The sequence below is a fragment of the Abrus precatorius genome, unplaced genomic scaffold, assembly GCF_003935025.1.
Source record: "Abrus precatorius isolate BTA unplaced genomic scaffold, Abrus_2018 Scaffold7, whole genome shotgun sequence".
Taxonomy (NCBI): domain Eukaryota; kingdom Viridiplantae; phylum Streptophyta; class Magnoliopsida; order Fabales; family Fabaceae; genus Abrus; species Abrus precatorius.
The window spans coordinates 26,798,916-26,934,863 of record NW_020874417.1 but is presented as its reverse complement, the minus strand read 5'-3'; the positions used below and the strand labels follow the sequence as shown (position 1 = coordinate 26,934,863).

Below are 135,948 nucleotides of genomic sequence, written 5' to 3'. Positions count from 1 at the left end.
ACAACTTTTTCCAATTGACCTTTTGCTAATCTTCTTAACATATCCTTTATTGTAATTGTGTAATAGATACTTTGTAATCTATAAATTCATCAATACAATAAAGAAGTGCAGCCAACTGTCACGTGTCAACATGTTAAATTTGATGTTTTGATGTGCATTTTTCCATGTAAACCCATGCTCTGTTAATTTGATGCTAATTTTATTCATAAATCTCCGAATATATACGTGCATGATTATATCTTCGGCCTCTATTAGTTTAGCATATTGTTTTATGATCCTACGCATGTGAATTATACTACGTTATATTAACATCTTTGGATGTCGAATCCTACCCTGAACCTCAGAACTCACATTCCTCATGGTTAATTGAGTGATAACCAAGAAGGGTCCTAAGAAAAATGTTTCAACATTTATGATGCTATTTTAGAAACTACTCCTTCAGCTTGCCACACCCATGTTACAGGATGATTGAATAGAAGTGAGAGTAGAGGATGTAATAACACATAATAAGCACTTATTACTTTGAGAGAGAGGATGTTGTCACCCAAGTCAGCAAGACAGCAACAACACCAATAACATTAACTCCGAAGCAGCAAGATATCTAGGTCGATCGAGACCTCATGCAATGTAGCAGTTCAAATCGCAACAATATAGCTATTATGAGAGTTGTGATGAGAAGGAAAGAGGAGTCAATATATATTTTTAAAAAATCAAAATCAAAATACGAGGGTTACACAGTATATATGATTTTCATTATAAATTTATAATTGATGTTAAAATTTAGCTCTCTTCTAAATTTTAAAAATTTTAAAATATTTATAAAAAGTAATAAGGAAGAAATTTTAATACCCTATAATCTCTCATTTTTCTCTTCGTTCTCGGTACTTGAATATTGGGAGTGACCTAACACTATTTTCAGTGATTGTTCTTATTGTGTGGTGACTCTCTAACGGTGTGAGTTGGGAATGACTTGTCAAGGGAGAAGAAGGAGACTTTATTCAAGAAACATTGCAACGTTCAAGTTAAAAAGAATTTGGATGATGATATTTGTGGGCATAAGTTTGAAGATCCTAACATTCCAACATCCTTATGCTGTTTCCTTCCTTCATATAGGCATTGCTTTTTTCAAGTTTTGATCTTTTATCGTAGCACTGTAACACTGAAATTAGTCACTGGACTAATATCTGTGTAGTAAGGATTTCTTTAATGTGACTAGACACTTTTTACGAGATTTTAGATGGTTAAACCCTCTTATAATTAAAAATTAGACACACAATTCACGTTGATCAATGAGACAGATCCTATAAATATTTGCTTAGTTGTATGATCGAGTCATGTAGATCATGGACTAATTGGAGTAATCCTAACCAAAGTGGCAATAGGATATCTATATCTCTACGGCTGCTGTTAGGGGTAAGCCTTATCATTTTCAAAATAAATTTTAACTATTACATGAAACTTTTTCTTTCCCCATAAATATTTTGCCTATACATTTCCCTCCGGCCATTCTTTTCCTCAAGTCATGGTCATGGCATGGACCTCCTTCCTAATAAATGTAATGTCAAAGGAATCTATCTATGAACAAGCAATAAATGACATAATGAGAAGTCAAGGCTTCAAATATATAGGTGGGCAGTAACAGGTACTATCTTCCCTAGTTATTGCCAAGTAGCGTTCAACATATATTCACAAATGTTACAATTTATGATTGATACCCTTCTACTGTAACAAATAGGTGTGCAGTAACGGATATTTCTTCCCTAATTATTGCCAAGAAGCATTTCAACATTGCCAATACATAATCTATGTTGGAGAGGCTCTGCGATGGATATCCTTATACAGTTATATTTATTTAGAAGGATGACTAAAGAGTACATTTCAGTGCTTAAACAATAATATCTCTGGAATGATAAAGACTTGCAAGAGATATTATCGTATGCTAGCTCTGTAGGCAAACAATTATTGGGGTAGCTGGTAACATCATTCTTCATGGAGGAGTATAGAATGAAGGGCTATTTTTAGTGAATTCTTCGTATATGTCTTCACTGAGATTACAACCAAAATGGGGAATCCTCACTACGTCACGACGATATTTTATACTCATGCAGTTATTTTTCCTGAGAGAATAGGATTTTATGATATTTGCAGTATGAAAAAATTACCCTTTTCTTATATTCAAATATTATATATATATAAGACAATATTGTTCAAGCAAGAAGAATCATTATGTGACAAAAATTTCTTTTTAAATATTTAAAGTTGTTTCATATTTAAGACATAAATTAAATTAAAAAAATTTAATTTACATTTTGAGAAAAAATAAATTTCATATTCTCAAACAAAATGAATCTCATATTGAAAGAATATGAGAATTTTATTTTTTTAAAAAAAATTCAAATTAGTCAATGATATTTAAGTTCAATTTGGATAAATTTTTAGAAATTTTTTTATAGGAGATAAAAATCATAAAAATAAATAAAATTTCTTTTATAAGTTAAAAAAATTATTTTTTAAAATTTAGAGAAATTAAATGAAAGAGCTTATAAAAAAATTAGAGATAATTTTTTTTTATTTTTTTATATTAATGTTTTTAAAAAAGAAATTTTTAGAAATTTATACAAATTAAATCTTATATGAAATATGTTTTTCTTGAAATATATTTTTATTTCACATATTTACAAATAACTAATAATCTCTAATCTAATTTAATATAGATAAAATATAGTTCGTGCACGCAATTATCAACTTTTGTACCCCTGGTTCGTCAAATCTTTGGCAGTTTGGCTAACCACTACAATTTTTTTAGTCAAATTGCAAAGTGCGTGCATACATATACAACGCTATACACAGAAATGTGTTATTATCAAAATAAAATTGTTAAATAATTTGTATTACTAATATTTCTTTTTAAGTGATAAAAAAATAAAAATTTATCATAATTGTTTATCTATCAGTTATTGTATTAATATTCTTGCAATAATATTTTTTAACCGTCAATATTTTATAATTAAGTCTTAGCTCTGAAAATATAGTTTTAAGAGTTTGTCTATATTTTCTTATCCAATCTGACCAAAATTTTAACAATCACATGTATGTATTTTTTTAATTTAAAATATATATCACTGGAAGTATCGCTATCCAAGGATATCACCAAAATTTGTTTTATTCCCTAATATTTTTCTTGATGTCTCATTCATCTTTGATTATAACTGGTTTTTGCACCTGGCAAGGACACCGATACTAAAACGATTAAATGGAGTTATTTGCTACATTTTTATTAAGCATTATAAGTATCTAATCAGTCATTTATCATTTATTAATTATATTTAATGCATTTTATAACTGATAAATATGTTATCGCTTGAGGCGTAACACCCTTTTATGTTGTAACTTTATAACAAGTGTCTCAGTTGAATTTAAAGGCATTGTATTTGGTCCTGATATATATAAAATTTTAAAAATCTGATTTTTACTGGCATGTGATCTTATTTTTTAAAGTTTTGACTTGTATGTATAGTTTTATTTGTTTATATTTAGATTTTTATCTTTCATTATGATGAACTTAAATCATTAAATAATTGGGTTAAAAAATTGATCGAAGCGGTGAAGGGAAGAAGAAGAAAGGGGTTCACTCACTTTCACCGAAAAGACAAAAAAAAAAAGGAGCATGGGAAATGGTAGGTTGTTTCGTGTGAGGCATATTTGTGGTCTAACTTCCAATGGAAGCACCGAATAATCTTATGCCCAAAATTGCCTCTTAACTTGTGAATTTGAAAAGTGTGGTTCACAAATTCACAATTCACATGCTGCAACTGCAACTGCAACTGCAACATCGCAATTCGGTCAAATTGGTGGCATTTAAGAGATCAATAGTTATGGGTTTGTTGGATGAAGCTGTCCCAAAGTACTTTCCATTAAAACGCGCGTAAGCGGTGACTTCTTTTAAGGTCAACTCGTTCCCACTCATCCTTATCGTTCTTTATTTCTTCTCTTTTTTTTCTTTTTTAAATCTCTTGGTTTTGTGTTCCTCATCAGGAGCGGATTTAAACACAAATATCTATATCTCACATATTTATATTTCAAAACTCACTAAAAAAATATATAAATTCAGATAATAAAAAAGATAACAAAAACATGTAAGAGAAGCCTAAATTTAAAAGCATAAATACATACTAAGATGGAATTTCTTTTTCAGATTAACCATCCTAGGAAATGCAGTGAAAGTTTATACCACTGCACCAATCTTTTAGGTTATTTAATTTTATACTTCATTAATAGAAATGATTATAATATTAATTTATGAAAATTTATATTTCTTTTTATGTTGATCTTTGTTATTTTGTACGATAGCCTCAATATATTTAAATTATGTGCATGGCGTGTGGGGTTCATTTTTTCAAATATGGCATTTTTACCACGAAAGTATCGGAATATGGATTTGTAATCAATATTATATATATAAGATTTCAAAAAATTGCCTGTGGCGATTTTTAAAAAATGAAAAATTGGTTTAAAGTGAAAAACGCTACGGGTAACTTTTAGGATAGATTTTTTTTTTTTTTTTTGTAAGTAGTTAAAACTAACTGTTGGCAATTTTAAAGTAGAAAAGTGATTTTATACATTCAAAAATTATCACTTGCAACTTTTTAAAAGAAAAATTGTCATTGAAGAGTTTTAAAAAATTTGTCTATATATAATTCATTCGTATTTATAGCGAATTGCATCTTAAAAGTTTTTTATTCTCCATTTTTAATCCTCTTTTATCATATTTTATAGTTGAAAAAAAATGAGTGCAAATATAATAATATACTTTAATAGTGAGATTGTTTCAAATACGAGTGAAGGTGTGAGATTTACATGTGAGAAGCCAACTTACATTTATATTCCTTACAATATATCATTTGAAACACTTAAATATTGACTTTGTCAATATATTGAAGTGGAGACTCTAAAAATAGTGGAGAGAATAATTTATAGGTATCCAATCTCTATTTTTGGAGGTTTCATGCAATACCAAGTGATGACAATAAACAATGATGATGATATTCAACAAATGTTTCAGATTTATTACGAGCGTCATGATCAAAATCCTTCAATTGAGTTGTATGTTATTTTTAAACAAATTATAGTTGGTGCATATACGAGTGTTGTTCTTAATAGAGATGTTGAATGAGAACAAAATAACGTTGAAAGTGACGATGACGACTTTGAAAGAGATTATGAAAGTGGTGAGAATAATGATGATGATAGTTTGGATGATGATGCAGATGATGAAGACTCTTATTTATCAAACTTAGTGATTAACCAACATATGTCTAGGGTTCCATCATTCTTGTATGCTTTAGATCTTAATGCTATGCAAGTTCCTGAATTTTCAGAGCATGCTAACTTAGGTATGTTGACATATTTTATTATATTTGCAGTAATAAATTTATCTTTAGTTGTGCGAATGATATTTAGTTTGTTGTTGTTTTTTTTTTTTGTGTTTTATAGGTTATTGTGACGTAGATGAAGAATTGTATGTTGGAATGCAATTTAATGACAGAAAAATTGTTGTATGCAAAATTAAGAATTATAGTATATCAAAATGAGTGGACTACAAAGTTTTCGAGTTTGAACCAAATACGTTTTGTTGTAAATGTGTTAGTTATGACATAGATTGTGAGTGACTTGTTTGAGCTAGTTTGAGGAAGAACAAATATAATGGGCCACATAGTTGTACCCGGACAAGAATTTCACAAGATCATAGAAAGTTGACGCAGAAATAATTGCAGAATGTATGAAGCTAATAATTGAATTTGACCCTTCTTGTAAGATAAAATTGGTGATTAGTGAAGTTCAAGCTCGATATAGATACACAACAACATATTGGAAAGCATGGATGACAAAGCAAAAAGTAATTGAAAACGTATTTGGTCAGTGGGAAGCCTTATATGAAGCCCTGCCGAAATGATGTATAGCAATGTGTGATGTTGTTTGAGGATCAGTTGTTCTAGTTGGATGTTGTTCAAGCTTATCACAATGATAACCAAGTTCCTGATGTCAAATATTTTAGAGTTTTTTTGGAGTTTTGGTCCTTGTATTAGAGCATTTAGACACTGCAAATCACTTGTGCAGCTCGATGGGACATATTTATATAAACAATACAAATGAGCTCTATTAGTAGCAGTTGCACAAGATGACAATCAAAATATAATACCAATATTACCTTTGCTATTATTGAAGGAGAAACTGCAGATGGTTGACAATTTTTTCTTGATAATTTACGCAAATATGTCGTGAAGCAAGATGGTGTTGGCATTATTTCTGATCGTCACAAGTCAAGTAATGCAGCAATAAGACGAAGCAATGGATAGTGGAAACCTCCAAAGGCATTCTATATGTATTATATCAGACACATTACTGCCAATTTTTTTCGAAGATTGTGTACCAACTCACAGGGGCATGAGTAAACGGACATAACATGCGTGAAAAAAAAATCCCTTCGTTTTCCTCCTCTAGGTCCATCATCCTCTACACCCTGCTCATCTGTGGCATCAGTTGTCTCTTCTTCATGTGATGTAGGTTTTACATCGGACACATTTGCAGATGCACCTGTAAATGTTTGTTATGTCATCTCCAAAGACATGATTGGTATGGAGCATTGCTCACTTGGAGTAACTGGTTCTGGTCGATAAACTTATTCATCAATAGCTGTTTCTTCCATGATTGTGTTCTCATTAAAGTCAATTCCATAGTGAAGAATGTCTTGACCATGTGTGTCATCATCAATGACAAAGTCATATGTGCATAAAAACCCATGAGACATGACACTTCCAGTGCTACAATCAATATATCTCCTTCTCAGCAATCCTCTACTTTTGGAGCCACGACGAATAACTCTTCTATCCATAGACATGCGTGAAGGTTGGGGTTGTTCATCCCATTAAAATGGATGTCACTAGTTCATGTGCGGTGACCAATATAACTCCTCATTTGGTTGAACTGAGGATGGTGGAATCCCCTGTTACTGCGTGGGTAGAGACATGAAATTTTGCTCTAACAGGCACTGTTGTTATTGAGATTGTGGTTGTTCCATTGTAGGGACAACCAATTCATTGCATAGATTGTGTACCAACTCCAATACTCATTCAAAGGATAATAGTTGTTAATTGGCATTCCTTCTAATGTACATTGATATCGTTGTTCCTACATTGTCACTCAATCATCATGTATTAATCTCCAATTCTTTGGTTCTCTTAAACCACACAAGCCTTTGTTGTGGATTCCCTCAAGACTTTGGGACAGAAGAGGAATAGGCTGAGCAAATCTATATTGACACATTACACGGTTAGCTGCATGCCACTCTACAACCTCAAAGCATATCAATAGGCTTACAGTTGACCATAATAGACGTTCGCCTCTCACGTAATCTGGAATAACTACGTCAATAGCTTCATCCTCATATAGTCACCATAGAAACTACATTAACACAAAATACATTATATATACCTTAGTAATGTGAAAGAGGTACAAAATTATTTAACAAGAGTTAACATATGTTAACTGGTATCTCATGAAGTCCCATTTTATCTAATGTCACTCTAACATTTCCAAGGTCTCTATATGAAGTATTGGTTAGATATCGAATGTGTCGCTATCCAAGTGCAAGTGGAAATATTATTGGTTCACCAGGTATTAGAGCAAACCATGGGAGTTGGTGTCATGTCCATACCTACAGTAGTATTAAGCATTCATAAATTTCTTTAGCATCTTATCGTGAACCACAATCTAGACCTCTATACAGAAAGGCAAGACATGCTAAACCCCAACTATATATTCCAATTTCATCAACATTCACCAACAATTGTAAAAAATTTTCATAGACTATTGAATTACTTTTATTCGGCATTAGAACATGTCTCAACAAAGAAAGTATGTATCCACAAGTATGTTGTGCTATCCTATGGTCAAAATTAGTAGGAAGCCAACCAAAATATTGCGTGATCCACTTCAATCTTATTTTTGAATCTTCAACATCGTTAGATACAGGCCGACTACCTAGTAACTATTCACACATATCCTGCAATGCTATAATATTCGGATTAGTAGAACCACTAACAGGTAGACCATTGATTTACAGTCCAAGCAACATATCAACATCTTTTAATGTTACTGTGCCTTCTCCACAAGGAAGATAGAATATATGTGTTTCTGGTCTTCAACATTCAACAAGTGCAAGCCCACCATTTATATGCATTTAACATATTTGTGCAAGACGATAAAGTCCAAGATTATGTAAAATGTCATATATCTCAGGTCTAGGCGGTGTTATCACTAAGTAACGAGGTCGTAATAGTCTCGTTACCTGACATAAAAAAATAATTAATCATTAAATACATTATTTAAATTATCATCATTTTAAAATATTTAATCATATTAGATATTTAATCACTAAATATAATATTTAATAACTAGCCATAATTACAAAATTTTATTTTAATAACATAAATCATAAAAATTACTTACATTTTCAGCTCGTAGTAATTTTGAGATGTGCTTTTCTGAATTCATAATTGTATCACAAACCATATTAAAGAAATTTGTTAATCAATATATTTTTTAAAAAAATTAAACTAAATATTTTTTTGAATTTTTTTTATTTTTTAACTCTTTTTTTCTTTTATTTTCATTATTTTTCTCTTTTTTTATCGTCAATTCTTTCTTCACTCTTCCATCTTAGTTTCTCTCTTCTACATTCTTTCCGCACATGAGTTTATGATTAAAAAGATCATTATATAGCTCTAAAAATTGTTTGGCAATTTTTCACTCTGCAAATTTCCTATTCAGCATTCACGCTTTATCACGTCAAAGCCTAGCATATTTAAATATTGTAGACTCTCCAAAAATAGCCACCAATAACTTTTCAAAATTCACAGTTCCGTAAAATTGTCACAAATAACATATTAACGTAATTATAACTTTTATATCTCATATTTAAATTAATAAACCTGACGTGTGGTGGTATACAATCTCTAATTTTGTCTGAGATGCTTTTGAACTAAACTACAGAAGTCACACGTGCTCTTGTTCTTCTTTGGACGTAAAAATACTTATAAAACATCAACTCAAAACTGTTCGGTGATCGATACAAAATAATCAGTGTTATTCGAAGAAAAAGAATTAACAAGTGTCAATTGCCTGAACACCCTTGTGATCTCTGTCTACCAATTTATAAATGTGTCAAGTATATATTCAATACTCTACTTTTATGATAAAAACATGACAATATAAAAGATAATAAATATATAACAATTAAATAAAAATATTATAAGATAAAAATAGAAAAAATATGCCTGATACATGTTTGAATAACAAATTATACAGTAATTTTTCAGACTTTTTATAAAAAAAAAAACTAAATCACAAGAATTAAGGAAAATAATTAAATTAATTATATTTTTTTATAAATATAAATTTTATTTTAAAAATATTTATGATATTAAATAGTATAATTATCACTTGTATATTTAATGATACTAATAAATAATATAAAAAAAGTTTAACAATTAATATATTTTAAATTTATTTTATATTCTTTATAATTAGAACTAAAAATATATATACTTATTTAGTTTCTTATAAAAGAGATAAAAGGAAGTAATATATTATTTTATTTTATTGATTTCTAACTCAAACTTTCTCATATAATAAAATTTATACTTAAGAAATAGATAAAATAAGCTTTAAAAATATATTTATCAATTTTTATCAGTTAAATAAATATTAAAATAAAAAAATCACTATTGTATTATTTTATACTAGAGGATAAGCCTAAAAGTACTAACCAGGAAGCTGACCTTAGAGATATGACATAGTACATTTTAGAGATAAACATTGACCCTTGGATGGTTTTAGCTTTTGATATTAATGACCACACGATGCCTATGTAGTAAATGGCAATAATTGAGTTGAACAAGGTACAGTGCTTAGGGCAAAAGTTAGTAAACATCCAGAACAATTGAGCAATTCCAAATTTAGGGGCTTTAAATGTAGATTAATAAAACTGCAGAAACGTGGCACTCTTATGTAGTCTTCAAGCTGTCTATTTAAATACTCAAATTTACTCCCAGAATTTAGAGTTTGCACAATCAGCTCGGGAAGAGAGTTTGTAAATTAATCCATATTTTAAATTTTAATTTTGTTCTAATTATTTTTGAATGTTATTATTTTTGCAGATAGATATCATATATTTTAATTTTGATTTAATTGAGCCTTAAACTTTATTAAATTTATAAATAGACACTTTAAACATTATTTTTTAAATTAATTCTTAAATTTTATATATTTTACAAATAACTCCTTCTATAAATTAACTAAGTTAGAGTTAAATTAATAAAAAATATTAACCATTGATCTATCTTAAATATTAGTTAATTATTTTTTCTTATATTTTATTTTTTAAACATAAAAACATAATAAATATTTTGAATTTAAGAAAAAACCACTAAAAATAATAGAAGAAAAATGGGTATATATATATATATGATATTATAATACTAGTATATAATCATAGTAATAATAATATAACGGCAATAATTTTAAGAGGGAAATATAGTAACAAAATATTGATGATATAATATAAATTTATAGCATATAATATTTATTATTTTTCTTTGTATTTAGCCTTGAATGTAGGGTTTTTCATGCTATGATGTTTCAAAAAATGAATTAAATAAAAAAAAAATACAAATGATCGATTGAGTTTTATGGTAAATAAGTTATTGATCTTTTCTTTGAAAATTTAAATCTAATTTAATTTACAAAATTGACTATTTTAAAAAAGAATAAAGTTTAAGGGCCAATTGTAGTATATTTAAAATTTAAGGTATCTAATTATAAAATCAGAAAAAAATAATGATTATTTGAACCAAAATTAAAGTTTAAGATGGGTAATTATATATAAAAAAGCAATCAATTAAGATAAAAATACATATATTTATAACAAGGGTAAAATTGAAGGGATGATATACTCTTTCCCAATTGGGATTTAAATAATCTCATACTTATTGCACGATGCAACAACCGACTATGTTGAAACGGTCATTGAGTAAATTTTTTACTGATGAATGTTGAATCTCTTTTCCCTTTTTCTTTGAAGTGTTTAAACTGCAGATTCTGTTCAACAATTATAACCAGAAAGAGAATTGAATTAAGCTCTAGTTAAGCAACAATATAAAAAGCTTAGGTAGCATACTTAGGGGGGAGGGGTTGCTTAAAAGTGTGAAACAGCGCACATAGGATGGAGGCTTTCCTCTCTGGAACGAAAGCGAAAAGGAAGAGGAAACAGAAAGAAGAGACGCATAAACATCATTTATTTTTATAGTTCACCAATCAATAACGTATGATTTTGACCCAAAGGGTGGACTGTTTACCGATCTTAATATTAACACGCATGCATGTGCTGTGGCAGTGTTGTACTCGTGTCTATAAATGAACGCGAAATGAGAATACTTGGCCAAAAAATAAAGTGGCAAAACAGCAATAACATGGAAAGAACAAGGTTAAATAACGTTACAAAACCCAAATGTGAAGCCTATTTTCCCAGTTGGCTTATTCAATGCCTCCGCATGTAACAATTAAAAGTTCGTTGGGGTAGTTGTATCGACTATCCTCCTCCTCCTCCTCCTCTCTCTCTCTCTCTCTTCCCACCCTTTAAAACCCTGTCATCCTTCATAATTTTGCAACCCATTGATCTTTTTCTCACTTTTGTTCTCATTCAGTCACATTCTTAGCCTCACATATACTCGATCTCTTCCAAAGTTGAGTACTTTACCAAAATAAAAAATTTCCCGTTGAGAAAGAGAACTCAGAGCCACACTCTTTTGATTTTAAACAATTGTATCCCTTGTTTTCATCCATTTTCCTGCTTTATACAAACCCAATAAGCCCATTTCCAGAGAGTTCCCCCTCCTCATGGCAGATCATAAGAATGATTCAGGAACCGTTTCTGTTGAAGCTTCAAGAGAAAGAAGAAAACTTCCCAACTTTCTACTATCTGTGAGACTTAAGTATGTGAAGCTTGGTTACCACTACGTAATTTCCAATGCTATGTACCTTTTGCTCATACCCCTTTTTGGGCTAGCTTCTGCTCATCTGTCAACAATCTCTCTCCAAGATGTTGTCCAACTATGGGAAAACCTCAAGTTCAATCTTGTGTCTGTGACTCTATGTTCAAGTCTTATAGTATTCCTTGTTACTCTCTACTTCATGAGCCGCCCAAGAGGGGTTTACTTGGTGGATTTTGCATGTTACAAGCCAGAGCCAGACTGCACTTGCACAAGGGAGATTTTCATGGAAAGGTCTGAGTTAACCGGGGTCTTCTCAGAGGAGAACTTGGCCTTTCAGAAGAAGATACTTGAGAGGTCTGGTTTGGGACAGAAGACTTACTTGCCTCCAGCAATCTTGAGTGTTCCACCAAACCCTTGTATGGCTGAAGCAAGGAAAGAAGCTGAGGAAGTGATGTTTGGAGCCATTGATCAGCTTCTAGCCAAAACTGGGGTCAAGGCTAAGGATATTGGCATTTTGGTGGTGAATTGCAGCTTGTTCAATCCCACACCGTCACTTTCTGCTATGATTGTGAACCACTACAAGCTAAGAGGGAATATCCTAAGTTATAATCTCGGTGGCATGGGTTGCAGTGCTGGCCTTATCTCTATAGACCTTGCCAAGCAGCTCCTGCAGGTTTGCACTTCTATTCTTTCAAAAATTTTGATTATCCCCTCTTTAATCTTACTATTGGTTATTTTCATTCATATAGCTATAACTTCATCTACCGTAACTGTCTAGCATGCATGTCTGTATAGTCTATATCTTCATGTGGCCAAATTGAAAATCAAATGGAAATCTTGTAGCAGGATGTTCTATATAAACATCATGTGGGGCCACATGTAGGCCCTTAGTGTGTAGGTGTATCTTGTGGCAATTGTAGCACCAGTTGTCCACATGTCCAGTTGGTCCATGTTCTTTGTCCATTTTGCTGGCAGTTTTTGTTAGGTTAGCGGTTAGCCACCCAATTTAATACAATCCCTAGCGACAAGTATCCCAAAGAAATGGACCCTTTTTAGATGTGTCTATAGTATGGCTTCCTAATTGTCCACCTCTTTATGATCTTGACATACGAACAATTCCTGTTCATCTATAATAATAACTAATCAAAAGCGATTTAATTGATTGTTTCGTTCACTTGATTCTTTGTTTTTTATTTGTTCATGATGTGGATATACGCACTCATGACTATCTCTGGATTGCTCTATTTCAAAGTATTAAGGGCTAATTATTCATTTTTCTATGACAATTCTATATAGGTTCATCCAAACTCTTATGCCTTAGTGGTGAGCATGGAGAATATCACTCTCAACTGGTATTTTGGCAACAACCGGCCAATGCTAGTCTCAAATTGTCTCTTTAGAATGGGTGGAGCTGCAGTTCTCCTCTCCAACAGGCCTTCTGATCGCAGAAGAGCCAAATATCAACTTATCCATACAGTGCGTACTCATAAGGGTGCAGATGACAAATCTTATGGTTGTGTGTTTCAAGAAGAAGATGAGAAGAAAACAATTGGTGTTTCACTCTCAAAGGACTTAATGGCTGTAGCTGGAGAAGCCCTCAAGACTAACATCACAACACTTGGCCCATTAGTGCTTCCTATGTCAGAGCAGCTATTGTTTTTTGCAACTTTGGTTGCTAGAAAAGTGTTCAAGATGAAAATAAAACCATACATCCCAGATTTTAAGCTAGCTTTTGAGCACTTTTGCATCCATGCTGGAGGAAGAGCTGTGTTGGATGAATTGGAGAAAAATCTAGAGCTCACTGATTGGCATATGGAGCCTTCAAGAATGACTCTTTACAGGTTTGGTAACACTTCTAGCAGTTCATTGTGGTATGAATTGGCCTACACTGAAGCTAAAGGGAGGATCAGAAAGGGTGACAGGACTTGGCAGATTGCATTTGGTTCTGGGTTCAAGTGCAACAGTGCAGTGTGGCGTGCATTGAGGACCATTAATCCAGCAAAGGAGAAGAATCCTTGGATGAATGAGATTCATGAGTTTCCTGTTCATGTGCCTAAAGTGGCAACCATTGGTTCCTAAAATAACCTCTTGTTTTTTTTGGGAGGCTATCTTAAAGGAAGAAATTTATTTAAGGTTTCAATAGTTAATCTTAGGTGGTGTGCAAAAATAGAAGAGATTATTACTCCCAGCAGGTTTGCTGGTTTTGCAGTTTCTTTGATCTTGTGCTACTATTGTGCTGAAGTTGTAAGAGTGTGCATACAATTGTTGTCCCTTGAAACATTTATTACATGATTTTCATAAAATGTATTAATTGACCTTTCAAAGGTTTCTGAAATTTGATTTTTTAAGTTGCTTATTGAGCTGAAGAGCTACTACTAGTATTGGAGAAAAAAACGTATCGTGAATTAAGGTTTGACTAAACATTATTTCTTAAATAGTGCTATTGTTGGATAAAATCGATAGCTTGGTGTTTACGGTGAAAAATGACAGTTATAAACAAATAATTCAAAGATCAATCTGGGGACTGGATTTAGGTCCTCTTTGGGTTCTTTTAAGTGTGTTGTTAACGTGATGCTCAAATTAACGGCGTAAAAGAGTATTAAGCGGGAATAGTGAATAATAAATGTGCAGAATTAAATCAAACGTAGATGCTTTTACAAAAATGTAACAAACAGGAAGCCAAGAGTGTACAAAGATACAAGCAACGAATACTGAAATTAAAATGCAGAAAGGTAAATGTAGAGATTTAAAGGTGCGTGAATATAAACGTACGACTCCTCGCAATGGCGAACAGCGGCCACCGTAGGTCTCCTTGTAGCTGGTGTCTGGCGCGGTGCAGGGTTTCAGCGTCTCAGAGTGTTTAGGTGCGGTGTCTGGGTGCAAAAAGTCGTCCCTTGTGAAATAATGCTTTGTAGTATTTATAGACATGAAGATCACCACCGTTTTCCACCTTTTGCGGGCACTTCTTAGTAACTGCCTTCAACTGTTGATGCTCACTATCCACGATTGCTTGTGATCGTGCTGTTTGTTGGAGCTGTAACCGCTATCGCCCATGATCTCCTTTGCGTAGTGGTGAATGTTGATAACTACTGGTAACCGCTTTTGGATTTTTCAATACTCCTATCTTTCGAGTATTTCTGAGAGAAACCTAGAAAAACTCTTTTAATGTTATGGCCTTGGAATAGTTTCTTCTTGACTTCTCTTTTCGAGCTATTCTGGAGTTTTGAGAGTTTGTCTGGGTCTTGTGGACTTAGAACATTTTGCTCATTTCTATTTTTCGAGCAATTTTGGAGAGACTCTTGAGCTCGACCAGATTTGTGGACTTAGAATATTTTCTGACCACTTCTTATTTTTCGAGCGATTCTGGAGGAAATCTGGAACTCAGCCAAGTTTGTGGACTTAGAATATTTTCTTACCACTTCCTGCTTTTCGAGCAGTTTTGGGTGTCAGGTACTTGGAAACTCATCAAATATTCCTCGAAAAGCCATCAGTTTTTTGTAGACTTAGAATATTTTCTTACCACTTCCTGCTTTTCGAGCAGTTTTGGGTGTCAGGTACTTGGAAACTCATCAAATATTCCTCGAAAAGCCATCAGTTTTTTGTAGACTTAGAATATTTTCCTGTTAGTCCTGTTTTTCGAGCAGCTTTGGGTGTCAGGGACTTAAAAACTCCTCAAAACTCCTCGAAAAACCATCAGTTCTGTGGACTTGGAATATTTTCTTGCCAGTTCTATTTTTCGAGTAGTTTTTTGTGTCAGTGACTTAAGAACTCCTCAAAACTTCTCGAAAAAGCCTTTAGTTTTGTGGTCTTAGAATATTTTCTTGTCTTTCAAGCAGTTTAGAGAAAAATCAACAATGTGACAAAAATCTCTTAAAATAGCTCGAAATGTGTTCTTTTTAATTAAAACCAAAGATCTTCCAATATTCTCTTATGTTCAGGTTTATCTTTGGCTCCTTCTTGACCCTCAAAACTTGTTGAGATGTAGTTTCCTTCAAGATGATTTTTAACTTAGAAAATTTTCCTTATCCCAAACACTTGGATTCTTAATTAATGTTAAAAATCTAAACATATATAATTAATGGCTTGGATTCTTAATTGATGTTAAACATCTAAACATATATAATTAATTAATTAGGATATAGAGCTTTGGAAGAAAATGAAAAACTTAAAGTAGTGGATACAATTTTTTTTAATCAATACAAATACACAAGAGAGTAATCATCCAGTCTAATTCCAAAATATTTACGAAATTAATTAATTTGGTAATTGCATAAAATTGACAATTTGTTAGTTCATCAACAATATAAAATGACGTTAATTTGGTCAATTATAAAAATTATTAAATTTTTTTTCTCTAAATTGATTCCTAAAAAACTAGTATTATTTGAAAAGAAGATTTAAAAAGTAGCATTTAGTTTTCAATCAAATACTGAAAGTAATTTCATTTGTAAGTAATAGAAATGATATATTTGATTTCGCTTTCTATGCGTGAAGGAATTACTTCGACAAAATAATCAAATTGATGATGCCATGTAGGATTATTCACGGGTCGAGTTGGATCATATTTTAAAAATATTAGTTAAGTTTAAATTTATAATTCGAACTTAATTAGTCCGATTAAGAATAATTATGATGAGGTCAAGTAGTCTTAGGTCTTTAAAAGAAAGACAAGGAAAATTATTACTTTTAACTAAAAAGAAGGCAATATTTAAATTGTTTATTTTATACGATGTTTGCATATATAACAACTAACAATGATCAAGTTCATTGGCTGGCTCAGTTTTTCATATTTTTAACAATAATCAAGATAACTTAAATGAGCGTTTAATCTAAAATTGAGCCAACATTCACACTATGGATCACAACATCTCCGTCGTGTGACTCAGCTTTTCATATTAGAACCATACATTATCCTATTGTTAACTACATTACTCCAATTTCTAAATATTCATGGCAAGGTGTTCCATATATAAGATCTTAACAACTTCATCTGAGTTTTTTTAATATGTAATTTTTGCAAAGTCTAATTTTATTGAAGTAATGTATAGGCCAAAAAGCTAGCGTTTATATATAGTTGAAGGTTCGATTCATAATATTGATATTGATTTAGTGTTGTGGGTTGATATTATACATTCTTTGGTTGGTATATATCTACTCTGGCAAGTTGAAGCAGTCCAAACATCTATCAGGATCCAAATGGTAAAACATAAATCACTTCCGGTTTGAAAGAAATTGTCAAGTAAAACTTAATTTCTGTGTCTGACAACTCAGTGAAATGAGAACATTTTATGATAAAAAATAGTTAAGTTCCAAAAGATGATGCTCATCGAGTAGCAAGATCACAGGTGAATTTTAACTCGATCGATCTAAAGCCAATTTCATTATATTATTAATATATCCCTTGAAATTAATATATTTTTCATATGAAATTGTTGCTATGTTACATTATCATTGCTTGCTGTTAAGAGTATCCATATTCCATTTGTTAATTTTCACTGAAAGGTTGACACAAAACGTTTAGCGAAACAATCCATGCATTGCACAAAGTAATGTATACTGCATCTCAACGGCATGAATTTTGAAGGCAAAAAAATAAACCAATCATTCAAAACTCAAAATATATTTATACTTTATTTCTTTATATCAAAAGTTGATTTAAATGAAGTGAAATGAAAGAAAACAAATTGAAAATAACTGAAAGGAAAAGAAACGTAATTAAAATGATTGAAATCAAGGTGGTTTGAATACTTCTCGTGATCCGTTGGATTATTCTTTAATGTGGAAGAGATGTGCAAGTTTTTTTCTTTGTAAATTACACTTGAAAATATAATATTTTTTAAATTGGTTTTCATTTAAATTTATTCAAATTTTAAATAAAAATATGTAGTATTAATTCTTAGTAAAAAAAATAGAAAATTTACTATTTTTTATTAGATGTCTGGCTTGATAAAATTACTAAAAAAAAAGTGAATAACATTTAGAGGAAGAATACAAATTTAGTCAAAATTTGGGATTCGAGGAAGGGCATGCAGAAAAAATAGTAATGAATGGAACGACAGGAAAAAATTCTCCATAGAAGAATTTCCCTTCACTGGTTCAGATGGTACACATTTTTCTGCATGCCCTTCTTCGAATCCCAAATTTTGACTAAATTTGTATTCTTCCTCTAAATGTTATTCTAAGTTTTATTTAAAATTCAACCTTAAGAAGTAACTACTCTCTAATTTTTATTTTTTAACGATTTCACGTGTCAACTGCTTTTTTAAATAATAAAATTAAAGAATAGTTATTTAATAACTACTATCTAAATAATCTTTTGAAAGTTTATTTTAGAGAATGATTCAACACTAATTGCTCTTTAAATTTCTTATTATAAAGTAGTTTTTGATAAATATTTTTTAAATTTGCTCTCCATAAGTTATTTTTTTAGTGAAATAAACCTTTTATGTGCTTGAAAACACAAGTTAAAAAATTAATTTTTTTAAAGAAAAAACTAATGGTTTAGCTGCAGATGTCATCAACTAATTACCTCAATAGCTAAAATCATGAAGTGAAAAATACATGATAATTTAATGCAGCATCTCTTATGCATCCCTTCATATACCTATCTATTTTCTACCTTACATTTATATTTAACATTTATTTCAAAATTGGAGATATCAAGGTAAAGATCAAGCTCTAATATAACTCGTAAACTCAATCAAAAAGTTCTGATACTATATAATTAATAAATTAGTACAAAAACCTGAGTTATTACATGAAAAAAAATATAAGCATTTTTATAGCATCTCTAACCGTTAAAATTGCAATAATACTATTCTTTTGTTTACATAAAGTAATTGAAAAATACATAGCTGCATACTTGAGAATTTGTATTAGAAATTGTTTATTTTATTTACCCTGGAACGTTTTTTTAATCAAAATTTCTTTTAAATAAACGCTTTGCACAAGAAAATTGTAACGATAAAAAAGAACAATGCTATTTTATTCAGATTTCACTTTGAAGGAAAGTTACAAATGATGTAGTATCATTTGTTACCTTAATATTATTTTTTTTACGGAACTAACACCAATTACTTTTAACTTTATTTGTCTTTTGTTTAGTTGCTCTTTGTCATTGGTAACATATTTGGTAGAAAAGGAAACTTTTGTCATTTTTAAAATATCCAATAAAAATATAACTGCGTTGTTAATATTTTTGTTGCATTATTTAGCAAAATAGCTACAATTTAAAAGCGAAGAAAATTATAAATATCTTTATCTTGATGGTTTTTAACTGACTTATCATATGAAAATTTTATTGTAAAAAATAAATACCAAACGAATATAAAGTCTCTCCTGTTTTTATCTCTTTATAGTGGCCCTCACAGGCAAGACCCATCCCCTTTTGAAAGATAAAGGAAACACTAGAACCTAATGTTTTCCAAGCTAAATGATTTGTTATTTCAAATGATTAACTTTTATATAAAAGGGTAGAATTATTTTTTAAATTGTAGTTTTATCATAGAGTTATTTGAATACCACATAGACATAAAATGAAATTCTCTTAAGAAAAAAAATGTCAATCTATCCTCCAAAATCATAATAATAGACATAAATGCCAATCAATATAATTCACAGGATGGATGGAGTTTGTGTAATTGTGTACTGAGTGGGACATGTGATTAGCTGTGAACAACAAATTTTCTAATTGAAGTGGGCCTGAATTGGGTAGTTAACACTTTTCGAGTTAAGGTCTCTCCTTATTTTCTTGCCTTGAGCATTGGCATCTCTCTCCCATCATCAACTTGACCAATCCATCAACAAAAAAAGGCACAAAAATTTTGCTATGCATCTTTGATCTTTCTACCCATTCCATCCAATCGAATAATGTCAAAAGCAAAAGTAAACATGCCAAAACCTACAATCAAGGAACAGAAACAAACACAATTAATGTCATGATTACCATGTGCCTAAGTGGGGGGGATTGTTGTTTTTAGTAGCCTTTTTGCATTATTTGACTTCATGTTTGCATGTGCCACTTTCAATACTAGCTCAAAATACTTGATTTGGTTGGTAGAAAGTAGAGAGTAGGAAAATCTATACTTAATGACTAACAATATGCTGTTGGAAAAATATAGTGCACACTCGGCTTATGGAATAAACTAATGGAGCTTAAGTTTAAATTAAATTTTAATTAGCTAATGGAAAATGGCTTTTCTAATTGACCTTTTTTTTTTTATTAATTGCACAAATTGAGTTTGAAGATAGAGAATAATGTTATAAAATAATTTTTGGGCCCATTATGATGTTCACACAAAGCTCCTGATACTTGAAGAATTATCTCAGAACTATTCGGACACGTATAAAAGCTTCAAGTCGGTCAATAATAGCGATTTACACAGGGTAGGGTATATTTACAAACACCCTCGTCCTTGTGTCAATTCCGGTGCCATAAAAATTTGGGTAATAAGATGAACGTACCTATATATTGACATGTAATGGTAAACACCTTTGGGTTCATCACATGAATTTGTTTGGGCTGAAAAGCATATTGGTTATATATTTATATATATATTTTAAAATATAGTAAATCATGAGCGTGTAACAAAAAGTCAATATATTTTGAACAAAATATGACACTAAAGAAATCATTGTACTCTATCTAAAGTTGTCCTTACTAAAATGGAAAGAATCTTTTTCCCTTTAAATTTTCTTTTAAAAAATGAAAAATTATTTATTAATGTTGAATCTGAAAATATTAAATCTTTTATTACTTTTTCATTAAAATTACAATTTTGATTAACACCATTGAACTGAATTATTTTTAAAAACTAATAAATAAAATTTATTGATAATAAATTAGAGGTTGCTTTTATGATAAAATAAAGAAAGAGGAAAATAAATGGACATAAATAAGGGTAAGTGTACACAGATAAACATGGATGCATTTAGAATGACATATCGCACATATAAAGAGACTAATTAACTGTAACCTAACTTATAAAAGAAGAGAAAATTTTACTTTTATATTAGTAACAGTGGACAAGATTCCTAATTTATAGGAGAATACCAGATTACTTGATACGATGCACTCGCGAGCCTAATATAATCGTAACGAACTTTTAATAAATCTTAATAGATTAGGATAACAACACAGAATAAATTAAGATTATTTGCATTTTAAGAATTTAGTGACAATCATATCAGTTAAAGCACTGATATTTGCAGCATAGATTTGTTTGTTTAAAGATTTTATAAAAATGTAGTTTGAATAAGTCTAAGATTTTAATAATCTATAGGGTGAGTGTCCTTGAGATCAAGATTTTGGAGGGGGGAAAGCCAGCGGCGCTGGAGCAAGGAAAAGCTGGGAAGAAAGCACAGTGAAAAGAACAAAAAGGAAGGTAAAATGGTGCAAAAAGGTTGCGATAATGATAATATAAATGAATTTGGTCTGAAGAAGGGAAAGAAAAGCATCATTAGATATGATACAAAGGAAGTAAGCATAGGAAAGAAAGAATACTAGTGTAGTAGTGTATATGAGTGATGAAATTCAATCCAAAGCATTGGGACCAGCACAAGCCTTGAGAACGGGGCTCCAAATCCACTGAACCAAAAACTTTCTCCCATTCCTACCGTTAAGATTAAAAGTTCTTCCTTCTCTGTCCTTCATTACGGACCCAATGTAACCGCCACCGCCACCCGTGCCGTACAAACCCTCGCAAAGGTCACCAATCTCCGTCGGGGCAGTGGGGTCCTCCCCCGCGTACCACGCGTTCACCAGCGGATTCGACGACAGCTCCGCCAGTTCGTGCCCTATCACGCTCACCATTCCGTCCACTCCAACGTCGCCGTTCGGCGGCGATAACTGCCCCGGTCCCCCTCCTCCCATGTACCCCGGCACCGCGAACGGGTACGCGCACACTTCCGGACATTGTTTTCCCGAATTCCCCACCCACGCGTAGGGGAGCGTGTACCCCACCTTCGATGGGAAAGTGAAGTAGTGGAACCCGCAGACGGCGCGGCAGAAGTCCTCGACCGTGACGTCCTCCGCCGTGAGGATGAGGTAGATCCCGTTCCGGTGGTCCACCGGGAAGGGCTTGGAGCGCACCGCCGTGGCGATTACTTCCTGGACGGAGAGGCGCGTGAGGTGGTTGCCGTGGGAGTAGCGGAGGTCGGCGTACTCGCCGGCGATGGAGACGGAGCGGGAGATGTTTGCGCCGGTCTGGTCGGTGTAGAGGGAAACGGTGCGCCACCAGTCGGCGACGGAGGGGTAGGGTGCGGCGCGGCGGTTGGAGGCGGAGATGGAGAGGAGGAAGTCTTTGATGAGGAGCTTCTGAGACGGGGCCCACTTGCCGTACCAGATGAGGTATATGTTGATCGGAGAAGAGAGGACGGGTCCCATGTGGTACTTTAGCTTCACGAACTCTGAAGATCCTTCGAAGCGCTTGGAGGAAGAGAGTGTTCTGAGGGGTGGGACCTGAGGGTTGAATTTGGAGTAGTAGTGGGATGGGTTTGTGTTTAGGGTTTGCACCTCTGCTTCTTCATTGTTTGATATTGTTGCTGTGCATAATAGAGATGGCACTAGCAGGGATATGAGAAGGATCATGTGTGCCATTGCCATGGTGAGAAAACGAAGGGATGGGTTGTAGTGAAAATGGTAGGAGATAGATATATAGTGAAATTCAATGAGTGAGTGAAAATGGGCTGGAGACAGCTGCCATGTGTGGGCGCACTTTACTCATCAAAAACAATCATAAATATCTTTCTCTCTCTCTCTCTCCCCTTTTTTACTTTTTTGTTTTTGAAAACCGAGAATCGTTTTCTTCTAATCTTGTTGACTAATAATCACTTGTTTGCAAGCAAAGGGAATTTACCATTTTACTCTCTCTCGTTCACAACCGTCGGTGGTGGGGAAGGGCATATCACTTTTCCTTACCACCACCTTTGTTTTGTTCTGTTCTGTTTACCCTGTTGGTGAAGGTGGTGACTTTTATTTACTACAATCGGGTTTGGGACTTTGGGGGTGGAGAATGCCTAATGGGGCTCAAATGTCAGTGGATAATGAAACTTGAAGGCGAGCCAATGATGGGAATCATCGAAAAGGTTGCAAATTAGTTGGTGGGTATGGAAAATTATGAGGTGTTGTTGTTGGTGAAGAGCTGAGCATGTTGGGATGGTTGTTGTTGCAGACTGACAAGGAGACAAAGGCGTTCGTTCGTTCGTTGCCGTGAAATGTGTATGAACTGAGGCTACAAGGTTTGGCATTTCAAGGTTTGGCATTTCAAGTTTTCCCATTCTGCGTTGTGTTTTAGGATTTTACATGTCTTTCACTGAGATAAAGTGTTGTTGGAAAAATTTGAATTCCGTCAAGTGTTCAATGCCCAACAACTCTTTCTGCATATTTACCTCTCGCTGGGGGAAGCTTTTTCGTGGCTGGCAGAGAACTCAGTAGCATTTCTTTTTCATAATATCGAATATTAAAGCTCTCGTCCATTTTTTCTTTTTTAGTTGTTTCCTTCATAATAAAATTTAATTTTAATTCTTCAATTTGCGAGAAGATTGTGATATTTACAGGAGAACAAGAAAATGACAATAAAACATTATTTATTAAAAAAGAATTGATTACATCATTGTTTATTTATTTATATATATATATATAAAAACCTTCAACCTAAACCTTTTTTATTAGACACGTCTCATTTGGAGAGCCAGCTATCCTCTGCAATTTTTGCATGAAATAATTGTTGGCGAAGCTCAATACTTTGTTTCTCATAAATCTGGGTTTGTAAATTTGAGAGTGGACATTTCAAGAGCTTGAAAAATTCGTGAGGTAAATTTATTTTTTTTCAGTTAAGAGTGACATAATTTTAGTTTTACAATAAATTTTAATATAATGTTAAATTAAGACTTAAGTTAAACTCCCAAAACTAATTAAAGATTATTTTAGCTTCTATGTTAGCCATTTCTGTAGTGGATACAAACCTTCGTAACTTTTCATCTGTGTGTTTATTCTCTTCAATCCGAAATATACCCAAAATCTTTATCTATCATGTAGTTTCTGATCTGAGCATCTCAAAGAGAGTATGGTGTTGTGAGGTAAGTTTCTTGTGGTCATTCCTGCATAAGTGATGCATCAGCAGCTGATCCCATACATTTGTAATTTCACTTTGTCTCTCAACTGCTGAAAGTTTGCCCTTCAGTCACGGCATGCAGTCTGTCCAAAAGAAATCATTAACTTACCCGAAATCAGTTAGTGCTGCCCAGTGCCCACCAAGGTGGTGGTTCCACTTAAAATTATTAACTTCACCGTGTATAAAGTTCCTTACAAGTTCTCTGGCCCATTTTTGCTGATTTGACGTGGAGATTATAGTTTATTAACTAAATCCTATGTTAGTCTTCTACACTGAAGATAGAAGGTTCATCACTTTATGCCTATAAATACTTTTGACATCAATTCAGCTCTTCAATCATGGAAAGTGCCATTAAGATCGTTCTTCAGTGTACAGATCACAAGATTAAGGGACTAAATTGGTGTTGTTTTTAATGACCAAGAAAATCATTTGATATTTATTTTGCATGATAGAAGGATTGAATTGATGTAAAAATAATTTGATTAGCTAAAATAATGACACTGGTATTTAATACGAGTTTACACTAATTTATTTTGACCTTTTCACGGCCAGCTAATCGATTTTAGTCGTCTTGTTGGCTGTTGAGGCAAAATCACAGAAAAATCTTGATTCTATCAAATCGGGTCTGAAATTATTGATCTATCTCAATCACAACAATTGTTCATGCGACTATTGGTCCTTTCCTATATTTACAGTTTGCTATGCCATATGCTATCTGCTAATAGCACTTTTAAAAAAATTACAAGGGTGAGATAATGCAATATTCGATATAGAACTCCCTAGGGTCAAGGTTTTGTTAGTTTGTAGGTCATCTTTTGATTTATAATAAGTGGCGAGCATGCTAAATTACTGAGGGCATTGTATGCTATCATGGGTATGGGTCTTTGTAAAGAGTTGAAAATGAAGTCTTTTTTACTGTGCGTGCATCCAACCTTGACGCTGTGTTGACAAACTATTGCCTAACAGCTCGTTTAATGAATTCAGATACAATTTCTTATCCTAAGCCTATTTGTGTTAAATTTTCACTGGTGAATGGTGATGGAAGCATAATTTCTTCCTAGTTACACTATTGATCTTTTTCTCCCCCGGTCCCACGATACTTTGAAATTTAGGCGAGACATGTGCTTATGATTATGAAAAATTTACAAGCTTATGATTATGTGTTAGCATTGACCAATATTCATATTTCAGAAGCTAGTCCTTGGTGTTGTATCTTGTTTCTAAGTAATTTGGGTGTCTTAACAGTTTTTTAAGTCAATCCACGGTGAAGATACCTGAATGAGCTCTTATTTTCTTTTCATCTATTTCACAACATCATTCTCTTCTGCTAGCAGCCTCCTCCAATGCCCACTGCACGTTAATACTACCTTGGACCTTATGCATGTAGAATATAATTCTGTACTCTCTTTTTTTTTTTTTTTTCTTTTATCTGTTTCGGAGCATATTTTAAAAGGGAATCAGAATAATTTATTCTTGGCTTAATGACATTTTCTGTCAATTGCTATCAACTTTTTATTTTTGATTCCGAAGTTTTTTCTTTCATATTGCATGTCGTTGCTTATACATTAGCCTCAAGATGCTTATGGCCTGGGCCATGAAGAATATCATCAATGAGGAGTTATTGTTTAAATAATAGAAAGAATAACTTGGCATTGTGTTTTATATTTGGGTGGTTCCACAACATTTACCGTCCTTCTGGAAATTGGATGGTTAAGGAGCTTCGAGTTGTAGATTCCATAGCATACGCCACAGAATATGGGATAACCATTTTGTCTCGTGTCCATCATGTTCATGCCAAGAGGCTGAGTATGTTTAAAACTCCGATAAAAGGTTGATAAGAAGGCTCAGCTTCTTCTTTTACATATGTGAAACAATTGGGACATTGTTCTTTGACCCTTATGAGTGATCTTAGGGCATGATTGGATACAGAGTCTCAACAGAGAAACACACCTAAGGGATTTTTTATCATGGCAAATATTTTTTCCTTTCACCAAACAGCTGTTCACAATGGAGAAACTTAACAAACTTTAAGGCATGTTTATATAAGATGGAGAATGATTTTGTTAGAAGTGAAGAAGATCATTGCCATTTAATGTACCTTGTGTCATGACAACATCAGGATCTTTTATTTTATACACAGAATCGATTGTATGCTTTGCAACGCAAAATATGCATACACTAACTGCATGTTTGGATTTCACTTTCAATTTCCGTTAAACCAAAAGCTAAAAAGAAAATGTATAGTAAAGAAAAAACGTTAAAAGTATCTTAAAAATCATAAAACCGAGTTATATATTGTATGCAGAAAGGTCCTAAATATGTTTGCTTTGACCATGCAGATTTGATTGCTCAAATCAAGGGAAAAAAGGGATCGAAATGAAGGTATTATTTATTTTTACAACTTGGCTTCTGACAAAGAATGATATTTTTTTTAGAGTTTGCTAATTTCAGCCTTTGAATGAACCTAAGTAGAACATGGAAGATATTTCTAAGTAGTAATTGTGTTAGTGTTGTACTAATGCTGGAATTATATTCATTTTAATTGACGCTTCGGATACTTCAAATAATATTTTTTAATTTTATTTTTAAACTATTATACCAATATAAAATAGAATACAACAATAACATCATAACTTGTAACATTTTATTACGTGTGCAACATTATTTTTTAACATATAAAGTCTCTATTATGATTTAAATTTTATTATAAATTAATTTTATACATATTAAGTTGATACGGGGAAAACCTTTTTCATTCATTCTTTCTTGATTTTTGGGTATTATTTGTCCTATTTCGTTTAATAAACTCACTTGTAATGTGAGAGGAGTTAATGCAATTGCAGTATCTGCGTGGATATCCTATTTAAAGGCGAAAGAACACTCCATATCTCTCGGCCATGCTCTCTTGATTTTTGCCACCCTTCAGAAACGTGAACAACAATCTTCTTACATTCTATAATGCAGGGTTTTTATCGTCGGTCCAAATAATTCAATTATTTTCGTGGTCGTCAAATAATGTACGATTCAAATTATGTATCTACCGATTATGCATGGGCATCGCATTGACAACCCAATGATCAGTTATACATTAGGCATGATTAAAGAAAAAAGGCTTACGTCTAACGTTAATGGACCTTTGGGTCTCTTTCTGGTATTTCAAGACAAAAACAAATAAAGTGGGCGTTGGGCTTCTTCAATTGCTCAATTGAAAAGCTCACTCATTAAAACCATGGGTTGATTTGGAAAACAAAAGCCCATCCTTGGGGTCTTGGGCTTCTTCAATTGAGTGACTGTAAAGCCCACTCGGTCAAGCCATGCTTTCTGTCTTTTTCCTCTTTCTATGGAGCCTAGTATATGCTTAAGTTGAAAAGGAAAAATATATTCACATACAATAAATGCTAGGTACGTAATCATTTCTTACCTTGTCACTTTTCTTTTAGGTTTATAATTTCAAAATACAGAGTTAATTTTCAGGTTTTACGCAAGATATCTTATTTTTTTATGGGCCAATATGTCATTTTTTGTTCATTAGGCTGTAACTGCAGTGTACACATGCTGACATCTCACAAATTACATTATGCAAATTGTCAGCCTATGTACATTGTCAGGAAGTAGACTACTGACCACTATTAAATTTCATATCTCAAGAAATTTGCATAATGGGAATTTTGGGAATTTGTTATATGGGTGTTAATAGATAATGGGTATTAAATAAAAAGCTGCTTAACCTTCTCTTTTTTTTATCTTCCGGAATATAATAGAAGCTAAATACAGTCACCAGTGGGTTCTTTTAGTATTTTATTCTGAGAAACTTTGTTTATTGGGGTTATTTGCTTTAGTGCCTTGATTCAAGGATTGGTAATTTGATATGAATAGGCTTTGTTGTGTAGTCACTGATGTTCTCAGGAGTGCTAGAGCATAAAGCAGATACAGGTGTACCAAGTTTTGGGCACTTTTATTTACTCAGAAATGACAAAGTTGGTGCACAGTATTAATGTCAGCTAGGTTGCAGGGTGTAAGCTATGCTTTTATGAATCGAAGAGCATAATAAATTAGATGAGTCTCCACACACCCTAGCTTATTTGTTCCAAGTTAAACTCATCACGGTTTTTTAACCTTTTTATTGCTTAATTTTGTATGAACAGGAATTGGATTAGTTTAAACTATCTCATGGCCTCAATAACTTCAAGTAGACTAATGAGATTTTGTTTATAAAAAATTGAATAAAAAGTTAATACAATTTTTATTATAATGTATTAACTTTATTAATCCACTTAGGATGGAGTTATTTATTTCAGGGGATAACTTAGACAAACCTACTTAAATAAGAAAGGGAAATACGTGGTTCAATTAGGATCAAATTTTTGACATTATATCAAACTCAGTTGAATTTGTAAGTTAGTTTTCGGACATTAGTGCTTAACACTGTTTAATTGCCTAGACTAGAAGGAACTGTATACGTACATAATTGTTATAAGTTAAAACAGTTTCGAGTTTCTTCACATCATCTTCCTTGACAGAAGGGCCCAGCAAGCCACTAACAATGGGAGTAAATGAAGGAAAGAAAAGATGGATAATGTTATCTGGACCACTTATCTATTTGCTAATCATGAAACAGCTAAATGTATTGCCATGCTTTATTCCTATCTTCGGCAATATTAATTATGCGCCAACGATATTATCCTCTATTAGCTGGTTGATCATGAGTCAATAATGTATTATAACACCATCCATTGCTGATTAATGTTTCTGCAGTAGGTGCTTTCCTTGACCCTACAAATCTTGCAGTATTAGCTGTTCCAATACGCTATCTAATTCATAATTTTATATGTATAAACTTGTATTTGCACATTCTTGAGGAAGTTAATAAAAATAACATTTCTATGTAGCCATTTCTTATTGTTCTAGATTTTTAACGTTACTCATACATACACATATACAGTTTTTTATACCACAATCATATGCTTTACATCACATCATTATTTTAATGGGTATTCACATCTCTCTTGTCCTTATCCATATCCGTTTTTGTATGATGGGTGGGGTACCGTAGTAATTAGCTTTAATAATAGAACTTAAAGTACTTAAAGGTAAAGAGATTTTCAAATCAGAAGCATTGGTTGGGAGAAGAATTATTTTGCTCCTCCCAAGACCACTAGTCATGTAATTGAGAAGAAAAATAAATGAATTAGTCGATTGGAATCAAATTTTATTGTGGAGATTCCAAACACCCTGATGGGTAATTTAAGATGTTTCTGAACAATTACAAAATATTTACTTTGTAATATATTTGATAATTAATCCAAGATTTAGAGGTAAATCTAATTTGCAATTTAGTTGGCCTACATTACTTTTCAATATTCCTCTAAAGGAAAACAACAACAAAATCCAGCTCCAATTAGTGCAACAAAAAAATGGAATCCTTTTATTGGAGAATTTCAAACTTTTTTTTTTCCATAACACTACGTTGTGGACGAACTAGTTTGTCAAAATCCTTTTTTGTCAAATCGCTTTCAATTAAATAAATAAAATAATGGTGTTGATTTTCCAAGTCTTTCTCAACAACGAGTCTTTCTAAGGAAATTCAACCCACCTAGCAACTTTGATGGAGGTAAGTTCAATGTTGAATAATTGGCTTAACCACCTCACGAGGGGTGATGGGAGATGAGTGAACAAATTACATGTTAGTATCAACTATGCTAAGCAGTGTCTCAAAAGCACATTTTCCTAAATAAATAAATAAAGAATAGCCACTAGATCATGATGTCCACCTTTGGACAAATTAGAAAAAGCTTAACCAAATGAAGAGTAGGTAATTGGTTTAATTCTGTGTGCAGAACACTCCAAAGTTTGCTATCTAATCAAATCTCAGTAGCACTGCGAGTACTCGAAAAGGTAATGACACAGTATAACATAGTTGTAGGTGCAGAGCAAATGTGGTCCGTGTCAATGTGACATGACTGCCTCTTTGGCATGTTCCCACAAGCCCAAAATAGATCCCTCATAAGCCATGAGAAATTGGAAAATAAAAAGGCAATTGGCCTAAATTAGGAAAGAATTAATAAGATAATGGTCATTTCATTATGGCAAACATGTCACTGACAGTGTAAACAAAATACCACAATGGAAGCACTAACACCATGTCACATGCACACCCTCTAACTGCAAATATGCATAGAGCAATCAATCAATTCAAAGAATGGAGTTATTTATTTCTATGACCCTTCAATTTCTTACTTGCCATCTGCAATGTCATTTATTGTATTAAGATCACACCACTTGTTTCTAGGATTCCTTCAGCTAGAGTGACAAAACTTATAAGGCAAGCATTATAATATATATAGAGAAGCTCATGATCCAAGTGAGCCAATGCTCATATCATTACTTTTTCTGGTTGTCTCTGGTCCTCTGATATCCTTTCCTAAAGCACTGATGCAAGTTGTCCTCTGTTCAATTAGTTAATGAACATTTTCCGGAGTGGAGAAAAGAGATGACATATATAAGCTATAATAGTATTATTTTATTTATAAAATTTTGTGGTTTTCCAAACCACGATTAAAAGTTCAGAAGCCACATTTTATGATGACTGTCAATTTTAAATGTATAATTTAATATTTATTTTTTATAATAATCTTATAAATACGAGAACGTTTAATAAAAAAAATAGTTTATAATTTTTATAATTAAATTTATATTGTGAAGTCTTATATAATAAGACTTTATTAAATAAATATTTAATTAAACTGATAATGTAATGATTATTATTTTTCTAAATCATATAACACTTTGATTTTAGTCCTTCTTAAAACAAAATGTTGGCACCCCTACACATATTTTGCCCTTTCCTTCTTGATGTTCATAATTATTGCTTCACCACACTAGCAACACATAAGAATGGATGTTTTAGGGGAGAATATTATATATGCAATGGAGTATTTGGAAACTCAAAAGTGAAAACCAAAAAAAAAAACTCATTTCATTCTAACAAATAATTACATGAACAAAAAATAGCACTCGCTTCTTTCTCTCTCATTGCATGCATTTAAGCAATATTTTACCAAATGCAACTAATTGATGAGTTTCTCAGTGAGGGAATTGACAGAAAAAACTGTTTTCAATTTTGCTATTTCAAATGGTGATTTAGCTTAACAAATGTTTGAAGAACTACCTCTTCAAAAGAGAGAAAAAATATAAAGAAAATTTTAAAAATAGAGAAGGATTTATTATATATTTTATAAATTCAATATAATAAATATATATTTTAATTAATTTAATATTTTTAAATACTTAAACTAAGAGAAGTTTAGAAAAATTGAGAAAGAGAAAGAGAACAGAGGGTGGAGGGAGTAACATTAATTTGATTGTCCTTGATGTTTAAAGAACCTGCACTCTCTTTCTCCAATTTGTCATTAAACGAGTCGGTCGTTGATTCTCATCCCAATAACATTAATTAGTCAATAGTGTTGCTTCTTCAATGGGCTGTGGCCCAAGTAGCACCAAAATAGACCAATGAATTATTAATAATAATGGTTTTTCTAATAATTTATAAATTTAAAATAAAATTCATTGTCGTATTCTTAAAATGATGATGAATCACACGCAAACGCGTTAAGGGGCGAGTCATAGTTATCTGACTTGTTAATCGAAATTTGGGGGCACATTGAAGATTAAATAGCATCACCTTTTCAGACTTTGGGCAACCATCAAAGAACCATGTAAGATGTGATGCTGCATCCTCTCATTTTGAAGCGCAGCCATTGCAACTTGCCATAACAGGTCTCAGACAGCTTTAGCTTTTTCCTTTCCTATTCAAGATGGGGAGGGATTTCAGAGAGATATCAATGAAAATTTTAAGTCCAATTTCATCATTGGAATGAAGACAATCAATGGAGAATCTATCTCACCTCTTTTATTTATTTTTTTATTTTTAAATAAACTATATTAACTGCATTTTAATTTAAATAATATATGAAAATTAATAATAATAAGAATCTTAAAAATAAAAAACTTAATAATTAAATTATAGTTTTAGTATAACGTGACATTTAAATTCTATTATTATTATTATTAATTGTTGTATTAATAATTATAAAAAAATGAATGTAGAAATAAAATTGTAAATTTTAAGACCATCCCAACATCATTTTCATTGCCCACTATTCTTCAATGTACAGGCTTATAATTATTATTAAGTTGTTTACCAAAAAAGTCTCGCCAAAAAGTTGGTTTATATCATTAAATTTGATTCACATTTGAAAAAGGTATGCAAATCAATCTAGTTCGGTATATAATTTATTAAGTTTAACTTCGCAATTAAATAAACTAACATAGGGCCAAATTTGCATATCAATTTTTTTTTTCACTTCAAAAATTGCTAACTTTTTTTTTAATACTTTCAATATTATTTTGATGCAAACAAATAATATCCCTTTAATTGTAATAAGTAAAAGAATTAGAAAAGTAATGCTTTAAATAAGAAAAGTGTAGATCATTAAGTAGTATTAATCTGGATTATGTTAAATAAATAGCAAAAATTGAAGTTTGAAAAAAAAAGGAAGAATTGGATGAATAACTTATATCGAACTTTATTCATAAATGATAAAAGTGTAAATAGATATGTCTCCTTTAGGGTGGCTTAGTGTTATTTGCATTACATGTTAAAAGGGTATTTTGTATACTAATAAAAGTGTGTAAATATTTTTTCATGTTAATACAATGAAAATTGTTTTGAGTATTTATTTGAAATTGTATAAAACTCAATAAAATAGGATAACTCAAAAACAACAAAATTAATTATTTCACTTTTAGTCTAATAATTTGATATCTCAATCATTAAGGATGAAAAATGATCACAAATCTTCTTCAAACATGTGTTAAAGAAAGTTATACATAAAAAAGTATGGTATGATAATTAAATGTGTTATACTTGTAGTGGTAATATTATATTATTTTACGTTTTATACATAAAAGAATATTTTAAAAATTTAATTATGTTTTCTTATAATTCTTCTATGGGTGAATCTTCAGAGCAATTACTAAATGAAAGGAGAAAAAAATGAATACAGTAAATATATTTACATGTTATATTATTCTATTAAACAGTTAGTGTTTTATGTGTTATTTTTATGACACTTTTATTGGTACGATAGTTAAAACCTTCTAAGCTATTGTTATATATTAATATAAGCAATATTATGTTATTTTATGTTAAGAATACATATAAAAAAAAAAAACATTACCTATGAAGAAAGGCTTTTTATTTATTTATTTTGATAAACGATAAAAAATATATATGAGACAAACGAAGGTTTATATATTTTAAAAAAATTATATATTTAGGAATGTTTTGGAGAAGATGTTATATTAGAAATGAGTACAAATATTTATAAAGTAACCATAACATTTATTTCTAATATTATGATAAAAATTTATTAAGTTGAAATTGTTATGGTTTTGTTATTTAAGTGTGTATTATAATAAAAAAAAATTAGATGAAATGTGAACTAAATGTATTTGCACTGAAACTCAATATCATAAATTAAGTTAGAGTAACTCTCTTAATTGATTCATGTGTAAAAAATATATTAAATGAAAAAATAAAACTTAAAAAAGTTAAGTAATTGATTTTTAATTGTTTCATCTGTATTATTATGTTGCAAAAAAAAATTTCAATTAATAGTAAGTTAATTGACAAAAGCTTGATTTTTGTTATATTGATTTAACAGAAATATATAACAAGAAAATAAGTCTTAACCTAAAATTACAATATGACTTATTTTAGCCAAAACCTTAGGGTTATTTTTTTATATGGGATTTTTTTTACTTAATGACCATAATATGGACTTTAGAAAAAAATTACATAAATATGGGAAATTTAAAAAATTGTCAGTAGCAATTTTTGGAAGTAAAAAAAAAGTAATTTTATATAATGGTAAAAATTATCACTGACGAGTTTTCAAAAATGTTTAACAATAAAAATTGTTTATGGCAATTTTTAAAAAATAAAATCACTAATGATGTTTTTTAAAATCTTGTTTTATATATAATCATTGCTATTTGTGATAAATTGCACTGTAACCATATTCTCTCCTCTCTCTAAAGCTTTCTATTGCATTTTTGTTGTTTGCATTTTGTTTGTTTGTTAAATTTGGCCATTCTATTGTAGTTGAAGAAAAAAATGAGTACAAATATGGTGGTGTACTTTAATGGTAAAATTATTATAAACACGTGTGAAGGTGAGAGATTTACATGTGAGAAGCCAATTTTTATGCATATTCCCTATAATATATCATATGAAACACTAAAATATTAGCTTTGTCAATATATTGAAGTGGAGACTCCAAAAATAGTAGAAAGTATAACGTATATGTGTTCGATTTCTATTTTTGGAGATTTCATGTAATACCAAGGAGTTGCAATAACAACCGACGAAGATATTCAACAAATATTCTGGATACATAATGAGCGTCAGGCCCTAACTCTTACCATTGAACTGTATATTGTTTTTAAACAAATTACAATTGATACACATGTAGAAGGTAGTGATGAGGAAGATGAAGCCTATGCGAGCATCGTTCTTAACAGAGAGATAGAATGAGAATAAAACAGAACCGAAAGTGATTACCCTGACTTTGATGAGGATGGTGATGATGAGGGATCAGAAGATGATGGAGTTGATGAAGACTCCTATTTATCAAGTGTAGTGATTGGCAAACATTCGTTTGAGGAGCCATTATTCATGCGTGCGTTAGATCTTACAAGTATGCAAGCACCTGAATTTCTAGAATATGATAACTTAGGTATGTGATGTTTGAGATTTTTAATTATACCCTTGTCATTTTATATTTAATTTAATGAATTAGTTTTTATTATTATTATTTATGTGTGTGATAGGAAATTCTAAGGTAGTAGGAGAATTGTGTGTTAGAATGTAATTTAATGACAGGGACAATGTTATACGAACAATTAAGCATTACAGTATGTTAAAAGGAGTGGACAATAAAATATTTGAGTCTGAACCAAATACATTTTACTATAAATGTGTTAGCTATGACATAGATTGTGATTGGCTTGTTCGGGCTAGCTTGAGGAAAAATAAATGTTTTTGGGAAATCAGGAAGTATAATGGGTCAAACACTTGTATGAGGGCTGAGATTTTGCAGGATCATAGCAAGTTGGATGAAGACACAATTGTATAATGTATTAAGCCAATGGTAGAATTTGACCCTTCTTTTAAGATTAAACTTGTGATTAATGAAGTTCAAGCTCGATTTGGATATACGACAACATATAGGAAAACGATGATAAAGCAAAAAGCAATTGAAAAAGTGTACAATGAGTGGGAAGCTTTGTATGAAGCCCTACCACAATGGTCTGTAATGATGTGTGATATTGTTCATGGGTCAATTGTTCAATTGGATTCTGTTAAAGCTTATCGCAATGATGAGTTGGTTCCTGATATTCAAATATTATGTCATATTTTTTGGAGTTTTGCTCCTTGCATTCGAGCATTCAGACACTATAAATTACTTGTGCAGATTGATGAAACACATTTATATGAAAAATACAAGAGAGCTTTATTGGTAGCTATTGCACAAGACGACAATCAGAATATTTTGCTGATTGGCTTTGCTATTATTGAAGGAGAAACTGCAGATGGTTGGCATTTTTTCCTTGAGAATTTACACAAACATGTCGTGACGCAAGATGGTGTTAGTATTATTTCTGATCGGCACGAGTCAATTAATGCAGTAATAAGACGAAGTAACGAACATTGAAAACCTCCAAAGGCATTTCACATGTATTGTATCAAACATATTACAGCTAATTTTTTGTGAAAATTTAAGACACCTTACTTGCATAAACTTGTCGTCCGCATGGATAATTGACATTATTCTTTTGTCAATGATGTTTACATTGAATTGTAAATTTTATATGTTGTTGACATGCTTATATTATTGAGTTTGTGGTATGCAGGTTATTTAAGAACTGAATCAGAATTTAATATTCATTATGAGTAGTGGGAACAACGTAGAGAGATATATACAAACTGGCTTAATAAAATTTCACGAGAGTGGGTTCTTGCAAATGACGGCGGGCATCGATGGGGTCACATGACCACCAATCTTGTTGAGTGCATTAATTCAGTATTAAAGGACACTCGTAATCTTCAAATAATTGCACTAGTTAGAGAACCTTACTTTCAATTGGCTGAGTTATTTGCATGTAAAGGTTGAGGCATATGCGTATAAAAAGGCTAAATATATTTTCTCTGAAGTTGTGACGACTCGACTTCAATCAAATCAACAAGCATCTAGAAACCTTTGTGTTACTGTATTTGATAGACGAAATAAGACTTTTCTTGTTCAAGATGTAAACAACAATCAAGAATATAAAGTCCAACACAGGCAAAGGTATTGTGATTGTGGTGACATCTAGACTGATAGATATCAATGTCATTACGTCATTACTGTTTGTTCTAGTAAGAACATTGATTGGCGTGGTTATGTCGATGATGTTTACAAGATAAATGAGTTGTGCAAAGTATATAAAAAGGAGTTTGGAGTCATTTGAAATGAAAGGATGTGAAAGATATATAGAGGCCCAAAACTTATTCCTAACTCAAATTTAAAGCGCATAATAAGAGGTTGTCCAAAATCAACATGTTTTTTTAATGAAATGGATAGGCGTGAGATGAGAAGAACCCAATGTTACACTCTTTGCTTAGGCGAAAGCTATAGTAGAAAAACATGTCCAAATGCTCCTGGGTCTAGTTTGCAATTGTGATGTTGTTGTTTTATGTAGTTTTAATTTATGTTGTTGTTGATGATGATTAAGTTGTTATCGTCATGTAAGATGAAGTGGCCTTGTTTAATTATAAATGTAAGGGTTATTGCAATATTTATTATACCTTGAAAGAGTATATGCATTAAGAGATGATAAATCATATAATATTTAACTAACAAACAAAGCTTCCTTCATTAAATATTTTATTGACAAATAAAGTTTCATAATATAAATAACATTCCATGCTTAAACATAAAGACAATAATGAAAACAAAAATTAAACATAAACATTAAACAAACATCATTTTCCCTTTTTCTTCTTGATTAATAAGGGGCTATATCTATCAAAGGCATGGGTGAAGGGACGTAACATGCGCGAAAAAAAAATCTCCTTCGTCTTCCTTCGGTAGGACCATCATTCCCAACACCTTGATCATTGTGACCTCGTGTGTAACTCTCTCATCAACTGTAGGTTTTACTTGTACCACATTCTCATATGTATTTGTACATGTGCTATGCTATTGTATCATCTCCTAAGACATGATTGGCACATAATATTGCTCACTCAATGACAATGTTTGCTGAAAAGTACCACCACACTTTGTTGTCACAAATTTTGGTCGATAAACATCTTCATCATCATTTTTCTCTTCATCCACAATTGTGTCTTCATTAAGGTCAAAGTTGCATGCAGAAATGATAAGAGAAGGTCTACCATCCTCAATGAGAAAGTCATATGTGGAAAGTAACCCACAAGATGTCTCACTTTCACTGCTGCAATCAATTGATCTCCTCCGACATGATTTATTGCTTGTTGACCCACGACGATTATCTCTTTTATCGACAAACATTCATGAAGGTTGTTGTTGAGAATTCTTCATCCCATTCAAATGGCTGCCATTGGTTTGTGTGTGGTGACCGATAAAACTTCTCATTTGGTTGAACTGACGGTGGTGGAATTTCCTGTTGATGCTCAGACAGTGGTGGGGACACTTCATCCACCAAAAACTGTTGTTGCTAGGGTGGTGGTTGTTCCATTTGTGGAGACAATCATAACCAATTCATTGCATACAATGTGTACCAATTCCAATACTCATTGGATGAGTAATATTGGTCAATTGTCATTCCCTGTAATGTACACTGATACCGTTGTTCCCACATTATCATCCAATCATCATGTATCAACCTCCAATCCTTTAGATCTCTTAATCCACGTAAGTCTTTGTTGTGGACACCGTCAAGACTTTGGGGTGGGGGAGGAATAGGCTGAGCAAATCCATATTGCTGCATCACATGGTCAGTTGCATGCCACTCTACAATCTCAAAGCATATCAATGGGCTTATAGTTGACTACAATAAACGTTCTCCTCTTAGATCATATAGAACAACGACATCAATTGCTTCATCCTCATATGGTCGTAACATAAACTGCATTTTAAAAAATAATTATTTATAAATAATTTTAAACATGTACAAAAATAGTTAAGAAATGTATAAATATATTAACAAGTACCTCGTGTAGTACCATTTTATTTAATGTTAGTCTAACATTTCCAAGATCCCTATATGGAGTCTTGGTTGGATATTGAAGATGTCTCAATCTGAGTATAAGTGAAAATATTATTGGTTCACCAGATATTGGAGCCAACCACTAGAGCCTATGTCATGTCCATACCTGCAACAATATTATGCATCCACAATTTCTTTGACATCATGTTGTGAACCGCGATCCAAATCTCTATACAGAACAGCAAAGCATGCTGAACCCCAACTGTACATTCCAATTTCATGGACATTTACCAACAATTGTAAGAATTTTCCATGTACTAAGTAATTGCTTTTGTTTGGCTTTAAAATATGTCCCAACAAAGAAAGTACATATCCACGATATGTTGTGCTATCCTAATGTTTGAATTAGCAGGAAGCCAACCAAGGTGTTGTATGATCCACTTTAATCTTATTTCAAAACCTTCAATATCATTTGATTCAGACCGACTTCCTAGTAACTGTTCACACATATTCTGCAGTGCCAAAGTATTTGGATTAGTAGAACCAGTAACTGCTATACCATTGTATCGTAGTCTAAGCAACATAGCAACATCTTCTAATGTTATTGTACATTCTCCACAAGAAAGATGAAATGTATGTGTTTCTGGTATTCAACGTTCAACAAGTGCATTTATAAGACCACTGTTTATATGCATTTGACATAATTATGCAATACGATCAAAACTAGCATTTCATAAAATCTTATTTATTTTAGGTCTAGGTGGCATTATAAATAAGTGACGTAGTCGTAATACTCTCATTACCTGAAATTAAAAAATAGTAATTTATTAGTAATCTACGTGTTAAATATATATATATATATATATATATATATATATATATAGATATATATCAAAATATAAAAAACTAACTATAAAAAAATAATATGTTTCTATTTAATTATACCCACACATAGTATTATTATTATTTTAACATAAATTGTGCTTTACTTATTTTTACATTCAATATTATTATTATTATTATTATTATTATTATTATTATTATACAATGACTATTATTAACACTTAATACAAATAATTTATTATATGTTTTTCAATGATAATAATTCTTATTAAAATAAATAATATAATAAAAATTATCCAATACTAAAATTTTATTATGTTTACTTAAACTAAAATAATTATCTTTATTTTATACAAACTTAAAATAAATTGCATTAATTAAAAATAAATAACTCAAATAAAATTAAGAAAAAAATTATTATACTACATTGCATGAATTAAAAAATAAATATTTACTTACATTTTAAGTATGAATACGTTGTGAAATATGTTTATTCGATTCTATAGTCACGTCTTGAACCATTTTAATAAATTTCTAATTTTTTTAACTCTATAAATTTTTCTATTTTTTTTCTTCCCCTTTTTGATATTGTTCTTCTCCTTCCTCCTTTTCTTTTTCGTATTTCCCTCTCTCTCATCCGCGTATACAGCATGGTTCAATCCCCATTTATAGGCATAGTTACCCTTCCAACTCCATCTGCCTAAAACGACATTTCAATGCATTGTTTCGCTGGTAAAAATTGTCACAATTTTTCAGTTACAGGACAATGCATTACTATGCTGGTAAAAATTGCTAGCCATGATTTTTCAGTTGCAGGACAAAGCAACAGAGCTCCAGGAAGAAAAAGACAGTAAAACTCGCCACCCACGATTTTACTGCTCCCTACAACACCTGCACCCACTGTTCATTGCAGCCTAATGTCAGATACAACACCTCCTTGTGCTTTGATGCGGATCTCAGGTAGAAATAAATAAGAGAAGATGAGAGATTAACCTGCAAAGACGCGCTCTGGAATTGCAAAAGCTGTCTTTGCCTCTATAATAGCCTCAATTCAAAGAAAAGTGTAAGTTACATTGATTCAGTCTTCAGGCTCACCTAATCTTCCTGAGAGCGTACCCTACAAAGAAGGGAAGAAAGTAACCTAGGACAAGATACAGTAAAAATCATGGGAGTGATTTTTCAAAGATCACAATTCAGTAATTATAGAGAAAAGTCTATATTCTAGTATTTATGTAATGAAAATGCCATGTTAAAATTAAATTTCCAAAACTTTATAACATACTTAAAAGTAATTTATCAATGATACACATTAAATATTAGTTTTAGTTTTACTCTTTTTGACATGAAAAATTCGCAACTATACTTATTGATTAAAAATTGACTACTATTCTATTATTATTATTTGAATAAATATATTTAAATCTACGTTCTTAACTTTTATATAGACAACTAATATTATTATTTTATATAATCAAATGTTGATTTAAAACAATTAAATGTAATGGGTTAACATAATTTTTTATTACGAGCCACAACATCTGACAAATAAATTCTGTATAAATTTCTTGACAAAGATATTAAATTTAATACTTATATCATTTAGTAATATTTAATATTTAATTATATTTTAAAAATATAATATTTATTAAAACAAAGTAATACAATAAAATATCAATTAATTTTATATTTAATTTAGTCAACAAAAAATTTTATATTTTATAAAAAAATATTAAATGAGTTAAATACACAAATTTAACTTTAAGACGTGTTTGGACGAGAATTTTTAATTAGATAGAATATAAATTAGTAAATGAATTATAATTAAAAAATAAATGAAAATATATATAAAAAATAATTTAAAATTTCACTATTTTATTAAAAAATTAAATAAAAGTTTTTAAATTAAAATTAAAACAAAAAATTTTAACTTATAAAATTATAAATTTAAAAAAAAAAAAAAAGAGTCACTCAAAATATGTGATTGAAATAGAGTGGATGTGATGATGATCTGTACAGTGCGCGTTGCAACAGAGGGATTGGTATGAACATGCAAGTGTTGTAGTCTATTTTTATAATATAATCTGACAAGACAAGTTTGTGATTAGCTTTACTGACTATAAAAATAATAAAAGTGGGTTAGTAACTTTCTCAAATTCTAGAATATTACCTTCAAGGGTCTGCATAGTATGGTACGACTGAAGCAGAAGTAGCAGAAGCAGAGGGTTGTTAAGAAGCGCAGCAGTCAAATACACTTTCACTACCAATCTTATGAGAAATGTAATGTAAAGTGTGATGCATTTCCCGCAGTGGAATGATATGCCATTATTGCCAATGCCAAGTTACAGCTTCCATCACAGACACAGTCAAATCACCTCCTCACACTTTTTTTTACTGTGGGGCCCCCCTCTATCATATTCTGCCGCGTGTTCTTTCACCAACGGGCTTATAAATTCACACCCCATTTTTTCCTTCACTTCCGTACCATCAAATTAATTCAATACCATCTTCGCCATACATTACTCATCAAACGGAGTCCATATTTTCACCTCTCTTTTAATTAACTTTTGCACCACAAAAGTCTAAATTTAAGAAAAATAATACTTAATTCTCTTATATTTTAATTTATTTTAATTAATTCTTAAATTTTATGTCTTCTAAAATTATTTGTTTATAGAATTTAATTTCAATCTGTTTGATTCTTAAATTCTATTTCATTTCAATATAGTCTCTTTTATTAAGGTTAAATGGCTAAAAAACTTTACTATTTATTTTTATATATCTCAATCATTCATAAAAATTGAAATAAATATTTTTTTTATTTCCCCTTTTTTCTAATTCAAAAACTTATATTGTACTTTCATATTTGATAACTATAAGTAAAAAATTAATCAATAATTAAAATGTCAAATAAATAAGAAATTCAGATTTCTTTTTTATCAGTAATTTAAATCTAGTTTAATGAAAATATTTACCAAAATCAAAGCTTTTAAAATCAGCTAAAACAAATTAAAAATTAGAGGTAGATATTTCAAATTAATAGATTTTAGTTATTAAAAATAAACTTTAAAATTAATTCTAATACACTGTCAATATTAAAATAATCATGCGAATTTAATTTTTTAAAAGTAAGATTGTAAAGTTAAAAATTATCTTCTTTAAATTAATTGTTGTCAAAATTAATATAAAAATTTGTGATTAAATAATTTTATATCATCAATACTTTATAATTAAATTTATACTTTTGACAAAAATGATAAGATAGATTTGACTTGAAGGTTGATTTACATAACCTGCCAATTTTTTCAAAGTGTTAGGATTTAAAAAAATGTTTATTAATTGAAAGTTTTTAATAAATATTCATTATTATTTTCTTTACTGTTGTCCTTCACGGATTTCCTGTTTTCGTTTATTTCAAGATTCCATTCCACGAGCCTTCCTTCTTATACGTCGTTTGCTGGCGTCACCAAAATACCCCCAGTCTCTTATTACCTACTTTTATCATGAATTAAATTATCGTTCATTGAAGTGCTATCAGAAATTATAATGAATATCGTTTTTTCATATTAAAATTAGTATTTGTTTATAAGTATATAAAACGTTTTAAAAAGTAGAAAAATATAATATTGTATTAAGTTTTAAATAAATAATAAAAAACAACTACAAGCAAATAAAAGAAACAACTGTTTCTATGATAAAAATGAAAAATATACATTTATTGGGTATACATATCTACTGAGAGACAACAAAAATGAAAGATGTAATATGTATTTAATGTGATAAAAAAGATAAAGAAATAAAGTAAAAAAATTGCAAATATGATTATTATGGCTCCAAGACGAAAAAATTAAAAGAAAGTAAAGTTTCAACCACTGGTCTCCTTTCAAGGGGCCGAAAGGTTGCAACTCCTCTATCTCTTTGCACTCCCTCTCAGAAATCAACAACCCAACCAAAAATGATATTATTAGACAAATGTTTTGAAAAAATAAAGCCTTTTACAGCACAATACTAAATACATCCACGATTAGCAAGCAAAATTGATCGATTTATATATGTTTAAAACATAATAATAGTGTCTTAAGGAATTAAAAAAACTATAGTTTGTTGGTCACCTATGCAAAGAATAATTCATACACAGAAACAAACATAGTTCCTCATAATATAATCACTATAGACAAATGTCTAATGCTGTAATGCATGTATGCTCAGGGGCTACGCATTTTTTAAAACTTAAAAATACTGTATTTAGTTATGCAGTTAGATTGTTGCAAATATTTACCTTTTTTCTTCAGCTATTTTATTACATTGATTGCTGATATATAGAGTTGCTACTACTTTGTACTTACACAGTCCCCTTGCAAAGGAAGAACCAAAAAAACAAAGGGAAAACCCGAAAAGAGTAAAATTTGGGGGTGGAAAAAAAAAAGGTCATCAACTCTTATCCAAATATTTTGGTTATATTTTTAATTAATGGTTAAAAAAAATCTATGGCTTGTCCTTGAGAAGAGAGGCTAATCCGGTGACCACCTTCGTTCCTCTCTCAACACTCTTCACTTTCACCGCCGGTGGCTGCCACGTCGCCATCGCCACCGGTGCCACGCTCTTCTCACCACCGGAAATAGTCACAGGATCCGGCGACGATGTTTTTTCGCCGAAGATCAGTTCCAATTCACCACAATCACTCTCCGCCGCAGCACTGTCGCCCAGATTCTCCGTCGACTCGTGTATGGCGACGGGCGGCGGCGGATTCGCCCTGGTACAAGAGCTGGATAGCCACTTGGCCAGCATATAATCCGCTTTTCTCCACGGCGGAACGTGCATCCCTTTCTTCTTCAGGCTCTGCTTCGCCGCCTCCGAGACGGCGGCGACGATCTGACAGAGACGGTCCGATTTTCCGACGAAAATGTTCGGCAGAGACTGAAGGATCGACTTGTAGGTTCCCGTCGATCGAGCTATCTCGAACTCTGATCGGAAATCGATATCAACAATCAATCTCTCACCTTCTACAACCACATCGATATACTCATATTCACCTGAATCAAAACCACATCATTCAATTTCTTCCACCCCGGGTGTTTCGAATCGAAAATATTTAGGTTGTTTTTTCAGCGAAATGAAATATTTAGGGGGAAAAATAGTACCAGCAGGATAAGATAGGGTTTTGTCCCATTTGGATTTGCATATGGAAGAATCGTAACCGAGAGATGAAAGGCCTTCGGTGACGATCTTTCTCAAATCGTCTTTTCGCTTGTAGACCTTGCTGTTCTTGTCAACGATCTTGGTTGTATCAGCTAAGAGGTTTCTCTCGGCAACACTCGCGCAAGGAATCAAGGTCTGCGAAAAAAAAACACGCAATTTGAATGTTTGGATGCTGAGAAACTGCGCGAAAATGTGAAAAATGAGAAAATCCTGAACTAGTTAGCTAAGCTTGAGTTGAGGATTTTTCTTTTGCTTTTTAATTTTTTCCTTTTATTTTACAAATTTGGAAGTTATTTTATTACCTTGAGTGCGTCACTGGCATCGCCGAATGAACCAGAGGAAATTGATTCACCGAAGACGTCGAGCTCCTCGTCTGAGCTATCGTTGCTGTTGCCGTTAAAGCAATTGCAGCGGTTGCGACCGCATTTCGCAGCTTGTGTCTGCTTCTCGTTACTATCTTCGATAAAACTCTGCACCATTTTGTCCAAACAAACGGAGCTCGGCTCGAACTCCCCCGTAGTTGTTCCGGCTCCGTCTTTGTTGTTGAACTGAGGAGTCTCGCCGGCGGTTGTTTTCTCCGACGAGGTATTATTCCTCAACACATTCGGAAACTGCCGGTCGAACACGAACAGCCTTTTCAGCCGCGACTTCAAAACCGGCTTAGCGGCGTCGTTGCGAACCACCGCCGTCGATTCCTTCAGCTTCTGTGAATCGACGTCGATGGGTTGGATCTTCATCGGAGGCATGACTGACAAAAAAGGGAAACAAATATCGCAAAAACAAAATTTCTCTGAAAACCTGTCTCTGTGTAACAACTACTCTATCATCTATGTTCCATTTTCAGAAAAAGAAGTATCGAATAACTTCTAGACTAAGCGAGTAGAGAAGAAGGAGATGAAAAGCGTTTCGAGGTTAAGGTTCTCGTGGAACACGTAGCGGCGATGATCGGAAAGACGGGCATTGTTCATACGCAGAGAAGACAGGGTGGCCGGAGTGTTCATTTCTCCGGCGAGTTCTCTGTCGCCGGCGGGAGTCACGGTATTGGAATAGGATGAAGAGGTTTTTTTTTTTATTTGGGAATTTTGGATTTGGTGGTAGGAGTGGGAAGGATTGGTATTTATAACGAAGAGGCTAAGTTGCTGACATGGAGCTTATGTGCCATGTAGGATCCTACGTGGCGAAGATGAGTTGTGTACCCAAGCAATCACGGATCATTCAGGTTGGTGACGCGTGTTGGGGTATATTATCGTGCGCTGTACGCATTGGGTTTTTTGTTAGGGTGAAATTTACGGTTGTGCCCTTACCACTACGTGGAATATCGGGTAGATGCCCCTCGTGTTCTGGGGTCATCGGAAACCACCCACACTGCAAAGTGATCGTGGCGATTGTGCATTTCGTGCCTTTTTTAATAATTATTATTTATTGTTATTTTTGAAATTTTAAATTGAAAAGAGTAGATTTAAAACCTTTGATGTGAAACGAGAGATGGGGATTTTTATTGTGAGGCGGGTAGTGTACGAACACCACGGTATTGGACCTTAATTTATATTATTTTCATGTTCAATGACATTAAATTAATTTTTATGGGGATATACTTTTAATGTTTTTAAATAATAATGTGATTTGAATAAAACTAAAAAAGACAAAGAAATATTATAAATAAATAAAAATTATGATTTGATAGGTAATTAGATATAGACAATTTTTATGTTAATTTATTGGCTATATTTTGAGTTTAATTCTTACTGTCCATGAGTTATTCGAAAATAATGAAATTTTTTCACCACAACTTAAATGTTGGGGCATCTATAAATTCACCGGTTATAAGTCTCACATTTTGGGTGTGTTTAGAAATTTTAAAAATAATGATTTATTTTATAAAATTAATTATAAAACGTATTAAAATGAAAAATTAACTTATTTTAATAGATATATAAAAAAATTGAAATAAAGTAAAAACGAATTATGAATTTTTTAAAGTAGAATGAGAAGTGATACTCTATTATTGTCAAGCGGTACTTAAGTCATGAGACTTTTTTATTTAGTAAACTAATATTTTGAGTTAAATTCTTTATGTATTTCAGTTATAGAAAATAATATCTTCGTTAGGAGACGTTAAAATAAGTATTATCTAAAGTAGGATAAGAAGTAATACTTAAAAAAGTCTTTTACTTAATAAAATATTCTCTTAATTTAGATTTTTTTTTCACGTGTTTAAATCACAATATCATCTTTATAAAAATATATCTTATAAATTTTGCCTTCTTAATTTTATGTATTTGAAAAAACAATTAGAGTAGTCTTGATAGGTTAGCACTTTATTTGGTTTTTAATTTTTTAATCAATTTAACGGCTTTTTAAATAATTTAGATTGGTTCTTAACTAGCAGTGTGAAAGTATCAACAACGCTCCATCTTTTTTCAAAATAGCGCTGTGTATCAGTTTTTCAAAAACGAAAATTGGGAATCCAGAAGTTACATGATTGGCAAAGACATCAGTTTAAACAAAACAAGATATAGATTCTTAAAGCTTACAATAATTTTACGGAAAATTTGGTTTTGCTCCTCGCAAAAGCGTAGAACAAATGTGAATTGGACAAATCTTAGAATCACAGTAGAGTGGCTTGGGAGCAGTTGCCATGGCGTACACTTCACAGAAAGATGTGTTCATGTAACCCAAAGAGAAAGCATACCGAGCAACACTCCCCAAGGTGCATTATTTATCAATGATGATCAAGCACCTTGTACAAGGGTTAATTTCAATTTTCACCGTCAATAGTTTTTATTTAACAGAAATCTATTTCTAGTTTCTTGTGAGATGTTTTAAATTTTTACACTTAATCTGGATACAACTTAGATTGTGCACTTAGATATAATGATTGAATTTATTATTAATTTTTTTTATATATACAAAAATTTAAAATTAAAATTTTTCTTAAGCGATATTAAGTTGCTTGTTACTTGAGTTAAGTTTAAAATTCACACCTATTATTTATGCTAATAATATAAAACTTAATAATTAAATTTATAAAATTTATTTAAATAAAAAATTATTAAAATTGTTATTATATTAAATTTAACACTCAATCTCATCTAATCTTATCCTATAAAATATAAAATGATGTCACTTGATAAAATAGTTATTTATACATACTTTAAGGTAAATTTTCAAAGATATTCTATTACATTGCATTAATTAATAATTTACTCGATTATTGCTCAAAAGCCATACATCAGATAATATTTTTTTAGATTGCTGTTTATTGTGCACTCCCAGAGTCATATTTTCAGTTTGCCACATATCTATGTTATGTTAGCGATGTCATATGTAAAACAAGTTAATCACGTCTAGAATAAATTGATCAATATTTAGGGTGGTTTTAGATAAATAAACCAATTATTAAGTAAATATTTCTTACAATATTTAGATAATTTTTTTCCTTTGATTTATGTTTTAATAATGTTGAGCGATTTGCAACATTTTCCTTCACTATTTATTTTTTCTTCTTGTGATGACAAAATCTTGTTATTATTATTCTTTATTTATATTTGTTTATTTATTTATTCTTAAACTAAATGACATTTTAATTTAATTCTCCAAAAACTTTTACAACGTTGTTTTGGTAGTTATAAAGATTGACCATCAACATTGTTGTCATGTGATATTTCTAATTCATCACATGACATTAATTTGGTTACACGCTACAAATTTTCGATTATTTATGCATAAAAGATAATCAAAGATTATATTAATGTAATAATTTTGATAAAAACTAAACTAATTTTAAATAAACAAAGACCAAAGATAACAGTTCACAATTTCACGTAAGTTATAATTAAAAAAAACGATATGACGTCTATAATTGTACCGATTTTACTATATACGCGAAGAAAGTAATGAAGCAAATAACTAAAAATAATTAAAGAGCCAGCAGCCGCAGCTTCGTTAATGACAGTTACGTGAAGGAAATAAATCTCAATAATTTATATATAATTATTCAATAATTTTTTTATATTGACAATGAAGCAAGGATAATATTTAATTTTATATTTTCACTAGTACGTAAACATAACACAAAAAAGTGGAAAATAGGATAACCATCATAATGCATTATAAGGGTCCAAAATACAATAAAAATTAATGCACTTATGTGGAATACATGTATTATTTTATTTCAGTAATTTTATTTGCTATTTAAATAAAAAATATCATAAAATTTCAATTTATTCATGTAAATTGTGGGAGTTATACATGTTTAGTGTACGGTATCAGGCTTGTGATTGCCATGAATCTAATAATAAAATTTCTAATAGGTATGCAGGATATCTCTCACACTGGTACAAATAACAAAAATTTGTATTATTTTAAAGAATTTTCTTAACAAATACAAAAGCATTTTCATTGATGTACAAAACAATATCTCAATATGCATAAGCATTTCCTATTTTCATTGCCAACTTGGAGAAGAAAAACCATTGGAAAAATCCTATACCAATTGATGTTGAACATTTTATCCTATAAATTCCAGCATGGGTAATTCATTCACGGTGTAATGATCATCTGGGTAGATCGCGAGTCATATTAGCAGTCAAAGAATTCATGAACTTAAAAAAGTAAGGTTAAAGACAATCACAATGATGATACGGATTGTCGTTTATGCGAGTAAAAATAGTAAAACGATATTTACATAGTGGGAGAACTCTTCAATTGTACGCTTGTCTGGTCAATTTTGTCATCAGATTTACAGTAAAGGCATATCCCCTGTTATAATTTTGTGTACGATTTTGTTTACACTTTTTCCAGCCACAAGAAGTTGTCTCATATAGAGGATGCAGCCATGCAGGACACAAGTTCAAACTTAACACTTAAAATCAACGTCTTAAGCAAACTTGAACATGATATGTTATTTATTTTCCAAATTATTTGGGGTTGCTTTGATGCTTTCTATAATTCCATTTATTTCAAATTTTGCACTATTGTGGATTATAACATGGTGATTAATTTTGTATCAGTAGAAAAGAAATAAACGGAATTTCTTGGCTCAATTGAAAGAAAAAGCAAGGAAAAAAAGTAAAAGGGAGAAAAAAGATGAAAGGGATCTTTCATTTCTTATTTGCACCACCCTAATGTTGCATTTGGATGGGGAAAAGGAAACAAGGACGAAAATAAAATACAAGACATAGTTGAACTTGATAGATTTCAATATGCATCTCTCACTTTCTCACTCCTTCTTTTCTCTTAAAAGAGATAAAGAAAACGGACCAAGTCTTGCTAGCAAGATGCCAATATGTTGAGACAAGCAACTACAAGCTTCAATTTTAATTTTCATTAGGGATTATTACTTGTTTTTATATTTGTTTATAAGATTGACAATTTCTTCCATTTTTCTCTCTCGATTAAGCAAAGCTTAGAGAAAAAAATACATAGCGTTGTGTAATAAGGTCAAGATATAGGTCATAAAAATCTTAGATTATGAATAATCAATGAAACACTAGCAATAAAAATTATATCCAGGACCTTTTAAACTATTTTGTTCAAATGTGGACCACATTATGTGGTACCCTTGTGAGCTTCATCAGCTAAATTTAAACAGTGCTGATTAATTTATTGTTGGATTATTTTAAATTGTAAATACTCTTGTACTGACAAAAATTATTATTTTTTATTTGATTGGATCGGCTTTATCAAAGCTTACTATTTCTCTTAGCAACTTGAATTTAAGAAATAATCAGATACCAAATTAGGAGTGAATATCAGGCAAAATTTGAGGAAAAAAAACCATGTTTAATTTATTTTTATATATTAAATCTGAGTTATTATTTTAAAATAATAATATTTTTAATAATTATTTTTATTTTATTGTATTATGGGGCTGTTTATTTGATTTATCTTTATTTTTCAAATATCATTTTTTTTTCAACTTCATATTTAGTTTAGTTTAATTTAAATCTTCAATCTTAATGCACTGTAAATTAAGTATTTTATTATTAAGCATGTAAATTCACTAGCGTAAGGTTATTTCTGACTAATTTCCAGTAAGTTCAAATCTAAGTAAATATAGTGTTATTAAATATTTAAAAGAGTAATTTTTGTTAATTTTTTCTATAAATAATTTATATTTTAAGTTATTATAATTTTAATCAATTATAATTTGAATTTAATATTAATTATAATTTTTTTCTTAAATATTAAAAATTAATTTTTAAAAATGAAAAATTTATTATATTTTAAAAATTGATATTAAATACTTTTTTATTTTAAAAAATTTAATTTAATAACATCTATTGATCTATGTAGCGCGTAAAAAACTCTGGAATTATAAAATTATACGTCGAATCATGTTATATGATATTTTGAAAGTAACTAAAATTAATCCAATCTAATTAAAAAGTTTAAATTTTTAGATAATATTTATTTAAAAAAATTTAAAAATAAACGAAAAACTGTATAATTTAGATAGGTCAAGTTCATCAAATTGAAAACGTTCCAAGATCGGACTCAATGTGACAAAATAAATCCAAAGTAAGATGTTATCACTCCCATAGATCAGGTCAACTATAATTGCAGGTCTGTGAAGACCCACTTATTCCTCTATTTGCAAGTTTCTTCCCAAAAAGAAGAGGCAAAGTTTTAAATTAATTAATAATTTGTTTGCACTGCATGTGTATATTTTAAAAATTATTTAATAAATAATAGAAATATATTAGGTAATTATTAATAACAAAATTTTAAATTAATATTAAATGTAAAAATAAATAATATCATACAAAATCACTTAATTGAGTAAAAAATAAATTAATCTCTAAAAGTGATTTCTTTTGTAAATATTCTCCTTTAAAAAATAACACTAACAATTTATATATAGAGATTAATTTTTATATCATATGAATTAGTCATTTTTTATTTCTGAAATTTTAAAATCAAGCTCCATTAGTCTGTGATTTTATAAAATATTGTTTATTTTAATTAATTTTTAATATAAATAAAATTAAAAAAATTTAATTAATATCTTTTTTACTAAAGTAGAAACTAATGCAAAGTTTTTAAAAAATTTAAAGGGTAAAATATTTAATCTATTCAACCTCAAAAACAAATTTAAATATTTACTAAAACAAAGTTAAAAATTTCCATTTCCCCCCTTATTTATAAAATTTAACATTATACCATCTTGATGTTCAATCGACATAAATATGATATATTTTGTTTTGAATAACTTTTTATTTTTACATGTCAAAAATTAATTGACAATTTTTTATTATAACTTTTTCTTAAATACACAATTTTATCATTATTTATCAACAGTATTGATATTTGTACCCTTTATACATTCTTATTTATAAAGTTTATGTAAATTTAAAAATATTCAGATAATATATAGAATGTTTTTTAGTATAATGAAAAATAAAGCATTATTCTTAAACATGAAAATATCTTTTACATTTTCTTTCTTCTTGTGACAAACAGTTTAACCATTATTTAATACTTTTTTTTTTATTACTTTGCATATTTATTTTATAATCTTAAACATTTTTATTTAACTAAAAAATAATCGTGTAAATATACGGAACTGTGAACTCAACCCGCAAACTTTAACACTCATATTTCAATCTATAAAATAAAATATTATATTCTTTCGACATATATATTATATATCAGAACGTTGATAAAATTGATGCGTAAGTTTTAGAATAAATGTTCAAATGAAAAAAAAGAAAAAGAAAAAGTATTAGACTGAGAAACGACAATATGTATTTTTAAAAGAAAAAAGGAATAGCGACCTTCCCCTGAAGACATCAAACTTATAATAAGTGTGCGTTTTAATTGGATTGTTTATTATTAAAATAAAGTATCTTTTGTGTTCTTTTTATGATTGGGATGCGAAAAAGCCAAAGGGTTTGCAATTAGGGAAACACAATCATGTTCAATGGATTAGCTTATTTGTGATTAAACAGTGTTGTGTTTTATTTTTCTATGTTGGAGCTTTAATTTTGTGTAGACTATGATGCCGCTTTAGTGAACTTCTTTTGATGATGTCTATTGAAATTATTGAATTTTCTTTTGAAAAAAAGGGCATCATTGCCTCTCTAAATCTTTTGGGAACACGGGATTGTTATTAATTAGCTTTATAGATGCAAATGCTTTAATTATACTAGGGTTTTGCTTTTCTGTGACTTGAGGAAAAGTTGCACTCTTTTGTTAGGTGAGAACTTTAAATTATTTCATTTAAGAGGTCCTACGTTCATAATTTGCGAGATCAACATGAGTTTTATTGTTTGGTACTTATTTTTTATTCCCTAGAAACCTATCCTTAAGCATCATTAACCTTGCCAATTTTAATAATCATATTTAAGGGTTAAATATAAGAAAGGAGGCACGTAATTAAGAAGGGAGAGTAGGCATGAAAGATAGGTATCTAATTTACCAGCACTTTAAAAAGTATCAACGACGGAATTGGGAAAGATCTTATAGTAATTTTGATAGCTTTGAACTTTTAAAAAATAAAATCAACAAATTTAGGTATATTTTACATTATATAAGTAATTTTTTGTATTATGTATTTATCTTTTAATTTAATATTAAATAAAATTTTAATGTTGTATAATATAAAAGAATGTTCATTATTAATGATTATAATATATACTCTTTTAATCATATAATATAATGCAATAAACAAAATTACTAATTACTATAAAAGTTGTTCTAAAAGTAGCATAATGGGTGAATTTATTATTGCTTATTGCTGAGTCTGTTAGAACCCAGATTTTATTGTAGGGGATCAACATATATGTATACAAATCTTACCTAATATATCAAATTGGCATGGCTGATCATCATACACAGAATTGCTGGTTAGAAAAGACTAGGTTTGTATTGGTGCAGAGGAAAGGGTGGGGGAAACAAATTGCTGTAGATGAGTGTCATTTTCCATGTCATTGCAACTGAGCCAGGCCAAGAAATTAATGCTTCATATAGTGGAGCCTTGAATTTGTATATACTTTTTAGCAGATGAGGGGTCAAATCCTTGTGCAAATCCCCCAAAATAATGTTAGTGCCAAAATCAAAAGTCTTGCAAATTTTCTGTTCGAATATCTCTGACCAGCAAGTTCAAAGTTTTCATTTGTACCCTTCTTTAGTGCTGTGGTGTTAGGATATGTCTTCTGAATATGGAAGGATAAGAAAATAGAACAAAGATAGAATATGACAGTGTTATGTTTAATATATATTAAGATAATTAGAATAAAAAATTATATTTTTTTATAAAATAATTTAAATACTTTTTATTAAATTTATTCATATAATTTTTTTATAAAAATATTAAAATTTTATTTTTTAAATAATCATTTTGCTATAAATTATTAAAAAAATATAAAGTATGATATAAATAAGATATTATAATTAACTATTCACTCTTTTCAAGATAATTGAAATTATAACAATAGGATAAAGTATCTAGACTAAATAAGTTATTATATTTTATTAATTATCAAACACTAGAAATAAAATATGGTAGGATATATCATTTTATTCTGCCCATCAATCGAGCCTTTGTAATTTATAAATTGTCATGACCCTTTTTTTTTATAGGTTTTGTACTCAACCTTTAACATAGAGTTTAAACATTCATAATAAAATTTTACATTAAAATTATAAAGATACAATAAATATTTTTTTAATGAAATTTTACTATTATTAATTATTTATTTCTAATTTTAAATATTAAAGTTGCTATTTTTTATAAGTGTCTCAATATTAAGAGAGGCTTTAAATCCTAATACTAGTAGTTGATGAGAGTTGTTAATGACATCTCACAATACTCTAATCAGTCTATCAAAAAGTGTTCTATTAAGAAATACTCCGATATTCAAATTGAAAAAATTTAATCAAAGTCATAGTATAATGAACAAGGATTAATGTATATGAGCCAAGAAATTTTTCTTATATGTAGGTGTTGATAGTTTCATGAATAATTTTATCGTCAACACTTGACATTATAACTTTCAAGTACAAAATGTGTTCAACATCTTTATGATGTGCCTAATAAAGTTAATATTTGTTAAAAATGTCAAATAATAATGTATGTAAGCAACAAATACATATTTTTTATTTTATTTAAATTTGAGGTGAACTTGTTTAAAGTTTAATAGCTAACGCGATAATAAAATTAAATGTGTGATTACAATAGCCACATGTTGATGATAATTTAGTTAATTTGACGAGGCCAACTATTTAATGTCAAAATATAATTTAACTGTAAATTTTTGATTTATTTTTCTTTTTTTTAACTCATAAAACCATATATAAGTTATGGGAGTATGTAAGTACATCACTTTATAAGTAGCATTTACTATGAATATATTATATTTGAGGCATCCAAGAGATAAAGAAAACTACATTTCCTTCATTATAAAAGGTTTTTAAAAGCTCAATTGACTATTTCTTGATCATGAGCTGGAATGAATCTTGGATTTATAATGAATGGAATGTTTTGGCTTTTATTTAAATTTCCATTTGGTGAAAACAGTATATTTTATTGAATTTTGATCCATTCAACCTACGAGGGACCATGCACGTTCCTTTTTAAATTTCAATTTTTTTCCTACAGTTTATGATACTGATTTTATATTATTTGAATATATAACCATTTAAAAATTACATTATACTGACCAGTTCAACTGAAAAATAAATAAATAAAGCATTCAAGTATTGAACGAAACCTGAAAAATTAATTAATATGGAAATGCTTGAGAATAAGCTAAATTAGTACAAAAACTAGTACATAACTGATCGATGATTCTAAGTGCTCCCACTAAGTTATCTTTTATTCAACTACAGATTTTTATTATAAAAGCTCGAATATGATTTTTTTTTATTATTTATTTTTTCATGTTATAAAATATAATATGCAATAAATTTATGTAAATTTATTATTTACTTAACTTAATTTCTTATAGTTTATTACACATATAATATTAAACAACATTTTTAATAATAATTGATTTGATTAAGATTGTTTTCATTAATTGTAAACTAACAGTATTTTTACTAGTTTAATGATCTGTGATGTTTTTAAAATATTGATTAGGACCTTTAAAATATTTTAATTCTGGATTTGTTTCTCATCTTGATCATGTGGCTTAATTTCAGTGGATGTTACAGGAATTAATAGAGAGGTGGAAAATGCTACAGTTTTAATTAACTAATCATGATTATTTATTAATGACAGAATCTTGAACCTTGACTAGTTTGAGAGGACGAATTACGGTTTACTAATTCAAAGTCTATGAGCGATTAGATATAATTAATGAAATATATTCTATATTAATATTAAAACAGTGTCATCGAAAGCAATAAGACGATTTTCATGGGGAAAAGCCAAAATTGCTAGCGTATACGTAGATGGATAAGAAAACATATACATTGAATTTTACAACACACATAGATCCAATCATCCATCTAAGAAAACCTTAAACATCTCAAATTAAAAAGAATTTAAAGCAAAGGAAACCTTTAATTAAAAGCGAAAAAACAGAAAAGAAGAAGAAAATATATTGAATTTTATTAAAATAATAAAAAAAATGGAGGAAAATAATATAACAAATTAGAGTAATTAATGACACTATTTTTTTAATGATAAAATTTAAGATACCTCTTATAATTGAGAGAATTAAGTACACTCTCTTATACGTTAAATAAATTTTATATTAATAAATAATAAAATTAGTAATTTAATTAAAAAATATTAATACTTTTTTATCTTTAAAATATCAAAAGAATCACATTGTTAATTTGAAGAGATTATAGAATATCCTATCAAATTTATAAATACTATAATAATTACTTTTTTTTTTATTTGTATCGATTACATGACGGATAAGATAGTAAAGAGAAAAAATAGAGCATAGAATTTTGTGAAGGATAGAAGAGAAGGGTAATTTCCATGCATGAACTTATTTTTGGGACCTCTTGTTTTCATTTTTCGATAAACTTAACCATAAGTAGGTTTAGGTTAGTTTTCACTTACTATTTTCGTTTCTTTCAATTTTCACTTTATTGACGTGCTCTTAACTTTAGGTGTAGGAGGATCTAATGTCATATTTTCTATGGAATGTCTAGATCAATCAAAGTAAACGTTTTTACTTGATTGGCAATGAAGTATGCAGAGTAAACTTATTTGGCGCTTTGTCAAATTTAATAACTTTCATAGAATCAAGAAGTTACGTATTTAAGGATTTATCCATGTCACCATGTGGCTTCCATTGTCTCACAAAAAATACACACTGTTAACACCATACTATGTACTTTTTATATGACAATTACTTGAAATCTTTCATTCCCTTGAAAGTGTTTCTAAGGCTAAGTTGACCCTCTCTCTCTAATAGGTAAACTAGAATTTTCCCTAACATTTGAAAATGGAAAGTTGCAAATATATATATGATGTTGCACCATTTCCCAGGCAAAGTTTATAAAAGAAATTAGAAAAATATAAATGTGCCTTATCTTTTTTTTTATGACCTTATCCCTACACTACACAAGTCATACCCTCCTCTTTGATACAGTTAACCAATCAGAACACAAAGTCATCTTCAAAACACATCACAAATAAGTATTGATCTAAAAGCATGATCATGTAGAGAGTCAAAAATGTGGGTGACCACCCCACAGAAGCAACCGAAAACTAAAGAAGAGCCATCCACCATTTAACCACTTAGCCGAATAGAGAGGTTATTGTCAGACATAGTTGTCACTGTCCACATTCCCCCAAAGTACCTCAATTGTTGGCCTACCAAAGCATCATTTAGTATTTACCCGTATACCTAGTCAAGTGTATATATTGCTCACCTACGAGAACTGTTTGCAATGTCATGTTTATATTATTTGAAACAATGTGCCACGTGAAATTGGACCCACTTTTCTTGATTGCAAATATTTGATTTCTAAGAGTTACAAAAAATAAAATATGCTTTGTTTGACCTTGTTAGTTCCACTAATTGATATGCTATAGCAGCTATTGTCCAAGGACAATATTTATCAATTCAAACCCTCTTTCTTGTCAGTATATCTATGATGTTATTGCGGTGCCTTGCTGATATAAATTAGTGAATAATGAATGTAGGTAAATTATATAATGGCTCTACCGCAATCATTCTGATTGTACTTGCTCAATCTTCTTACTTAAGAGACGTTTGAACGCATCCTATGGGTTGATTTTCCTTATTTAATTAAAGCAAATTAAAGATCTTTTTATCTTTTATTTTTATATTTCGTATGGAGTGTATTTGTTGTGAATATGATCAACACACCACATTCAAATGTGTGGCCTGTCATCATGATTAATGGCGTTCATCGTGGGTTATTTTAACTATTAAGAGCTTTGTATTTGTTTGTATCAATTGCAACAAAAGTTGGTGTCTCAACAATATTAATTTTTACAGGTAGATAAATAAAATAAAATGTGCGATGATGACTGATGAGGACACAAAGTGTTTGATAAGGAAGGCCAAACAGGACATGATGCTCCAAACCCCAGTCCATGCTTATGGTCACCAAAACCATCTTTGGGATTCTTGTGAGATTCTTGTTTGGGATTTCTGGTTTTCCCATGTCAAAAGCCAAACAAAGGGCTTCATGCTAACGTTGTACCCTTTATTTGAATTGAGGTCTAGGTTATTGTGCTCAAATAATGGCACATTTAACTGTTCTATGATGATGTTACACACATGGGCTGAAAGAGTCATGGCTGATGCTATATCTATGAGCCACTTAATGGTGTTACAAATGGGGCCCATTCATGATGATGCTAAGAATTTCACAAAATTATAAATCCTTAAAAAAGGGTTTTTCTTAGATGACTTAACTACCAGTTTGAATCAAGTGATTTCAACCTCAGCAAAGAATATCTTCTCACGTGTGATGATCAGATGTTCAGTTTGGATGATCTTTGTGTGGATATTTACTAACCAAACCCAATTTGGGATTAACTTGAAGACTGTAAGGACCTTATGTCATTTGTCAGTGACCATAATAATGGGTAGTGTAGCAGGTGTTATATGGTGCTTTCAAGTTTTCAAGTCACCTTCACATCCTTTTCCCCAACTTGCAATTGCAAATGTGGGTCCACTAAATTATGGAGTTGGAGTTTGATAGTTTGAGCCGAATCTGTTGGCCTTGTGCGGTAAGTTGAAGGCCACTTTACTATGTGGTTTCAATTGATTGCACTAGGATACTTCTGACTCACACACTAACACAACATTCTAGTTACTCAGTGATATAAAAAAAAATATTTTTTGCAGTACTTAAATGCGTATTTAGTGCAGTGCAGCACACATAAATTCATTGTAGTCTGGCTAAACTAACTCAAGTTAGTTCAATCAAACTCTTGCTATTATACGTGTACTGTATTGCATGTTTAGACTAATTTATTTTAAAGAAATAAACAATTTTTGAAAAGTACTTTTTTAAAGAACAAGTTCATCTCCAAAAAATTGCTGAACTAAACATGCATGCAATTGTGTAAACAATGTGACTGAAATAATGTGAGGATAACATTAGGCACCTTATAGGTTGTGTCTTTAACATGAGATAGATATATTGGTACATGGATGGATGCATTGGATATACATGTAAAATTAATATGAAGATAAGCATCCTCTCTCCTTTGATATTTTGGTTATTTAAACGGTGGGGCTCTCTTTTTATTTATTTCATTTCTTCTTTCGTTTGTTCTATGTGTATCTTTATGTTCTTTGGGGGGTTCAAGTTAAAGAGAAAAGAACAATAAAGAAGGAACAAAAAGAGCAGTTGTACTACTATTCAAATTTTAATTGTAAAAGTTAAAGAGCTACTACATCTGTAGTTCTTGCATTACTTTGCAGCAGCTTAAAAGACTTATAATACTGCACATATGACTTTTATCAATGTAGTTAAGGTCACTTACACATCCCACATCTTTTTCTCACTCTTCCTTTTTGGCACTTTACCCTTTCTGGGTGGGGTTGTGCTGCAAGACAAACAAGCCAAGGAAGGTACCTGTTTAAAGGATCATATATGAGAAATAAAAAATGACCCAGTAAAAAATTTTAGTTACTGATCGCAATTAAGTTCATTTACGAGGCAGATGACATTAAATAAGTTCATTTATATTATAGGAATCACCTCTGTGCAGAATTTATTAAAATAATAGTACATTACATCATTCATGTAACATTTTACAACATTTTTAAAAGTATGTTGTTTTTTTTATATAAAAATAAGTTTACAAATTTTATTAACATTTTTTTCACTTACTAATAACATAACAAAATGAATTTCAAAATATCAAAAGCTGATCTATTTTTTAACAATTACAAATGTCATAGATGATATATTATCGATGTTTTTTTTTTCCAATAACGTGCTAACTTATGCGCCTTGATGAAATCTTTGTAAGTAGGACAATGCACCTTCCCATTAAATTTGATCAGGGATTTGCATTATTTGCCGTCAAGTAATTACCTTTCACTTTTTAAATTGGTGTGAAGAAAGCCCAACAACACCTTGCTTCAAATCCAGGCTTCCAACAATATGAATAAAAATAAATAATTAGGGGACACGTTTCGGTACTAATGACATTAGGGCCTTATTCACACTATATGATCGCTTGTGGCATAATCCATCAATTTGATTTTTCCTTTGCCATATATATTGGTGTCAGGTAGATGAGAAAGAGAAGGGCTGAATAATACTATTCTTTATAAAGTATATTTACGGAAACCCACTCATTTGAAAAGTAAAGAACGTTCTAAAGTGAGCATTACGCTCTGTAAGTATGGACACTGTCTCACCATTTTCTTGGAAGAATAAATTTGTCAAACTCAGACCTTTTAACAATTTCTTCCTGAATGAGCTAACACCTCAAACCTTTGAAGTATCCGCTTATGATTTAATCATTGAGTGGCTTTGTGGCGTGCATTCTACATGCTTTTGCCCTCAAGGAACCAACTAAAGTGATAAAGACCAAAAGAAAAAACTGAACTGAATAAGCTACTGCTCAAAGCCAATCCTAGACAACGTGAACGCTGAAGAATGTTGCTTTGGTAAAGTTACGTTTTTCCTTTCCTCAATCAACTGTATGGGCTTACATTCGTCAATCAAAGTACGAGAATCTTTAAAGTATCATATTCTAATATTGTCCAGTGAAGCAACTAAAGAAATTGGTAATGAGGTGCATACACAATTTGCAGCATGCATACATTGAGCATCTGACACGGTTCCATACAGATTAGTGACTACTGAAGAATCTTTATTGAAACTTTTCACATTTTACTCCATATGGAAGTGGAAAGCTAATACAATGATACAAAACTTAGAAAACGCATGTGCCTCACAACTTGAAAGGATAAATATTGCACTATATTGCCTCAGCAGACTAAAAAAGATATGTAGAGCTTGAAGGAGTAGACCAAATAAAGAACTCTAGGGGGCATAAACATAAATTGACCCAAACTTTAGTTGCATCCTTTAGATTTAAATTACAGAACTACAGAATTCTTTCATGTAGCCTCTGCTCCATTATAGCACTCTAGATCCCAGGTTTTGAAAAAGGGCAACGTTGGCTTTCAGAAGAAATGAAACGTGTTCTCAAGGAACATTCATCACTTGTATTGACTGCAACATATCTGAGACACCAATGACAAGGTCACCTGATTTGATCAGATTTCTGGCCTTGAGCAATGAAAATGTTCTATTGAGATTGCTCTCCATATCATCGGAGAAGCTCAAACGGAACGGTATCAAGCCCCACTGGAGGTTCAGACGCCTACGCACTGATGGAGTGGTAGTGAAAGCAAAGATTGGGCAGTCAGGACGGCATCGTGACAATAGAGATGCCATGTGCCCTGTCTTTGTGTACACAAAAAGTGCATCCACCTCTAGATTGTTGGCTGCCAAAGTTGAAACTCATCAGCATACACCATTGGACCAAACAACTCAAGAATAAAAAAACTGAAAAAAAACAAGAGCTCTCTGGTTCTCTTGAGCATGAGAAAAAACTGAACTACATATAAGAATGAAGCGTGTTAACAAGTCATCAATCATTACAGTTTCAAATATGAAAACTGTAAACGGAGAACTGCTCATCAAATAATGTCAATTGTCAAGAACGTAAGAAGTCCTTATATTATTGTAAGAGAGTAAAAGACAAACAATACTGAACTATTCAAAAGTCTTCCAACATATAAAGAACAGTCTGATTTTTGTTTTGTTTTTTGTTTGTTAAAACTGTTTTGTTCGGTAGATTTTAAGAATTTATTTCAAGGAGGGGAGAAGAAAAAATTCTGCTAAATTGTTTTTCAAAATGCTATTTTCTCTCCTTTTCCATGCCACTGCCCCTTCAGATAACTGCATAGTTGGGCAGTGTAACTTTGTGCAAGACTGGCCTTGCAACATTGGAGGCCCCAAAGTAGGCCTTGTGGTGAGGCCCACGAGTGTAGGGAGTTGCAGCATTGTGGAGTGATTTGTTGTAGGTCCTGCGTTACACATGATTGAAGGACGCAACGATGGATTCCAGCAAGGAGGAAGATGGTTAAGGTATGGTGGCTCATGGTTGGGCTAGAGGTGGGCGTTAACACATTCTATGATGGTGTGTGATGATTCTTGAGTAGTTTCAGGACCCGTTTAGGGTCTGCAACTTATAGGTTTGGGTATGGCAGCCCTGTGAACGTCTTTTGATCAAAGAGGCAGAAGCAAGGGGCAGGACACCAGTTACAGTTCCACAGAATGGGTTAAGTGAGCAACAACAGACTGTTGGGTGGTAGTCATGACTGGATGTTAGAAGATTATTTTAGAAACTTGAAAAAGATGGAAAACAACCTTGATTTTTTCTGTTTTAAAATCTAAAAATGAGTTACTGTTTTTGAAAACAAATTTCAAAATATACTATTTGCAATTGTAAAGTAGTACAATTCTTAGAGAGACTATTACCTTGATTATAAAACAACAATTGGAAAGTAGAACAACAACCTCTAAAAAATATTTTATCTGTGAACTTTTAAACAGTATATGCTGATGTAACAATCAAATACGTAATAGTGGAAGTCATAACAAATGTAAATTGCAATATCAAAATAAGGAAAATAAACCAAGTTTAAGACTTGAAGATTGCTTACCCATCTTAGCTGCTGAATTGCAGATTTCTTCAGATATTTTTTCTGAAAAAGAAGTCCCAACTGATGGGAGTGACATAGCTTCATAGCGTTTCTCTTCCCGCCACCACTTCTCAATTCTCAAACTGACACTCCTTAACACAGTTAAGGCCTTCTCAGGGTACTGGCCCATGGCAGACTCACCAGAAAGCATCAAGGCATCAGCTCGTTGCCTAACTGCTTCAGAAACATCTGCAACTTCAGCTCTTGTAGGTGTAGGATACTCAATCATGGATTCAAGGAGCTGAGAGGCAACAATGACGGGCTTATTCATCTGCCTGCAAACTTGAACAATCCTCTGTTGAGCAGATGGAACCTGTTCTAAGGGTATCTGAGCTCCCAAGTCTCCTCGTGCCACCATAGCTCCATCTGATGCTTGAATGATCTCCTCTAAGTTCTTCAATGAGTCAATACTTTCTATCTTTGCAATGACAGAAATATCACTGCATCACCAGAAATATCACCCTATCATGTTTTGCTTATGGTGTTTTTAGAGTGAATTCCTTTTCAGAAAATGCAGATAGATTGGCATGGTTTCTTGCATGCTCCAATGTTTCAGAAATATCTAGTTTTGCTGTTTTTGTTTTGTTTTGCTAAGATGATGTCATATCCTCTTTATTTGTACCTTTCTCCTTTTCATTAGTAAATTTATTTATTTTACTAAAATAGCAAATAAAATTAACAAAACAGAAAAAAATGGAAAGAAAAAGGTGCCAAAAGGCATGGCTAAGGCACCGAGCTATGGAACCAGAAAGAGCATGAGAGCCTCTTGGTATTCTAAGGGAAGGCCCCTTTAGTCAGTTGAATTTATTTAGTACCATATGGTGTTTTTTGTAGTTCAGGAAAGGTGATAAATAACCTCTAGTGTCTCACTGAAATTCATGTGATATCAAGCCAAAAGGGAAGTCTTGTTTGAGGGTACAAAAGTCATGCCCAAGGCCCTGAGGCAAGAGGCACCAGAAGTGTTAGAGCCTCTGGGGTTTAAGGTGAGCCCTTCAGTCCGCTACCAACCTATAGTGCCTTTTGGTTCAGATGAGTTGCCAAAAAAGCTAAGTTAGCTAACTCAGTATGAAGATCCATAGAAAAGGATCAAGTCACTTCCAAATATAGTGAGAGAAAGTCACATTTTGGACGAAAAAGAAAATGTCAAGAGAATGAAATAAATCTAACACAGGATATGAAACTGAATCTGATATAATTCCATAATCATAGTGCTCTGTTAATAATGCAACTTGTCATTTATGATTCCTTAATCTAACAAAAGGGGTATATATTAAAAGTAATACTTGTCAGTAGAGACATAATAATAGTAATAGAAATGATATGTTGATCATACTTTAAAAGAAATTAAAAAAGAGTCAGTACATACCTATCACGAGATCTTGCAGCAATATAGCTTTTAAGATGAGTAATAACTTCAGCAGACTTGACAAATGAAATAGCAATGAAATCAACACCCTCAGCAATAGCAAAATCAATGTCTATCCAATCCTGGATACAAAAAATCAGATAAATGAAAATTTACATCATTTAGGACAGATAGTTTAATGATTAAAGGAAATTTAGCATACAAGAATCATCTGAAATCCAACATGAATGGTTAAAAACATAAAACCCCAAAAATTTGCACAATATTTTCAGAATAAACAGATCCAGAATGCACTATGGTAAATCACTCATCATCATTACATAGTACATGCAATGCAAGGCTCAAACTTTTTAAGATCTTGAACATGGCTTTGTCAACAACTTGAACCGAGACATGTTTCTCCAAAGCCTACATTGAATTGGTAATAGTGCAAAATTAACTAGTCAATTTGTCCTTTGTGATACTGTTAGGACATAAGGGAAGGGAAAAGAGGTTAAGGAAAGTTGGTGCAGTTAGCTAGCGACAGTTAGGGCATCAGTTAGATTAATAGGGGGAATATAACTGAAATAAAATCCTAGAGGAATCAGGTGACACTTTTATGATGTTCCTCACTTCCTCCCAAAACCATCAGATTATTCTAATTTTGGCTATCCTGCCTCTTCATCAGGTACATAGGCTGGTATATCTGGGTCATACTCAAGTAGGAACTGCTTGAGCACTGCCTTCATGAGTAGCCTTTTACCTTAAGTGCTCCTGTCACAGCAAAGTACCCCCTTGATCAACCACTGACATGCTTCATTTACTTCAAATTCGGGAATCACCAATCTTCTCAACTATCTTTGTTCTTCCCCAATGCTCAAACATCTTCCGATAATTTTCAACAATTTCAACCTTCCAATGCTTTCCCACTTTTCTCATAATTGATTCCAATATCAGCTCCTAGATCAGAGCTCCGATACCAACTGATAGTAAATGGAATTCACCATATCTTAATAGAGAAAAATACTCTTGAGAACAGTGATCTGATTACAAGGGGATGTTGCAGAAGGTATAGAAACTGAGAATGAAAGAAAACCAATCAGCAAAGGAGAACTTCTCTGCCCAGTGGCAATGGCCATTCAAAAACTGCCCAAGTGATTGCACATACCTCTCTCATTTCCCCCTTCTTCCCTTATATCCCAATCGCACGTAGCATCTAACCTGACCACAATGCCTCCCATCTTGTTACCACATATGCAAGTTTGTCATAGCCTAACTAAATCCCTCCTTTTACCATACAAGATTGCCTAACACCATATGTAACTAGCAACAACACCGAATGAGAGATTTGAAGCATTCATGATTGAGCAAACCAATTTGAGTTTTTTAATTTCTTTTATTACAAATGTTTTCACAATAATATACAGATATTTTGCTCTGTTTATGTTATATGTTATATTCTGAGATTTATGTGTTTTTATCTTTTATATGATTTTGTTATGTTTATTATATGAAAATCTAATTTCTTAGATACGTTGACTCTCTCTCTCTCTCTCTCTTATATGTATCTTGTACCATATCTGTAACAGGTATGGTAAACCCACACCCATGCTACATAGATAACAAGAATATGTGAGACATACAAAACTATGGAAACTAGAGAGTGAACCGCAACAATATGGAACTCTGGAAAAGTGTAGTAAGAGTAAATTACAACAAGAGGCATCCATTATGCCTATCAGAAATCAATGTCTTATGCAATATAGCCCAACCATGGAGGCTATAATCCTATTTCTGGGCTTGATAGCAAATACAGAAGGAAAGAGGAAAATAGCAAACACATGAGCTTCACCGATCTAGAAAACAAACTACAATAATGTTGCATGAGAAATCATTTAATAAGATCAGGCAAATATAAGAATTGGTAGAGCATAGATTATTGCCATATAAGATATACAAGATGGAACAACCAATTTGGGAATACATGGAGATGTAACAAAAGATTTTCCTTCAACAATATTATAGGTGCAAGGTTTGCACCAGCAATCAGCACGGGTCCAGCGCCCACTCCTTTTTACCTAGGCATTGGACGTACTGAATGGACAATGGGGCAACATGTAAGAATCCACACGTCATAGTTTTCAGTTAAGTAGAAATAAAATGGAATACATGGAATGCAAGTTCAATAAAATGCGAGAAACCATTAAAGACTATTAAAAAGCACACATATGAAAACTCTAAGGAGAAATCATTAAAAAGGACTCTAATGTTAACAAACAAATTGAAATTTTCATTACTTGGGTAAAAAACAAAAGACAATAATACATGCAACAAACATGAAAGGTGAGAGGCAAAGGAGTAGGGAACCTTAGAAGAAATGGTAGGAAGCATGGCATTCCTTTCACGAACGAGACTACCATTCCTCCAGAAAGTAAGATTGGCTCTGGGCAGCAACAAGCCAGGATCAGTACAAAGGCACTTGACATCAGGACCTATCTTCTCAATCACCTCAAACCTAACCATTCCTCCATCTACCAATAGTTCATCCCCCACTTTCACATCTGCCAAGCCACATCACATTCCAATTCCATCTCAACACAATTCCATCCAAAATTAAATAAAATTCAACATTTAATAAAATCAACCTTCAGCAAAACCATCATAATTGACATTGATGGTGCGTTGTGGAAGAGTAGAGTCGAATGCCCTAACACTGAAAGTCCAGATCTCACCATCCTGCAACACAGCAAGCATTGAAGAAACAATGAACGGAAAAAGAAGAAGCAGAGGGGCAAAACGAGAAATACATCGGCTTTGGCAGAGGAAGCGCCACCGAGATCACCCATGTGAATCTCACTGCCTTCAGTGTCCATCATGATGGCAACGGCGAAGCCTTTCTCGTGGTTCAGTCTTCGAACGCGGTCGATTACGGTTTTGTGCCACTCTCTGGTGCCGTGGCACATGTTCAGTCTCGCGACGTTCATGCCTCCAACGGCAAGAGCCTCCAACTGCTCGAAGCCGCACGTGGCGGGGCCCACGGTGCAGACGAGCTTCGTCCTGCGCGTGCTTCGGAAGCCGTTCTCCTTCAGCTCGGCCTCCGTCACGGCGTCGACCTCGATGGAGCTCAGATCGGAAGGGAGAGCGGGGGCGCCGTTGTTGTCGGAGACAATGGCTTCCTGCGCGGAGGAGGAGGCTCGCAGGGGCGGGATGCGGCGGGGCAGGATGAGTTTGGAGATTGGAAGGTGGGAGTGGTAGTGGGAGTGGGAGGGGATGGTAGTGTGGGGTGGGGTGAAGAGGTGGAGTTGGAGGGAGTGTGACACGGACATGGTGGTGGTGGCGGCGGTGGCGTTTGTGGTGGCGGTGGTGAGTGGGTGTTAATGTTGGTTGGGCGGAGAGAACGAAGTATGGAACGAAAGTGTGTTTCGTTATTATCGAAGTCCCTAAACCCAACCGCGGAAACAACGATGTCTGTGCTGTGCTGTCTCTAACGTTAGGGTAAAAGCTATTAGGATGCAGGCTACGTGTGTAACACACTAACACGCCCTATTTCTATAATTCAAGGATTTCACAAAGTATGTATTAGAGAAAACATAAAAAAAAACAAAAACAAAAACAAAAACAAAAGAAGAAGAAGAAGAGAAACTTTAATCAAAATATGCTCAATTATGTTACTAATTATTAACATTCATTTTTATGATTTAGTTTAAATATTTAAAAATAGTAACTTTTAACAAAAAATAATATATTCATTACATTAAATATTAAATTTTTATAAACACTTCTCTTTTAATAGTTTTTATTGTTATTACTCATTTAAGTTTAAATAATCAGCGAAGCTAATATTCTATTAGAATATAATAAGTATTTTTAATTTTTAAAATATTTGAGATTTTATATTTTTCTCTCTTGGTAAATAAAGGGCTTTAGATCAAATATCATAATAATATTTGTCTTAACATTTTTTTATGGTTTTATTAACACTAATTTATGAAATTTATTTTCAGCATAAGAAATTATTTAAAAAATATTAATCATGAAATTAATAAATAATTTTTAGAATATTTATCTGAACAAGTTAAATGAAAATCATTTTATATAAAAATTAAAAATAAATCTTAATCATTGAATATTATTATAGTAATTAAAATTAAAATATAAAATATACGTGACGCTTAAAAATATAAAACATTAACTATATTTTTTAATTGTTATTTTATTATTATCATAATATTTATTATTATTATTATTATTATTATCAACATTATTATTATAATTGTCATAGTTAATTGTGCTTGTTATTATTTTTTAATTATTATAACTGTTATTATTTACATTGATATTTTATTATTGACAAAGTATAATAAAATAGTAAAATGATGTATATAATGTAACTTAAAATTTAGTATTATATTTTAAGAATTAAGAATTACAAAAATTATAAAATTTTAAAAATAGTTTTATGAAAAAAAACTTAAAACTGAGAAATGTGTTGAATTGGGTTGCAGAGTTTCACATTTGTTTCTCCGTAACATTGTTTCTCCAGTGATAAAGCCAAAGAAGATAAAGCCCATTCACACGTAACATAATAAAATTAGCCAAGTGCATGGATTATGTCATATATTTCACCGGTGTTAAGAAACCAATTGTCCCTTATGTCACAAACTTGCACAAATACTTGAAATAGAAGTAATCGAATTAATAAAAATAAATTAAACCACTCATATATTTTGATTTTGCTAAACAAATTGCATTTTGAACTCAGCTTGCATAATTTACAGTTGGTCAATGGTATTTTTTCAAAAAATTAATGTGAGACTCAGAATGAAAAATAAAAAGAGAAGGCAAGCTGGTGACTCAGCGATCAGACACCACGCTGTCACTGACATCAATGCGTTCCACGTCATTGCTGCAAATCTCAATTTTATATCCCCACCACTCAGTTCCTTTCTTCCATGGAAACCAAATCATAATACAATTTTCGTTCACAAATCCAAATTTTGCGTCATTTCCAACGATTCCAATTCTCATATCAAACAGCTCCGATTCCCTCCGCAGTCTAATCAGAAACAGCGGTGCCAGGTTTGATCGATTTTGTTCTTCGTGCTTGTTGCACATTTTGTCGATCTGCAAACTTGACGTTTTGATCCATCGCAGGTTCGACGCTTTTTTGGTTGAAAATCAGGTTTTTAGATACCCTTTTTGTTCCTAGTTGATGGGTTTGGTCTGGTGATTTTTATAGGTAATTGATTTAGAAGTAAATAGAGGATGGGGGCATTGATGTCAAGGTTCTGGTTCATGCTATTCCCTGCAAAAGAGTATAAGATTGTGGTAGTTGGATTGGATAACGCGGGAAAAACCACGACCCTTTATAAATTGCATCTAGGCGAGGTTGTCACTACCAACCCTACTGTTGGTAGCAACGTCGAAGAGCTCGTCTACAAAAACATACGATTTGAGGTCTTTAACTCAATACTTTACTTAATTTATTTATTTTGTTGTAATATGTTTATCTTGCTTCAAGGGTTTAATGTAGTCTTTTACCTCTGTTAGTAATTTCAAAGGTTTATTGGCTACAAGCAGCTTAATTCATCAGGACTCAAATTTAATTCCCAATAGCATCCAACAAACATTATAATACGGGTAAAAACATAACGTCTGTTTGATTTCGATGGTTGTGTTTTGAAGATACTAGGACAGAGTCACAACTTTGTCATGGACATTGTTTGCTAGTTGCTATCCTTGTCTCGTGTCTCAGTCTCGTGGATATGCTTGGCTACCCTTGATTCTCCACAATTCCGACCACCATTTGGCATTCGAATGTTTTTGATCCCTAGTTGTTTATGTACCAACACGGATGATCCCATTACTGAACCCTTTGCCACAGTAAACAGTTGTTTTTGGGAGAGCACAATAGCATCGAGAGAAAGAAAAAAAAATAGTCCTCCCCCCTCCCTTCCAAACTGTTGAACCAAACCTGAAAATTAGAAAACTCTTCTCTCCTCCTGTCCTCTTATTTTCTTCTAACCAAAAAACATGGAAGGGAATGAAAAATGGTTTATAATTTGTTTGATTATGTTGACTAAATTGTCTTGAGATTTTGTTCTACCACTTTACACCATTAATATTTACAAAAATATAACACTATATTATCCACATTTCCACGCTCTTTTCCTTGCAACAAAACTAAAAGGCAGTTTTTTTTCTTCTCATCCATTAAAATTTCTCCCTTTCCCTCTTTTGAACCTATCGTGAAAGGAAACGAAGGAAGAGATGCCAGTTGGTAACATTTATTTTTCTACTTTTCTTTAGGTTTCGGGAATCCTTTGCTAGCCAGTTATTTTTTATTTTCATAACAATTATGTTTTTAAACTACATTTGGCACGAATATTTCCAAACTTTTCATACCATACAGGACTTAAGTATCACTCACTCCAATTTGTCGTTCGTTTCAGGTATGGGATCTTGGCGGACAAGAAAGGCTTCGGACATCATGGGCAACATATTACCGGGGAACTCATGCCGTAATTGCAGTGATAGACAGCAATGATAGAGCCAGGATCTCTATAATGAAGGATGAACTTTTCAGGTTGCTGGGGCATGAAGATTTGCAACATTCTGTCATTCTTGTGTTTGCTAATAAACAAGATATCAAGGATGCTATGACTCCTGCCGAGATCACTGATGCACTATCTCTTCATAGCATCAAGGATCATGATTGGCATATACAAGCTTGTTGTGCCCTCTCAGGAGAAGGACTGTATGATGGTCTTGGATGGATTGCACAACGGGTAACTGGCAAAGCCCCACCATGATGTTGGGTTGCTGGAAGCAGATTCATTTTTCATTTGAATTTATATGACGAGGAACAGATTATATGCAACATTTATACTTAAAAGAGCCAAGCTAATTTGTGAAATTGAGCATGTCGTTAACCAAAATGATTAAGAACAAGAAGTCCCTACGGTCATTCTTATTCCACAAGATTTGCAATGAAAAAAAAAAAAATATATATATATATATACATATATACTGTCGTCAACAAAGGTTGATAATTATCTCAGCAATTAAGTTGTCACCTGAAACATAAAAACTATGCATTTGGTGTAATCTGCACATGGAGGCATTCACGACAATTTGCCAATAACAATATTGTTTGAGAACTCAAAATTTCTAGCCCAATCTGGGATTAAGGAAAGGGAGGAAAATGTAGAACTATGCCATTTAGCGTTGATCATCAGAGAATCAAGCATTTGCAGCAGCCTTTGGAATCTTGGGGGCCTTCAAACCATCTATCCCATGTAGGACTTAAGGGACCTATTGTTCTGTCAAACCGAAAAAATAGATCTTTTGTTACAAAAACATATCAAAGAAAACGAGGTTGCAGCATAAATACAAGAAGTTCACATAAGAGATTTTACGATGGTAGTAATGGATCAGGTCTTGTTTCCACATTGCTTAGTATTCTGGCAAAATAAACACAGGATGGAAAATCAAAGTTAAACTGACATCAATTATACATGATCAAATCAGTTTTTGCTCATAAGCTTACACTTTGCACGGTGTAGACGCTTTCTCCATCCTTTCAAGTTGTTCCAGCTCTTCCTGCATTTGTTTTAGAGTGAATATTAAAGCACTTGCAGCACAAAATATTTGCATAAAAAAACTGCTATTTATATAACGGAACAGGAAGTAGTTTCACTGGCATGTCCAACAATTTTTTAATCCTCCGAGTCCCACTCCCACAGTCCTACCCACTTAGAAGTGATCTATGCAATTGGCCACTTACGGAAGGAAATAAAAAAAACCAATCAATACGTTAATGCTCACTTCTTTCTATCCTCCTAGGATGAAATGGGCAATGGGCCTCATGACGGATGCAGAATCATCTTAACTAGGTAAGAAATTGATAATATACTTCAGAGCATGAAAAAGTTATTAGACATGACAATCATACTTGAGACAGCTGTTAAAAGTAGCCCCCTCATCAAATTTACTCATTGCTGGCAAATCACCAAATGAGTCAAAGACTCAAAGGGGACCAGTGAAACATCTTGGCAAAGATGAAGTTAATAGCACAGAATTTTGCAAGTTCTCCAAACATTTAACGATGATTACTTAATCGCACATTCTTAACCAAGCAGAACAGGAGCTAAAAAAGGTGGTGGCAAGTGGCAACGGTCTCTTCAGTTGGACAATCCCCCAATCTGATGGGAGCAGGGTCTAACTTTAGTTTGTTTTAGTCAATATCTAAATAAAGTTCTTAGAGCATTCTCTCATTCCCCAATTCAATAGAATATCTACTTGGAAGTGATCTAAAATGTCAAATTTTGACTTCTAATTGGTCACAAAACTTAGAATTCATGATCTAACCTGTGCCACAATAAAAGAGGTACTATAAAATTGTATGGAGCTTAGTGATAAATCATATTCCCTCTGTAGTCTGTCCCATAATAAATTTGCTATTTGATAAATGGAATCTCAATTATTTCCAAAACCAAATCTGAAACATTTCAATTATTGATGCTTATAATAGTAAATTACGAATCAAAACGGGGAAGTAATAAACAATTAATAGATAAGAACCAAATGCAAACTGCAAGACTTATATTGGAAAGGATGGAGTGCCTATTTACTGAAATTATCACCCCCCACCTCCAGTATACATTCTTCAGTTAATCTAACAAAGAAGGTATTAAGCCAATGTAAATTGCATTTGCAATTATACTATACTGAGGTAGACTAGTTAAATTTCTCCAACTTTCTAATTTGTGTTGACTAAGGAAATATTATCAAAAAGCAAAAAAACACTTGTACACACCCAGATAATACTAAAGTTCATGTGCAACATTTGGAAAAACCACATAAAATTTGCAATATAGAAAATTTCATAAATTTTTCAAACAGTTGTCTCTGTTCATACTTCATAGACACCAGTGAAGGTGACCTACAATAAGTTATTAAGACCCGGACACTTTGATACAACTATGAAGAGAAAGATTTTAGTCTCTCTCCCTCACGCCATGGCAACTCTCCAAATAAGCATAACACAAGAGCTCAGTTTCAGCCAATCCCTCCCTCCAATAAAATTTTGACCACGTGCATATTCCATTTTCACAATAATGAGTTTTGCTATATCCTCATACAAATCCTCCTAATAACCCGCCTACAGCCTACTATTTATAGCGTAAATATTTAATGAAAATGCATGCACATTTACTATCTTGAAAATATAAAAGTTATTTAATAGTTAGGAGGATCTAGAATTATTCTATGATAATGTATGATCTTTTAAAATTCTACTGCCATTTGAAATAAAGCTTCCCACCAACAAAAGAGTGATAAAATAAATTGTCAATTAAACCCATCTCAAAGAAAATCTGTGCCCCTTAATGCAACTAAATGGACTTTCTGGCAGTTTCCACAACATGAAAATGCGACGTCGTCCAAACCGCAACTCAATGGTAAACAGGTTTAGTTATATCAGTCCAATCATCAAGCTTCTGTTGCTGTAATGACAAATTGACAATGCATATAGGTAGATTAATCCACATATTATCAATCATAGTAAAGTGAAGCGTCCTAAGTGAAGAATTTAGTTGGTGCATCTTCAGCAGAACGTTCACACTGCTTTCTAAAGTGAAAAATTGCAAGCTAAAAACAATTTTTTTTCACTAAGAAGAATAATTGATAATTGAAACCCCAATGCTGTTAACTATAACTGCGTAGTGTAACTGTACCAAATCATTATGATTACCAGAAAATATTCATTGGGGAAAACAATAACCAAACTATCAAAAAGTTCCTCCAAAGATACCCTTGACACCAATCTGATCCTTCATAGATTAGCAACATCAAATTAGTCCTCCTTACTCCCAAGATTTAGAAATATGTCAAAATGATCGTTATGCCAAGCCTATGTTTGACGTCAACGTTAACCATTTTGATGCCACTTTAAATATTTGGAGTACTGATTTGATGTCACAAATCTATTGAGTACCAAATTTGATGTGTGTATCTTCGGAGATCAGAGAACCATGCACAAAACAACTACCCTTTTAAATATCAAGAGACCACCTCACACTCAGAGGTTCATGGAAGATGGTAACATGTCTCTCTGCTATGAGCTATCTGAACATTATTTGCTTAATTTTGTTTTTCCATAAACGAAGCTCATAAATCCAGTGACAGAAGAATACCCAGCAATCAACTAAATAAAAAAAATGATAATTTATATTCCAAAATTGGCAATGTTATCAACTTCACAGATGCGATTTGTCTCTGACAATACCGACACGACAACAAAGAATAGTTAAGAACTTTCCCAATCCACTTTACCATACACATAGAAGAACAAAAAGCAACCCATCAAAATGCAAAAGGCCAATAAAAGACACAGAGACAGAACAAACAAAAAGAAAATAATCCCCAGCCAATTAACAAAGCTCCAAAACATGACGATGATGATGATGAAGTAGGTACCTCTAAGAACCTTGTTTCTTGTTCCAACCGTTTCAGTTCAGCATGTATCCTATGTTTCCCTCTCGTATCTGCTGAAGACAAAGACTGAACCCTGTGGGTCACAGGGCTTCCCGATTCAACCCCACCCGATTGCATTTTCTGAAGCTGAACTGGTTGCAATGAAAAATCCCTAGTTTGCACACAGTCGATGAACCACTAAACCTATGAAACAGAAGTGATCGAGTGCAAAGACTCCATTTTTAGGAAAACGAGGATGACCCAGAAATCTTGATGGAGCCCATCAAGCGTTGGCTATGAAAGTAGAAGAAGGGTGGGTTCTGAAAACAACAAAGGAGGATCTGAAATCGTACTGAAGACGCAGAGACAGAGACAGAGACAGGTGACAAGTGAGTTTGGTAAAGAATGAGAAAGGTTGTGCGGTTCTGAGACGGAATGTGGGGTTAAAAAACAAAACTTGACTTCAAGTGTTGTGTTGATGCTCTACTACGTTGTCGTTTTTGGGAACAAAGCTACTTTTCTGTTTTCTTTTTGAGTTTCTCATTTTTTGTGTCTACTTTCCAACTTTGAGAATACTCACGCGGTGACCCTCTTTTCACTCTGTTTATTGTGCCCACGTGCCTGTTAGTGGGTAATACTGTATATTACTATAGTAATTTTTATTAAAAATTAAAAAATTTTAATGTAATTAAATATATTAATATTATTAAATGTTATAATTTTCAATAAAAAATTATTTTTATATATTTTTTATATTATATAATGCTAAGGTTATGATTTTTTTTAATTTTATTTTAGTTGATACAAACAAACAAAAAAAAAAGGGTAGTGTTGCTTTCCAATTTCCGCTTTGCCCTTGATCTTGGGATTAACCCCAGTGAGGTTTAGCTTTTAAGGATAGATGACAGAAGCAAAGCAGTTTTGAATTTGACTCCCAATTTCGATGACAACTCAAAACGGGTGCTGAAAAAAAGAAGATAGAAACGTAATAATTAAAACTTGAGTTAGCTCATGAAAAAAAGGAAAAACAATATTTTCTCCTAAAACGAAATAAAATAAAATTGTGCGATTATTTAACGTGCTACTTTGTGCAAATAACACCACCCATAAAAATATTTACAAACTTTTAAAAGTAATTTTGGTAATAAATTCAACGAAGTTAATAAAGATCTGGAATAAATTAGGTAATTTTAATAAATTTTAATTAAAAGAAATAAAATACGACTTAGAATAAATTAGGTCAAATATTAAGGGGAGTTACAATTTTTCATGATAGATTTTTTTTTTTTTACTAAATTCGATTTCGTATTTAAGACAATGAATGGTTAAGAGACGTTTCTTAAAAATGTACTTTGAAATTCATTTCTACAGGGATTTTAACAAAGTTTTAATAGGGTAGAATGAACATAAATGATGCTTAAGGGCTTTCCCTTTGTATAGATTCTAGCTTATCCAAGTTTTGGGAATAATGATTTGAATTAATTAACTAATATTAATTAATGAGTTGCCTGTTAAAATCTGACTTTTTCAAAAATTAGATGAATAAATAATTTCTAATTTTTAGAATTTTATATTATTTATAATGATGACGAAAATTTTAACTGTTTGACTGTAGTCAATTACGTTACTTTAGATCAATTAAAACTTAAGTATTTTTATTATAGTTTATTACGAATACAATTAAGCTAATTAGATTAATCATATTGCATAAATATGAGTAAGAGTATTGAGTATAGTGTGGTATGAAAATTTATGTGTTAATTTAAAAATAAATATAATTTTTTGTAAAAATATATTTTTATAAATTATTAAAAAAATTATTTTATTTTTATTAACTAATTAATTATTTTAAGCTATCTAATATTTGTATTAGTTTACTATCATAAGTTTGAAATTAATCTTTAATCTATTAAAAAATTTATTAGAAAAGCATAATCAAATTTAACTAAAAATATTATATTCATGTTATAATATTAACTTTTTAATCATCCAAAAAATTTTATACTAAAAAATTTAAAAATAAATATCATCAGACTTAAATACTAAAATTATTATATGATAAAAATATCATATATCTTATGTGAATAGGATATAAATAGGTTACCAATTTTGAATTGTCCTAACATCAGAAATTGTAAAGTGTGTGTGATCAACGATTTAAGTCGGTGTGGTTTTTGGAATAAAACAATGCTAGTCATTCTTGATTCTTGAATAAAGCCTGTGTGGCTACGTTGTGATTGAATATTTGATTGAACTCCTGGTGTATGCTAGCATTGTCCTCGTCACAACTAGTATTAATTATTCCCTTTGAAGACATTTTCTTTAGTAACCTTAGCATACTGTTAATTTTTGTTTTAATTTTCTGCAAATGAAATCATATTTTCTTGAAAATATTGTTATTGACATTGCTGTTTTGGACTGGAGTTGGCTCATGTGATACCTTATCCATTCATCTTCATCGTTTAGCATTATATGGAAATGAACAGTTGACAGTAGCTGATTGGTCACCTTTAAATCGCATAATAAACTAATTATCTACCCTTATATTCTTATATGTTTTTCTCTTATACTTTTCTATTTACATATATTTTTTAATTATCTCTTTATTATTATTAACAACTTAAAAAAATAATATTTTAGATTTTATTATATATTATATATTTATTTTAAAATAAAATATCTGTACATATGGATATACTAACTAGTTATTATTATCATTATTATTATTATTATTATTATATCACAGTCAGATTTCAAACTTTGTTTTATATTTTTGTTTCTCTCCCTCACACTTATCTTACAGCTAATCATAGAGTTTTTGAGATACATTATTCTGCTAGTTTTTCCTTCAGACTTGGATAATTGATACTATTCATTTTTCCACTGTTTGTTTCCAAGCTTCTCTATTTACCTTTGACTATTGGGTGGTGACTCTTCTGGGATTCAATATTTAATCATGTCTGTTTCTGTCACATGCTTTAAAAACATATTTATATGTAGATGATTGTGGGTGTCATTGTTCTCATCAATGCAGCATATTTCGAATTAAGAGCCAAGAGTGCTTAAATAAAATCATATTGAATCACGAAAAGAGCAGCAGTGGAAATACTATTGTTTGAAGGATAAATCAATGGGCCATTACCACCAAAGTGATAGACCAATGGATTGAAACCGTCTCCTCTATTCCAGTCCATGGTTGCATAGATATATGAACCTCATTCACCATCAAATTGGGATTAGTTATCACTTAATTTGTAGGAGGAATTTCAATTATCTTATGCTGACTATGAATATAGTAATGCCTGACTACAACTTTTGGCCATATTGTTTAGTCACATTGCCTCTAAATTGCACCAAGAAAACAAACCAATTACAAGAAATTGAGCTTTCATGAGATGGCAACGGTTCAGTGGTGAACAGAGCAAGAGAGTCACAAGCATCAATCAAATAGTACTGCCCGGAATAACTGATCATCGCTACCTTATGTTATGTGGTGCATATCCACTTATTTATTGCAGCAGCACCAAGTTCTGTGTCTTTATCTCTAACTACATAATCCTTCGTAACCCTTACCATTTCCACGTCACTTTCAATTTCCAAACCACCCTTGTCTTGTTTCTATGATATAAATCAATGAACCAAAGTTAATTTCTGCAACTCTTCTCATTGTTGTCATTTCATGGCCTACCAAATGCTCAGTGGCGCTGAAAGTACAAAGCTCATTAGTGGCATTAGCATAGCTTCATCTGGGTTAGGTTCAGTGGGTCTCAACTTTCAAAAGAAAAGTGTAGTGTCTTATGGTAACAAATACAAGCGCAGAAACTTGAGACCCAGATGCAGCGTCTCATCCTTCAGGCCTGCTTCTCAGCCTAGGTTCATCCAACACAAGAAGGAGGCATTTTGGTTCTACAGGTTTTTGTCTATTGTGTATGATCATGTCATAAACCCTGGTCATTGGACTGAAGACATGAGAGATGATGCATTGGAGCCTGCTGATCTCTATGACCGCAATATGAGAGTGGTTGATGTAGGAGGAGGAACTGGATTCACCACACTCGGTATAGTGAAGCATGTGGATGCCAAAAATGTTACTATTCTTGATCAGTCCCCTCACCAGTTGGCTAAGGCTAAGCAGAAAGAACCCTTGAAAGAATGCAAGATAATTGAAGGTGATGCGGAAGATCTTCCATTTCCTACTGATTATGCTGATCGATATATTTCTGCTGGAAGGTAAATATGTGGGCACAACTTTTTTTTCCTTTTGAAGGATTTTGTACCACTAACTCTACGGCAATTAAGATTTGGGGTTTGCTAATATGTCTCAATGATAGTGAGTTAAGAGGTAAATTTTGCATTTAAATTGTTCCGTAGTTTTAACTATATGTATATTTGTTATAGGATAGTGGATAGGTGATGCACAATTGGGCTTTATAATTAAGGCTATAAATAAATCTTGAAGTCTTATGATCATCTGACCAAAGCATTTAAAAAATTAGTCTTCTTGAATAATGATTGTAAGCATCGACAAAGACTAAATCTTAAACCACATGATTACTTGCCAAATAACAAAGATTAAAAAAAAATAGTCTTCATGATGGTATGTTAACTTCTTTTACAAAATGGGTAATCTTATATGATTATGTTTTTCAGTATTGAATATTGGCCTGACCCACAACGTGGAATTAAGGAAGCGTATAGAGTGCTGAAAATCGGAGGCAAAGCGTGTGTTATTGGTCCTGTGTACCCAACATTCTGGTTATCTCGATTCTTTGCAGACATGTGGATGCTCTTCCCTAAAGAAGAAGAGTATATTGAATGGTTTAAAGAGGCTGGTTTTAAAGATATCAAGTTGAAAAGGATAGGTCCAAAATGGTATCGTGGTGTAAGAAGGCACGGCCTCATCATGGGTTGCTCTGTCACTGGTGTCAAGCCTTTATCTGGGGACTCTCCTCTCAAGGTTTTTTCTTCTGAAGTTTTAGTTTTTATGTTAAAATTCATTGAGCAATAGTTCTCTTGGTATCATTCATTTATGATTTTGTCAAATACATGAACACATTTACCAGTGAGATGCGTGTTGTGAACTTCTGATTATGTTGTGTTGTCCAATAAGATTAGCATTTTACACATTGACATGAGGTAGGTAAAAGTAAATATGTATCTTACAGAATCATACTCATTTTGTACACTGGAAAAAAAAAAAGATTCACATTATTCTTTAGGATGTTGTACAATGAATACTATAAGTCAATGATCACCAAGAAGTACATTTACTCTGTTTAGAAGCTTCTTTTCCCCACATTTACTTTTAGTGCAATTTTTAAGCGTTGTTATGCACGTGTTTATGCAGCTTGGTCCTAAGGTAGAGGATGTAAAGAAGCCTGTAAATCCGTTGTTCTTTCTCTCGCGGTTCATTCTTGGTGCAATAGCAGCCACTTACTATGTACTAGTTCCAATTTACATGTGGATCAAGGACCAAATTGTTCCAAAGGGCATGCCCATCTAGGAGGATTGGAGAATGAAGTTCGGGTAGATACAATGGACAAATTTTGGACTCGTACATCTCTAAAATAACTGTGATGGTCACATACGATTCTTTCTTGCATCTTGCCAACATATCAGGGAAGAGTTAGTTATTTCAAAACCATTAGCCTTGCTTTGTGCCACTAGCTAGCTTCAGTTGTTTGTTTAGTTGGAAGGGATGGCATGCCTATAGGAATATGCTAAGTTTGATATGAATATAATATGTTTTCTATCATGCTTTAGTAGATAGACGAGTATAGACTACGTGCCGGGCTTCCTCGTCATTCGTGATCAATGTTTGGACTTCAGAGAAATCAGCAAAATGTAGAGCTTCTTTTGCTCTTTTTGCCCATGGGTAGAAAATGAAGAGAGTAATTGGGTAAACTAAAAAATTATTATTTTAGCCGATATATATTTGATTATTATTTTAACATTATTAAGTTTTGGTGATCTCCATAAAAAGAGAAATATGTTTTAATGAGTTTATTTTTTATTATTCTTGAAATATTTTTTTTACTCAGTCTTCAAAATATTGATTTTTGCAAAAGAGGATTGTATAATTTTTCGCCGAGAGAGAGAGAAAAAAAGAAAGGAAAAAGACAAATATGAAATAAAATATTTAATATGATGAAAAATAAAAATAAAAATATGTAGAAAGTGTGTTATGACTTACTCACATAAAAAGAGCTCAACCCAAAAGACTAGTCCAGTAGGAGAATTTCAAAAGCTTAAATACCACATTAAACATATTAAACAACTTATTCTCCTCAACATGAGACTCATGACAAAGTGTTAGATAATTAATATAACTAATTCAATTTTAAGGCCTTTAATAAGGGCAATGATAGTTTGACATCCCTTTGAGGGTGTTGTTGGAGTGTAAGGACGAGAGAAATAAGAAGAAAAGAAAAAAAGAAGAAAAGAGAAAATGAAAAATGTTACCGGTAATATGTATATATATAATTATAGGACGTAAAAGAGAGTATCAAAATATAATTATTACTCTGATAAATATAGTCAATGTATAATCACGAATTAGCTTTTGGTTCCACCTTAATCGCAAACTTGGTCTTTCAAGTTATTATTAGTGTATGGGTGAATGCTTAAATTGTTTCCTTAAAAAAAAAAATACAGGAGATGTTTTGATCCCTAAAAAAATGTAGTTATATTAGTTTTTAAAGTTATAAAATATTATAACTTTAAGAAACTATTCAGCTACTTTCTTTTTGAGATACAAAATTTGCGTCGAGTAGAAGTCTTTAAGGGACAAATAATAGGCTTTTAGCAATTTGGCAAAAAATCAAAGTTTGGATAAATTCCTTATGTTATTTTTATCAAGTTTTCAAACTAAACAACGACGCACAAATATATATTAACATCAAATAGCCAAAAATATGCCATGAATTTTATATATATATATATATATATATATATATATATATATATATGCTCGTGTGTGTATCCACATGTCATTTTTGGATATTAAATCTTAATAGGAATAATAAAAGAAATTTAATCTAGTTTCATCCTCTGGAAAAATGTGAGTCTAAATTGATTATTGAATAATCTTTTTCTTCATGACAAATAAAACACACTATCTTGGCTTGGCCCTTTGAAGGATAAATGATACAGATTTTGTCCCTCATCATATAAATTCAATACACGAAAAATGAATCTCGTTCCTGGATTCAAGCAGCCCAGTATCATGTTGGAGCTTTGCCAGTTACTCGCTGAGCAATCCATCCAAGACCATCATACAGTCCTTCTCCTGAGAGGGCACAGCAAGCTTGTATATGCCAATCATGATCCTTGATGCTGTGAAGAGATAGTGCATCAGTGATCTCGGCAGGAGTCATAGCATCCTTGATATCTTGTTTATTAGCAAACACAAGAATAACAGAATTTTGCAAATCTTCATGCCCCAGCAACCTGAAAAGTTCATCCTTCATTATAGAGATCCTGGCTCTATCACTACTGTCTATCACCGCAATTACAGCATGAGTTCCTCGGTAATATGTTGCCCATGATGTCCGAAGTCTTTCTTGTCCACCAAGATCCCAGACCTGAAATGAATGACAAAGTGGAGTGAGTAATACTTTGATCAGCACAGTAGTAAAGCTTGGAAATATTCCATCCATACCGAATGTAGTTTAAAAACATTAAGGAATCGGGCTTGTCTAGAAACCAGACCCATCCTTTCATCAGGGGGAAAAAATTACAAGCAAATGACTAGGAGAAAGGTTTAAAATGTCATTGTGCTCTCCCAAAACCCTTGTTACCGAAGACAAACCAAAGTGTAATTAATCCTGTGTTCATGTAAAAGCACAAAGCATTCAGCAGCAATGAGTGCCAAATCGGTGGATGTAGTCATAGAGAACCATGGATTGCCAAGCATTAAGTCTATGCTTGGAAAAATGTCTGCATGCATAAAAGCCAGCTCATTGGACGCAGACATGTTTTGTTTATTGTGTCAACATGTTTGGCAAAATTGTAAGGAATCAATATTGCATTCACTCCAAACCATTGTTTTGACATGTTGCTTTTGCAGTGGAAAAAGAAAACCCATTTGCATGTGCATTGACAAAAATATCTCCATAATTTAAATATTAAATTACCACTTCAATAGTATTTATGTCTTCACCGATAATTAAACATCTAAAAGTTATTTTTACCAACACATTCAAACAACACTACATTTATAAAAATCAATTCACTTCAAAATTGTTGTTTACAAAAATCACGTGTGTTTGGATTCACATTTAAATGACCATAGATTCATGTTTTCTTCAATGCAACTAGTTGTAACTTCTGCATTGGATTCCATGTTCCAAAACATGCACAATACTCATAATATGTTTGGCACTCACTCAAAAGAAGTAAACAATGTCTAGAACAAAGTTGTGGACCTGGTCCAAGGACCATCAAAACAGAATTTTCATGGAAACCTAACAGAAATTATAGTAGAAGTCAAAATGGTATTTTCTGTATGTTTTATGATGGTTGATTCTCTAAAGAATTAAATTTGAGTGGTGATAATTTAACTGCTTAAGAGCTTATCATTTACTAATAAAGACCAAACCAAAGGCGTGCATTTCGTGACAGTGATCAAACCAATGGAAGACTAAGAAGTGACAAGTCTCATACTAATACATATATGTTTAGCAACAATAGAGGGTATTAAACCCTCGAAGCAAGATCAACAAAATAAATAAATAAATAAGTAAAGTGAAAAGTGAAGGGACCTCAAATCGTATATTTTTGTAGACGAGCTCTTCAACGTTGCTACCAACAGTAGGGTTGGTAGTGACAACCTCACCAAGATGCAACTTATAAAGGGTCGTGGTTTTTCCCGCGTTATCCAATCCAACTACCACAATCTTATACTCTTTTGCAGGGAATAGCATGAACCAGAACCTCGACATCAATGCCCCCATCCTCTATTTACTTCTAAATCAATCACCTATAAAAATCACCAGACCAAACCCATCAATTAGGAACAAAAGGGTATCTGAAAATCTGATTTACAACCAAAAAAGCGTCGAACTTGTGTTGGATCAAATGTCAAGTTAGCAGATCAATAAAAGGAGCAAAAAGGATGAAGAACAGAAACGATCGAACCTGGCAACGCTGTTTGTAAGGAGAATCGGAGGTGTTGGGCGTGGTAGGAGAAAAGGGTGAATTGAAATCGTGGGAGCCCCAAATTGGAACTTCCAATTTTGTTTTGTTTATTATTCAGAATGGAACAATCCCACGAAATTATACATTTGAGGTTTCTTTCCTTGAACGAATGAGAGTCGCCAGCCACGTCAGCCACAAGTAAATTTTTATTTATTCTTTTAAAATATTAACCAGTGCCTTCAAAAATAAAAAAATAAACACTATTTTGGTAATTTTTATTATAATTTTTAATAAAATATTATTTAATATTTTTAAATATTTTTTAATATACTTATTAATTTTTGTTTAAAAAGAGTTACAGTAATTGTATAAAAAAATACAAAACAAATATTTCAATATTTTAAAAAATATTTCAATTACAAAGAATGTGTTTAAAAAATATATTATTGATAATTTATCATAACAATTTTAATTTTTTTAAATTAATATGTTATGGTTTTTACTAATTCGTATCTTAGTTAAGAAATTAATAATTAATAAATTTTAATTAAAAATTATATCAGAATATATAAGAAATTACAAGGTGAATTTATTATTATATTTTTAATGTAAAATGTTAGTATTTTATATATAGTATCAATATCTTAATACATCGGAAATTTTTTTTTGTCGGTCTAGAGATTTAGGAGTTTTATTAAAACACTGCTGTGAAGTTTAGGTACGCTGAAAAAACTTTTATTTCTCTCAAGAGAGCTAAAATAAAAAAAAATGTTATTTATTTTGAATAAATAAAATAAGAACAAATAAATTCACCGTTATATAGTTAATGAAATCACATATAATTATTAAATTATAGATAATTTTATTTAATTCATATAATTTTTTATATTTTTTAACTAACACTAAATGAGCACAAATTTTAAATCATTTCTTTGCTTTCTTTTAAAAAAAATGAACTAAATATTAAAAAAAATTATGTAAAAAAAGAATTGATCTCCCAATGCACAAGCTAAGTATGTGTAAGTTGAGAAATTGAGAAACCTAATAAAATCATTGTTAAATCATATTCTAACCTAAACGTTATAACTTGTAGCCTTAAAATATATTTATGTTTGAGTGAATTTGATACAAAATTAAACATGCTATTATGGTTACAGTCATGCTTATGTTTTTTCTTAAAACTTGGAATCACTTTTTATTAGGATTATATAAAATTTTTATTTACAAAAAAATATTTATAAAATATTAAAAATTAAGTGTTTATAATTTAACATGTAATAAATTTCATCGATTAAAGATTAAATATTTTATTAATTTTTTTATTTTTAATAAATTAATTATCTTTTTCATATCTTATTTTATTTTATTTTAGAGAAATTCACAAATTAATCTATAGTTAATAATATCCGTGCATATTATTTATTTATTTATTTAAATTATCACGTTAGTCTTTTACATTTAAGTCATTGTTAATATATGTTTAAAAAATATTAATTTTCACTGTTAAATGACATTTAAAAGATAAAACCAAGTTGTTTCTTACTTAATTTATACACTCTCACTTTCTCTTCTCCTCTTTTCAAGGCTACATTGTTATCTTTCTCTCAAAACTTTTATTACCTTTCTCTCTCTTTCTTTATCTTTTTCCATAAAGTCATACCTCTATAACTCAACCCTTTACGGTGATTCATGATTCTGTCTCACACCCTCTTTCTCTCTCTCCTAGTTTAAAAACAATGTTCCCATCATAAGCCTTAAGTGAAAAAAGTCTCACATTATTTTAATATAATTATATATAAAGGGTGATGTCTTAATACCTATTGACTTAAGATTTTAGGTGATTGTGGTGACCTAATCTATTTGTAGTGGCTTCCTCACTAAATTGGTGAAAATTTTCATCTATAAATGATTATAGACTCCTCTTATTTAATACTCATTCGAATTTGTTATTATGATAATACCACTATTAAGATAAAGTATCCACTCTATGAATTTATTCCTTTTACTTTATATAATTTTAAAATTTATTTTAATATATTATAACATAATGATTACTCATTTTCATTTTTTTCCTGTAAACAAAATTTTAAGAAAAAAATAATATTGTTATTAAAGTAAGAAAAATCTTTAAATTCAAAGTGCATCCTAATAAAAAGAAAATATGAAGGGATTTAATCCTTTAATATATAAAATACAAAATGTAACACCTTCATTTAATTTTTCAAATAAATAAATTTCATAAAATGGTTCCTAATACATAGTTCAATAAAGTATTTCCAAATAATGATGGATTACAAATTTTGAATCAAATTGTTGCTACAGGACCTATTAATACATCATAGTTTTCAAAATAAATTCTCTAAGTCCTATAACAGTTTCATCCACACTTTTCACTGAGCCTGGTGCTGCTCGTTTTGATCACCTAAAAAATAAACGTAAAAGTGAGTCCTTTACACTATCACACATACAAATATAGAGACTCACTTTGCATGTTCCAAACATTACATAATATAATTCAAATCATTCATTGAACTATCATAAGTCAATTCATCACAACAACATGCACATCAAATCACATATCGATCATTTACACGCGTACGCTCATTGTACACGGAATCAAATGACATCAATTTATACACGAGTGCGCTCACTGCACCTTCAATTAATCTACACAGACATGTGTGCTCACTGCACGTTAGCCACGCTTACTGTGACACTATGATCACAGTTTCTTGATGTCCTCAACCTTAAGGACTTACTCAGTTTCATACCATGGATGGTCGCCGGTTAGGCTCTGCTTCACCAATACAATGTGTGCGGTCACGGGCCCCTTAGCAAAAGTGTTAGTCAGATGCCGAGTCAAGAGAAAAGTGTGTGGCTTATAGTGCACCCACGCTCACTGTTGGTATCACCACCATCCTTTCTTCTTCAAGATATTTCTACTGCCCTCATCTTTCACACCCTTAGTGTATCACTGTAATCATTCATAGTTTCTAACATTTCTCAATCACAATCACACTCATGTTCATGCTATTTCCACCCACATTTGTTCACATTCCTAATCAAATCATGGTATTCATTTTCATCAAATGGCACGTCCATACATATTCAATCATATTTTAATTAATTATACAATCTCCATCACAACCGTATGTCAAACAAATTCATTTCATCACACAAATCACCCAATGACTACCATATCATACTTCATATGAAATTTGCATTAAAATACACGTTTTTCTTACACTGTATCTCAACCACATTCATTATCTAACATTATAAACATATTTCAAACCCAAAGAGGTAGGGTAGAGTCTCTCTTTACCTCGAAATGAAGATCCAATACAAAATACCAGTAGAGAATCTTCCCCACACAGTGCTTCATCCTAAATACATGAAAAATCTCCATAAAAATATGAGAAAATGAAGAAATGGACAAAAAGTTGAAACCCTAGCTCTCAAAACTTACCTCCAAATGTTCTAAGTGTGATTCTAACCTTCAATCTAGTGCACAACCGGCTTGGAGGCAATCTAATCGATGAAAATGGTTTGAGGATAGAGAAAATCGAGAGAGGGTTTGAAGGGAGAAGTGAGAAATGAATTTTTCAAATCCTAAACCTCTCAAATATCCTAGGATTCGCGATATTCTCGCTATAGTGGGACCCTTTCTCGCTACAACGAAAATATCATAAAAAATTACACTCTGATTTTTACATAATCTTGTTATAGCGAGATCATTTCACTGCAGCGAGAATGCAACTGATACATGCCACTCACCTAAGACCTTCTCGCTACAGCAAGAATTCTCTACAGTTCACTCTTAGCCTATAATTTCAATCTGTCCAAACACATCCAATCTCAATCCATAATCAACATTTACATTTATACTTACATATTTATCCACATATATTCACACACATATTTATATCACACAATAAATCAAAATGCATATTCAAATAGAAATTCACAATTTATATCAATAATCAAAATATCATTACAAAATTCAGAGCATTACACAAAATTAAGATTTATTTGTAAGTGGGGAATTGGCTTACTCTACTAAGCTAATTCCTTGAAGTTCTATTTTCATATTTTTGAAAATAAATATTTGTATCTAGATTAGATTTATTTAACTGATAAATTCTTTTTTCATTATAAGTTGCTTTAATAGATATTAATTTTGAGTTAAATTGCTATGTTAAGGTCTTTCTTTGAGGGAAGACTTCCTCCACAATCTAAAAGAGAGAAAAATATTTTTTTTTATTGAATTAAAAATATTTACATTCATATAGCAAGATTAGCTAATGACATTTACAACTCAACACAACATAACATCCCTCCCTTCTTGAACAAAAACCTTGTCTTCAAGATGGAGATGAGGAAACTTAGTCATAAACTCAGAGAGAAACTCCCAAGATGCATACCAACACTTGAGCCTTAATAGGATCATTTAAATTATGTCAATTCAAGATAGTCAAAAGCTAAAATTTTTAGTTGGTTATTGTAATTATCAAAAGGAAGAGGTAAAGCGAGATGAGGTAAATCCCTATAACATGTCTTCAACTTTGAAACATGAAAAAATGGGATGCAATTTGGATCCCTCATATAATTCCATCTCAAAGGAAACTTCCCTAATATGCCTACTAATATGAAAAGGTCTATAATATCGTTGAGCCAACTTTTAAACTCATGACCACCCAACTAAAATTTGTCTATAACGTCTTAGCTTAGCGAAAACTCTATCATTAACAGAAAAAAGGACGAGAAATATGCTTTTGATCAACATACAATTTCATAGCTTCTTGAGCCTTTAATAATTTAGAATGCAACTTCTAAAAAAAGTTATGCATTTGGACATTTTAGCATCTATAGCTTTATTTCTACTAGTACCTACTTACGTACTAAGACAGAGATTGAGGGAGTTTATTGTAAACTATCTCATAAAGAGTGAGACATGTAGAGGAGTGTTTGGTAGTATTACAAAGCAATTATGCCTAATGTAAATATTTTTACCATTGCTTCAGTTGACTGTGAACAAAGGCTCTAAGATACCGCTATAAAACTTTGTTTACAGCCTCAATTTGACCGTTAATTTGTGAGTGATAAGCATAAGACATTTGCAACTTGGTTCCACTAAGTTTAAAGAGTTCTTATCAAAATTGACTTATAAAGATATGGTCATGATCGGATACAATGCTTTTAGGCTTACCATGCAACTTACAAACCATAAAAGCAAATAACTCAATAACTTTGACAACAATAAATGAGGTTGGAAGCATAGCAAAATAGGCTGCTTTAGAGAATCGATCCACTATAACAAGAATCATTGTATAACTTTGGAAGGAAGGAAGTTAAACTATGAAATTAAGAAGAAATATCCTCCTAAATAGATGAAGGTAGAGGAAATGGTTGCAGCAAAACTAAAAAGCAAATGTGAATATTTAGTTTATTGACAAGTTATACAAGCCTTGACAAAATTAGTCACATCTTATTTTATTCCTTTCGAGAAGAAATTTTTTCAAAGTCTGTTATATGTCCTATGTGTGCCTACATGTCCAGCCATAGGTGTAGCATAGAACTCATCCAAAAAAACTTGCTTCGGAAATGAATGTGTTGGTAAAAAAGATCTTATTTTTTTTTAAAGAATGACTCATTGCACGATATAAAATCCAAAAATTGGTTAGAGCCAAGAAGAACTGTCTGATACAATTTCTGTAACTCTAAATTAAAGGAATCCTCAACCTGAATTTTAATCATAAGATCACACTAAGGTAACACGAGCCTGAACAACTAAGATGAATTTTCTTGTAGTCTACTCAAAGCATCAACCACTTTATTGACTATTCTTAACTTATACATAATCTTATAATAGAATCCTAGCATTTTAAATAAATAATAATGTTGCTTAGGAGTTTGTATTACTTGAGTCATAAGCTCTCAAAGACTCCTTTGATCAACATGAATTATGAATTTTCTGCCCAACAAATAAGTCCTCCACTTTTTGACTACAACAGTAATGGCATGGAGCTCTCTCACATATAAGCTTGCAAGAGTTTGGGGCAAAAATTCTTGCTAAAATAGAAAATTGCGTGGCCATCTTGCAACAACACATCTCTTATTCTTGATGTGACATGTCAATTTCTATACAGACTCCTCATAAAAATTAGGAAAGCCAAAATAGGGGCCTGAGTCATGATAGTTGTCAACTTATCAAAGGCAAGTTGAGTTTCATTCGACCATATAAATGTGCCCTTTTTAAGAAGGTCCATGAGCGATGCAATAACAGAGGCATAATAGTGCACAAACTTACGGTAAAAGCTTGTTAAGCCCAAAAAAATTGCATAATTATCTGAAATTTGTGGGTACTGGCCAAGACACCATTGTTTAGTTTTTTTTTTTTAGGATCTAGCCCTACACCATGCCTTAAAATTATATGTTCAAGATATTCAATCAACTCTTAAGCAAGTAAACACTTGGACCTCTTGAGGTAAAATTGATACCAAGATAGAAATTGTGAATATAATTCACTATGTCATTGCTGTTGAGGAACATGAACATATATACAACAGGCATGTATCTAATAACAAAAAGTTGTTACAAAATAATCTAAAATACAAAAAGAATTTTATGTAAATCTAAATACAGAAAGAGTTCCTAAATATCATGAGCAAATATGGTCGCCTTTTTTCTTAACTATTTTCTTCAACTCTTCATTCTTCCTTTAGCTCCTCTCTAATAGTTGAGAGAGAGTTCTTCTTTTCTGGTTACCATAAGACTATAAAATAGAGAATGACCATAATCCTTATTTTGGTAACTGCTCTTTTATTTATCTGAAGAGAGCGGAGAAGGTTTCCTTATGATTATATTTTCAATTATACCCTTAATGACTTTATATTTTATATTTAACAACCATCACATTAAATCTTCAATTAAAGTCATACTATAAGTTACATAAGCCACTATATAGATTATTAAAATAATCTAATAAAATATGGTGATTTGTTGCTTGTTTTATAGGAAGAACTTATGGCGTATCAAAAAATTAAGAGTATTTACTTATAATAACTTGAATTTCAGGAACTATGTAAGGTTCATTAGTTGTGGTTGTTGATGGCAATAATAGCAATTGAAATAGCTTAACAACTCTACCAGTATTTATTATTTGTCTCAAATAGTGAGATGAAGTTGCTTGAGAAGCAGAGCGATTCTCTTGTTTGAGTTGAACTAATTTTCCACCATGTATGAACTTTATGGTGAGTTGCTCATAATCTATGAGCACTGGACCCAAGGTTGTCAGCCACTGAACCCCTAAAACAAGCTTTTGCACGCTGAGGGATAAAATAAACAAATTAACAAGAAATTGATAAGAACTTAATTGCAAAGGGACCTATTTACAAGCTAAGGAACAAGGCAACTTTTCACCATTTCCAACCAAAACATGGAAATCCTTGTGTTGACTCCACATGGAGGCCTAAAAACTGTACGATCTAGTCTTGGATGAAACTATGGGTACTACCATTATCAATCAAAATTGCAAATAGGTTGTCAGCCACTGAACCCCTAAAACAAGCTTTTGCACGCTGAGGGATAAAATAAACAAATTAACAAAAAATTGATAAGAACTTAATTGCAAAGGGACCTATTTACAAGCTAAGGAACAAGGCAACTTTTCACCATTTCCAACCAAAACATGGAAATCCTTGTGTTGACTCCACATGGAGGCCTAAAAATTGTACGATCTGGTCTTGGATGAAACTATGGGTACTACCATTATCAATCAAAATTGCAAATAGGGAATTGTTTATCTAGTCCAACATTCGTAATGTTTAGGAAATAGAATGATCTAAAAGAACATAGAGGCTAATTTGGGCTGATGTGTTATCAGGTGGGTCAGTTTGGGTTTGGGCTTTAGTTTGTAAAAAATGGGTCAAATCTTCCTCGATGATGTCACAATCATTGTGCTTTGCTATCAACAAGAACTGCCTCTTGCACTTGTAACTAGGCCTATAATGCTTATCACAGTAGTAACATAACCCTTTGTCTCTTCAGGCTTGCAACTCTTCAACCGTGATGCGTTTGAAGGGTGGTAGGTTAGAGTTCATACTGAGCTTGTAAGGTTGAAGGATTAATTGAGGTTGAAGAAAGGGTAGGGATTGTTGGAGTGGTAGTGGCGATAGTTGTGGAAATAGCTGATTGAGGACCCAAATTATTGATTTGTTGCAAATGTGCTGAAGCTGAGAGTTTCTGCAAATATCTCTTCTTGCAACTTGGTGAGGCTAATAACTTGAGACAACGAGATGGATTAAAAAGCTTGCACCTCTAGTCTAATATTTGATTTTAATTCATAGATGAAGCAACTCAAAAAGAATAGGTAGGGTAGACCCACAGTGCGATTCACAAGGCTTTCAAACTACACTTAATAATCATTAACTGTGGTGGTTTGGCACAACTTGAATAGAGTGCCCTTAGGATCCTCATAATGTGATGGGTGAACTTGATTTCTAGACAATGGATGAATATTTGCCAAGTAGTGATTTGATTGTTGACATACATCCATTGGAACCATCTGAGAACTTAACCCTCTATGGAAAAAGAAGCGATTCTAAGTCGTTGATCCTCTGACATATTATAGAAATAAAAAAATTGATTGGTTTTGAAAATCTGACCTAAGGGGTCAGACTCATGAAGATGTGGAATGTCAAGCTTCACGGTGGTTCATGAGAATGGTTGGACAACAAGGTTTAGGCCACAACGTAATCCTAATCCGTTGCCTTGCTAAGAAAGTACTCGCGTCTTCAAGGTAGTCATCTTGTTGCATCAATATTAATGCTTTTCTTTGAGGGAAGGCTTCCTCCACAATCTAAAAGAGAGAAAAACATATTTCTTGCCTTCTTTATTGAATTGAGAATATTTACACACACACAGAGAGCAAAACTAGCCAACGACATTCATAACATATCATAGCTAACAAATCTACCCAAAGATCCTAACTAACTCTAGACAATGTTCCTATACACTGAGGTTGACACTAGCCTAAAGTACACCCCTTTCTTAACTAAGGAACTACATAATCCTTAAGGTATTTAAGCCTAATTCTATTGCACCCAAACATGATTTGATGGATTGGACTATCATCATCATTGTAGTCTTTTGAGTGAGAACCTTAATCCTCATTTTTGGAGAGATTCTAACAACCTCCCTATATTTTTCCACAAAAAATTGTTTCTCATCGTTGATCTAATTTAAAGAAAATGAATGACTATGATTTGAGGGTAAAATAATACACAATTAAGTCCAAATGTGTATCATACCATTGTTAAAATGATACTATATTTTTATAAATGGTGAAAATGTAAATTCCAAAAGCAAGAGAAAATGGAAAACGATAATGAAGAAGGGGAAGATGTAGACGTACTCGAAGACTAAAGGTTTATAGTTAATTTTCAGGCCAATTACATTTGGAGGGACTATTTCTAATTAAATTGTAAAATTTCATTTTCATTTAATAGTGAGTCAATTTAACTTTCTTAATGTACGAATGTGAAGATACCAATTGACCTTGATTTAAAGCATGGAGAACGAAAGAACCTAAAATGCGTCTTTCTTTGTTGAATTTTAAATTTTTTTTAAGAGGATAGGAGAATATGAATGTTTTATTATGTTATTGTGGAAATAGATATCATAACATGGTATTAAATTATATATGTTGTTGATATGAAATAGTCATAAACATAACAACATCTTTTTAAATTTCATAAAATTTTTCCAGCGGTGTGTTATTTCTAACAAAGAATATGTCTTCGCTAGCAATAATGTCTGGAAGATGAGACTATAATCTGATGGTCGGAGCTACTTGGCAATGAAGTCTCTAGTGTGAATGAGCACTAGAAGATGACGAGGGTGAAAATAACAATCATAATGAAAAAATGAAGTTTAGTTATGTTTGATTGGGTTAATTTGGAGTATGAGTGTAAGAAAAAGACTTATAAGAAGACTAAGATGAAGAGAAAGACGTGTAACAAATTATTAATATATCCTTCAACAAATTAACAATAAGTAAGCAAAAGACTTACTGGAAGACCTGATTTCTCACATCCATTATTAATTGTTCAATTAAAAGAAAATTCAATCAATAATTACAAAACTTAAAGCGTTTAGATAAGTCATCCTAAACCTTTCTTCCAAAAAAGATAGAGAAAATGCTAGAATCACCCATTTTTAGGCCATAATATCAGTGAAGGTTACGGTGAGTTAATATAGTAAGTGACTCGTAAATAAGTTAACAAAATGACTTACTATAACAGGTTTTAAAAATTCAAAATTTAATTCCTAATAAATTTTGTAGATAAAGAATCTCAATCTCTTAGATATTTAAAACATGTCATTCTTTAACATAATTTTTTTAAAAACAATTATCATTTAAGAAATAATCTAATTATTCATTCATGTGAAACTATATCATATTATCTCAAACTCATTCTCACCTTTATTTTTAAAGCAACTTTAATAATTCGTTTTTATGTTTCCAAGGTAAAGTTCAACGATAAATTAAGTTGCTACAGTTGAACTTTACTTGATAAAAGTCTAAAAAAATATATCCAAGGTAAGAGATCTAATGAAATTAGGTAATCCTCTCTTGGAATATTATTTTATAAGCTTTGTTCAATTCCTCCTCCTATTTCAATTCCTCCTTCTTAATAGTATGCGGACTTATTTTTCAAATCTACTCTAAACTTACATAACCATTCTTCCTTTAGATTTTTATACTTTTAACTATGATCTTTGTAAATTTAAAAACATTATATATCCATCTCAATTATCTTAAAAATTAATACTTTGGTTTGATCGGAATAAGGATAATGACTAAAGAGATTCTGTTGAACCAAAAGGAACATAGGAAATTCATTTGCTGTAATTTTTGTTTAAGCCACCATTATTCACTTAAGCAAAATTTAGAAAGTGATGAATTAGAAAATTTTGTTGAAATTCGCTTAAGCCAACATCTATACGCTTTAACAATCAAAGACAGAGATAAATATAAATTTTTCATCAAAATTTGCTTAAGCCAACACTTGTTAGCTTAAGTTAATATTTGTTGCTTAAACTAATGTTGTACTATATTACATGGCTTAAGCAGTTTATGTACCGCTTAAGCAAATTACTTCTAGTGAGTTAATTTTGTTGTCTGTAATTTTCGCTTAAGTTAGAAAAATTGGCTTAAGAAAATGTTATACAAATTGTGCGATGCAAAAGTGACCATTATGTAGGATATGAGAAAGATCTAAAAAGATATTAAATAATGTATTAATACAAAATCTCATTTTCATAATAAATTAAGACGGTAAGAGTAGGTGTAGAAGTTTTAATTTTAAAAATTATTAACTTCATAAATAAAGTTTGTACGGAGCTCTAAAGATCTAAAATAACATTTAACATTCTATTAATTCAAACATTATATTTTATTATAAATTCAAAATGCATGAGTGCATATCTTTTTAAAATAAGGTTTGAAGATCCAAGATACACAAATGTGTAAATAAAAAAAGATAATAGAATTTTAAAAATAAAAAATGACATATACTGAAGATACAAAATAATAAATTTTAAAAGTTAAAAAAAATTACAAAAAAATATTAAATAATATATATATATATATATATATATATATATATATTTAAACTTGGATTATTAAATTATACGTTAAAGAGCTAAATTATTTATAAATTTTAAAATATATTTAATGATTTAAAAATTATTCCTTACTTATGAATCACTTACTTTAGTCGTTCTTAGCCTAAGTCCATAATATCTTAATACTAAGTAAAATTGTTTGTAATTTTTCTCTTGCTTCTAATAATGTATTTCTTTCCTAATTCATTGTTCCTGACGCGGCTGTCCCAAAAAAATATGGGGTTTTTCAATTTCTCTGTGCTGTAGTGGCGGTATTGTTAGTTGAGAAGACAAGTGTGGAGGGCATAAAGTCAAAGACATGTCTTTGTTTTGTGTCAAAAACATGTCTGTAGTTGCCATGAAATGCCTCGTATTAATGGCCCGTAACACTCAGTTTTCTCAATCGCAATCCATTCAGTTAATGTGTCAGTCCTTTAAGAAGGGCCTATATGCCTATTTAATATTTTACGACAAAAATATTTTTACGTATTTTTGAATATTTTTTTATTTATTGATTCTTCAATAAATCTCTAATAAAAAATTATATATTTACTAAAAATAGTTCAATTATTTCTTAAATAACAGTATTGTAACATTTTTAAAATTTACTTTTTTTTCAAAAACATTATAAGCAAAATACTAGAAATTACAAATTAAACTTTTTTTCACGTAATTAATTATAGATATTAACTGAATTATTCATAAATTATTTAATTTTTTATTTAAATCTCGATTAAGTGAATGCTTTATTTTTACACTTCAGAAAATCCAAATGTTCCCCTTAAAGGAACAAATAATTGCATTTACATCTTTATTGTTCTGAAATTAGTGCAAACCTTGAAAAAATCTTAATATACGTGAGCATTATCTAAAGAATTACAATTTTATTTATACATATATTTAAAAATTATAATCTTATTTATTACAATTTTATTTTATTACTTGCTCAATTCTAATTTCAACTGTTATAATAATAAATTTTACAGAGACTCACATTTCTGCTGATAATGGGTGTTTTTAATTAGACACGAGTATTTGATTTTCTACCACGAAAGTCAAATGGAAAATGACATTGTTTACCTAATACCTAATCTACCAAACTCCATCGATTAAAAAAATACCATACTCTAACCAAATTAATTTAAAAGCTTGCAGATAATTACCAGAAAAAAAAAATATTCCAGACTGCAGATTTTCAGTGCCTAATTTGAACTTTTAAATTAATTTATTTAGGAATTTAGATGCTAAAATATTTTATTTTATGCCACAAACTTTAAATATCCTATTTAGGCGACACAAATTTACCCTACATAACTATATTAATGTAATCTTTGAGTTATTAAATTAATGTGATTCTTTTTCTTCTGAAGATCTTGGCTTATTAAATTCTTTACCAACTTCAAAGTGGATTCGCTACACAGCCATTAGGAAAAAAACTAAATAAAATAGTCAGAACACAGTCCAGTCTCTAAAAATGGCAAGTTTTATTGTTTTGTTTCTAAAACATATTATTTATATAAATTGGTTTTAGGAAAGATAAATTTATTTAAAAATGGTAAATTTATTAACAAATTAACATTCTTGGAGAATTTTTTAGATATTGTTTTGTTACTTTTTTTTCGGTACATTCATGTTTTTTGTTTTTGTTTTGGTACATTAACTAAAGTTATTACTTTGAACAACCAAAATTAATACTGACTCTAACACTAATGTATACTAATAACTTAACAAACATTTAAAAAAAATGCAGTCTATAGAAAAAATTATGTAGCTGTAAATATATTTTTCATGGCGTTGTCAAAGATTTTGTATAGTCTTATGTGTATTACTCATAATGTTACCAAGGAATTTGAGTAGCGATAAGAATATTTCTTAAAGACCATTTTGCAATTTAAAATATTAACCTTTTATTTCATAAAAGCTTATATCTTTTTACTACCGATTTTGGACTGTTAAATTAATTTATTCATTTATCTGAATAAAAGGTCTAAATAACTAAAGTTTGTCTAATAACTTACATAACATATTAGAATTAACTCTTCTAATGAATATTTTTTATACATAAGATTTTAATTTTAAACATTACTTAAAGAATAAAATATATCACTTAAACTAATCACCGATTAATATATAATAATTTCGATAAATTTTATACAAACTTAAGTTAGGAATAACTTTTTTTTTGGCTCTGTTAAGGTCGGTTTAAATGACCATTTTGTATACATTTAGAAATTTAATAATCATTTTACATGTTTAAAACAGTAAATGAAGCTTAAGAAAATAAGTGAAGCATTTATAGGTTTTTAAAATTAAAGAATGAAATTATTTTTCTTGCTGAAGAAAAAAGAAAACCATCCCAAAAAATCATCATCATTAATGTTTTAGGGATTCACTAACCATACAAGTCTTAGCATCATGTTAATGGTCAAACATGTTCAAAAGAAAGAAAAATCCTTCCTCCAAAAGAAAAACACTAGATCGAACCTTATTAAAGTCAAACATAGAAACAATTATTTCTTGTATTACAGCCATTTATGTTAAAAATATATCGAATAGCTTTACTTTAAGGAAAATAATGTCTTGTTTTCAAAATATTCTTTGAAAAGGTGAAAAATAAACAATTATTTCTTTAACATAATTGAAACCAAACCCATAAATTAAAATTTTTCCTCTTATATCATTTTGGTATGAATCCGTTCTCAAAGACTGTTTAAACGAAAGACTAAAACAACGGCCACACCCTGCAACTCGTGGTATTTCAAGGTCTAGAACAAATAAGGAAAATGAAAAACAACTGTAAATGTTTGTTTGCAAACAGACAGAGTGAATACAGAGTATATTTGCAAAAGAGACAGTAAGCAGATTAAAAACAGTACATGTCACCGCATGAAACTGCTAGAAAGAAACCTCGAAGTTGGAAAGTGAGAGAGAGAGACTCAAAAGAAAACCAGCTTTCTTCCAACTTCCACGCTTGAAACCGAAGTTTTCTCTTTAACCTTATAGATATATATACTCATATTCCGCTTCACTGTGAAATTATACTTTAAACTTGGAACATCCAACGCATAAACCTGAACCTTTCTCTCTTATTCTTCACCAAACTCACTTGTGACCTGTCTTTGTCTCTGATTTCAGTACAACCTTAGATTCTGCTCTGTTGCTTTCTGAACCTACCCTGCTTCTGCTTTCATGGCCAACACTTGATGGGGTCCACGGAAATTTCTGAGTCATCCTCGTTTTCCTCAAAAATGGAGTCTTTACACTCAATCACTTCTGTTTCATAGGCTTTCTGGGTCATCAACTGTGTACAAACTAGAGATTTTTCATCGCCACCGGTTCAGCTTCAGAAAATGCAAGCGGATGGGGCTGAATCAGTGAGGCCCATGACCCACAGGGTTCAATCTTTGTCTTCTGCAGACACGAGAGGGAAGCATAGGATACATGCTGAACTGAAACGGTTGGAACAAGAAACAAGGTTCTTAGAGGTACCTGCTTCATCATCGTATTTTGGAGTTTTGTTCATTGGTTGGGGTGATTCTTTTATTTAATTTTTTGTTTGTTCTGTGTCTGTGTCGTTTTATTATTGACCTTTTGCTTTTTGATTGGTAACATTTTGTTCTTCTACGTGTATACGAGAAATGGTAAATGGGTTGGGAAAGTTTTTAAACTTTTCTTCATTGCTGTTTCGATATTCTCCGAAACAAATTTGGAATTGATCATGTTGCCTGCTTATTGGATAATAAGTTAATAATCGAGTTATGAGTTTGGTTTGTGGAATATGATGAGCCAGACAAATTGGAAAGTTAATGTTTCAGATACCAGTGGTACATCATGTTTTGGTCCATGAACCTCAATTGTAGGGGTGGCCTCCTGATAGGTACAGGGGTAGTTGTTTTATTGAATGTGCGCTGTATAGTATTTTTTTTTACCTTACCAAACCACCATTTTATTCCTCCAATGATTTGTGACATCAAATTAAGCCTCTAACTATTTAAGTGGCATCAAAATGATTCAAATTGATGTCACACTGAACTCGAGCAAAGGATCTTTTTATTTTGTAGTTTACCCGAAACTCCATTTATTTGCATTAGGGGGCATAAATTTTCTTTTAGATTTGCCACCGAAGTCCTTCCAATCTTATAGAATCCGCCTCTTTTAAGGAAGGGCAAAGGTTAAACCAAGACATTTTAGATCACTTATGAGAATGTACTCTTTATTGAATGGCGATCAGAGGGAATGTGTTAAGAACCTTGAGAAAATCACACCACAAAAGCTAGCCCTTATAATTGGAAAGTTCAATGGTTTATACATCCCATATTAGAATCCCATGCTTCCAACGTGAGACTTAAGTCTTATACCTTGTAATTAGATCCTACAAATCCCACCATGCTCCATAGTCCCAACACATACACGTGCTAACTGTTTGTGAACCCTTTAACTAGTCTTGGGATGAACACTGCAATGATAGTATTATTGTCAGCATCCTCACATGCAACTATGGTATAAGACTCTATTACCAATGGATAAGAACTTTGAGAAAACCACACCATTAAAGTTAGCCATTGTAGATGGAGAGCTCAATACTTTATAAATTCCACACCAGAATTCTATACTTCCAATGTGAAATTCAAGTCTTATACCTTGTAATTGAATTCTAACATAACACTTTGAGAACTTGATTTTAATTTTCCTTAAATCAAAATTATCAGACCCTCTTGCCTCCATTCATCCTTGCCTAGCTAAAACCTTAAAATTTAGGTGTGAAGAAATCTAGAAACACCAAATTGGGGGTTTGTGAAACTGAACAGATCACTGCTAACACCTTGAGCTTCTATTATATTCTGTAAAGGATATGCAATTAAACAATCACAATTGGATGTTAAGAGAACTAGAGAAACTGTTATTTTCATCAACATCAATGGATGCAAAGAGCAAAACAATATTGCCCAAGATCTTTCAGTTGCCTCCTCCTTTGGCACATTTGGTTATTTGCCATCATTACATAATATTGATTAGGGAACCACTGCTATATTTTTAGTTAACAGCTGTTTCAAATATTACTGTCCTCTCTAACAACAGTTTCATGTTTGCAAATATGCTATCTAGGCCTTACCTAGTTGAGATTACTCCATATTTATCACAGGCTCATTTCATCCATTGAGTATAGAAGCAACTCTAGCAAAAATTTATATCTCAGATATATAGATTAATTTTTGTATTGCTTTCAGAACATTGTGCTACAAGTGTTTTAATATTCCATATCAAATGAATGCAGGAAGAGCTAGAACACCTTGAAAGAATGGAAAAAGCATCTACATCGTGCAAAGAGTAAACTTAAGAGAAAAAATTTGATTTTATCTTGCTTAATCAATGTTAGTTTAATGCATAATCAATACTAGCTAAACTTTGAATTTCTGTCCTATTTTTCTTGATAGAATGCTCGGTAGTGTGGAGACAAGACCCGATCCTTTGCTATCATTGTAAAGTCTCTTCTTAGAACTTCTTGTATCAATGTTGCACTCATGTTATCTTTGGTATATTTTTCTTACAAAAGATGAATTTTTGGGTTTGACAGAACCAATGGTCCTGTGAATCCTTTATGGGATAGATGGTTTGAAGGCCCCCAGACTTCTAAAGACTGCAGATGCTGGATTCTCTGATAGACAATACTATATGCAAGAGTTTTACTTTTTTTTTAATCCCAATTCGGAGTAGAAAATTTGGGGCTTAAATGATGTTATTATTAGCAATTTTTCATATTCATAGTTACAGCAAATAAATAGTTCTTATATTTTAGATGACAGCTTAATTGTGCGGATGATAATTATCAATCTTTTGGCAATGATAGTCAATAATCATATTGGATTTATTTATTTATATTTCATTGTGAAGTGTAATCAAATATTGTGATCCATCTTTAAATGGACCCTTGGAGAGCTATGGCCTTTTTCACTTTTATTATAATCGCTTAACTTTTGGCTTAAAAAAGTTTGAAGATCTGAAAAAGAATCAAATCCAGAATAGGATTGTTTTTTTTTTTTAATGACTTTGTTAAGAGTTTTTTAGACGACGAAAAAGAATAAAAGGACAAATGAGAGCAAAAGAAGGTTTTTTTTTTGGGGGGGGGCGCTTTCCTTTCATTCTAATTAAATATTTGCACATTATTTAAAAAATAATAATTTTCTCAGTTGTCATTGTTTTGTGAGGTGTTGCTTTTTCACTAGAAGGCCAATCAAGAGGTCGAAAATGGGAAGAGGTGATTTGCCCTCTTTGAAGATTTATTTAATATAAATATTAAGTGAAGAGATTATATATTAAAGATTATAATGGTCTCGAGTTTTGAATTTGCTTATGTCTTATATTGGATGAGAGAATTTTGTTGTGTATAATAGTTGTATGCAATTTAAAAAATTATCAAAATATTAAAGATTATAAATATGCAAAATTTATTGTATAATATAAACTAATTATGCAATTGCAATTAAAAGTGTTTGATTCTAGATCTCAAAAATTATTTTGAACACATTTTACTATAACTTTTTTTAGTAAAAAAATTGAAATTGTTATCATTGTTGATTCTAGCAATTTATATAAATGGTGCATGAAAAAGAAATTATTAAGAGTGCTAATTTCACTAAAATGTTAATATAATGTTAATGTTTCTGATGAAAGATATCTATATTTTCAGACCTAAAAAAATGTAATACATGAGTCAATTCGGTCTATTCTATAAATGTATGGGCTTATTTTTAAAGGATTTGATCTCCTACCTTCTGGAAAGACTAATTATTTATATATTACAGCCATTGTCCAGCTATTGCAATAACAAACATGCCAGTTATGTAGCACCTGATATATAATACAAGTGTAACCATCATGGTATTTTTCAATCTGAATCTCTTAGTTGTTTTCATTCTCTTTTAATGTTAATATTGTGCTATCTTCGTTGCCATAAGATGGTGCCTGGGGAAACATAATTAAATTCCTATACATTGAATATACCAAACTTGCAGTTCTATTAGCTAGTTTCATGCACTCAACTTGTTTTTCTGTAGATACTAATATTAATAAGAAATTAAATTAATTTTCATGGCATTTCTTGAAGATTTTAATATACATACACACATCCCTTATCTTTTGAATTCATTTGCAAATTTAACTTTAGACATATATGTACACTCATTTGTACAAAACTTTTGCTCATATCTATCCTTACATATGCAAAATCATTATCAAAAGATATCAATGCATTTTTCTCAAAATAATGCGTGAATTGTAAAATTTTATTATAAGGGAACAGAACATATAAATTAACCTATATATATTTTATGTTTTAATGATGAGATGGTGTTTAAGAAGATTCACTAAGATATTTAACTTGATTTTAAGTAATTGACAAACTAATATTCTTTACTTTCGTAAACCTCATAATAATCCATGTATTTTTAAAATAATAGACTTGTTTTCATCAACAATTATCTGATTATATTTTATTCCAGGTGATCTACTTCATGGTATGGATATATTTTATCTTAAATTATAGCATTACTACTTGCTATTAAAATATGTAATTTCACACCAAAAAGAGTGATTTGATTGCATTTAGGGTATTATGGACTTCATTGTTTGTTCTTTTTATATAAAAATGTTTTAGATTTAGATTTATTTGAAAAAATAAAATTCAATTTTTTTTGGATGTTTTTTCAAAATTCTAAAAATATAACTTCTGAGACAAATTCTAAAAACACATTATAACTTTTTTATAATGTTTAAACTTAAACACATGCATTTCATCGACATCACCGTCTCGGACGAAGGGAAAATGGAAACAAGAATCGATAATCAATAAAAACAATCCAATTAAATATTATTAAGTGATAGTATGTGTTTATATTAATATTTATTAAAATCAATAATTAATTTTCACGACCCAATAGTTCAAAGTGTCAACTGCCAAAAAGAAAATGAGACAATCCTACAATAGATAGGCTTGCATGGTACATTGGTACGGGCACCTCTTCATTAGATCCTTTTGATAAAAAATATTATTATTGTCTATCTTAGATATGCCTATGATTTTTTTTTTTCAACAGACAGCTATCACACTCGTAAGCTCCTAATAATCCGCTTTAATCAGAGTAAATTATAATTAAATTTAGTGTATTTTTAAGTCGTGATCCAGTCCCCCTTTAATAATTAGTAATATAAAGATTTTCTTACTTGAATTATTACAATTCTATACATAATTTATTTTAAATGTATATTGTAAAATATTGGTTAATTTTAATTTTAAAATTTTGAACTATTATATCTTGACAATGCATGATGTTCTTCTTTGGTCCTGGACCAATGCATGTTGTTTAAATTAGTATATTTTGTCAAAATATTAAATCAACTTATTTATTAGTTAAATATTATTGAGATCATAAAATTAGCTCATGAATTTTTCCTAGCACATACAAACACCCTAATGAGAACTTTGTTTGTACACCTCCGAAGGTAAAGTGTTTGTGAAATTCTATTCCATCAACCAGTTTTATTTATTTATAAATTCATGTTTATTTAGATATAGCAATGTCACTTTTGTTTAGTTTATGGAAAGCAATACTCCCACACTCACATTTAAAATGTAAAGTAAAAATCAAAAAGAGAAAGTGAAAAATGCAATGAATGATGTCATAAAAAATAATTATAAAAATATATTATTTTTATCTCTTGAAAAATATTGTTTAAAATTATGAAACAAGAATTAAAATAAATTTAATTATCTTATTTTTATTAAAAGTATTATGAAAATTTTTATTATACTAATTTTAGAATTTGTTTATATAATAATAAATGAATAGAGAATGAAGATAATTTTTTTTGAAATAATAATTATGTTAAGAATAAAATAAAAAGAAAAAATATTTTTTTTAAAATTATAAAATAACTATTATTTAAAAAAAAATAAAAATAGCTTAAAGAGACTGTTTTGAGCAGTAATTATATATTTATTACAAAGGTGTTAAGCTTCAGGGTCATATATTATTGCGTTAAATTCATAAGGTGGCTAGCACCTTTAGTAAGGAATTATTCAAAGATTTTCATGGTGAAATGTCGAAAACTACAGACAAATTGCCAAAAGTTCTTGTAGCAAAGAATAACACAAATAACAATGAACAAATCAATGTCCTTCAGAAACCGCGTTAACTAGTAACGTAGACCAAGTCCAAGACTAGAAACAATGGAACATAACTCCTCCATCTTCAAAATTTAGAAATGGCATAGTGGGGAGGGATGAATTTCAACTAGAAATTTTGTCAAAACAGTTTTTTAATATTATTTAATTCACTAAAAATATCTAACATTTTATAATATTTTTTTATTTTTTATTTTCTGCATAGAATTGTGACTTTATGAGGGTATGTTATTGAAATGACATTGCTTCATAAAGTAGAGGGGAAACCAAAGAAAGGTCGATGAGTGAGTCAAGTCTTGAGGACACATTCTTCACACGTACATCCCATTTAGTACAACACAACGCGTATGTATGTTTCTTTTCATTCTTGAACCGCGTTGACAGTGTGATCCACACACACACATTACACATAGCAGAAGAAGCCCATAAGAGTCTCTTATTGTGCAAGCAAATCAACCAGCGTGGTCTTTGGGTGGAAATTGATGAAAACTCAGGACTCTACACACCTCCCCATACTCCTTAGTCCATACCCTTCAAGTTTGAATTAAGGCTTTTTGTTTTGTCCCCTAAACACCAAACCCTTCCAGCTGTCAAGATTTTCACCGCATTATATTAATCAAATAAATATAATTACATATTAAAAAATCATTGAGAGCATTTAAATCATCATGCCCCACCCCCACCCCATTTGTACCACATCACAATTACAATTACAATATGATTCTTTTTTCCACAATAAAGCCACAACTATAGCAACAAAATGCAGTCATAAACATTATTTGACTCATTAAATTAGAATTTTTAAAGAAAACTTGGTAGACTAGCTAGCCTCATTGAAGTTCTACATATAGCCCAGCCAAGCTTTAGCAATACTCAACACATTACTCTCCCTTCCTCATTTTCTCTCTTCTTTTCTCTCTGTCTCTTTCTCTTGTTCAAGTTTGAAAAACATATACACCATGACAGATGTCCTGAGTGAAGAACAGATTGTTGACTTCAAAGAGGCCTTTGGCTTGTTTGACAAAGACGGAGATGGTGAGAAAGATTTCCCTTTTATCTCTGTCTATGATTTTCATAAAATGGGTATATGTTGTTCATTGGTAGAATTCTTATCAATACTATGTTTATAAATTGTGTGCATCTTCTTATAGGTTGCATTACTGTGGAAGAACTAGCCACTGTCATTCGGTCATTGGATCAGAATCCAACTGAAGAAGAGCTCCAAGATATGATAAGTGAAGTTGACGCAGATGGCAATGGAACCATTGAATTTGATGAGTTCTTGAGCTTGATGGCCAAGAAAGTGAAAGTAAGTTATGTTCCTTATTTATCATTCATTGCTATTATACATACCAATGAGTTCTAATTTGTTTATATTTGCATGTGTTGGAAAGCTTCATATACCTTTCATTATATAAATAACCAAACACTAAGTTCAGTTTTGTGTACTTTTTCATTTAGGACACTGATGCTGAGGAGGAGCTCAAAGAGGCTTTCAAGGTTTTTGACAAGGATCAAAATGGCTATATATCAGCCAGTGAGGTACACATTTTGTTTTGTTTTTCTTTTTGGTAGTATTTTTCTTTCCTAGATGGCAACGCATTTCAAATATTCATTAACATTCACATCAGTTTTTCTGATAATTTTGATAAGTGAGATTTTCTGCAAACGTGAGCAAAGCAGGTATGGCCAAGATGTTGCAAATTGGTTTACAGCTCTTAAAGGAGCCCTTGATATTCTTTTTTACTCAATAATTGTTGACAGTTTTAATTTTCCTTATTTTTAAAGTTATTTAATTTTCACTATTACTTACACATGAAATTTCTTCAATTTTTATATGTAAAAATTGTGAAATAGTTATTTTATATACACAACAAGGACAGTACACCTTACGTTTGCGCATGCAATGAATATTAGCTATTTGATTAGAAAATGTATTGAGTTTGACATTTGAGTGCTGAAGAGAATCTTACGCTTCCTCTCTCTTTCTACGTATGTCAAGTGTATAATTATACACACAACATACACATACATAGCAACTCGTGTATGATAGTAAAATAATTATTTTTGTGCTGTGCAGTTGAGACACGTGATGATCAATCTAGGTGAAAAACTAACCGATGAGGAGGTGGAACAGATGATTAAAGAAGCAGATTTGGATGGTGATGGTCAAGTTAACTATGATGAATTTGTCAAGATGATGATGACCGTTCGATGAAACACTCTCACCTGATTGGATTAGACTTGTTAATTATTCAAATTTATTGCTTCCAACCTCATTCCCTCCCAAGATATAACTGGTGTTATTGTTTGTTGTATTCTATTTGTATGTATCTAGTGGTCCATGATGTGAACGACCAAGCGTTAAAGTGGCTAGTCAATCATACCATTCGATTTGATCCACGCTACTCAAATTATTCCTCTTTTAATTTTAGTTTAGTATTATAACGTGGAGAGACTCTTCTATGCTTCGAGAGGAAGGAAAACCAAGGAGCATATTTACCATTAAATATATATGACTTTTACTCAGTGCATAGGTCTTATTCTTCTAACAAATGGTGGGTGTGTTCCATGGGGAGCATAATAGAATTTTCAAACATGGACTTAGAAAATGGACTTCCACATATAATAAAAGAAGGATTTTGGCTTTCCATAATCTAAGTTGGAGGAGTCATGTTAACATTGAATATGAAATATCTAACACCCTTTTGGATTATATTCTTAGACTTTTACTGAATACCAACTGTTGAGCTTGACCGTGAGCCCGTGACTTGATTAGAAATTTCGTTCTCAGTTTGTCTTTTTATTGACTTTAAGAGCAAATGCAGACTCATTGTTTTCCATCTTTATGGAGTGGCATATAAACAATTCTCCGTATGAGTTGTAACACAGACAAAGGTTATCTTGAGAAATTATGTCCAAAAATAACTCCAACAACCCTCAAAGCCTTATGGTTCTAATATTGTAATGCCATCAATGGAAATACTAACAGTTGGTCTGAATTGAACTCCCAAAAGCTTGAAATTAGCTGTCTCTTGCTATGCAGGCAGAGGCTCTTGTTAATATTTCTCATGTTTAATTTCAGATGTTGTTAACAACAGAGGCCAGTTGAAACCTAACACTTAAGTTTTAAACCTTTTCATCTTTAGTTTTTTTTTTTTTTTCCTTCAAGCACTCTTTATTTAAGTGTTGTTAATTCTGCATTTGGAGCATTAGTGAGTGACGCAAAGCCAGTTCTTATAGTCCATTTGACAGAACTAGGTAAGTAATGTCTATGTTATCATACATCAACCACGGATTGACACATACGGTCTGTGAATAAAGAAGTATAATGAACTATTAAACTTAGAAAATCAATGGCAAGCTTTCCAATAACTATTATAGGATTTCTGAGCCAATATGAAAATGGTTTTCGCAAAATGAATCCATGCATTATCTAGGAAAAGGAACATAATTAACAAGAATGTCTAGTTAAGAACTAAGCTCCATCCTGGTACAGAATGAGTTTCACATATTTGGTTATGTCAGTTGAAACCCCTCGAATTCTTCCTTTGAGGCGTCTTGTGATACAGAAATTCTAGGAAGAAGAAGAACTTCGAAGATTTCGGGTGATAGGGATATCAAAGAAAAAGAATGATATCCGAACTTTATTGATATTGGGATGAAAGATACAGAGAAGAATTCTTGGAGAATTTTATACAACATGCTGATTCAATTGAATCTCAGCTAACTACTATATAATGAAGGTAGCCGTGACTTTTCCCGACCACTTCCCCAAAAGACAGAAGTTAACTAACTATTAACAGTTTGCCAACTCAGCAACTAACTACTGTTAATTCACCCGATTACAACTTGCTAATCTAATTTTCCTGTATCAATTCCTCCTCCATAGCATAATCCTTGACCTCAAGGATTAAATTGAGGAAATTTCTGCTTGAGATCATAAAAGAACTCCCAAGTTGCATCCTCTGGAAGATGATGCTTCCACTTAACCAATACCTTAGTGACTGCTATTCCCTTCCTCTTAACTGTCATGCGATCCAAGATGACTTCAGGCTCCTTATCAATTGCACTGGACTCCACAGAAACAGGTAGATTAGACGAAACTACAGCTTGGCCAACATGTTTCTTAAGCTGAGAGACATGGAACACATTATGAATTTGTGACTGAGATGGCAATTTAAGCTTGTAAGCAACTGATCCTACTCGATCTTCAATAGGAAATGGACCATAATACTTGGGAGCCAATTTGGCATTGACCCTATTGCTCACAGAAATCTGCCTGTAAGATTGAAGCTTGATATATACAAGGTCACCAATGCTGAATTCCCTGTCAGTTCTATGCTTATCTGCTAGCTATTTCATCCTGTCTTGTGCTCTTCTCATATGGAACTTGATCACCTTCAACATCTCTTCTTTTCTCTGCAAACTTCTATCCACTAGCTCCACTTGTGCACTTCCAGTCAAATAAGGAAGATGGATTGGAGGAGGCTGATTGTACACAACTTCATAAGGAGAAGTTTGAATGGCACTGTGGAAGCTTGTATTGTACCACCACTCAGCAAGTGGTAACCACCTAGACCATTGGCTAGGTCTTTCAGCACACATGCATCTCAAGTATGCTTCCAAGCATCTGTTCACCACCTCAGTCTGCCCATCGGTTTGAGGATGATAGGCTGTTGAGAGCTGCACTTGGACCCCTTGTAGTGCCATTAATTCCTGCGAAAACTTACTGACAAAGATTGGATCTCTATCACATGTAATGCTGTCAGGGAAGCCATGAAGTTTAAAGATATTGTCCAAGAATGATTGGGCCACCTCTGCAGCTGTATAAGGATGGGAAAGGTTTATAAAGTGTGCTGCCTTACTCAGTCTATCCACTACTACATATATCACCTGTTTTCCAAATGACATAGGCAACCCATCTATGAAATCCATAGTAATATGCTGCCACACATGGCCAGGGATAGGTAAAGGTTGAAGGAGGCCAGGATAAGCAGAAGTATCATGTTTACATTGTTGACAAACAGTACAAGCTTGAACAAAAGCCTTTACATCATTAGTAAGTCCTTTCCAATACACAACTGCTTTAACCCTTTTTAAAGTTGCATCTCTTCCAGAATGGCCACCAACCGCAGAGCTATGCAACCATTGTAGGATATCAGATCTCAGCTGTAAATCCTTCCCTATTACCAATTTACCTTTTCTTTTGAGTTCACCCCTCTGCCAAAGATAACGCTGATGCCTAGCAGCATTGGTTTCCAGCTCTTGAATCAATTTGACAATTGCAGGATCAGCAGACCAAGACTCCTTAATCCTAGCCAATAATTCTGAAGCAGGTTGCATTGTCACTACAACATTACAAAAGATCGCTTCCCTCCTTGAAAGAGCATCCGCAGCAACATTTTCCTTACCTTGTCGATACTCTATGTCAAAATCAAACTCCATCAACTTGACTAACCATTTCTGCTGAAAAGAGGTAGTCCATCTCTGATCTAATATGAATTTCAAGCTCCTATGATCAGTTCTTATAGTGAACTTCTTGGCCAGTAAGTAATGTCTCCATTTCTGGACGGAAAACACCACAGCAAGAAGTTCCTTTTCATATGTAGAGAAAGATTGTTGTTGCTTGTTCAGGGATCTACTTATGAATGCTAGAGGGTGATGTTCCTGCATGAGCACAGCCCCTAATCCAGACCAACTAGCATCAACCTCCACCACAAATGTCTTGTTAAAGTCAGGCAAAGCAAGAACTGGAGCCTTAATCAAGCTGTCCTTAAGCTTTTGAAAAGCATCCTTCGCTGCTTGAGACCAAGCAAAACTGTCCTTTTTCAGCATATCAGTGAGTGGTCTGGAAAGAATCCCATAATGCCTTACAAATCTTCTGTAGTATCCAGCCAAACCTAGAAACCCTCTCAGCTGCTTCAAGGTTTGGGGCCAAGGCCATTGCTGTACTGCTTGGATTTTTGCCGGATCTGTAGCTACACCGTCCTTGGAGATAAAATGCCCTAGATACTCCACTCTGTCCACACCAAAGTAACATTTGGATCCCCTAGCAAACAAAGACTCCTTTCTCATGGTTAATAACACCTGTTCAAGATGCTGCAAATGGTCTGCCAAACACCTGCTGTAAGGTCTTTTGTTAACTGGATTAGTGCCTTGAAGCAATGGAATCTTATGGTCATAACCCTGTCTTTTTGGAGGTAAACTAGTAGGTTCTTTGAATAGGTCTTCAAATTTCAGTAACAAAGTAGCTACCGCAGGGTCGACTGAATGTTCAGAAGTATGACTTGTAAGGGAGTGCAGCAATCTTTCCTCATTGTCACTAAGATGCAGCATAGAAAAATGGGCCCCTTCCTGTAAGGCCTTAGTCATATGGTGTCTTCTAATTGTTTTCACATTTACTGAAGTAGTTCCTCTTAATACATGTTTCCTGCCTTGGAAGAAAAATTGCATAGACAATTTGTTGAAATTCCATGTAATATCACCAAGTGTTACCAGCCACTCCACTCCCAAAACTAGATCACAACAGCCCAGAGGAATCAACATAATATCACAGCTAAACTGAGTGTTTTGTAATGACCAAACAAAATTCTTTACCATGGAATCAATCAGCACCCGAGTGCCATCAGCAACAGACACATTAACAGGATCCATTTTCACAATTCTACAACCTAATTTCTTAGCAACTTCCACATCTAAGAAATTATGTGTGCTACCACTATCAATTAGCAAATGCAGAGGTTTTTTTCCAAAATATCCTGTCACTCTCATTGTTCTGAAATTAGCTATACCAGTCATAGCGTTAACAGAAATTAAGGGATTACCATCCTCCAAGTTTGCTGCCTCAAGGTTACGAGAATCAGCCTCCACTGGAGCCTCATCATCAGTCACCTCAATCACATGTATCTGAAGCTTTTTATGAGTCTGAGCATGTGCAGTAGAGAAGGGTTCATCACAGAAGTAGCATAACCCCTTTGCCCTTCTGTCATTCATATACGCAGGACTAAGCCTATTGGTGGTTTGTGTTTGGTTTTTATTGGCGGCCTGTGTTTGAGGTCCAGGAGTGGAAAGCAGGGGTTCAGAATTTTTGTCAGGTTTGGATGAAGGAAAGGTTTGGGAAGAGGTTGGTTTGGTGGGCTTTGGGAAGGTCTTGGTAACACTAGAATTGGTATTGGCAGATTCATACATCTTGGCTAAGGAGAAGGCTTTCGTCACTGAACTGGGTTGGAACATTCGCACCATCATTTGTACATCATGACGCAAACCTCCCAAGAAACAGCTTAGTTGATTAACCTCCGAAAGTTCCACTTGAGAAACTAGTTGATCAAAAGTTTCATGGTAGTCTTGAACAGAACCTTTTTGTCTTAACTTCATCAACTCAGCCATAGGATCCTCACATACATCACCAAAACGAGCAATTAGGATCTTGGTGTACTCACTCCAAGATGGAAGATTCAATAAACCCACATTCTTGACATAGGCACTGTGCCATTGCATGGCCTTGCCCTCAAAATGAACCACTGCCAATTTCACTTTGCAATCCTCCGGTGTATCATCCACAGAAAAGAAGGTCTCGCATTGAATTAACCATTGTTTCACGCCATCTCCGTTAAATCGAGGAAAATCGATTCTAGCCAAACGCGTGCGACAAGAATAGGATCGAGAATGATGACCGGAATTGGACATAGCATTGCTTTCTTGATTGCGAAACATTTCTTCCAGATTGTTTCTCAGTGAAGCTCCAATTTCCATGAAGCATGCTTCCAAAGAAGTTCCAAGATCCGAAAAACGTGTCTCCATTGAAGCCTTAAAGCTCTCAAAATCTTCACGAACGGTGCGAGTGTTGTTAGCCATGGAAATCGTGGTTGGAAGGTTACCTACTGATACCACTTGATACAGAAATTCTAGGAAGAAGAAGAACTTCGAAGATTTCGGGTGATAGGGATATCAAAGAAAAAGAATGATATCCGAACTTTATTGATATTGGGATGAAAGATACAGAGAAGAATTCTTGGAGAATTTTATACAACATGCTGATTCAATTGAATCTCAGCTAACTACTATATAATGAAGGTAGCCGTGACTTTTCCCGACCACTTCCCCAAAAGACAGAAGTTAACTAACTATTAACAGTTTGCCAACTCAGCAACTAACTACTGTTAATTCACCCGATTACAACTTGCTAATCTAATTTTCCTGTATCATCTTGTCACTCGGCTACTTGATGTTTCACCCCTCTCAATCTCTGGCATTTTGGAAACAACACTCATGTTGATTCTGAACTTTATTCATTTGAGAAATAAGCTGGATAATGGCCTGACCTAGGATTCCATCACACATTGTTTTAGAAAGTGCAAGTCCGTTTGAATGTTCTTGGATCTGGCATGTTGCACAAAATTGTAAGGCATGAATGCAGAATTTTGATTCTAACAATGGATAAACGTTGGTCAATTACTGTTGGTTGTTGAAATAACTATAAAGGATGGAACAAGAGAGAACAAAAGAGAAATTTGAATTTGTTGAAGGCTTATGTTTTATTGAAATACAAATCATGTACTTATACAAAAATAAAGGAAGATAACTGTGCAAAAAAATTATGACACATTAAAAAAATATTTGACAAAAATATTAAAATAAAAAAAGAAATTAAATATTCTGATCTCAACAAATATTTGATTCTTTATTATCTAAAAATCAATAAAATTAAAAATTAATTTGACAGTTTCACGGGTTATTCCAATCAACAAGTACATGGAAGTGACTCATGGAATGCAAATGATTCTTACTAATAAAATTAAGGATATTTTTGTAGCATACATCGGTAGCATTTAATGCATAAACTCGTGTAGAAAGTAAAAGCCTTCAAATGCAATAAACATAAACTCGTATTTTTTTCAACCCCCAAAATACTTATGACACATTTTAAGAGCAATGTATTAAATTTATGTCATCGAGCATGTTGATTTAATTACACGTTATCAACACCATTGCGGGTTACATTGTAATTAGGTAATGAATACAACATCACAAACAAAACAACAAAATTTTCTTGTTATTTTCTTCTTTCTGTTTTTCTCCCCGATAGATTTCTAGTTCTTCTGTAGATCAATTCAAAATTAACTTGTTGACCAAAAAGTGAAAAATAAAAAATACATAAATTATGAAGTATTCTAAGTATAAGCCTACAAAAATCATTACAAAAGAAGCAAATGTTAAAATAAAAGGCAGAAAAAAAATTGCCTCTATTTGTTCCCCACTGTTTGCTCTCTCGGCTTCTATGAAGTTTACTAAACAAAGTAAACTTAAACAAGGAATCAGCACACGTTAAATTTACACGACAATAATTACATAAAATGAATTACACTTGATTGATGATCAGAATGTGTCACCAACCAATATCATTACACATCAAAACTTTCTTTTGTAGATTCAAGTCTGGAAGTATCTTTGCCCTGCCTGATGCTGTAGCAGCTTATACTTATGCGTTGTATCCTTACTCGGCTCGGGCTTTTGTTTCCCAAAGAGCCCGTAATCCCCCTGAGAAGCCCCGGGATGGAACCCAATAGTGACTGTCAAAGTCCATGTCTGCAGGAAGGCAAATGGTATTCTTTCTTAGTTGCTGCTGAAGAGAAAAATATCAATAAGGAAAACTCAACAGCACAAATGGTTAAAAAATGGATAGAAGTGTAATGTTAAAGGTGACTTAGATGCTACATCCTTCACTTTCACTGCTTTATTTTATCCAACACGGTTATCTTGCACCTGTGAGGTGACTAGAGGATGAGCTTCATCATCTTCTTTTATGCAACCCAATACTGGAGCATTTGATTTCTCAGAACAGCCTCTTTCCACAGTAACCAGTTTCTCTTCCACTGGCACTTTTTCATTTCTCTAAAATGCACTGACCATATTCAGCACGAGGCATTGAGTTGATGAGATGTAGACTAGTCTGGCTCGACAAACTTTCAATCGTGGACTTATCCTGATGGTGCAATGGACTTATGATCTGATTCTTCTGAACTTGCTTCCTTTTGGATATTAAGATTAAAACTAGGATATTTTTTTGTATCTGAGATAATATGTTTAGAATTTAGATCATCAAGGTTTGGTTCAGTGCTTAGCCTTGTTGTATTTTCTCTTGTTTCATACCCACCATTTGAAAATATTGAATTTTTTTGGACATGGTACACTGGACAGAAGGTTGCTGAAGTTGTTTGTTGATCCCCGTTTGAAGAAGCTGCTTTTACGTGTGAAATCTTTCCTTTCTTTCTCAAACGCTTTACCATTATCAACTAAGCTCAGGGCTGGGACTGTTGAACTTGAAGAATCCAACTGGTCAACTGTGGAGCCAAAGGACTTGATGTCATTTGCTTGCTTCAAATCTAAGGTTGCCATGTTGGTGGCAATATGACTTTTGGCCTGGCTTGCAGTGTCCTGTTGGTAACTATAAATGTGTAATAAAGACGCCGATTTCTGCAAGGTAAAAGATTCTACTTGATCCATAGTTACTGTATCAGAGTTGCATTGTTCTAATATTTTTTTCCCGTCGAAGCCTTTAACCGTGGTACATGAAGCTTCTGGTTTTTAATATATTTCTTCAATTTTCTTCTTATAATCCCCTCCTTTTTCTTCTCTCCAATCTACAATTGTGGACCCCTGCAATCATTGCAATCGCTTAAGCTTCAAGAAACAAAATGTTTTTGTTCTGAAAAAGTGCTGGTGTCATCCAAAGCCTTGTTGGGGGGTTGTTAGCACAGGCATCGAGTTAGTATCCATTCAAAGCAGCTTTTGGTCTTTCAACTTGTTCAGTGTTAGCAATCCGAAGACACTAGAAGTGAGTCTTACATTTTCCATTGCAGTTTCGATTGGACGCTATGGTCATATCATATGCCTTGTGTCTATTGACCATGCAAGCCTTAAATTCATACAGTTGCTCTTTCAAGCATTCTCCTGGATTGTGATCATGTGCATTCTCCACTTCAAATCCATTTCTGCTCAATTTTCTTTCTTCATGAAATTCCTTGTAATTTTCCTACCTCTCAAACAACTCCTGATCTCATCTCTGTCTCTACCTTCAGACTTGTCTGAAAATAATTTTTCTTCTCAAATTTGCATTCGCCTTTCTAGCTTTCTGCAACATCAACCTTATCTCATGGACTGAGTGGATTAGTATCCTGAAAATCTCTTCCTGGCTGCGATTCACTTCCTTGAAGTGATGATTCAGAGAGACCTTTGACCAGTTCATTGTGATTAGAATCCACAATTCGTGATTCATGAAGATTTGCTTCAGTTGACATGATGTCCCTTGCATCTAAATATTAAAACTTTGTGAGTGTCCTAACCTTGTTTAGCAAAGTGATGATGCTATGTTACCAACAGATTCTTTCTCAAGGACGATTCTGTTTGATTCCCATAATCTTCAGTGCCTTCAAACGAAGACCTTGACATGATCTCACATTTTCCACAACCTGTTTCAACAGATCCAGCATTTGGAAATTTTTCAGCTTGTCTGATTTCTTCCTTTTCTTGCTCTATAAGAACAAAATTATAAACAAAAAAATATTCTAATGCCTCTGCCTTACTATCTGTAGTGATTTGAACATTGCTTGTAATAGAGAAGAGTTATCATAATTAAAAAGAAATTATTCCAAATTCAAAATCCTCAAGAGCCAAAGTTCCATACGATACTACGATTTTCATGATGGTAATCACTTGCTTTTAGCTTCAAACATTTGAGGACAACTTGGTTTCTATTAAATTGCCAGAATGTTCATACTTGATGAGAATGGCCATGAACATGGTATTGCTTATTGCACAAGCCTCATTTTGTGTCAACTGTCTGCCTTATAAGAATGAATTTTGATAACCCAGGTTTATTTCTTGTAAATAAATTTTGATCTAGTGACTTATGTCTGAATAACGAAGAGCATAAAAGAAAATTCAACCGAAGAAAAAAGAATCACCAAATTCATCACGAATGAATCATTTCTTCAATAGTACTATTCTACCTTTGACAAAAGGTATCTTCAAGCCATAATGTCTACATTTGTCACTTAGATATATTTATCTACTTAGTCATTTTCTTGGAACATTGACTTGCTACCAAATTGTATGAAGAGTGAATCTTTTATACTACAGAAAAATTCTACCTTGGGCTAAAGTTAACTTCAAGCCCATTCAAGTCAATATTGACACAGTTCAAGTGTTGATGAAAAGATGGACGAAATTTGCTACTTTGCTAGTTCCTTCCTATGTTCTATGGACATCTTTTCACGTATTTCTTGATGCAAGGAGCGAGAGGGTCTTGGATTCTTGGTCACATGCAATTCCGTTCTTACAAAGAAGATAAACGATTAAGGAACCTCGTAAGAGCTTTAGTGGTCACAGCTCGGAACCTTAAATTTGCATTGATGATAATGTCAATTTATGTGCATAAGATTTTGGTTCTGCCCTTACATAGATTGCAATTAACCTGTTGAGGACCGAAGATAAATTGCTATATTTCTTTAATAAACTTTTTCAAAAATAATAAAAAAGGATAACTATTTTTTAAAATAAATTAATTATCTAAATATAAATAAGAGACGAGATGAACTCGCCCTTAAATAAAATGATATCTTAAATCTATTTTTTTAATATTTTATCAGTTATGTAACTTAGTTTAAAATGTCTTATAATTTATTATTTTACTATTAATTGAATAATTTTAAATTAATATTATCTTAAAAATAATTGTTGAATTAAAAGTTTTTATCACACAAATTATATATTCAATTTTAATTAATAAAAATTATTAAATATTTAAGTTATGTACATTAAATAATTTAATTTTCCATAAATAATTAGAGCTATAATTATAATTTAGCCATTAATTATATTAAAAAATCATCCCCAAAGCAAATTGATTCCAACTTTTACTAACTTTTAAAAAGGGCGCCACATAAAACCATAGCATGTATATTTCATCTTCTTGTCTTTTCGTGTGCAAATTTTGGCATATAAATTAAACAGTTGCGATATTCTCACACAAATTACACCTAATAGTTCTCCAAAGAAATGTTGTTCATGCAATTAAGTCGTAGTTTTGTTGCAGAATATAGCATACTTTCTTCGAAAACACCATTAATCTCAGTTCATCACCACGTTCTGAAATATAGGGATCAGTGAATCTTTCACAAATTAAGAATGATTTTTTAGCTGTTTAATAACATTAAACATATTATGATACATGATTAAAATTATTAAGTACGGTTTCAAAAATATTTTTTTTATAATTTTGAAATAATAAATATTTTTTCTATTTTTTATTTTAACTTTTTTACAAATTAAAAAAACTGAATTAAACATTTTATAACTTAAGTCAATAAGTTATCTTTCTCTCTCCTCTCTCTCTCTCTCTATATATATATATATATATAAAAGCAAGCCAATTTATACGACGATTTAATGAGAATAACTGAAATTTTTGTACTATTTTTGTATCATTGCAGAATCCTTTGTTGTTTTCATATGGAGAAGATGGATACCAAGAAAATATCAATTTCTAAAGTTGATCGTGGAGGTAGAAATAAGAAAAGGCTTAGAATAATTTTATAAAAAATTTATAACTTTCAGAATCTAACATAAGAATGTTGAATTTGGCAATATAGTTATTGGAGAACAATTATATAAACAATTTTTAATCGACACATAAACTATAACAAAGTCTCAGAGATTGTCTTATATAAAAAATTATTAATCTTTTATCAGGTCTTATATTTAAAATGATATTGAAGAGGCTGTAAGTTAGCATGAAATTGATCCTTCATCTACTGGTATGAGATATATGTTTAATAATAGTCATGATGCAATGACTATACGTAAGAATTTTGGCTATTTTGATATGTTCATTACCTTCACTCACAATTCAAGTTGGGCAGAGATTACAAGATTTCTTAGAATACGAGGAATTAAAATTGAAAATAGATCTAACATTTCATGCATATTATTTAAAATAAAGTTTTATTAGAGATTTTAAGAAAAAAAAAAGTTTGAAAAAGTTTATGCAAGTACACTTTCACCTAAAAGTTATTACATATTTTTAAGTATTAAATCTTAATTTGTCATGAACATAACTTAGATCTAACTAAATTTTTGAACATATGTCTTTTAATAAGTACGTGTACAATGAAACTTTAGAAAAGAGATGTTCCAGATGTTAACATTTTTTTGGAGTTAGATGGTGAGAATAAGTTAAGTACGACAGATCAAATTGATCAAGTTATATGTGTTGAATTACCATATCTCAATTCTTACCTAAGATTATATAAGGTTGTTACAAAGTTTATGGTTCATGACTCATGTGAAGAGTCAATCGAAATAGTCTATGCATGAAAGAAAGATATTGCACTAAATATTTTTCACAAAAAAAAATCAGAATCATATTGTTATTAATAAAGATGGATATCCTTCTTCCAGAAGGAGGATTTATAAAATTACAACAAAAAAAGGAGTTGAACTAGATAATAGGAATATTTTTCCTTGCAATCTAATCCTTTTAGTGAGGTATCAAACACATATCAATGTGAAGTATTGTAATTTAATGCAAGTATACCCATTGAAAAATAATAAAGAGCTTTTTAAATTAAGTTCTCGAAATATCGTTATACAAGAGTTGTATCCAAATACTAAAAAAATTTAATTCAATTGTTAAAACTTAAAGGATGTTTGATGATATTAAATTGAAAATAAATCAACTTAACAATTAATTTAAAGCAATAAAGCAATGCACTTCTGATTAGACTATTGGAAAGATAATTTAGGGCATATAGTTTTACCTTTACAAATCTTTTTGTTTATTTTTTAACCTAATTCTAATTTAGGTTTTTTATGATTGTCAATCACTCATACAACTTTTATCAACATCTAATAGTCATATAATATTAACAATCTTTTCCTTAAACTATTATCCCCTAATGGTCATGCAAGATAAATGGAAGAGAAAGTATGAAACATCTACGAGCTTGTTAATTTAATAACGATTAGAAAAAAAAAATTAAACTTAGTCCACCTAATTCCTTATCTCGTTTTATCTTATAAGTCCATTAAATACATGTGGTATAATCGGCTACTATCTAATTAATTAAGATATATTAAGAGTGGTCAATTTCTAACATACATTTATATGCACTAGAATAAAAACTAGTCATAGACGAAAACTAAAATTATTATTAAATATAAAAATCACATAAATTCATATAAATTATTCACCATAACCTTAATTATAGATTTAGTTACTCATAATAACATAGACAATCAAAGAAGTTGCAAACAAATCAATGGACATGAAAGAAGAAAGCAAACCAGAGAAATTCCTCTAAGAGAAGGGAATGAAAAGCGTTCTTGTTCCTCAAACACGCTATTGATCACTTGCTTGGGTTTCGAAGAAGTTTTCCTTGCCTTTGCCAGAAGTATTGTTCTCAATGACTCTAAGTGCCATCAAAGGTGCATCAAAATCACGATCTTAAATTGTTGCCATCAAGGTTCTTCAAATAAGATTCTAAGTCTATCAAAGATCATAGTTGTTGCCTTCAAGAGATATGTTTTTATCTCCAATAAAGATATGACATATTAAGAGAGATAAGATTTAACAATTTTTAAAAATTAAATTCTCTCTTCGTAGGTCGTTAATAAAATCTTCAAGTTTGGATGCAATAGAAAAGGAGTATGGTCGTGCATAAGCTCAAAGCATTGGCGTACTTGCCCTATTTTTCACCAATTCATGCCTAAAATACCTCAATAATTCATGAGAGCTTTAGCATGCTAAACTACAAAAATTAATCAAATAATCACTATAAAACTCATCTAAATAAGGAATATGTGGATAAGAATAGATAATAAAAGCATGCTAAAATACAAACTTATCACAATCTATCCTTTTAGTGATGTACCAAACACATATCAACATGAAGTATTATAATAAGTCAAATGCTAGTAAACAAAGGTTCAGATAAAACTACAAGAAAAATATCCAATAAATCTAAAAAGGATGGGAGTGTCGCTTTTGTTGATGAAATCAAATAATTTGATGATTATAAATATCTTTCTTATGTGAAGTTGTTTAGAGGATTTTGACATTTGATATTCATGAAAGATGACCTACATTACAAAGATTAAACTTTTATTTATGTAATCATCAAACTATTTTTTTCAAAGATAATGTTCTTAACAAAAATAAAGACAAAGACACCATGTTCTTGGTTTGGATGCTAGCAAATAAGGAATTCTCAGGAGGCTAAGAAGCCAACTTATGCAGAATTTTTAAACAAGTTTATTTTTAACAAGATTTTTTCATTGACAGGCTTCATTATATTCATCTAGGCATGAGCGAGTTGTATTACGTGCAATTATTATTAACAGTGCTACATGGTTGTTATGACTATGAGCATATCAAAACATTTAATGGAGTTACATTTAATTCTTTTCTAGAAGCATGTTATTTATTGATACTTCTATGTAATGACAAAGAGTTCATTGATGGAATAAAAGAAGCAAGTGAAATTTTCTTAGCACATCAACTATGGACATTGTTTGTCACATGACTCATGTCCAATAGTATGAGCAAACCAAATTATGTGTAGAAAAAAACATGAATTTTGCTATGCGATGACATTCTTTATGACTAGAGGAAGAAAATTAGGAATCTAGGTGTTTGGTTTATTTTAATAGTTGATTTATACTATAAAGACTTTATATGTATGATTGTGATATATTGGATAAAATTTATTTGTATATCTAAAAATTATGACAATTTCTAATTATTTGCAGAATTTTGTTTAAACGATAAAGACCTAAATAATCTTTGTTTGGTTAGGCTGAAAAATTATTTCAAAAAAATGGAATATCTCTTAAAGACTATACTTGTATACCAATGGATGAAAATTTATTCCTAAGTTTATTTCAAAATAAATTCATAGCAAATGAGCTTGATTATAATACAACTCAATTGGTTGAAGAGCATAACAAATTGATTGATTCTTTAACATCTAATTGGAAAAATGTTTATGATAAAATTTTGAGCTCAGTTTTAGACGAATCTAGTGGATTTTTCTTTTTATATGAATATGGAGTTGCAAAAAGAAAAACTTACATTTGGAGTAGTCTATCAATATCTTTTCGATCTAAGGGAGAGATTATTATGAACATTGCTTCAAGTGGTATTGCTTCTTTACTTCTTCTTGGAGGAAGAATATCACATCAATATTTTCTATTCCATTAGTAATTGATGATACATCAATGTGTAACATTAGGCAAGGGAGTTTGAAAACTGATCTTTTAATTAAGACAAGTTTGGTCATATGGGATGAAGCTTCTATACTTAATAAATTATGTTTTGAAGCTTTGGATCATATATTAAAAGATTTAATGAGAGTTCATAATGCCAACAATATGAATGAATCTTTTTGTGGAAAGGTTATTTTAGGAGGATATTTTAAACAAATTCTTTCAGTCATTCCAAAAAGCACCCGTGAAGATGAGGTTATGTAACCTCAGCAAATGTGAGCTCTTATTACCTTTGGTCCACTAGCAAAGTATTAAAGCTAACAAAAAATAAAATAAAATAAAATGAGATTATCAACAACAATGGAAGAGGACAATGTAAATATGACTAAGCAATTTGCAAAATAGATTATTCAAATTGGAGATGGAGAAATTGGTTTGTAGGATGATGACGAAGTTTGTAGAGTTAAAATACCAAAAGACCTCCTTATTCTCTAAATAGATAATAGTCTTATTATTTAGTTAATTTTGCATATCCAAGTTTAGTGAAAAATTGTGTTGATATAGAATTTTTTGAACAAAGAGCAATATTAGCACTCACTTTGAAAAGTGTTAAAAAGAGTTAATAAACTCATTCTATAATTGTAGACATTATTGTTATTGTTACAAGAAGAAATATTAGTGAAAAGGTATACATCTCAAGAATGAATTTAGTTTTTTGATATTATGAATTGTCTTTTAACTATTTTGCAATGACTATTAATAAGTTTTAAGGAAAAAACTTACTAATCTTCATCTGTACTTATTAAGGCCAGTATTCTTTCAAGATTAATTATATGTTGTTGTTTCAAAAGTGAGGAAAAAAAAAGGTGTGCTGTGGTATTCTAAAATTTTTTTATGGGTACTGTACCCAAAAAATTTAAACCAGTAAAAATGAAACACGTAGCAAGTTAAAAAAAATATCATTATATATAATTTATTTAAAATTATATTATTTGCTCTATGGTTCTACTAAAAAAAAGGTCCACAAATAACTAGATCTAGAAGAAAAAGTTATAAAAGATTTAACATTATATGTTTTCATAGAACTAAATGAGGGTGATGGACCAGAGGTTTTTTTTTATGGTGCCTTGTTTATTTCGCTCCTTCTCCTACATTTTCCTTCGCTCTAATTCTAGTTCATCCTTCTCTCCAACCAAAAACCTACTTTTCAATGATCAGTAGAAACATTATCTTGAAATCACACTAAAACATAACCTCTTCAAGGAAGAAGTTTGTTTCGAAGAGATTAACCAAAACATGGATGACTAGACTATTCCAGAAATCTCTTAGGACACATTTTATGTATGTGAAGAACAAACCAAGAAAAACAGTTCTGATTACATTATCAAGACTGTTGAAAACAACATTCCTTTAGGACAAGAAATATGAGAAGAATTTCATCTTCTGTCAAAACATTCTATACATAAGCACCAGAGAAAATATAAGTTTCTCCATATAGGATGTGTCCAGCTAGCAATCAAAATTTTAATAGACATGTATAGATGTCGCCGTCTTAATGTGTCTTTGAGATGTTAGACATAACAGATTTGAATAATCCCTCATAGGTACAGTATAAACTAGTCTCAGCCAAGGCCCTGTTTATTTCAACTGTTACCCAAATAAGACAGTGAGTCTTATGGATAGAAATATTCTAGACTCTCTGTTTCTCAACATTCATTTTCATGGGTTAGACATGAAAGATGGATCTATTCCTGCAGCCTTAATCTATAGGATTAAGTACAAAGTCATAAACTTTTGTGCGTCTAGAGTCCTTCTTAAACCTTAGAAAGGTAAGACTACTTTGTTTATCACTAATATGACAAGGGCTAATGTCTCTTTACCCAAAATCATCAAGTGGGATAAGGTTACTCTCCCAGAGAAGTGGGTTATGGACAAGGCCACTCCTTATGTTCCCAGACCAGCTCCTCAAATTCAAGAAATTTCTCAGGATACTTCTGGGAAAGTTGAGATAACCTTCAATAGGAGAAACTCATTTTCCTCTAATTTTGCATCTGCAAGAAGATCATTCTGTTCCAGATCTCAAACCTTTAGAGCTGGGTTACCCAGATCCGTAACTCATGATCATTCTCATATAAACCTACAAGGTTTACACACTTCTTCTAGGATTCCTAAAACTATTTACCAAACCTCTAATAAGGAAGATGAAAACCAGAGTATCCAATCTCCAACTTATCCTCCCTAAATGAGTCTTATGATATTGTCTCATAAGTTTGTCATAGATAAGGAAACCCTTAGGAAAGATTTCTATTCTGAGGATTGGAAACTTTAGAGAGAGTGATTTTCCAAAATTACAAAAGTAATAATAGATGCGATATCTAAGAGAAATTTTATAAATTTCTAGAAAAAGTTGAACAAAATATTCCTTTCTTTGATTAGTTTCATGCTTACACCATTCAAAATAATTTAGATTATCCTTGGCAGGAAGATGTTATTAGTACCTCTTCTGCTAATGTCATATCCTGACAGATCAAAGATGGACAAATAATTCAGAGTGAACTACCTCCTACAACCCAGTACCAATTGCCTAAATTGAAAGATAATAGTGGGAACCCAGTAATAGCAATGTCATTCAAAATTAAGAATTCTATTGAATCTATCACTCCCACTGATATCTAAGGCCTCATAGAACAGGCCAACTATAACAACCAATACCTTCAGATTTTAGGTGACAAGATTTTCATTAATCCTGTTAAACAGAAAGAGGAAGAAACGCCTTCTTCTTCTTCCCAAATTCAATTAGAAAAACCCTTATTCAAATCATTCAAGATTAATGCCAAAGCCAAACAAAAAATCTTAGAGCTTAGGCAAAAAATCAAAAGCCTTAGAGGACAATCAAAACAAATTACTTAGTAAAATCATTAGTATGCTCACAATTGTTCCTAATACTCCCCAAGCTTCTGAAGAGTCTAGTGGTAGACAAAAAACTAGGTCTCTTTTTAAAACTGTTAATGCTATTTCTAAAGCTGATTCAGAATAATTTTCTGAAACAAATTTTGTCTTAGAAATCAATCTAATAAATACAAACAGTAAGAATGAGAAATCTTCTTTTAAGCTTTATTATAATATAACTACTGTTCTTGATCTCGTTTTAGAAGAAAACCATTAGCATAATATCCAAAGCTTCAATTCCAATAACATCTATGAATAGAACATAAATGGTAAGTCAGAACATAATATTGTTACTACTATTTAACATATGTCCATGGTAGTCATGGGTTATTATACCAATCATGATTATGTTGAAGATACTATTCATATTTTAGTTGCAGGATTTTCTGGTCAGCTCAAAAGTTGGTGTTGGTGACAAGAAAAAAGCCATTGTTAATAATGATGAGCAGCTCCCTATGTTGTGTATACTCTCCTACATACTATATCCCAACATTTCTTAGGAGATCCATCTTTATGGAGAGATAGGCTTGCTGAGCTATTATCCAACCTTAAGTGTAGAACTTTAGATGATTATAGATGGTATAAAGATACCTTATCGTCTAGAGTTTATACTAGAGACAACAGTCAGCAACCCTTTTGGAAAGAAAAATTTTTAACTGGTCTTCCCAGATCTTTCAAAGATCTTGTTAGAAGCAAACTCTGAAGCCATTTTGTCAACAGAGAAATTTCTTATGACAGTTTTAGTTATGGTCAACTCAATACAGTTATAACAAAAATAGCTCTAAAAATTTGTCAAGAAGATAAGATTCAAAGATAATTAGCCAAAGAAAGAGCTATGAACAAAAAAAGATTTAGGATTTTTCTGTGAACAATTTGGTTTACCTTCTTACTCAACCAAAAAGAAAAAACAAACTTCTAAGAAAGAAATTGTAGAAGCCAAAAAGAAACCTTACAAAAGGAAGTATAATAGAAAACCTTCTAAAAAACCTGGAGAAGATGTTATCCCCAAATATGTTTCTAGAAAACAAAGAACAGGTGTAACTTGTTACAACTGTGGTAAACCCAGCTATATCAGTAAATATTGTAGGCTAAAAAAGATTAGCAATCTCAACCTTCATCCTTCTATAGATGATCAAATTAATAACAACCTTATTAAATATTTTGAAGAAGATTCTGCAAAAGAATCCAGTGAGTATATTAACCAAATCCAGCAGGATGATCAAATTTCCTCTTCTGATAGTAATAAAACTCCAGAAATCAATATTTTAATGAAAGAACAAGATTTTCTTTTTGAAGCTACCAATTCTATTTCTGATTCTCAAGAGAGGAAAAATTTTCATAGTAAGTTTAAAGACGTTTTAGAAACAAAACAAAAATCAAAAGAACTTTTTACAGAAAATAAGTTTGACATAACCAATATTTTCAAAAGATTAGAAAATAATTCTAATATAAAACCAACAACTATTCATGATTTTCATATTGAGATTAACAATCTCAAAAAGGAAATTCAAGATATCAAAGAACAACAACAAATTCATCAAGTTATTCTTTCGTAACTCTAAGATGATGATAAATCTGAAGTTGCAGAAGAACAACTTCTTGAGAAAAAAGATTCTAACAAAATTGATTCTGAAAATCCAAAAGAAATTTTCATGAATTTGATCAATAACGTCAAAATTCAAAAATTTTATATTAACATCAGAATTATTATTGATAATTTTGTTCTTGATACTTTGGCATTCTTTGATATAGGTGTTGATTCAAATTGTATTTTAGAATGATTAATTTCTACTAAATATTTTGAAAAAACCTCTGAAAAACTCAACACTGCGAGTGGTTCTAAGCTTAAGATTAATTACAAATTATCTAAGGTTATTATTGAAAATCAAGGTTTTAAGATAGAAACAAACTTTCTCCTTGTTAAGAATTTGAAAAATGAAGTTATTTTGGGAACACCTTTTATTAAAGCCCTTTTCCTGCTTCAAATTTCAAAAGATGAAATTTCAACTTACCATTTAGGTAAGCAAATAGCTTTTAAATTTTTCAGTAAACCTTTTATTAGAAATATTAATTTCATTTAGAATAAAATTAATCAAATTCATTTTCTGAAATGAGAAGTTTCTTTTACTAATATTGATAATCAACTGAAGAATCCATCACTTCAGAAAAGAATACATTCTCTTTTAGAAAACATTCAATCTTTCATATGTTCTGACCTTCCTAATGCTTTTTGGAATAGAAAGAAATATATTGTTAGTATTCCTTATAAAGTAGACTTTAGAGAAAGTCAGATTCCTACAAAGGCGAGACCTATTCAAATGAATGCGGAATTACTTCAATACTGTCAAAAAGAGATCAAAGATCTCTTAAACAAAAAGCTTATTAGGAAAAGCAAGAGTCCATGGTCTTGTTCTGCGTTCTATGTCAACAAATAAGCAGAATTAGAGAGAGGTACTTCCAGGTTAGTTATTAACTATAAACCTCTTAACCAAGCTCTTCAGTGAATTAGGTATCTTATTCCCAATAAGAAAGACCTTCTTAATAGACTCAACTCTACTAAGATATTTTTCAAATTCAATATGAAATCTGGATTTTGGCAAATCCAAATCAGTGAAGAAGACAGATACAAAATTGTCTTTACTGTTCCCTTTGGGCAGTACGAATGGAACGTAATACCCTTTGGACTCAAAAATACTCCCTCTGAATTCTAAAAAATTATGAATAATATTTTCAATCCTTATTCCAAATTTGTCATTGTCTATATTGATAATATTTTGATATTTTCTCATTCTATTGATCAGCATTTTAAATATATAAATATTTTTATTAATGTTGTTAAATAGAATGGTCTTGCTGTTTCCAAGTCAAAAATCAATTTATTTCAGACTAATGTCAGGTTCCTTGGCCATAACATTCATCAAGGGACTATAATTCCTATTAGCATATCCATTGAATTTGCTAATAAATTCCCTGATAGAATCCTTGACAAAACCCAGTTACAAAGGTTTTTAGGATATCTCAACTATGTAGGTGACTTCATTCCTCACCTCAACAATATCATTAAGCCTTTACATAATAGGCTTAAGAAGAATCTTCCTTTCTGAACTGATGTTCATACTAATGTAATCAAGGAAATCAACTAAGGTCAAAGAGATAAAATGTCTTTATCTCCCAATTCTTTAAGCCTTCAAAATTGTCAAAACTGATGTCTCTAACATAGGTTATGGTGGCATTATCAAATAGAGAGTCGACTCTCATAAGTATATCATTACATATACTTCAAAACATTAGAATTTTGCACAACGGAATTACTCAACTGTTGAAAAAGAAGTTTTAGTAATTGTTTTATGTGTTTCAAAATTTCAATCAAATTTGCTAAACCAAAAGTTTCTTATCAGGGTAGATTGTAAATCTACCAAAGATATTCTATAAAAAGATCTTAAAAACCTTGCCTCCAAACAATTTTTTGTAAGATGACAAGCAATTTTAAGTAATTTTTATTTTAAAATTAAATATCTCAAAGGAACTTCAAATTCCCTCCCTGATTACCTTACCCATAAATTTTTACAGGATAAGTAAGATGCCTAAAAAGGCTGCAGCCCCTTCTAGAGGTGGAGGGACTTCGAAAGGAAGAGTTAGATTAGTTCTGACTCTCAACAAATCCAAATCAAAGTCTGCCTTGGCAGACTCTAACTCAAGTTCTTCAGAGTCATCAACTATTGCTGGTTCATCTACCCAGAAAACTGTCCAGATTGTAGAGTTATCCACTCAACAATCTACGATTCCCAAAAAGACTCATCCAATAATGCTGATTCTTCTTCTAAAATAGCCAAACAAACTACAGCCGACTATGTTTTTCCTATTAGTACTCTTCTAGCTGTCCAACAAGGAAGCCTGAGTAGTCTACTAAATAAATCATACGCAGATATTGCCTCTGAACAAGACATGAAAATAGATTTAGCAAGTCTAAACACTATAATCCAGTCCTTTAACCAAACTCAAAAATCAATTAGTCTTCCCAAAGAACCTAGCAAAGTTATTAGCCTCCTTAAGGACAAACAAAAAACCCAAAACACTAACCATTATATAGCAAAAGGAAAATTTTCTTCAGTTATTCAAATGAAGCCTGAATTTTGGGATAAAAATCCTTACAAGGCTATATCCAAAGTTTTTTCCCCTAATTTTCATTTCAAACCTTATGCCTAAATAAAACCAAACAATTTTATGAGTTTATCTTAGTGGATTCAGATTCTGTCTCCATAAAACATTATAAGGATAAAAAAGATCCCTCCATCATTACTCATTCAACAATCTAGATCCTCAAAGTCTTAACTCCAAAGAACTTTGGAAAAAATTCAAATTCATATAAAAAATTCTTCCAGCCTTTTGATCTCGTAACCTACAACTATTGTGACTACATTGATACTTGGACAAGAGTTTTTGGTTCCAAAATAAGCTTAATCAATACTCTTGGTTAATCTATTTCAAAAAGAATCAAAGCTATGATTTTTCAAATTGGTTCCTGCTAGGGTGGGATTACTTTAGACCAATAGAAAAAATTTTCCTTCTCTAGTGAAAGAAGGATACATGACCTTCAAGAACAGATATGTGTCAGAATCAAGAATTTCAGCCGACTTCAAATATTTCTCTGCTTTCACTCTCACTCCAGATACAACAAGACAGAGAAAGAAGATGTGTTCTTCATTCTTCACAGGTATTCCTTCGTAAGATGGTGGAATCAGTTTAATGTAGATTATGCTGGACTTGCAGAAGTAAATAAATTCTTTGCAGAAAATTCTCGACTAATAAAGCTTGCAGACCCGACAACCTTCTAATTTTTAAACCAAAAATCTATAAAAGGAGTCATCGACTATGTTGTGAGACACCCTTTCATTTACACAAGTTTAGAGAGTTATAGAGAGAGAAGCTCAGAGTGATACCTTCCTTTGTAAGCTTTTCTTTACAAGTTTTAATAAAATCTTGTTTCTGTATATTTTTCTCTCCTCTCTCTCTTAGCTGGTTTTATTCGGACTACCGTCATCCAGCTTTCTTCTTTTCTCCCTTTACTAGATCTGTGTTGATTCTATCATCGTTCTAGTTTCTTATATTTTAAAATCACGTATTTTACATTCTACACTTTATATTTCTGCATTTCATTTAATAGTCCTACTGCTGCGTACTTTTCTTTTAGTATTTTATTTTTATCTTTGATTCACTTCGAGTTCTCTGGTATCATATATATATATATTGAATTTCTTATTTTATTTTTCTATCATTTTTTATAATTTTAATTTTGAATAAAATGTAATTCATATTTAAGAAATTTCTATTTATTATAAATAAAAATAATTATAATATAATATATTAATATAATAATTAAATATTAATAATAATAAAATTAAAATATGAAAATATATTAATATTTATTATTTTATTTAATTTTGATTTTTAATAAAATATAATTTCTATTTAATATAAATAAAAAAATTATAACATAATATATTAATATACTAATTAAATTAAAAATATAAAAAATATATTAATATAATAATATTATTTTATTTTTAAATTTTAATTTGTTTAGTTTTGATTATATCCTAACTCAAGATTTAATAGCTTTTCAGTGTAACATGCTCGTTTTTCCTAATTAGTTAATTTGTTAATATAGTTATAATTTAGATTATAATTCTTCTATTTTTAGAAAAAAAATTGCTCATTTATACCGGTTAAAATTGCTCTATGAGGATAAAATAGTATTTTTAATCTAGAAGAATTATTTTAAATAATAAAAATTTATATTTTAACTAGAAATAATATTTGGAGTGCAAAAATAATTAATTTGGTAATTATTGCTTATTTTTGGATTTTTGGTTTATATTGTTTTATGTGTTCACAAGAACTGTGTAATTTCTTTTTCTTTTTCTTTTTCTTTTTAAGTGATAACCAAGGAGATATTGATGTCAAAAATTATGTTATAATTATTTTAATTGTTTGGCATAAATTATTTTTATTTTTGAGTTTTATTCATAATTATTTTATTTAATTACATTAAAATAGCAAAATAATTGATTATTATATTATTATTTCTTTACCTATTTGACTAAAATGACCACTTTCTTATGTGAACCTTCTTCTCCAAGTCCATAACCCCTTCTTCTCCCTTTCACCATTTTCATTTTCTTCCACTCATTTAAGCTTGTTTTAAGGTATGTTTTTAATATATATCCTTAATTAAGCTTAATTAGTTGTTAATTATCATTTCATCCAATTAAGATTTTAATTTTTCCCTGTTTTTGGCTGTATGAACAGTAAAAATAGGTCTTACTTTGCTTCAAAATTATTGGTTTTTAAACTTGCTTTCTTTTGTACTATATGTAGACTATACATGGCTTATATTGTTTACATAATTAGTTTTTCAAAAATGTGATTAAAAAGCACTAAACCCTCATAAGGGTTGGCTGCCATGTGGTTTTAGAGAAGGTCGAGTGTTTTTCAATTCCATTTTATTCCTTTTATATTAGTTAGATCATAGAAACTAATTTTGTGTTAATCGGACTTTTATAGCAAAAGTTAGAAAATTTCAATTTTTACATATACATATAAGAGTATAAAATTAGCATCTCCTTAGTATTAATTATGTTTAGGCATGATTAATTGATTAGGTTGATCGTTTCGAAGATTGAATTGTTCAAGTTTTTCTAAAGAATCAGGAAAAAAAAAATTCATCTATACCTTTATCAAAGAACATCTGTAAGATAAGGGGTGGGATGATTTCATTTCAATAGGTGGCATTAAGAACCATAAGGGAATGATTCTCTATTGTTCTAATCAAATAAAATGAATTTGGGTTGTTTTAGAGCTATCCCATAATTTTTAGAAGATTTTATTATAGTACTTGACATATGTAAAAGGTTGCCTTAGACCAGGAAATTGATTGAATAAGGACTCTCCCTTATATATCAGGTCTTTTATGTATTTAAATTAATGTATTGGAATGATTTATGATTGAAGTGCTGTATTGAATTATTTCTTTATAATTGGTTGAATTCTCATTATGTGCTTGTGTATATATTCTTGTTGGTATGAATGCCATATAATGGTAAAGATTGGAAGTAATTTAGTTTCATGTGGTGTGAGCATATAGATTGATATAATCTAAATGTCCATTCAGACTTGTTGGAAAGAAGAAAATATGTTTTTAAGGTATATATATATATATAGTGCAAGTATCTTTTGACTTCTTTGGAAAATGGATTTAATAAAAATAAATAAATAAATTATATTACTGAGAAAGTAGTATTGGATATTTGGAAAGCCTGAATCATTTTAAAAATGATTAAGTCTTCAATTTTTAAGCATAAAAACATATTTAAAGAAAGAGGAGAAGATACGATTTCTATGGATTTTGAGGTGATGGAGGTGGAATTTAATGAATTAGAAGTATTCTGGATTTTTTCTTGTTGTTTTACAAGAAGAAGAAAATTTTGGAATATCTGATTTACAGAGGAGACTCTGTCGAATTTCATTGCGAAAAGAAAAAATTAAGGATTGTACTTAACAGAAAAGAAAAGTTAAATTTTTTCTCTAATTACATTAATTAGGAGTGAAGACATGCATCATGAACATGTGATAGTGTGATGAGTGGACAGGGAAGTATAAGAAATCTAGGGGCGGCTCCAGGGTAGTCTTGGGAATAGTGACGTGTGATTGAATCTGACAGTGGCCAAGGCTCGCCACCTTGTGTTGTGGACTCTCACTGCAAAACTTTACTATCCTGACAGGTCCCGAGAGATTCTTGTATTAGTAGAGCTGTTACTGTATTATGAGATTAACAAAGTTGGTAGTTAAGTAACAGTGAAACTCCTGATCCTTCCCTGAGTAAAAGAAACAGATTGATGGTTCTGGGTCCACATGCAAGTGTCAAAATGTACTAAGTTATAATAATGGACTTGCATCGCTTCTTATTCATGGCATATGCATTTGCTTGGTAGATTATGGGTGTTGATAATTAATTGTGTGATTGAAACCCTTATATGTCTTTTGCTGCTGGAGATTGAATCAAATTGTCTCACCCTTTTATTGCTATGTGTGTTGTGTGTGAATATGTTTATTAGGTGAGAACATTGATGGCTCGACCACCGTACCAATTCAGCGTCTCGATCAGATATGATCCCGAGGGAAGATGGGTGCATGACTGGGAGCAACAACGATTCACCCACACTGGCTCTATTACCTTTTTGTTAGATAGAAATGAGTCAGGTCCACGAGCTTATCCTATCTCTATCCGAGTACCCATGAGACTTACTTTTCCATTTCCTCCAGATGTACAGTTTGTGAGACCCCCCTACCTCACCTCCTGTCCCTGTATTATCACCCCCAGTATTATCCCCAGGTTTTCTTAGACCTTTATGCCCTTCTATACCATATTTACCACCTGTTGAACGGACTAATTTAGCTGACACACTTTTAGCAAGACCTATCTTTACCTCATCCACTTCCTCTAGTTCTTCAGACTCTCCTGATTCTTCTCACTGCTCAAACACCTCTTATGCTATCGGAAGGCAGAGGATTGCTTCTCAAGCAGGACTCCTTCCTAATTTTGCCTCCTTTGAGTAGGAATCTAGTGAAAAAGGAGAGTAGGTTAGAGTCGAGTAAGGGATAATCTATACATATACGTAGGTGTAAGTACTTTTGACTAAAAAGAAAAAAGGGGTATATAGGAAGTCTAACCTTACCGTTGTTGAATTTTGGGAGGAAATGGGCACTTTGGTGATCATGGATCCAGGGGAAAGCTCATGAGGTCTTCATTTTGGATTGTCGTCTCTGATATTGTGACCCCACTTTATTTTGTATGTAATTCAGTTATGTATATATTTAGATAACTGGATGATTGTATAAATTAACAGATGATGTGTATATATGAAATGAAGGCTTCTAATAATGGTAGTGTATTTAATTTCACTATATCTGAATAGATATAGACTCATGCATGTGATGTTCTTACTGCTTGGTTATTTTATGATTGTATTTATATTTATTACTTAGTAAGTAGCAAGGGTGTCACATTCAACATGTTCAAATGTAACTAATATAATAATTTATTATTTAAACACGTATCTAAATATTGTTGGTTAAAAATTTTCATGTGCAGTACCCTTAAAATTTTTCAAGATACTACAAAATTTACCAGAAAAAAAAAAAAGAAAGATTGAAAATATTAATTTTACATAAAAAAAATGATAAATCATCCTCCATTACATCAAAATTAATATGTAAAGAAGAATTTGAAAAGATATAAGAAATATTAAAAGCTTTTAAAATTTTTTATCAATTTAGTTTTTTGCGTTTATTTTACATTTTGTCACTTTTTACCTGTTGCAGATGAAATACTATAAATTATTTATTATTATATATATTTATTTTGATCACAATGTGAAATTATGTCCGTAACAATTTTGCTTATAATATTCACTAATTCTAAAATGTTATACTCATATTTATTCTCATTACAATATTTTATTAACACAATTAAAATGCATCTAATTCAAATTCTAAATATGAAAATTGTGTTGGCATATGAAATATGAAAAGAACAAGTCGAATGTAAATATATTAAAAATGTGGGTAAAATGTGTGACAGAGAGGAGGAGAAACGGAATGCCACAATTGGTGGGTTTGACGCATTGAGATATGAAAATGGCTTTGGGAATTGGATTCTACAATTCTCTGGAACTCAGGATCTTTTGCTCCACAAACGTCAAATAGCTTCTCCATTTTCCAACTTTTTTACTTTTATTTTTACCTTTTGCCATTGGGTTAAAGCCAGATGCAGCATCTTATGAGTTTTCTATATGATATTGTCATGTCATCAAATATGACTTCATATTTAGATTTTTAAATCTACCTTTCTTTTTATGTGACATTATTGTGTAAAAGAAAAGCACGAGATATAATTCTCTCCAGTTAAGGGGATTATTTTCGACAAAAGAGAATAAAAGTATCATTGAAACATTAAATTAGGTCATGTGCGATCGTTATTTTTATCAACTACTCATGTGTGTGTGGTCATACAGAAAGTGAGTATGAGAATTGAAGGAACAAAACAGCAAAACACAAAAGAAAGTGAGTGGTAGATTGTGTTTAGTAGGCCCTAGAGTGTATTACTTAAAATTATAAGAAAAAAAATTAAATGATGTTTTGTAAGTGTTGTTTATTTTATTTGAATATTTATATCTTAAAAATTTAATTAATATAAAAACTAACAATTTTTTTATAAATTAAAATTAACTAACGTTTCTCTATTTTTTATTAAATTTTTTTAAAATTTTAGTTCAATATTACAGTTTAATTAAGATTAGTAGAATAAAAATTTATATTTTATATTCAATTTTTACAAGTTCAGTTTAGATCTAAATTTTGATATGAAAATAATATTTTTTATATTTAAATTTTCCATATTTTTATTTAATCTTTGTAATTTATATTATGTTGAATCAATTATAAATATCTCTAACATCTTGAAAGGATGTACTTTATCTGTAGTATTTAAAATTATGAAAACATAAATGTATATGTATAATAAATTCTAAAGTTGATATTTAAATGCCCTCGTCACTGCAAAAGGAGTTAAATTCCTACCCAAAATGAGTATCTCTGCATCAATCCTTACAATTATGTAATGATGAGTGTATTTGGATAAGTCATTTTTTTAAATAATTCTATTATATATTTTTAATATTTTTTGTAAGATACTCTTTCTAATTGCAGATGGAACGACTAAAACTACTTTTCCGAGTCTTTTTTAATAGCTAAACTTTTCATTAGAAAAAAAGAGAGATAAAAAAATAAATAATGTAATGAAGAAATAAAATAGTGTTATAAAAGTATTTTTAAAAATGGTGTAAAAATAATATTACCAAATAAACATATACAGACAGCCGTATATAAATGCGTGGGCACAAGAGCGGAGAAATGTCCCCTCAATTCCACCATACTATGTAGACAAATAGAAAATGGTCTTTACAAAGTAACATGGAATAATAGAAAAAAAAAAGGATTTTGATTTTAATATGTGCTATAAAATATTAAAAAAATCAATAATTAAAATAATTATTTACGATACTGTATATAATATTTTTAATGTAAATAATAATAAAAATGGATGGAAGTTTTCAAGTATAAAAAAACATTATTTATATGAAATTAATGCCTTTTGAAGATATGAAAAGATCGAGTGTAATTAGTT

The 135,948-nt window shown here is 31.4% G+C and overlaps 10 protein-coding genes across 13 annotated transcripts; 5 read left to right on the top strand and 5 right to left on the bottom strand.

Moving 5' to 3' along the window:
• Positions 1-11,609: 11,609 nt before the first annotated feature.
• LOC113872014 (3-ketoacyl-CoA synthase 11-like) lies at positions 11,610-22,099 on the top strand. Of its 2 annotated transcripts, XM_027509172.1 has the most exons (3): positions 11,755-12,723; positions 13,347-14,108; positions 22,061-22,099. In XM_027509172.1, exons 1-3 carry the CDS (start codon positions 11,956-11,958, stop codon positions 22,097-22,099), a joined length of 1,569 nt encoding a protein of 522 aa, XP_027364973.1. In that variant the 5' UTR covers positions 11,755-11,955. The 2 variants fall into 2 exon arrangements, with proteins under 2 accessions (XP_027364972.1, XP_027364973.1); XM_027509171.1 differs by lacking the exon at positions 22,061-22,099 and having other exon boundaries at positions 11,610-12,723; positions 13,347-14,601.
• Positions 20,918-22,756, bottom strand: LOC113872015 (protein EXORDIUM-like 5). Its single transcript, XM_027509173.1, has one exon. The coding sequence runs from the start codon at positions 22,651-22,653 to the stop codon at positions 21,583-21,585; it is 1,071 nt and encodes a 356-aa protein (XP_027364974.1). The 5' UTR covers positions 22,654-22,756; the 3' UTR covers positions 20,918-21,582.
• Positions 22,757-43,699: 20,943 nt separating this feature from the next.
• LOC113873171 lies at positions 43,700-45,577 on the bottom strand. Of its 2 annotated transcripts, XM_027511176.1 has the most exons (4): positions 44,800-45,577; positions 44,440-44,632; positions 43,895-44,331; positions 43,784-43,846 (listed from the first exon to the last, which is right to left on the bottom strand). In XM_027511176.1, exons 1-4 carry the CDS (start codon positions 45,241-45,243, stop codon positions 43,784-43,786), a joined length of 1,137 nt encoding a protein of 378 aa, XP_027366977.1. In that variant the 5' UTR covers positions 45,244-45,577. The 2 variants fall into 2 exon arrangements, with proteins under 2 accessions (XP_027366976.1, XP_027366977.1); XM_027511175.1 differs by having other exon boundaries at positions 43,700-44,331.
• A 14,996-nt stretch (positions 45,578-60,573) lies between these two features.
• Positions 60,574-67,545, bottom strand: LOC113871283 (pyruvate kinase isozyme A, chloroplastic). The gene is made up of 6 exons (XM_027508278.1): positions 66,832-67,545; positions 66,670-66,760; positions 66,392-66,585; positions 64,046-64,167; positions 62,641-63,119; positions 60,574-61,416 (listed from the first exon to the last, which is right to left on the bottom strand). The coding sequence occupies exons 1-6, from the start codon at positions 67,348-67,350 to the stop codon at positions 61,115-61,117; spliced, it is 1,707 nt and encodes a 568-aa protein (XP_027364079.1). The 5' UTR covers positions 67,351-67,545; the 3' UTR covers positions 60,574-61,114.
• Positions 67,546-68,985: 1,440 nt separating this feature from the next.
• LOC113872839 (ADP-ribosylation factor-like protein 5) lies at positions 68,986-70,927 on the top strand. 2 transcript variants are annotated; one of them, XM_027510684.1, is made up of 3 exons: positions 68,986-69,103; positions 69,264-69,481; positions 70,477-70,927. In XM_027510684.1, the coding sequence occupies exons 2-3, from the start codon at positions 69,290-69,292 to the stop codon at positions 70,834-70,836; spliced, it is 552 nt and encodes a 183-aa protein (XP_027366485.1). In that variant the 5' UTR covers positions 68,986-69,103; positions 69,264-69,289; the 3' UTR covers positions 70,837-70,927. The 2 variants fall into 2 exon arrangements, with proteins under 2 accessions (XP_027366485.1, XP_027366484.1); XM_027510683.1 differs by having other exon boundaries at positions 68,991-69,481.
• A 193-nt stretch (positions 70,928-71,120) lies between these two features.
• LOC113873306 (guanine nucleotide-binding protein subunit gamma 2-like) lies at positions 71,121-74,925 on the bottom strand. The gene is made up of 4 exons (XM_027511367.1): positions 74,504-74,925; positions 71,574-71,626; positions 71,443-71,487; positions 71,121-71,346 (listed from the first exon to the last, which is right to left on the bottom strand). Exons 1-4 carry the CDS (start codon positions 74,636-74,638, stop codon positions 71,259-71,261), a joined length of 321 nt encoding a protein of 106 aa, XP_027367168.1. The 5' UTR covers positions 74,639-74,925; the 3' UTR covers positions 71,121-71,258.
• A 3,254-nt stretch (positions 74,926-78,179) lies between these two features.
• LOC113873393 (2-methyl-6-phytyl-1,4-hydroquinone methyltransferase, chloroplastic-like) lies at positions 78,180-80,003 on the top strand. Its single transcript, XM_027511492.1, has 3 exons — positions 78,180-78,730; positions 79,151-79,457; positions 79,848-80,003. The coding sequence occupies exons 1-3, from the start codon at positions 78,180-78,182 to the stop codon at positions 80,001-80,003; spliced, it is 1,014 nt and encodes a 337-aa protein (XP_027367293.1).
• A 1,522-nt stretch (positions 80,004-81,525) lies between these two features.
• Positions 81,526-83,756, bottom strand: LOC113873014 (ADP-ribosylation factor-like protein 5). Its single transcript, XM_027510956.1, has 3 exons — positions 83,639-83,756; positions 83,263-83,480; positions 81,526-82,083 (listed from the first exon to the last, which is right to left on the bottom strand). Exons 2-3 carry the CDS (start codon positions 83,452-83,454, stop codon positions 81,724-81,726), a joined length of 552 nt encoding a protein of 183 aa, XP_027366757.1. The 5' UTR covers positions 83,455-83,480; positions 83,639-83,756; the 3' UTR covers positions 81,526-81,723.
• Positions 83,757-98,482: 14,726 nt separating this feature from the next.
• On the top strand, positions 98,483-100,980 carry LOC113873542 (guanine nucleotide-binding protein subunit gamma 2-like). Its single transcript, XM_027511697.1, has 4 exons — positions 98,483-98,793; positions 100,584-100,636; positions 100,744-100,788; positions 100,884-100,980. The coding sequence occupies exons 1-4, from the start codon at positions 98,659-98,661 to the stop codon at positions 100,966-100,968; spliced, it is 318 nt and encodes a 105-aa protein (XP_027367498.1). The 5' UTR covers positions 98,483-98,658; the 3' UTR covers positions 100,969-100,980.
• Positions 100,981-105,433: 4,453 nt separating this feature from the next.
• On the top strand, positions 105,434-106,707 carry LOC113872169 (calmodulin-like protein 11). Its single transcript, XM_027509497.1, has 4 exons — positions 105,434-105,524; positions 105,641-105,798; positions 105,951-106,031; positions 106,570-106,707. The coding sequence occupies exons 1-4, from the start codon at positions 105,449-105,451 to the stop codon at positions 106,705-106,707; spliced, it is 453 nt and encodes a 150-aa protein (XP_027365298.1). The 5' UTR covers positions 105,434-105,448.
• Positions 106,708-135,948: the final 29,241 nt, after the last annotated feature.

What these genes read in the sequence shown, in the direction of transcription:
- LOC113872014 (XM_027509172.1), top strand. Translation starts at nt 11,956, where the DNA reads ATGGCAGATCATAAGAATGATTCAGGAACCGTTTCTGTTGAAGCTTCA. An exon ending in TTGCCAAGCAGCTCCTGCAG is followed by an intron (nt 12,724 to 13,346) that starts GTTTGCACTTCT and finishes AATTCTATATAG; the next exon opens with GTTCATCCAAACTCTTATGC. An exon ending in TTCCTGTTCATGTGCCTAAA is followed by an intron (nt 14,109 to 22,060) that starts GTGGCAACCATT and finishes GCGCGGCAGAAG; the next exon opens with TCCTCGACCGTGACGTCCTC.
- LOC113872015 (XM_027509173.1), bottom strand. Translation starts at nt 22,653, where the DNA reads ATGGCAATGGCACACATGATCCTTCTCATATCCCTGCTAGTGCCATCT.
- LOC113873171 (XM_027511175.1), bottom strand. Translation starts at nt 45,243, where the DNA reads ATGCCTCCGATGAAGATCCAACCCATCGACGTCGATTCACAGAAGCTG. An exon ending in ATGCCAGTGACGCACTCAAG is followed by an intron (nt 44,633 to 44,799) that starts GTAATAAAATAA and finishes TTTTTTTCGCAG; the next exon opens with ACCTTGATTCCTTGCGCGAG. An exon ending in AACCCTATCTTATCCTGCTG is followed by an intron (nt 44,332 to 44,439) that starts GTACTATTTTTC and finishes GTTTTGATTCAG; the next exon opens with GTGAATATGAGTATATCGAT.
- LOC113871283 (XM_027508278.1), bottom strand. Translation starts at nt 67,350, where the DNA reads ATGTCCGTGTCACACTCCCTCCAACTCCACCTCTTCACCCCACCCCAC. An exon ending in CTTCCTCTGCCAAAGCCGAT is followed by an intron (nt 66,761 to 66,831) that starts GTATTTCTCGTT and finishes GCTGTGTTGCAG; the next exon opens with GATGGTGAGATCTGGACTTT. An exon ending in GCTGCAAGATCTCGTGATAG is followed by an intron (nt 63,120 to 64,045) that starts GTATGTACTGAC and finishes CTGGTGATGCAG; the next exon opens with TGATATTTCTGTCATTGCAA.
- LOC113872839 (XM_027510684.1), top strand. Translation starts at nt 69,290, where the DNA reads ATGGGGGCATTGATGTCAAGGTTCTGGTTCATGCTATTCCCTGCAAAA. An exon ending in ACAAAAACATACGATTTGAG is followed by an intron (nt 69,482 to 70,476) that starts GTCTTTAACTCA and finishes CGTTCGTTTCAG; the next exon opens with GTATGGGATCTTGGCGGACA.
- LOC113873306 (XM_027511367.1), bottom strand. Translation starts at nt 74,638, where the DNA reads ATGCAATCGGGTGGGGTTGAATCGGGAAGCCCTGTGACCCACAGGGTT. An exon ending in AAGAAACAAGGTTCTTAGAG is followed by an intron (nt 71,627 to 74,503) that starts GTACCTACTTCA and finishes AAACAAATGCAG; the next exon opens with GAAGAGCTGGAACAACTTGA. An exon ending in GCGTCTACACCGTGCAAAGT is followed by an intron (nt 71,488 to 71,573) that starts GTAAGCTTATGA and finishes TTATTTTGCCAG; the next exon opens with AATACTAAGCAATGTGGAAA.
- LOC113873393 (XM_027511492.1), top strand. Translation starts at nt 78,180, where the DNA reads ATGGCCTACCAAATGCTCAGTGGCGCTGAAAGTACAAAGCTCATTAGT. An exon ending in CGATATATTTCTGCTGGAAG is followed by an intron (nt 78,731 to 79,150) that starts GTAAATATGTGG and finishes TATGTTTTTCAG; the next exon opens with TATTGAATATTGGCCTGACC. An exon ending in CTGGGGACTCTCCTCTCAAG is followed by an intron (nt 79,458 to 79,847) that starts GTTTTTTCTTCT and finishes GTGTTTATGCAG; the next exon opens with CTTGGTCCTAAGGTAGAGGA.
- LOC113873014 (XM_027510956.1), bottom strand. Translation starts at nt 83,454, where the DNA reads ATGGGGGCATTGATGTCGAGGTTCTGGTTCATGCTATTCCCTGCAAAA. An exon ending in ACAAAAATATACGATTTGAG is followed by an intron (nt 82,084 to 83,262) that starts GTCCCTTCACTT and finishes CATTCATTTCAG; the next exon opens with GTCTGGGATCTTGGTGGACA.
- LOC113873542 (XM_027511697.1), top strand. Translation starts at nt 98,659, where the DNA reads ATGCAAGCGGATGGGGCTGAATCAGTGAGGCCCATGACCCACAGGGTT. An exon ending in GCATCTACATCGTGCAAAGA is followed by an intron (nt 100,637 to 100,743) that starts GTAAACTTAAGA and finishes TTTTCTTGATAG; the next exon opens with AATGCTCGGTAGTGTGGAGA. An exon ending in CCCGATCCTTTGCTATCATT is followed by an intron (nt 100,789 to 100,883) that starts GTAAAGTCTCTT and finishes TGGGTTTGACAG; the next exon opens with AACCAATGGTCCTGTGAATC.
- LOC113872169 (XM_027509497.1), top strand. Translation starts at nt 105,449, where the DNA reads ATGACAGATGTCCTGAGTGAAGAACAGATTGTTGACTTCAAAGAGGCC. An exon ending in GTTTGACAAAGACGGAGATG is followed by an intron (nt 105,525 to 105,640) that starts GTGAGAAAGATT and finishes ATCTTCTTATAG; the next exon opens with GTTGCATTACTGTGGAAGAA. An exon ending in GCTATATATCAGCCAGTGAG is followed by an intron (nt 106,032 to 106,569) that starts GTACACATTTTG and finishes TGTGCTGTGCAG; the next exon opens with TTGAGACACGTGATGATCAA.